At 50.8% G+C, this 140333-nt stretch overlaps 4 protein-coding genes and 2 long non-coding RNA genes across 20 annotated transcripts; 3 read left to right on the top strand and 3 right to left on the bottom strand.

The window, feature by feature from the left end:
• Window positions 1-41778: 41778 nt before the first annotated feature.
• CRLF2 (cytokine receptor like factor 2) lies at window positions 41779-61495 on the bottom strand. Of its 3 annotated transcripts, XM_032474448.1 has the most exons (9): window positions 61340-61495; window positions 54346-54448; window positions 52659-52819; window positions 51111-51244; window positions 49368-49530; window positions 48277-48382; window positions 45434-45518; window positions 42845-42973; window positions 41779-41837 (listed from the first exon to the last, which is right to left on the bottom strand). In XM_032474448.1, the coding sequence occupies exons 1-9, from the start codon at window positions 61422-61424 to the stop codon at window positions 41790-41792; spliced, it is 1014 nt and encodes a 337-aa protein (XP_032330339.1). In that variant the 5' UTR covers window positions 61425-61495; the 3' UTR covers window positions 41779-41789. The 3 variants fall into 3 exon arrangements, with proteins under 3 accessions (XP_032330339.1, XP_032330340.1, XP_032330338.1); XM_032474447.1 differs by lacking the exon at window positions 41779-41837 and having other exon boundaries at window positions 41890-42973; XM_032474449.1 differs by lacking the exons at window positions 41779-41837; window positions 52659-52819; window positions 61340-61495 and having other exon boundaries at window positions 41885-42973; window positions 54346-54447.
• A 20410-nt stretch (window positions 61496-81905) lies between these two features.
• Window positions 81906-84903, top strand: LOC106729794. The gene is made up of 3 exons (XR_001366204.2): window positions 81906-82301; window positions 83073-83184; window positions 83460-84903. It is a non-coding gene; the product is annotated as an uncharacterized LOC106729794 (long non-coding RNA).
• A 2497-nt stretch (window positions 84904-87400) lies between these two features.
• Window positions 87401-89572, bottom strand: LOC106729795. Of its 2 annotated transcripts, none has more exons than XR_004317801.1 (3): window positions 88949-89572; window positions 87680-87834; window positions 87401-87551 (listed from the first exon to the last, which is right to left on the bottom strand). It is a non-coding gene; the product is annotated as an uncharacterized LOC106729795 (long non-coding RNA). The 2 variants fall into 2 exon arrangements; XR_001366206.2 differs by having other exon boundaries at window positions 87680-87749.
• Window positions 89573-91831: 2259 nt separating this feature from the next.
• On the top strand, window positions 91832-107315 carry CSF2RA (colony stimulating factor 2 receptor subunit alpha). Of its 5 annotated transcripts, XM_032474432.1 has the most exons (13): window positions 93922-93947; window positions 95194-95384; window positions 95727-95828; window positions 96312-96454; window positions 97209-97326; window positions 100274-100403; window positions 100496-100668; window positions 103078-103211; window positions 103884-103913; window positions 104471-104606; window positions 105729-105825; window positions 106672-106753; window positions 107125-107315. In XM_032474432.1, the coding sequence occupies exons 1-13, from the start codon at window positions 93937-93939 to the stop codon at window positions 107218-107220; spliced, it is 1443 nt and encodes a 480-aa protein (XP_032330323.1). In that variant the 5' UTR covers window positions 93922-93936; the 3' UTR covers window positions 107221-107315. The 5 variants fall into 5 exon arrangements, with proteins under 5 accessions (XP_032330321.1, XP_032330322.1, XP_032330324.1 ...); XM_032474430.1 differs by lacking the exons at window positions 93922-93947; window positions 95194-95384; window positions 107125-107315 and adding exons at window positions 91832-92319; window positions 106892-107118; XM_032474431.1 differs by lacking the exons at window positions 93922-93947; window positions 95194-95384; window positions 107125-107315 and adding exons at window positions 92178-92287; window positions 106892-107118.
• Window positions 107260-114186, bottom strand: LOC106729791. 5 transcript variants are annotated; one of them, XM_032474442.1, is made up of 6 exons: window positions 112420-112554; window positions 111094-111147; window positions 110221-110566; window positions 109730-109822; window positions 108883-109038; window positions 107260-108032 (listed from the first exon to the last, which is right to left on the bottom strand). In XM_032474442.1, exons 3-6 carry the CDS (start codon window positions 110364-110366, stop codon window positions 107312-107314), a joined length of 1116 nt encoding a protein of 371 aa, XP_032330333.1. In that variant the 5' UTR covers window positions 110367-110566; window positions 111094-111147; window positions 112420-112554; the 3' UTR covers window positions 107260-107311. The 5 variants fall into 5 exon arrangements, with proteins under 5 accessions (XP_032330333.1, XP_032330332.1, XP_032330334.1 ...); XM_032474441.1 differs by having other exon boundaries at window positions 109734-109822; XM_032474443.1 differs by lacking the exons at window positions 110221-110566; window positions 112420-112554 and adding an exon at window positions 113539-114186.
• LOC106729792 (granulocyte-macrophage colony-stimulating factor receptor subunit alpha-like) lies at window positions 112781-137512 on the top strand. Of its 4 annotated transcripts, none has more exons than XM_032474438.1 (12): window positions 112781-113133; window positions 117606-117696; window positions 119374-119516; window positions 127522-127648; window positions 127767-127896; window positions 128340-128524; window positions 130104-130237; window positions 130563-130586; window positions 132343-132478; window positions 133799-133901; window positions 134744-134825; window positions 136503-136701. In XM_032474438.1, the coding sequence occupies exons 2-12, from the start codon at window positions 117627-117629 to the stop codon at window positions 136572-136574; spliced, it is 1206 nt and encodes a 401-aa protein (XP_032330329.1). In that variant the 5' UTR covers window positions 112781-113133; window positions 117606-117626; the 3' UTR covers window positions 136575-136701. The 4 variants fall into 4 exon arrangements, with proteins under 4 accessions (XP_032330329.1, XP_032330330.1, XP_032330328.1 ...); XM_032474439.1 differs by lacking the exon at window positions 136503-136701 and adding an exon at window positions 136741-136834 and having other exon boundaries at window positions 112792-113133; window positions 134784-134825; XM_032474437.1 differs by lacking the exon at window positions 136503-136701 and adding an exon at window positions 136741-137512 and having other exon boundaries at window positions 112807-113133; window positions 117601-117696.
• The last annotated feature ends 2821 nt before the right edge of the window (window positions 137513-140333 follow it).

The raw sequence follows: 140333 nt of genomic DNA, 5'->3' as shown, positions 1-140333 counted from the left end.
ACACTGGGGAACACAGAGACCCTGATGACCCTCTCTCTTGATGGAAGGCAAGGGCTGGGGAGAGGCCTGGGGGGCAGAAGGAGATAGTTCACCCGGAGACCCCTCAGGGATAACTGTTTCCCGCAGGCAGGGTCTCCCTCGCCCCAACCCCGCCAGGGGCATGTACACACAGGCCAAGTTGGGCCATCGCTGTGTCATTGGGCTATTTTCATCCTTGGACTGTTTCCACCAGGAGGCTGGCTTCACGTCGTGGTCACCATCGCTGTCACGGTACCGAGGAGGTTACTGCCACAGGAGCTACGAGGTGCCAAGTCACCTTGCAAGGCAGAGGGGACTGGGCTTCCCATCCACGTCCAAATGACCCCAAACACCCCAAGACCACAGCCCTCTGCCCGCCCCCCTGCAGTGCCCCATGCTGGCCTTGCCGAGAAGAGACCGGACGATGGAGGGGGTGGCCGGTGAGGCTTCCTTTTCCGAGCCTTGCTCAGCTCTGTGGTTGGTGCTCAGCACTGGGCTGACCTGCTAATGAGAAACACAATTCAAAAGGAAGGAGGGAAAGATGGCCTCACCCCCATGCGGTCTTCTCAAACCACTGCTGTGAATCACGTACACAGAGTACTTCCTGGAGAAAACCCCACTGGAAATTTAAGACTGCTGCTTTTCCGGGGAGCATGGCTCATTTTTTGCTTTTAAATTTTGTCCTAATCAAATTTTACCGAGATATCATCCCATCAGCGTCACGTAAAGGTCCAATAAACTTTATTTACATTATCCTCCTGAGGTCAGACATTCCCACTTGGACACGGAGGAACAGGGACCTCAAAAAGGCAGGAATGGTGCCGACTGACTGGCTTATAACTGAGACGCAAGTTGACCACACATTTGAACAACAGGTGTAATGGAAGGACTTACTGAACAGACCTGAATAGGAAAGTTCCAAGCATACTGAAAAACAAACCAAAAAACAACAAAAAACACAGTTGTGAGTGAAAGCAAGGCAGATAATTTATTCCTACCCTGATATTGTCAACTCTGAATTGCAGTAACTTGGCCAAAGGTACAGGTCTGTGATCCGTGGTGCCCACCTGGGCCAGGTGTGGCTGGAGCAGGTCCTTGATGCCCACCTGGGCCAGGTGTGGCTGGAGCAGGTCCTTGATGCCCACCTGGGCCAGGTGTGGCTGGAGCAGGTCCTTAGATGCCCACCTGGGCCAGGTGTGGCTGGAGCAGGTCCTTGATGCTCACCTGGGCCAGGTGTGACTGGAGCAGGGCCCACAGGTCCTTGCTGCTCAGTTGGGCTGGATGTGGATGGAGAGGACTGTGAACACGGTGCTCACCTGGGCCAGGTGAGTTTGGCAGTGACTCACCAACATGCACAAGGAGAACACTGTGTTTAAATGGAGCCCAGAGTATCCTTTCATGCACACACTCCTGGAAAACAGCCTCAGATCAGAAACATGAGCCACATAAAATTAAATGTGCCCCTCCAATAAGCTGTTTTAACCTGCTAATTACACAGGCCCAAATTAGTCGTCGATAAAAAATAACAGTAGCCCATTTCGCCTTATAAGAGCGAAATTGTTTCTCCTCACAGACGATGTATGTGGATTATACTCACTGATTTTTTTTTCTATTTTTATATACTGGAAAGTCCTAGGAATGAGGATTTTAAAAAAAACCTCCAGGGTTTAGGCCAGGCTTAAAATTAAGTGAATTCTATTCATTATCACCCATTTTTCCTAAACTACAAGGGTGTAATTACATCTCGGCATTGAGAGCCACGTTCCACCTTCCGCGTGGTCTAATCCATGTCTGCTGTGGACAAGCCGGCTGGGCAGAAAGGCTAGAGGATTAGCTGGTGGCTCTCCCTGTCCCCGTCCGTATGACCCTGGCCACTGGGGAAATCACTGTGGGCAGAGGGACACGACACGTGGGTTCAATGTAGATGTAGGTTTGCTGCACAGAGATGCTGTGGGTGTGGGTCCTGGTCCCACATGAGCACACAGCTCATATAGTGATGGAGGCAGAGGTGTATCGAGAGAGAGTATACACAATGCACAGAGAGAGATATAGAGCTATACATAGAGAGAGGATACAGGGACTGTGATAAAGACGGAGGATACATATAGATACACGGATGGAGACGCACAAACGATATGATACAAGCATCCATCCCAAGACACAGTTGCCCCTCTGTATCCGTGGATATGGAGGCCCTGCTGCCCCACATCATGGTGTACAAGGAACTTGAGCATCTGCGGATTTTGGTATCTGTGAGGGTCCTCGGATCAGCCGCCTGTCGGGGGACAACTGTATATAAATGCAGATACAGACATAGATGTTGGGGTCCATCCAGATGTAGGCATAAATATACATATAGATTTATAGATGGTGTAAATGTTCATATATGTCTACGTCTAGAGACGTCAAATCTATAGGTCTGATACAGATCTGCACCTACAAATGTATAGATGGCATAAATATAGACATAAATACATAAGTATAGAGGATATACTGATATAGGTACATATGTGATGTAGAAATAGGTGCAGACATAAATGTATAGAGCTATAATAATACAGGCACACAGACAATACAGATGTAGATATGGCATAGATGTGAGATGCACGCCTACAGGGGCTGCAGACAGAGGACACACATATAGCCGTGGATAGAATACAGATACACAGATACATGGAAATATAGGTAATAGGTAGATCGATAAATGCAAAGCACTGTGGATATGCAGATCACGCCGGTACAGACACACAGACCCAGACATGACGCACAGAGCGCGCAAGACAACAGGCTTGACTGCGGATTGGGTGAGGGAGTCCCACAGGCAGTAAGAAAAAGCAGACGACCCCACGGAGCGGGGGCCGAGCACAGACAGGCCCTTCACACAGGAGGACGGCGTGACGGCCAGTGAGCTCGTGAAAAGACACGCAGTGGCGTCTGTGCCCAGGGAGCTGGGGACGGAGCCCCCCCGCGGGCCCCCGGGGCCCCCGCCTGAGCGCTGGGGTGCTCATGGTGAACCCGCCGAGAGGTCTGAGTTCCCCGCTGTACGCTTCTTTGCTGCTGCTCTGGGACATTACCTAGAGGGGACAGGAGCCCCCAGGCGCTCCCTGGGGAGGGGCTGTTACTCTGGAAACTGCCGGCGACCCAGGCGGCGCTGTGGGTACACTGGGGCCAAGATGAGTGCGCCCACCAGCGTGGTGTGAGGGCGCCCGGCGCGCCCCAAGTTGCATCATCAGAATGGGCCTTGGAACCGGGTTTGTTTGCTGGCATTGTCATAACAAACTTCCCAACTGGGGGGCTTAAAACCACAGGCACTCACCCTCCCCAGGTCCTAGAGCCCAGACATCAGAGAGCAGGGGGTGGGCAAGTCCGCGCTCCCTCTGGAGGGTCCAGGGGAGGGTCCTTCCTGCCTCTTCTGGCTTCCGGGGGCTCCCATCAACTCCCAGGGCACTCTCCCTGTGTGCGTGTGTGTCTGAGTCCAAACGCCCCCTTTGGAGGGGCGAGCAGGACCCCAGATATTGAGTTGGAGTCCCCCCTCTTTCAAGGATGACCCCGTCGTAACTAGTCACATGGTCACCGACCCTAGTTTCAAAGACGGACACATTCTGAGGCCCCGAGGGCTGAGACTCGGAGTCATGGACTTGGTAGAGGGTGGGGGCACAGTTTAGCCCACCCCACGTCCCTTGCCTGGACCCCCACGATGGATCCCAAATAAGCATAAAGCAGGTGGTCTCAGGCAGGGGGAGCCCGGAGCCCCCCTGCCCCATCCAGGGGCCACCAAAGAAACGGCCCCAGGGACCCCGTCAGGGCTGAGACTCCCCAGGACTCTGCCCGGTTGGCACCACTGTGGCTCTGCGCGTCGGATGGCCTTTGACAAGCCCTTTCCGTTCCACCACTGCTTAGGGTGTTTTGAGAAAACGAAACTTAAGGCCACCATTGCCGTCACCTTGGGTGGACCTCGGGGAGCCAGTGCGCTCTGAGAGGACAGATCTGTTCTGGAGAAACTACGGCCGCCCCCGCCACGCAGTTGTCCACACTCAGCACGACACCCACGCCTCCCGCCTGCTCCGTGAACACGGGGAAGGGGCAGTACAAGTTGCGCCGTAGGTAACTTTGGCTTGTACGGTTTGCTGAATAAACCGGGTTCAGTCTGTGGAGTAAATGAATGAACATAAGCTCTCAAAACTGTTTGAAGCTGGCCCGTTTGCATTGCTTTTCACAGGCAGGCGAGCCGGGGAAGACACAGCTGGGGCCCAGGACAGCGGGGCCGGGGAAGAGCCCTGGGCAGCCCCCTGCCTGTCCCTGGCTGTTTTCAAACCGTGCCCCCAGGAAGGCTCCAGGAAAAGTGTTGTTTTATTCAACCTGCGAAGACATGAGATTTCCAAAGGACACTTCTCGTGTGTTTGTCCTGAGACCCTCCCCGGGCTGAGTCTCTCCAGCGGCTCGGGACTCGAAGCCCTGAGCTGAGCTCTCTTCTCCAGCCCAGAGAGGACACCATTTGCCCAGACATTTTGAAATGAACCCTATCTGCCTTCTGCATCCCGCGTTCTTCCCGTTCGGGGCTGCACTCTGGCTTTTAAAGCTACTGTCACGCCCTGGGGTTGGGCCACTCGGATTCATTTTGAGCTGGGCTGACCCAGCGTGACTTAAGGGAGGGAGGGGCTGGCAAGCTAATGACAAAAAGTCCCTCGTTAGTTTAGAAGCCGTGGGATCCCTGGTAACAGTGACCTGCAGCCCTCTTGTACGCGGGCCACTTGCTGAGGGCCAGCCGTGTTCCCGGTGGGGCTAAGAGCGTGGCCAGCATTACTTGCTCATTTAACCTTCCTTCTGACCACACGAGGTAGGTCATGCCACCTCCTTTTTTACAAATAAGGACGCTCAGGGCTGTGGTCCCGCGTTGAGCTTGTCAGCACTGGGTGGCCGGGGGCTGGCGGGGCTGGAGGCAGGTTTGACGGAGTCCAGGCACAGCTGGCAGCTGCCGGCTTCAGGAGAGTGGCTGCGAGGTCACAGGGGCACCTGGGCCTCCCGGGGGCAGCCTCCGTGCCTGGTTTACGCACACAGTGCGGGGACACTGAGGGCCAGCCAGCTGCCCGGGGTGGGGTGGAGGGGGCCGCACGGACGCCAGCCTCTGCACAGAAACACCTTTGTCCTTAGAGGAGTTCCCCTTTGCAAGCAGAGGTGTGAAAGTCGCAGCCCTCGAACGCAGGACCCTGAGGTGAGCTGTGCATCCTGGGTGCTCCATGTAGAAAACAAAAGTCTCAATTTCCTTTTGTGGGAAGTCGGCCCGGCTCAGGGCACGCACGGAGGACATGCCTGTGGCAGTGCTTCCGAGGGGCTGTCTCCACCGGCCCCGCTGGGAGGCCGCCAGGCTGTCCCGGGAGCCGTGGGGCGGCCGGGGGCTGGGCTCTGGCAGGTGGACCTGCCCCACGAGGGGGATCTTGACAAAGGAAGGCCCCGGAGAGTCGAGACCTTTCTGGGGGTCGGGGGAAAGGGGCGTGTTTGGGTGTGCGCACGTGTGAGTGTGAGTGCACGCCGTTTCTCCTCCGTAATGGAGAGTCGGGGCAGAAGAAGAGAGATTGGAAAACTCCAATTAAGCCTTTAAAAACACCATCTGCCCAACGCTGACTGGGGTTTCGTGTAAACAAAATGCCTGTGCTGGTTACAAACAAATGATCTTATCTATTGTATCGTGTTACAAATTAAAATTAGATTAAGCCACCTACATGGTACCTTGGCTGCATCTTCAATTTCTGGCGGAGGCTGAGCCGCTCTTCGCACATATTCAAGCCGGCCTGATGCGCCCTCATTATCTCTGTAGCAGCATCACTTACTGTGCAGAGCATAATCAAAGCCTGGGGGTAGGTATTAATTATCCCTTTGAATAGTGATGAAATTTTAAAAAGATCTCCTTTAGGCTCACAACATCAGCAGATGAAACAAAGGCGGTCACAGCTTGCGCACAGGAACTCATGTGTTTTTACATCTGTTCAGGATATTTCAATTTGAAGCTCAACAAGCAGAGCCTGGGATTAAAGAAGGAGATGGAGACAGAGAGAGAGAAGACAGAGAGAGAATAAAGTATAAAACCCTGCAATCACGAACAGACTCCTCCCGCGCTTGCCGACCAGGGAAGAAAATGAGTTTCCTTCCCAGAAAATGCTTGACGGTGTGTTGGTCGTTAACGTCATTCAAAGGCGGGAGTCATGCCTGCACGTGGGGGGCGAGGGGGCGGGGAGTCCACCTGTTACCTCCAGACGCCGGCGGCGGCGTTGGCTCCTGAGCCCGAGGGCGAGGTACCAGACTGGCCGGCTCCGGCCGCCATGTGTCTGCCGTGTACCCGGCGGGGCTCACCCAGGGTGGTGGTGCTGTTTCATGTGCCTCTTGGAGCCTGGGTACCTTATTCCTTAGGACCAAAGGCACTGCTGAGCCACTGAGGGTGAGCTGACCCCGCCCCAGGAAATGCAGCGCCCCTTCTCATTCTCCAGGGAGCTGCACGGCGTTCCACGCTGTAATCTAACTTGAGGCAGAAGGCAACGGTGGGGCACAGAGTGAGAAGGATGCCCCGCTGTGGAGGCGTACGATGACTTGGGTGATGAGGGAGCGGTCTCTGGAAGTTGAGGGGATATATCGCCATTGGAATGGAGGTCGGCAGGGACGCACGCAGGCACCCTGCAGACAGAGCTTGTGAGCGTTGGGTTGAAAGGCTTACAAATACCAATTTGCTTTTAATTCCTGGTTTAAGACAGTACATAGGGTGTCATGAAACGCCCATGCCAGGAGCGTTGCTTGGAAAGATCATCCAGAAATTGACAGGTACTCGAAAGCCACTTAAGACAATGTCCCCTACATCCACAGCATGGTGATGGCATTGCCCAAAACGTAGTTTAAAAAGAGAAAAGAAAAAAGCACAAGAATTCAGTGTCATTTTTTAAAAATCTCTGTACCTGTTTTCCTAGTACAATTCAAGATGAAAGCGTTCCTCCATCAATAAGGTAACCATTGAATTAAAGCAATGAATTGAATGAAAACAATATTGCTTGGATGATGGACGTAAATCCTACAGATGAGGCCAAATGAGGTGCTCCTCTGAGCACAACGGCCAAGTCCAGAAACATGAGGTGAACCCCACCATACCCCTCCACTCCATGCTGGCTACTTCGCCCACTTTGAGTAAAATTCAACGGGAGTGTCCTCATGGAGGAATCTGGTGGGGATGTGGCCCCATGGCCATGGACAAGTGACAAGGAAGATTAAGATGGGAGGGATGCAGCCCCAAGCCCAGGGACGCCTGGAGCCCCCAGAAGCTGGAAGAGGCAGGAGGGACCATCCCCTCGAGTGTTCAGAGAAAGCATGGCCCCACCAACAACTTGATTTCGGATTTCTGGTCTCCAGAAATGGGAAAGAATAAATTCCTGTTGTCCTAAGACCTCCCATTGTGGTCCCTTGTTATGGCCTCCAAACAAACTTTAGGAAGAGTGGAGAGGCATGCGGATCAACTTGAGATGGTTTGTGGCCCCTGGAAACTTGCAGCGCAGGGAACACGTTACCCACCAAAGTGTACACATTGGCTTGATTGCCCTGGGTCGGCCCCCGCCCCGCAGGAGGCACGGTGGTCAGGCATCCCCTCTGACCAATAACCAACTAAAACCATAGGACCTCCTTAGGACACAAGACTACAACATGGGACCATGACCTGCCAGCCATCCAGCATCAGAAGAGCAAAGATGATGACCTGGAAGAGATGGGGAACTGTGTTTTCTGAACCTCAGTCTGAACTTGTGGTGGGAGAACCATGGGTCAGCGTTCTCGGACCTTCAAATCCAGGACGTTCATTTGCCTTGTGCAGAGAAGGACTAGTTCTAACCTGTCACTTTGTAGGTGAGGGACATACAAAGAGTGGGGTGTGGGTTTTCACTTAGGACAAATGGACGAATGGTTCACCTGGAGGTTTTCAAAACTGACCCAGGTTATGAGGTTTACTTTGTAAGGCTACGGGGTTCTAACCAACTTACTTCACTCTGTACAACCCAGTAGAACAAAACAGAATAACCTGATGCAGTATCAGATTCCTCTGTTGAATACACACATGTTTATGTACCTTTGGATGGCTTCCTGATTCAGTATTTTTCCATTTGTTGTCTCACATTCTTATAAGCGTGGCTCTGATATTTTTCTAAGCATCAGGATATGAGACTTGTTTTGTTTTGTTTTGTTTTCTTTTCTTTTTCCTCCAGTTATCAAGACTCTGCCCCCATTGGACAGTGTGAATATTCTAAACCACCTTCTGTTTCTTTGTCGTGATTTCTCCTTCCCCGCTGAGCGGTAGCCTCCACCAGAGCTGGGACCACCACCCAGTTTGCTTACAGATGTACCCCCCGGATCTTGCACTCAGCCAGTGAATGAGTGGACGGATGCATCATCGTTCCATTGCGAAGACTGTGGTTAGAGGGTAATGCGCAGCACCATTCATCCGAGACACTCCGTGGCTTCCTGGGGGTAACGAGTCAGGATTGCTTATGGTGAGGCACCAGAGGGAGATGGAGCTGGGCAGAAAGGGGCAGGTCTGGAGGAAGGACAAAAGGTCGACCTGCTTATAGGTGGTGGTCGATCCATGTAACTTGGGCTCAAAATTGTCCTGGACAACATCGTCTTGAAGTGGACGTGAAATCATCTAGGCTAAGAATTTCAAGTGCAGGAGGCATCAGAGGAGGGCCACCCTACTTTACCTCATGAACTGGATAGAGGGTGTACCAGGGTCACCCCAGAACTGGCCCCAGCCAGGAGCACAGAGAAGACAGAACCCCCAGGGTGGTCCCACAGCTGAGCCCAACCAAATGGATCCAATGGACACAGCTCCCAGGGTGGTCCCACAGCCGACTCCACTCTCAAAATGTTATTCGTTGGAAAGCTTCCTGGGTAAGGAATCTTGTCAAAGGAATCCCCTAGACGGGATCTTAACCTAGGTCCACAGATGCCTAGAAACATCAGCGGTCTCCTGATGTCATAGGAGAAGTTTTTATGTGTGTTTTTCAAAGAGGAGACCCATTCTTTCTTATGATTCTCCCAATGTCTTTACCTAAAGAAGTTTGAGATTGACTGCTGTTGGAAGACAAAAGAATTTAGAAAAGGGCCCCGCATGATGGAGAACGGAGGGGACGTTGCTTCTAAACTCATCCTTTGGCTGATACAGCAAGACAGTGGTCTGGCCATATTAGCACCTTGATGGCCATGCCCATGGGCCACCCAGGTCACACAGCGTTCTTACCACATGACCCAGGACACGGAATTCCAGACAATGGTACCTGCTTCCCTTGTAAAAAATGGCAGCCCCCGTGGGAAGACGCGCCCAGTCCCCAAACTGTGATCATCCGCTCCTCCTGGTTGAAAAGCTGTTGAAATTCACTCTGATGATCTCTTGAAATGACCAGATTTATTTTTTTACACTGCCTTGATTTTTTTTTTCTTTAATTGTGTCTTTTGCTTCCAGGCTGAAATTTTATGCCTCATTTCAGCCTACAGCAGATTTTAACAGCTGAGTTATAAGGCCCTAAAAATAGGGTTCTTCAGCCAAAGTGCTGACACTACTTTATCTACTAAGGAATGAAGGTGGCAGAGCTATAATTAAAAGGACATGGAGTCCTCTGTCTTTGACTAACCTAAATAGCTATCAGGTTAACTTAAAATAAAGTTTCTCTGCATTATGGAAGGCTGCAGGACATGGAAACCATGTTCTTCCCCGCGACCAAAACGGATTACCCAATTCCAATGATAGGTGAAGAAAAGTGAGGTTGTCTGTGGCTTTCGAAATGACACTAATAAAATATTCTTTGAAAATGCACGGTGACTGGACAGCAGATGGGGAACGGGCTCAGCAGAACCTGCGCAGAAATGGCTAAGATGATTCTCTCAGCTTCATGCAAAGACACTTCAGCCTTGAAAGAGGTTTTAGCCCAGCCCCTTGATGGCGAGTGTAGCTGTTAATACTTAAATTGGATATTAGGTAATGAAAATAAACATTTCATCTCCTGTATCTCTCTCTCTCTCTCTTTTTTAAGCACTGTGGCCATTTTTTTCTCCCCCTCTTCTGGATCCGATCTTGTGTTGATTTCTTCAGTGTGTGAGAATGAGGCCATCTGGGATGGTTTTTCTTGTTCATTTTTACTTAATAATGTTTTCTTCTTAGATTTCGTTGATAAAAGCCCTCCTGCTTTATAACTTAGGTTTTATGACTTCCCTTGGTCATTGTTCCCACATCAGCTCTAAGTTTTTTGTCTTTCTTCCCTTCTTTCTTTCTTTTTCTTTCTTTCCTTCTTTCTCTCTTTCTTTCTTTCTTAATTTCTTTCTCTCTCGCTTTCCTTATTTTTTCTTCTTCTTTCTCTCCTTCTTTCTTTCTCTCTTTCTTACTTTCATCTTTCTTTCTTCTTCCCTTTCTTCGTTTTTCTTCTGCTTTGGATTTGCTTCTCTCTTAGCTCCTGATTTCCAACACTGTGTTAAAAAAAAAAAAAAAGAGGTTTTTCGAAGCTGGCAAAATAAAGTAACTCTTTTTTTTTTAATTGTGTGTGGATAAATTGAGCCATGGGAAGTTCTTTGTGGATATTTTTCTTCTGAATATGAAGGATGGGTGAGCCCTAAGATGGGGTATTGAAAGTAGAATAAAGGAGAAATACGGAAATGATGTCCTTGGCCCAGAGGAAGCAGAAGCAGCAGGAGAAATAGCAAAATCAATGGGACTGCTCTTGGAGATACAAAGGTTTCCATTACCATCCCATCATTATCACTATCACCACTACCATCACCACCATCATCACTGTCATTACCACCATCACCACCATCAACACCACCATCATCACCATCATGATCATCACCATTATCACCATCATCATCACCACCACCACCATCATGATCATCAACACCATCACCAACGTCAACACCATCACCACCATCACCCCACCATCATCACCACCATCACCATCATCACCACCATCACCATCATCATCACGACCATCCCCACCGCCGTCATCATCACCATCGCCACCATCATGATCTTCACCATTATCACCACCATCACCACCACCACCACCACCATCATCACTATCACCACCACCACCACCACCATCATCACCGCCATCATCATCACCATCGCCACCATCATAACCACCATCATCATGACCATCCCCACCGCCATCATCGTCACCATCGCCACCATCATGATCTTCACTATTATCACCACCATCATCACCACCACCACCACCACCACCACCATCACCATCGTCATAACAACAATATAATGACCATCTACATGAAGTTGGAGCAGATTATTCAGTGACTGCATGGCTTTTCAGGTTTCAAAGCTGAATATTCTGAGACCCTCTTCCGAGAAGCCCTGTTGTTCTGGATACCCCACACCCAGACACTCTGCCCCCTCCTCATCCCAATTTCTGGCACTAACCTTCATTCAGAATTGCCACTGGATGCTGCCTTCTGAGCACAGGGGCCCTGACTCACTGTCTCAGTAGATGATGGAAATTTAACAGGCTTTGGTGGGTTTTGACTTGTTACTGTTTTTGCACACAGCATGTCAAAACTTCAGGAAGTTGATGACCCCAAGTGAGGCTTGGGGTCAGAGACATGCCTTCATTCTTTTTATTTGAAGAGAGAGAGTGTGGTTTTGTCCTTGAGCTCAGAGCCAGGCTCCTAGACCCTGGAGGCGGTGGCCAATTTCAGACAGTCAGCCTCTGCAGGATGATCAGGGAAACGCCATGTGCGTTCGCCGGATGCCCTCTGCTGGGGGAATCTGATGCTTCCCTCTCTTGCTTTCAGATTCCTCCATCCCGGGGCGGTTGAAGGGGATCGAGGATGGTTGCAAAGACCTAGCTGCATTCCTTATGAGAGTCTGGTGTGGATTGACCCAGAAATTCCACTTGTGGTCAGAACCTGCTGAGAATGCAGAGATGACGTGCAAGGTCTGTTGGTCACAGTACCAGGAAATTACTTTCATAGAGAGCACCCAGAGAGAGAGGAGGGGTCGGTGCAGGGAGAGATGGCGGTGCTCACAGCTGACTCCAACATGCCAGCAAACCCGATGTCCCCCAGCCACCGAGCCCCTCACCCCAGTCGTCCCAACCCCTGTTAATAAGTGGATGTGTTTCCAGTGGTTTCCTAGGGCTGCTCCGCGCAAGGCTGCAGACACGGCAGCTTAAACACCACACGTTAATATCTTACCGTTCTATGGGTGAGAAGTCTTACCGCACTAAGGACGAGCTACCTGGAGGGCTGGGTCCTCCTGGAGGCCCCAGGGGAGAATGTGTCTCCTTCCCTTTTCAGCTTCTAGAGGTTTCCAGCATTCCCTGGCGTGTAGCATGCTCGTACATCTTAAAGTGCATCACTCCACCTTCGCTTCTGTCTTCGCACCTCCTTCTCTGCCTCTGACCCCCACCCCCCTGCTTCCTTCTTATAAGGATGCTTGGACATCTGATGCACCCGGGTAATCCAGGAACATCTCCCACCCTGGAATCCTTCATGTAATCACATCTGCAAAGTCACTTCTGCCACAGAAAGTAATATTCCCAAATTCTAGGGATGAGGACATGGACATCCTCGGGGAATGTTACGCTGCTCACCACATACATCCCTGATTGAGAACTGACAGGAGCCCAAATGCACCAGACTAGTTGCCAGGTTGACCCAAGGGGACCTTTCTGTCACCTAGGACTCACCTTCAGGGGGCTTGGAGACACCATAGTCGAGGTAAACCCAACCAAGAAGAGGCTAAACCAGAGTAGCCAGTGCAGGAAGACCTGCAGGGTGCAGCTGAGGTGGGAACGGACTGAGCTGGGGTGGAAACCAATCTGCTCCTGGCTCACAAGGGAGACAGAGCCAGTCCCGGGAATGTTCAGGCTTCCACTTCCCTCCCTAATCAATCCCCCAGCCTCCTGCCCAGCTCCTCCAAGTCGGAAACATCAGCTTCCCAAGAGGCTGCAGTCAGGGACGCGGGCCATCCTGTGTGAATGCTCACGGGCTCAAGTGTATGTCTAAATGGACGTGGGAGCAAAGCCTTATGGGAAAATCCCTATGCCAGGCAGAGTGATGGGGGCAACCCAAGGAGAACCACGCCATGTCCTGGACCAACCACGTTCCTCTCAGGGGACCCACAAAACACCCCAAGATTTCAAAGAGCCCAACAAGCAAGCAAGGATGATTCCGGAGGTGTCAGGACCACCGTGCTGTGGGTTAAAAGCCTCTCCTCCACTCTGCAGGTCCCCTGAATTCTCTCGGCACAGAGGGACAGCCCAATGGTAGGAAGACACACCCAAATGCCATCCCCAATACCCAGCAGGGGTAACTCCCCTCTGAGCCGAAAACCCCAGTCTTCACACATAGGGTTAGCCTGGGAAGACGTGAGATCCTGGAAAGAAAAGTCCTTGTTTCTGACTTGGATCATTTTTACGAGCTTCAGTTGAGTGAATGTTCTGCGCTGGGGCGATGGGGTAAGGGTTATGGTTTAATTTCCTTTTCTTTTGCACATTTGTAATTAAAAATCTGGAGTTAGTGAAAGGACAAAGGAAGGAAAAGTAATCCAGCCCCTGCTCGAAATGACTCTGAGGACGGGCATTTTTCCTCTTCTGTGATGGATCAAGTTTAAGTGATACCCACACGTCACCAACAGCCCAGGGGACCCCATCTTCCCTGCAAGTGCAAGGGGGCCGTCTGGCCTCAAACACACGTGGCGAGCACACGCCGCAGACACTCTGAACCGCAGCACCTGCCATCTGGGGCCCCATTTCCCTCTGTGGTACGACTGACATCCATTCACTGAGAGAGTCTGACCAGTGGAAAAAAAGGAAAAAGCCAGCACTGTTCTGATCTCATATTATATATCACATGCTGGTCTTCGTGTTTTAAGAGGTAATAAAAATATCCTAATGTCATACAGGCCAACTGCTCCAGAGAGCCCTGCCCCTCTAAGATTGACAGGGCTGGTGTTCTCCTGTAATGACTGCAGGCAGAAAACCACACCGCTGCGGAAAATACTCGTCCTCAGGTGGCAGGAGACACAGGGCCCTTTGTGGACGGGGACGTCCAAGGAGGGACTGGCCCAGCTGTTGGGAGATCAGGTCGTAGGTCGTGGTGGACACACACAGCTAGCAGTGGCTGGGATGACTTGGCATGGATGGTGGTCTGTCATCTGGGATTTATTTAAACCTTTGGGAGGGGATGGATAGGTAAAGATAAATGGATGGATGGATGGATGGATGGATAGATGGATGGATAGTTAGATAGATAGATAGATAGATAGATTAGATAGGTAAGTAGGCAGATAGATAGATACATAGATACATAGATAAGATGGATGGATAGATAGATAGATACAGAAAGATAATGATGAAGAGATGATGGGTGGATGGATGATGAATGGATAGGCAAGTATATGATAGGTCAATAAATTATTGATCGATAATAGACGGTTGATGGTAGACAAACATAGACACAGATTATATGCCTATACAGGCGTAAGACACGTATGTGCACATCATGCACATTATAGAGCATGTATATTTTAAACTTTCACGTGTATATGCACATTCACATTTAGAGATACATATGCATTTATGCTAAACTTTATACTGTGTAAGCTCAGTATATGTGTGCAGGCATGTATAAAAATATAGCTACAGACACCCGTCTATAGTATTAGTCCGGATTCTCCAGAGAAGTAGAACCCATGAGACATATCATATATGCATACAAAGTGATTTAGTATAAGGAATTGACTCACCTGATTACAGAGGCTGGTATGTCCCACAGTCTCCCATCAGCAAGCTGGAGACCTGGAAAGCTGATGGTGCCCATCCCAGTCCAAGGGCAGGAGAGAAACCAACGTTCCAGTTCACACAGCCAGGCAGAGAGAACAAATTCTCCTTCCTCCACCTTTTTGTCCTATGCAGGCCGTCAACTGATTAGACGAGGCCCACCCATCATAGGGAGGGTAATCTGCTTTACTCGGGCCCCCGAATTCAAAGGCTAATCTCATTCAGAGACACTGTAATAGACACTCCCAAAGATCACGTTCAACAAGTTACCCAGGCACCTTGTAGCCCAGTGACGCTGACACATAAAGTTAACCATCACACGTATGTATGCATATGTATCTACTGCAGTTTACAATGTGTGTCTATATGTATATACACTAAACTTACGTGCGTGTGTGTTAACCTTTATAACGCATCCGCATACGTAAAACGGGCATGTACATAATGTGTACGTGTGTAATGTGTACGGCATCTAACTAAGCCCTGTTGAACTTCATTTTTAAAGTTTTCATTTTGTAACAGTTTTAGACTGACAGAAAAATCAGGAAGATAGTTCAAGGCCCCCGCGTACCCACACCCAGCTTCCCCTCCTGTTAGCGGTGTGTTATGATACAGTCCGCTTGTTGTAATCCGTGAGCCTACCTGGGTGCATTAGCATTGTGCTGTTGTCACAGGCGGGGCAAGTTCAGGCCGAGGTGCAGAGTGGAGTCTTCCAGACCGCCAGCCCCATGAGAAGCTCACTGAGACAGAAGTGGATGGCGGGGTTGGACAGGGACTCACCACATACTCGCTGAGCCCTTCTGAAGACGGCTCCCTGAGGGTGAGTTCCCAGGACCAAGGGTCTTCAGGGCCTTAAAATGGGGGGATGGATGGAAATAGGGGCATACATCGCACACTAACACAAACACACACACATGCCACATACACACAGATCACACAGATACACACAATATGCACACATGTCACACAGCTACACACACCACACACCAGACATGGGACAGAATGACAGAGATGCCATGGGTGGGCATGGCTCAGACCCGTGAGGTTTGATCGTTCGGTCTCCATGGTTCACAAACTGTTGTCTTGGGCAAGTTCCTAACCATTCCAGCTCCCGTGTCCACATCTAGGACTGTGGGATGCTGAGAATGCCCGCCTGAGAGAGGCGTAACCAGGTTTAAGTGCAATGAGGTATGGAAGTCTCCCTGGTGGTGGCAATGGACTTGGGAGACCTAACTCTGAGATGCTAAGGTTATGATGTACTCAGAATTGGGTATTTGGGGTCCCCAAAGAGTGATCCTTGAAGAAATGGACTTCAAAGATCTGCTTCTGAGATGTGGGGTGATTCTGTGCCCAGATCCTGCACCTGGGGTCCTCCAGGAGTGCTCCCTGGTGGAGGCGGACATCATAACCTGCATCCGAGATGTGGTGGTGATACCGTACCCAGTTCTGAATTTAGCGTCTCCCAGTGGTTTGCGTCCAGTGATGTCCAGCAAGACACAGCTGTGGATCTTGGTCTGTGAGACTCTGATTTAATAAATCGAAGTAATTTGTAACCTTTCGTTTTTCATACAATTTGAAAAAAAGCATTTATTCCCCTGCCTCTTCATATTGTTAGGACAACTAAATGAGATTCAGTGAAAGTAAGTGACTTGCATAGGTGTCCGTTATTTTAGCTTATTGTAGTTTATTTTACACAATTCCATGCATTTGGTCTACGGAAGTGCACACGTGCGCACACACACACACACAAATAAAATCGCCCTGAGCCTTGAAAATACACAGCATTTTGCAGGAAAGGAGTGCTTTACCTTGAAGTACTCAGCTGTTTCATGGACTCTTGGACTCTGGGATTCCCTTTGAAGGGTAGTGGGAACAATTACCCACGCTTCATAAAAGTGGAGTCCCCTCTAATAGTCCTGGTTATTAACGGGGCCACGGGTTTTAAAAAGAAATGTTCGTCATTGCGATGCCTTGCTGGAGGAATTAAATCAGTTTCCAGTAGGAGGGAACATGGCTTTGATGTCTTCGCCGTGGAGAACCACATGTGGTGAGTGTCCCCTCTGGTTTGCAGTTGGAAAAGATTTGGAACCGTCTGAGGCCCCGCAGTCCTCGCCCTCCCTCTGCTGCTGGCTCTGTGGACGTCATCTGGGAAATAAAATCTTTGCTGATGAGGTGGGACTAGAACACAGAGAGACCATCCAAATCTAATAGGAACATGGGGAGATTTTTTTTCTTTCCCTTTCAGAGGGAATCTGGGGGACCTAGAACAATGTCTCCAAAATGTCCACGTCCTGATCACCGCATGGAGGACAGAATAATGTCCCTAAGGGTATCACGTCCTGATGATCCCCAGAACCTGTGAATACGTCACCTTAAGTGGCAAAGGGGGCTTTGCAGACGTGTTCGAGGTAAGCATGTTTCGGTGGGAGGTGACGCTGCGTTATCCGGGTGGGCCCAGCATCACCACAGGGGTCCTTAGAAGAGGGAAGCAGGGGGGTTGGAGTCAGAGCAGGAGGTGGAAGTTGAAATCCTGCCATTTCTCAAGGGGACCATCAACCAAGGCATGCAGACGGCCTCTAGAAATTGGGAGAAACAAGGAAAGGAGTCCTCCACAGAGCCTTCAATGGCTGAGGACACCCTGACTTCAGCCCCAAGACCCATTTTCGGGCATGTGAGCTCCAGGAACATAAGCTGATACACCCGTGTCGCCTGGAACCAATGGATCTGTGGCCACTTGTTACAGCAGCCATGAGAGACTTATACTGCCTCTTGATTCAGTGCTTCACCATTTTTCCTCCATGATTCCCCTGCTCTCCCTGGAATAGGTGGGGACACTTGCAAATTTTCAGCATTGCCCCCTGAACATGTCCACCCCAAACCTGAACCCATACAATTTGAAAAACGCATTTATTCCCCTGCCTCTTCATATTGTTAGGACAACTAAATGAGTTTCAGTGAAAGTAAGTGACTTGCATAGGTGTCCGTTATTTTAGCTTATTGTAGTTTATTTTACACAATTCCATGTATTTGGTCTACGGAAGTGCACAAGCCCTGCATATACACAGCTCTCATCAAGACCCCTGATCACATGTTGGAACAGCCCCTTCCTGGACCCAGCGGCAAAGGGGCACAGCAGTCACTCCCCCCTTATAGTCACTTGGCTTCTGGAATCCCCCCACCTGTCTTTCTGTCTTCCTTCCTCTCTCCCCACACCTGCCCACTCTTCCAGAACATTCTTCCCCAGGAATCCGCCCACATGCCCACTGACTCTCTTTCCCTGAGGCCCCCTATTTCACCAGCAAATAAAGAGCTCACCTGCACCCCACCCTGCGCCCCCCTGAACAATTTTCTTACTTCCATCGCACTCACACCCTTCGTAACCCACCGTATGATTTCCCTACTCCATATAGAGCCTGTTTGTTCCCCTACAACGGGGTCAGTTTCATGAGAAGGACATCTTGGTTCTGTTGACCCAAAACCGCCCGGGCCCGTGATGAGGACCCAACGCACGTCCACGGAACGGACTGAGCGGGGCTTTCGACGCTCCCGGGCACCCTCTTTGGAGCTGGGAGAAGGTGGCGACCTCTCCCGCCTCCCGTGGGGCCCGTGCAGGCGGGGCTCAGGCTCACGCCATAAACAGGCTTTTCCAAGCTGCCTTTGTTTTCGGTGAGGGTGATGTATTAGCCCCGTCCCGGGCCTTGCCTCTTTCAACCTATTAAATTGCATTTGTCCCTAATGGGAGACAGAGCGTCCCCCGGACGGGCGGCGGGGCCCTCTCCGATCTTGTTAGCATCTGCTGGCGGATCGCCGCCTGATGAGGTGCTAATAAGATACAGTGGGGGCAGAAGAGGCCTCTGCCGTTCCTGCATCACGTCTGTGTAATATACGGCCCTAATCTGCGGGACTTTCATGTGGCGCTGTAGAGGAATGCGTGTCGGCCCCCCCAGCCCCCACCGTACCCCGGCCTCTGCCCCCCGCTCCCCCCGGGCCGGAGCCTTTGAACGTCTGCGGCTGATTTCCTGAACACGGAGCACGTCGGGATGGTCCACGCCGCCTTCCCCAGGAAAGGAGGGCCGCCTGGCTGTTTTCGTTTGAAGTTCTTAATACTCTCCCATGTTCCTGATTTTCCTGTCCTTTCTCCCAAGCTTGGATTTAAAGAGAAGCTAGGGAAACTTTCCGACAAGCTCGGGGTTGCGTCTGGGTGCACCCGGGACAGCCACCCCCACCCACATCCCCCAGTGTAGATGGCCATCTCTTCCCTGTGTCCTCAGGTGGGCGTCCCTCTGTGAGTGTCTGGGTCCTCATCTCCTCTTCTTATAAGGACCCCAGTCCTGTGGGATCAGGACCCAACCCTAGTGACCTCATTTTACCTCCATCACCTCCTTAAAGACCCCATCTGCAAACACAGCCCCATTCCGAGGTCCTGGTGGCCAGGACTTCAACATAGGAATTTGCAAGGGGGAGACATAATTCAGCCTAATTGTAAACCACCGTGTATGTAGATAGATGGACAAATGGACGGATAGACAGGTACATAGATGACTGCAAGATAGATACATACACAGAAAATACACAGATAGATGATACGAGAGAGATGATAAATAGATAGGCACATAGATACATAGACAGGCAGAAAAATGGATGGATGGATGGATGGAAAGATAGATAAGCAGATAGATAGTCTCTCGTGATTTGACAGGACCTTCTCAGCTTCAGCACTGCTGACACCGGGGCTGGGTGACCCTCTGACGGGAGGCGCCCTGTACACTGTGGCTGTGAAGCAGTGTCCCTGGTCTCCACCCACCTCTTGACAGGAGCCCCCTTCCTCCACCAGGCATGACAACTGAAAATGTCTTCAGACTCTGCCAAGTGTCCCTGGGAGGGGAGCCCCCCGATCTCAGGACCCCCGTTGTAGAGGAGTTTGTGCTGTGGGTGCGCAAGGCACCCACCCCTGACATCTGCCTGGTGCTGCAAAGCACTTCACCCACAGGCAATGCTTCACAGCCCTGAATGCCCTGCAGCATTTCCAGCCGGAGAAAGGGAAGGACTGAGGTCGTTGTCTCCTCTTCTGGGTCCAAAATGAAGTTCCTGCACCATAAAAACACAACATGGTGGATGGCCTGTTACCCATAGGGAGACTCAGCCCATCTCTGCTTCCCGATCTCCATCTGGCAAATAGCTCTGCTCTCCCCAACACGATCCGTATGCCCAGGGCGAATTTCCCACTTAACAGATCACCAACCGCCAGGATTTGTAGAAAAGTCGAGTCTGACCATAACCCCATGAAAGAAAGCTTCCTTTTACTAATCACCTTCAACTTCTCTTTTTTTTTTTTTTAAGGAAAAAAAAAGCTAACCATAGAACACTTTCTTTATTTATTTTCTCCTCTAAACAATAAACTATTTAGCCAATGCAGTCCCTGGCTTCTCACCTTGGTGGTCAAGTCATTAATTACGCAGCCTGGCCAGCTGCTAAAGACTTCTGCTGGCTGGCCTGGCCGGGCGCAAAGCGCAGTAACAGTGCGGGCTTGTCTGGCCTCGGGGAGGGCGGGGGGGGGGGCCCTAAAAGGGCTACTGTGGCTGCGGGGCGGTGGGAGGGAGGACCGGCGGCCAGCCGTGCATGACTGTGCGCCTTTCTACGCCTCTGGAGGAGGGAGCTGGTGGGGCTCACGGACAGCACGGATTTTGTGCAAACTCATGCTGAGTACGCTCAGCGCCCCGCTGTGACTTCTCCCGGGTGCGGGACTTGGAGCTTCAGGCGCTGGGGCAGGAGAGCCCAGAGCATCCGCGTCACAGGTGCCCGATTGATGCACAGCGGAAATCAGTTAACAGGACTTGCTGCCTCTCCCCCAACTTCGCCTGCCGCCCCCACAATCCATTGGCACGTTTTGGATCTCTCCAGCTGATTGCAACCTACAACCTGGATTCAGAGCAGCCCCCCCAACTGAGGGGGTCAGAGTTTCTTCTTTCTCCCCCATCTCTGGTCTCCCCGAGTGCTCCCACCCAGGACTTTCCATCCTGCAAAACGGGAGTGAGGCCTGCACACACTCCACGCCTGAGAGCTGGCCGCGGGGAGCGCCCCCCACGCCCCTCCCGGTCTGCAACGTAGAACACCAGGCAGCTCCCTGGACATTGAGGGGAGCACTGCGTTTCTTGAGGGGGCATCAGCTCGCCCTCAGTGGCTCAGCAGGGCCTTCGGTCCTAAGGAATAAGGCTCACAGGCTCCCAGAGGCGCATGAATTAGAGCCACTATCATCCTGGGTGAGCCTCGGCGGCCACGCCAGGGACACGGCAGAACGTGGCTGGAGGCTGTGCTTCGTGGCGGAGTTAAAATTCTGGGGCGCCCAGCTTGTGGACTGCGCCCGTCTTTCTTCTCTGCCCCTCCCCCACAGTCACGTGTCCGCCTTGACGTCCCCGAGTTACAAGTTACGTGTCCCTTCAGCCACTGCCACACCTGCCGGAGCATTTGTTGTTTTCGGCTTGACATCGTGTGTGACGGTGCCCGACCCGTGAGAATCTAAGGGCGCCCCTGCGCGGCTTTGCAGACGGGCTGTACCGTACCAGAAGGAAGAAAATGTGAGTGTTTTTGACCATATTCTGAAAGGTAGTTCTATTGACATGAGCGCATTCTTCCCAGGGAAGCATTTAATTTGCTGAAGACTTATCTGTCCCTGAATGCCTCTTCCGTCCCCTCCAAGAATCCTTCGTGACTGCACATTGGACCTATTTTAAACTACACCAGCCACTAAGATCCCATGGAAATTTTTCCTTCCTGGATATAGTTTCTCACGATTTAACAAAAAGAAAAAAAAAAGAAGATTAGAAACAATTGTTTAATGGGGACAGAGTGTCAGTTTGGGGTGACGAAAATGTTCTGGAGATACACGGAGAGGGACGGTTACACAACGAAATGAACGTCCCTGAAGCCGGAGAACTGTGCACTGAGGAGCGAGTAGGAGGCTAAGTTTTATGCTGTATATATTCCACCACAACAAAAGCAGAACGTTACATGCAAAAATTCATTGGGTTCTTTTGCTTTCCATTGACTTTCATGGTGTAGCCCTGGCTATAAAAATGAACAACCCCCCCCCAATAACGTCTTGCCCTCAGGATGTAATAAAATCCTACTTAAGAATAATATAAACCATCCTTTTTCCTGTGAGAATTTGGCCTGGTGAGGAATTTAGACGGGAGTCGTCAACGCAAGCATTGTTTAGATTGAAAACCTTGACGTCTGTAGCCAACTTTTAGGAATTCAGTGCGTTCTGTTTCGAGTTTTCACAAAGCCCTATTATCTAGAGGTGGGGTAGGGGGGAAGGTCCGGACTCCAGCCCTGGGATCGCCCCCTATGCAAACGCCCACCCAGACCCTGCCCCGGCCCCGCACCTGCTCCCCGCATCACCTTGGTGTGTTTTGGAGACCCCTGGACTGGCTCGGATGCTGTTTCTTCCTTTGCTCAGAAAACAGGAAACTTTCAGAAACACACGGGCTTAAAGGGGGGAAGAAAATAAAACTGTGGAGATTTTAAAATGGCCATCCCGTCATTTTCAGCATACCCAACAACCAGAGAACTCAGAAGTACCAGGAGAGAATCTGCAGCATCGTAACTGGAAATACTTCGGGCGTTAGGAAATTATATACTCGTAAATGCCACCTCTAGAGTTCGACCATTAATGAGTTTCACCTGCATTAGGTAAATCACCGCAGACCTCGCGTTTCAGAGCGTGGGCAACGAAACCTAGAGCCCACCCTCGACTGTTTGGTTAAGCAACACAGAATCACGGGGAGGGGAGGGGAAAAAGGAGGAGATTTTAAATTATCTAAGTACGCAGAAATGAGACTTTGAATTATTTTAAGTGTGCAGAAAGGGCGACGTTTCATTTCACATGGTTTTTAACAGTATTTTTTTTATGAGGCTTAATCCGATTGTAAGTGTGCTGCCCCTTGGAAAACTTCGCCAGTACCTTTTCGCTCGGATTATCGAAAGCCCAAAAGTGCACAGTCAGCAAGAGACCCCACTGTGTGCTCCACGTGTGGCCTCCCACGGGCGCCCAGGCCCGTGTGTAGTGACAGCTGTCAATTCTGCTTTTACTTAAACCTGGAAGGAAGATGTCGGGGGTGGCCTGGACGGACCCCCTGCTGAACTTTCTAGACTCTTAGGGAGCTCTTCTTAGCTCTGAGCAGACTGCGGTCCCGATCGGAGGTGCCCGGTTTGAATGACGCTAACAAACCATTTTACACGCTACGGTGTGCCTGCGGCCAGTGGGACCCACCGCCCTGCAAAATCAAACCTCGCCTGACTGCTGCACCCACCTGCCCATCGGAGCTGGTGCTGCCTTTGCCTGGAAGCTCTCCTGGCCAGGGCCGCTGAGGACAGAGGGGAGAGGTCGGTGGGGCACAGTAAGAAGTGTCCGTGTGCTCGGATGCACACGGCCGTGGTCCACATTCTGGGACTGTCTGCAGGACTGGGGGGGTCTTTCCATGTCCTGGGACTGTCTGTGGGGGTGGGGACCCCTCTGAGTCCTCTGGGACTCTCAGCAGGATTGGGGACCCCTCCATGCTCTGGGCCCGCCTATGGGATTGGGGATCCCTCCAGACTGTGGGACTGTCTGCAGGACTGGGAACCTCTCCAATCCTCTGGAACTGTCTGCAGGATGGGGGGGGGGCCCTCCATGCCCTGGGGGGTGTCTGTGGGATCAAGGACCCTTCCACGGTGTGCAGGATTGAGGACCCCTCCACACTGTGGGGCCGCCTGCGGGACTGAGGGCAGGATGACATGCCTCCACCTCTCAAAACTTCATCCCCTTTGAAGCGGAATCCAAGGCTGCACCATTGAGACTTGGACGCTCCCTCCCCGCAGAGCAAAGCGGGTGAGTGAGCTGGAAACTCCCTGCAGCCCTTCCCGGCTGGGGAAGGCTCCCCGAGCCCCGACCCTTTGTCTCCTCCAGACTCTTTTGAGCAACTTGCCAAATTCCAGCTGCCTGGGATCCGGGGAGAAACCTCCGTCTTCCCTTCATTGAGACTGAGCCGAACCGGGAATGCTCGGCTTGGACGTCTCTGGTCCTGTCCAGGGTCCCCGGACTGTCAGCCACGACAACACTCACGCCCTAACGGGGCTCGGTCTCCAGGGACAGACTGGGTTCATTCGCGGTGATCTGATCACTCTGTGGGGGTCCATCTTTCAACAGACCTTACACTTTTCTTGGAAATTTTTTTTAACCCAAAGAAGGTGGCTTTGAGGAGCCGCAGGGATCTGCTGCCCCCCAGTGGCACTTGCAGAGTGCGGTCCAAGGAAGTGGTCTGACTGGGTAACTCCTCACCTGCATCTCCCTGTGGGGATGACCCTGAAAGTCCCTGGGGAAAAGAAGGGGGAGGCATTTCTAGCGGGGTCCAGACGGGTATTCCAGACAAGTCCAAGGACACTCCCGGAGTGTCTGCACGTCTGCAGGTTCTTCCCACGTTGCCGCCTCCCACTAAAGGGTCGCACCTCTTCTAGTCCCTTCACTCGGAGCTTCTGCATCACAGATGAAAAGCAAAGGACCCCTTCCTGCCCCCACCCAAGCCAGCCTTCGGGGATTCACAAGGCTTGTCAGGAGGAAGTTACATTTCCCTGACATCCTGAGGAAGAGCTTCTCGTCTGCAGAGATGACAGCTGTGTGGGTGGGCGGAGGCGAGCGCCCCCTCCGAGAAAGGCTTACAGGGACCCCCGCCCCCTCTGAGAGGGTCGTTTTGTAGATACAGGTCCCCGCTGACCCATCCCGTGTGGGCTCATCTCTGCCTCCGGAGGGAGACACGGCCAGCGCGACCCTCATCCTTGGTAACTTGGGAGAAATCTGTAGGCAGGCTACCTGCCCAGACTGCAGGGGGGTAAACCGTAGACGGGGATGCCTTCGCGCGCGCGTGTGTGTGTGTGTGTGTGTGTCTGTGTCTGTGTCTGTGTCTGTGTCTGTGTCTGTGTCTGTCTGTCTGTGTGTGTGTGGCATCAGTGCTGATGTGAGCGGAAGCTGCAGGCTGACATCCAGGGACCCAGGATGCTTCCTGTCTAGGTGATCAGGCCACGTGGGAAACACTGAAGCCGCAGCTGGAAAAACCAGACTGGCTCTCAGCAACCCTGCCTTTTCCAGAAAGGACGTGGGGAAGTGAATTTACCTGTAAAGGTGGGCAGCGTCTGGCTCCACCCCCACCTCCAACGCCACCACCCATCACAAACAGGCACACCCTGGAAGATTTCCAGGGAGAATGGAAATTGACGGGTGGCCAGTGGGGCTGGGTGGTGGTTTCCAGAGCGGGGAGGGTACAGCTCAGGGGCACAGTGCCTCATGAGCATTCGTGAGGTCCTGAGTTCAATCCCCAGTGCCCCCATTAAAAGTTAAAAAAAAAAAAAGTAAGAATAAATAAACTCAATTACCTCCCCCTACCCAAAAAGAGAAAAAAGAAAAAACAGTTCGCATTTTTTACCCAATGTTGCAAAACCCACCCTGAGTATCTTGCATTCTAAGCATCCTGCAAGTTTCGCGTCTGAAGCTGTCCTCAGGGTTCCACGGGCGTGACCGTGCTTAGGGACTCATAGCGACGCTGGTCCTGGGTCACCTATCGGGGCAGGGGTGTTTGTCAGACCTGCGACTGCCGGACAGCGGGGTGTCCTCGTGGCTATTAGCTGGCCCCCCCTGGGCCTGACCAGCACATCCATGACCCCCGGCAGCATCCAAGTCAAGACCCCCCCGGGGCTGAAAACAGGACCCATTGTCTTGGCACATCGTCTTAAGAAGGCACATTGTCTTAAGAACTCCAGTTCATTGCTTTTTTTTTCCTCTTCTCATAGTCTTTTCTATTATAGGTTATTACGAGGTATTGAATAGAGTTCCCTGTGCTGGACAGTAGGACCCTGCTGTTTATGTGTTTTATATTTAGTGGTGTATATCTGCTAACCCCAAAACTCCCAATGTACCCCTCGGCCTGGGCCCCCTTGTAGCCATAAGTTTATTCCCTGTGTCCGTTCCCCCAGTGCTCGTTCTCTTCAACGACACAAAAGAATGAGTAATGACTGAGCAGGAAAGGGGTTGGGGACACGTGACCCTAAAATGTGTCCCTTTGGCATGGGGACTATTGTGAGCGGACATCACTGGAAAACCGGCGGATGCAAAGAGAGGCTTTCCCTGAACGCACCTGCCCAACGTTCTTCCAAAAGGAAGCCAGCTTTCATCAGTCCCCTCCAGGGAGTGTCACCCACTCTCCTCAGGAGAAGAGGCTAAGTGTCAACGTCACGCCCGGAGGGAAAAAGTCACACAGTCACACCTGCTGTCTGTTCTAAGGGCTGAGTCATTTTACCTAAAAACCACTTAGTCTCCCCTGCAAGGCCCACGCCCCCTCCCCACCCCCATTCCTACCCCGATGAAGATGGTCTGTAAGCTCTCAGATCTGAGTTTTTTGGGTATCACTTTTTTTCCCTCTGATACTCTTGTGCCCCTAATATGAAACTTTCCTAAGTCTGCCTATCTTTAATCTGCCTGTGGTCACTTTATTTCATAGACCCAGCGATCGACCCTAGGAGGGCAGAGGGAAAGTCTTTCCTCCCTGACCACCACAGACCGAGTCTCAAAGTGAACGTCGGCAAGCGTAAAAAATTAAAGCTGCAACCGAATAAAGTGTATTCTCTGAAAACCATAGCATTGTGCCAGAAACCAAAAGCAAAAAGAAAACCCAGAAGCTAGGAAGGAAAAAAAAAAACAGTCAAATAGATTTAAGGAAAATATTGCAAAGGAGATGATAAAACTTTTAAGAAATAGGGGGGATGCAACCAAAGGTAATGTGTGCTTTTTCAATGCAGCTGGCAAAGTTCATAAACTCTCGGTGAGGCCGACGGAGAGAAAGACGGAGAACACACAGCAAGTATGAGAAACGTCAGTCAGGGGAGACATGGGAATCGCGGTGTACGCATCAGAACGGAAGAAATGAGATTGCCATCGGGAGATAAATTGTTATGTGCCTAGAAAAATGCAGAACAACCCAAAGATGAATGAGTGACTCAGAGTTTATCCAGCAAGTGCCAGACACGGAATCAACATACAAAAGGCACTTGTTTTATCCGCTAACAAGGGGGAGGGGGATTTAAAGCATTAAAGAAAATCTCCTCTTGATGGTGTCACACACTCCAGGACCTCAGGGAAAACTTCCAACTAAAGACGCACAGGAGCAGTTTCCACACTTTCCTGAAAACAGAGCCACCGTCCTTACAGGGTCAGACGCTCTGCGTTTGGAAGAGACCGAAGCTCTGCAATTCCGTCTGGGGACCCCACCCAATCCCAGTTAGCATTTCAATACGTTTTTGTTTTGCTTTGCTTTGTTTTCCCCTGCGGCTGACAAACTCTTTCCAAAGCTGCAGGGAATCCCAAAGGGCTCAGAGTAGCCAGAGGCGGTGGAGGCAGAGGGGCAGGCGGACGGACAGACAAGCAAGGAACGCAGTCTATCAGACGGTCAGATGCCACGTTCGTTATAAAGCTGTGAAATTAAGTTGACGGGCAGGGTCTGGACTGAAACCAGCAGGCCCCAGGGGGTCCGGGACGGGCCCACGGGCACAGGCACTGTGTGGCAGCAGGGGGCGCTGGAAACTCGCTGGCGGCCTGGGAGTAACCAAAGGCGCCCTTCCTCCCGTCACACGCACAGCATGGCCTCCAGGTGGATTGTAAACCTCAGTGTGGGTGCTTGCCGCTCAGGGAAGGGGGGCTTTTCATGCAAGAATGTCAAAGGACAAAACCTCAGGGAAAGACTGCTGCTTGGAGCTCAGCCAGCCGGGCGGTCCCAGGCATCCCGGGGAAGTGGGGAGGAAGCTCATTTCCTGCTGGGATTTTACCCCCAAACCCTTCCAGACGTTCCCATGGTCTTTCTAACGTTTTTTCTTGCTTCCACTTTGAATTGTACCCTCTTAAAATTCTCGGGGGGGGGTGTGTTTATTTTTTATTTTGTGTGTGTTTACGTTTAATCCTTATTTTTCTAACGTTGTCCTGTCATTGTATTATTGGCACAATTATTTTTGCTTGCCTGGGGGGATTCCCCGACAGAGTTTTAGTGTTCACAGAAATGCACTGATTTAACCCAGCCACCCCCCCCATCGCCACCCCACGCACAGGAGGCAGGAAGCCCGCCACCCTGCACCCCTCCTCAGGCGCAAACGGTCGGTCCATCGACCCCGCCTTCCTTTGGAGGAGAAAACCCGATTCCACAGAAAGGCTTGTTTCTTCCCAAAAGAAACCCACGGTGCATGCGGCCAAACCTACAGTAAAGACCCCTCCACACACGCTTTGCTAAATCGTTGCCTCCTTTGTTTTTCACTCCATGGGGACCCCCTCAGAAGCCAGCGTTGGCAGGAAGATTATTTTAAGCTGAAGTCATTTGAGACTCAACAGATGCTGACGGTGAGGGGGAAGGCAGGGGGCTTCTGGGAGGGTCCCTTATCTGACCCAAAGTGATAACTCTAGAACTAAGTTTGCATAAAGGTTCTCCCAGAACTCAGAACGCCATAAAACCTCCCCCATCCTCAAAAATAAATAAATATTTAAAAATTTTTGAAAACTCCCCCCAGATCCCTTTTCCAGGGAAGTTTCAGCCCCTGGCTTGAAACACCACTCACCCCTGTACAGACAAGCATCGTCACCAACTTTCTTATCTTGTGTCTGTGCTCAGAAAAACCCGCTTATCTTTCCAAAAAGTCTCTTGTTTTCCCCTCAGCGTCTTTCTCTGCAGCCTCCCTTTCACTCAGTAGGACGGTATAGAAACCCCAAAAGTCTAACCACCCTTTCCGCTTACTCAGCAGGGAACCAGAACCCCCAACACCAAGCACGTTGGAGCTGAAGGCCACAGAGAACCAGGGGTCTGTGGACGGGCCCCAAGCTTTCCTTCTGTCAAGTGTCTCTCCTCCTCTGTCTCTTCTAAGGACGCTGTCCTTGGATGTAGGGCCACCTCCTCCAGGAGGACCTCCTCTCAGAATCTTCACGTCATCATGCCTGCAGAGATCCTCCTTTCCAAATAAAGTCTAGTTCCCAGGCTCCTAGTGGATGTGAATTTTGGGAGGATAGATAGACAAGATGGATGTAGTTAGGTAATTAGATACATAGACCGGTAGCTAAATAGACATGGATGACAGACAAGACATATCAGATTGAGGAAAGGCACGCAAATATAGAGATGGAGGTATTCGTATAGATAAACAGTAGATCAATTGATACACATGGTAGATTAGATGAGACACACAAATGACAGATACATAGATGTAGATGGATGGATGGATGGATAGAAGGATGGATGGATGCTTAGATGGATGGAAGGATGGACGGATTGATGGAAGGATGGATGTATGGATGGATGGTTAGATGGATAGAAGGATGGACGGATGATTAGATGGATGGATGGATGGATGGAAGGATGGAAGGATGGATTGATAGAAGATAGACAGACAGATATATAAATAGAGATAAAGATATGTAAATGAAGAGTAGGTTTGCCCTCTTTTAACCATGAAATCTGACCAATACATGCAGCTATTAAAATTATGTTTATGCAAAGAGGGTACAGCTCAGGGGTGGAGCGCATGCCTAGCACGCACAAGGTCCTGGGCTGCACCCTCAGTCCCTCCATTAAAACAAACAAGTAAATAAATAAATTTTTTAAATTACGCTTATGAAGAACACTTCTTAAAATACGGAGAAATGTGTTTTCCATCATGTTTAAAAAAAGGCAGTCTTTTTTTTTCATTTCTCAGTTTTATTAGGTAGAATTGTTACGATCTGACTGCACATATGTAATATATTGCATGTAAATACATATACACAGTATACTGCACATTTTTTTAAAATTTTACATATATGTACTGTTCATTGTTTCTAAGAATGTTTAGAGCTTTAGGTTTTCAAACTTACATCGTTATCAAAGGGAAAAAGCCAACCACAAAATAAGAATTAATTCAAAAAGATACGTACACCACGCTGCTAACAGCAACATTCTTTATAAGTGCCAAGATACAGAAGCATCCTGTGTGCACATCGATAGACGAATGCATAAAGGAGGTGCAGCTTATATGTATGTAATGCAACACAACTCTCCCATAAGAAAGAAGGGTATTTTGCCATTTACGGCCCTTCATTCATTAAAAAGAAAAAAAAAAAGCAGATGTGAAAACCATGGCCACAATATCATCTAAAGCATGTGAAAATAATAGTAACATTTTTTAAAACATAGGTAAGAGATTGTTTTCTGACATTTTTCTGAATTTAAACAAGCATATGGTGTTTCTACCATCATCAAAGGAAAAGGTGAAAAAAAAAGGGGGTGGGGAGGGGGGAGATAGAGATTTACTCTACTGGATATCGATATAGAACGCGAGAATGATTTTAAACAGGAAGGATTCGGGGCATGAATAGGCTAAAAACACCAACAGAGCAGAAACATGTTCCTATGTAAACAGGAACTCTGCGTGTGGCAGAGTCAAATTGCTACACAGCAGGGGAAAGGATGGATCCAATCCGTAGAAGGTGGTGGACAATGGGCCATCCATAAAGAAAAAAATAAATAAAAATAAGTCTCTGCAGTAGGCATGATTTTGTCCCCAAGGTCCTTGTGGTTTTGGTGCCACAGCCAGGAACGAGGTTCGCTTGGCAGAATGAGGTTCCTACTATATTGTGTTTACCGTAGAGAGAGGATCCCACCCTCCAGAGTCACTCCAGCCCTGCAGAGCAGAAGAGGCGGGCAGAGCGATTCAAAGCATGAGAAGGACCTCGATTCCACCAGGACCCTGAAAGTCCCTAGAAGTGGATTCTAACCCACCCACCTCTGGAGAGACACACAGCTCTGCCAAAGCCTTGATCTCAGCCGGGTAAACAGATCCTCAGTGGAGAACCCAGCTCAGAAATGAGCTTGTGAGCACCCAGAGATGTGAGATACAAAATGTGTGTTCTCAGTGTTGCCATGTTTGTCATAGTGTGTTATGCAGCATAGCTAACTAAAATAATCCCTAAGTTAGAATTTCCATGCAAACCTATCTAGATGGAATAAACACAGACTTACAAATAAGAAATGATTTAACTTCTAGGGGTTGGGATTGGGGATTGGAAGCTCTATTTAAGCCATCAGGTTAGGGAACGATTTTTTTTGTATTTTTTTAAATTGAACTATAGTCAGTTTACAATGTTGTTTCAATTTCTGGTGTACAGCACAATGCTTGTCATACATGAATATACATATATTCATTTTCATATTTTTTAGCTACTACAAGATATTGAATATATTTCCCTGTGCTGTACAGTATAAACTTGTTTATCTATTTTGTATATACCAGTCAGTATCTGCAAATCTCGAACTCTCAATTTATTCCTTCCCACCCCCTTCCCCCCGGTAACCATAATTTTCTTTTCTATGTCTGTGAGTCTGTTTCTGTTTTGTAAATAAGTTCATTTGTCTTTTTTTTTTAATTCCACATATAAGTGATATCATATGATATTTTTCTTTCTCTTTCTGGATTACTTCACTTAGAACGACCATCTCCAGATCCATCCATGCTGCTGCAAATGGCATTACTTTATTCTTTTTCATGGCCGAGTAGTATTCCTTTGTATAAATATACCACCTCTTCTTTATCCAGTCATCTGTTGATGGACATTTAGGGTGTTTCCATGTCTTGGCTGTTGTAAATAGTGCTTCTGTGAACATTGGGGTGCATGTGTCTTTTTGAAATCAAGGAGAATGATTGTTTAAATGAGACAGCAGACATGCACTCCAGAAACCAACAGTCTTCTACGAACCCAAGTGAGTGAGCTGGTAAAAATACTCTCTTACACGTGAACAAGAAACCAGCCAAGGTAGGGGACCAGTCATCGCCGTTTGAATTTTATGTTTGAAGGAATCCAGAGACGTCTGTGACCAGCCAGAATTCCTAAGACAGGGGGCGAACGCGAGATAGCTAATGACCGTAGGTGTATGAGAAACAGGATCTCCGGGGGAGACGTTTACGACCCTTTTCCTCTGAGGGGCTGGGGACGCAAACCCAGGCTCGCAAAGGATGCAGACATTAAAACCCTCGTTCACTTCTGCTCAGACAAGCGTCCCAAATCCCGTGTTTCCAGCAGGATGGGTGGTGACCACCCAGATGTGAGATGCGGGTGGGCGGGGAACGGAGGACCAGTGAAAAAATTCAGTCTGGAGCAAGCCCTCGATCTCGCCGCCCCGGGACGGTAAACAGAGGCCCGGAGGAGGCCGGGTCCGCAGGTAACGCGCTAGGAAATCGCCCGCTTGCTTGTTGTAAAATTTAACTGTTTGCCAGAGTGCGTGCACAATGACCCGGGGCTTTCAGAACGTGAATATGTAAGTGTGTGTGTGTGTGTGTGTGTGTAACTTGATTTTGCATCGAAGGACTTGGTGAAAAATGTAATTTTGACTTAAGACGGGGAGCCCCTGAATTCGCGGAGCTCAGCACCTCTTAAATTCTCAGTTTTCTTTGGCCGGCACAGAGAGGCACAATGTGCAGCCTTCAAATATGCCTCTTAGGGGATTTTTTTTTAATTGAAGAAAATGTGAAAATGTAGTAGGCAGTGCTGCTAACAAAACACAGACATTTTTACGACGTATTTTTCCAAAATAACCAGAGGCCCCTTGCTGGGTCTGGCAAATGTCTGGATTTTTTTTTTCTTTTCTTTTCTTTTCTTTTTTTTTTTTTTTTTTTTCTTGTTGGCTATTAAAAACCTAATTGTTTGGCCTGTGTCACCGAAGCCCGCCGCACAGACAGCATCACACAGCCCTCGCCCCATGAGTGATGGCATCGGCCGGATCCCGCCTCCAAAAAGAACATTCCATTAAAACGAGGACCGACTCGTGTTGGGGGATCTCAGGGGGTGTGTGTGTGTTTTTGCAGATTCTGAGCACACAGACATGCCACACAAGGACAGCCCAAGCCGATGACGCAGCCTTTCGGAAACCGCTTTCTGTGGACTCTGGGCTTAAGCTAGTGAATGGATTTAATGAGGAGCTGCTTTCTCGCTGTTGGAGGAACATTTACGCACATGGAGAGAGGGGACCCAGCATGGCCGTGGGGTGTTATCAGCGGGTGAGTGTCCTGGGATGGCTGTAGCGAAAAACCCCAAACTGAGGGGCTTAAACCACAGGCATCCACCCTCCCCCCGTCCTGGAGGCCAGATGTCTGAAGTCAAGGTGCCCCAGGGCCGCACTCCCTCCGGAGGCCCCAGGGGAGGGTCCCTCCTGCCTCTTCCAGCTTCTGGGGGCTCCAGGCGTCCATCCCTGGGCTGGTGGCCGCCTCCCTCCCGTCTCTGCCTCCGTCTCCACGTGGCGTCTCCTCTGTGTCTGCGTCTCTCCTCTTCTGTCTCTTCCAAGAACACTGTCCTTGGATGCTGGGCCACCTCCTCCAGGAGGACCTCCTCTCAGGCCCTTCACTTCATCCCGTCTGCAGAGACCGAGTTTCCAAATGCGGCCCTGTGCTTAGATACTGGGTGGACATGCCCTGTGGGATGGTCTCTCCAAGCACACTACACACTCACCTTGGGGAAAAGCAAGGTTCTTCACATGTTTCTTCGTGGGAGTGCAGGGATCCGTGGCCCGGAGGCTGGCCGTGACCACCAGCATCACCTGGCACCGCCGTCTGGGGCGCTGAGAGGGCAGGTGTCTGCCCGACTTCCTGGCTGGGACCCCAGGGACCGCACAGGGCAGCGCTTCTCCGAGCCTCTACGGGGTGCGGCAGGAAGGAATGTCTGCAGACAGCGGGGGGCAGACAGAGCCCAGAGCAGCCTCCTCAGGCAGCCCAGGAGGCAAGGGGAAGTGGTTGCTGTTCCTTCGACCCCTAGGAGGGCGCAGACCGCAGCCGAGGGACAGGAGTCAGAGGGCAGGGACGCCCAGTGCCCAGGGCAGGGGCGCGGCGTCTGCGGGAACACCAGGTGTGCCCGGCGGCAGGACCGGGGCATGGCCACAGCCGCAGGTGTCCCTGCAGAAGGCGGCCACAGACAGACCCAGACGCGCCCACAGATCCCAGTGTGGACAGGTGCAGAGGAGCCAGGCTCCTCCCTGCTGGACCCAGAGACCCCAAACCCCCGCCGGGGGGCTTTGCCACCTGCTCTGAGCAAAGGGACGGGAAAGAAACGCTCGTGAGATCTTCCCAAATCACCCCTGCACCCCCGAAACCGCGCCCGCTCAGAACTGAAGGGGAGGCGCTGCTGCACCTCTGCCGTCACGCAAAGACCAGCAAGATGAACTTGTGCCCCCGAGAAGCGAACGCCTGAGACTGTGTGCACCCAGAGCGTGGGCTGGGTTATTTGCATCCGCTGTCAGCCAAGGGTGGAGGTGTCGGTTCTCTGAGCCTCCCCCAAAGAAACCGCTGCTCACGAGGCTTCTGGCGCCAAGGGCTGTGGTGTCCACCGCGGCATTTCTCTGGTTGCACGGGGACACCCGGAGCTGCCCCAGCATCAGTGCTCACACTACCACAGAGCCCGCAGGACATGACTGGCTCAGTTCCCCAGCCTGTCCCCTCTCCTCTCCCCGGAGGCTGGGACGGGGCTGGCTGGGGAGGGGCTGAAAAGTCCCAAGCTTCTAACCACAGGGCTGGCTCCCCTGGCAACCAGCCCCCATCCTGAAGGCATCTCCGGGGCCCCCGTAAGTTTGAAAGGGACTTACTATGAATCACAACAGACGCTCCTGCCTTCAACTCCATCCATCAAGACATGCCAAGGGTTTAGGAGCTATGTCCCAGCAACAAGGGACCAAGAATGAACATACATATATAATTTCTCATTCACACACTTCCCACGCCTGCCTCTGGCAGTCAACCATCTGTTCTCTGTAGCTGGTGTTTGGTGGTTTTTTTTTTTTTTTTTTTTTTTTTTTTTTTTTTTTTTTGCTTGTTTGTTTGTTTTAGATTCTGCAGTTAAGTGAGCTCATACATTTATTTGTCTTTCTCTGTCTGACTTATTTCGCTGAGCATGATGCCCTCCAAGGTCCATCCGTGTTGCTGCAAATGGCACGATTTCCTTCTCTTTATGGCTGAGTGATAGAACGGAATGTTTTGCATGGACCACGTTCTCTGTATCCGTCGGTGTGTTGGCAGACACTCAGGTTGCCTCTGTGTCTTGGCTACTGTGAATAGTCCTGGACGGAACGTGGGGTGCGTGTGTTTTCTGAGGTCCTGGTTATTCATTCTTTGCATAAATGCCAGAAGAGGGAGATTACTGGATCAGCCGGTGTATTTCTTATTACATCACAACAGCACACCAGCTTCCACGCCAAGGAGGAGCCAGGCTTGGTCTCAGACTTCCAGCCCCTGGAACTGGGAGAGGATAAACCTTTGCTGTGGAAGCCCGTCTCCCTGCCCCCCGGCCTGGGGTGCTTCCTGCCGCGGCCCCGAGCAGACTCATGCACCAGCTCTTCATCTCACTGATGATTCTGGGGCCCGCCTGTTTCTTGAATCACCCGCCTCTTCTCCAATAAAATCCACACGCAGGCAACTCCCAGGGGAAGGCTTACCCCGTTGATGGGACGAGATTCTGGAAATCTCCATTTACTCCCACCTTTAAAAGCCTCATCTGAAGCAGACAGAAAAGCTGTACTCACCTGGGACACTCAGGCAGGGGAGTCCAGCTGACACCTCCTTTGCTCTGTAACCTCAGGGGTAGGTCACCTGTGGCCTCAGGTCCCCGGGACTCGGAGGGCTGTGTCCCCGGTCAGTGCCAGCCACTTGCTCTGGAGAAGGAGACTTAAGCAGGCAGGTGGCCCAGACTAGCCCTCCTCTGGTTTCCAGGATTCACGAGGCATCTTGCTTTACAGCCGTGGGTTTGCAGAGTGTGTGTGGTGCACACATCGCATCCCCACCACCCACCCGGCCGGGAACTTGTGGGAACACAGGTGCTCAGGCCAGAGCAGCACCTGCCGCATCGGAACTCGTGGGCGGGTGGACACAAGCCTTCAGGGGGGCTCCAGAGCATGAGATCCCCTATTGGCACCATAGCAAGTAATGAGAAGAGAAACACCACGTGGCTCCCAACGCCAGAACGCTGTCTGGAGAAAAGGGACGTGGATCAGGTCACTAAGTATTCACTGATGGACACGGCATCCAGGGAGCTGCCTCCCACGGAGCCCTGGCAGGTCTTTTACGTGGTTTCTATGGGCTTTTTGAGGCTTTGCCAGTCCACGTTATGGTAGGAGGAGCTACGTTAATAATGCTTAAGTAAATGATGGCAAAATTTGCTGTGGCTTGCGATGATTCTGTCTGAGTTCCTGAGGTCTTACAAAGTCTAAGTTATGGCAGAAGGTTTCTACACTGTATCATTCACAGATCCCAGAAAATACATAGTAATATATGTGATCCCGCTCAGAGAGCTGGAGGGAACTTTAATTCAAAATGATACATGTGCCCCAATGTTCACAGCAGCACTATTTACAACAGTCAAGACATGGAAACAGCCTAAACGCCCATCGACGGATGATTGGATAAAGAAGATGTGGTATATTTATACAGCGGAATACTACTCAGCCATAAAAAAGAATGAAATCATACCATTTGCAGCAACATGGATGGACCTGGAGATCATCATTCTAAGTGAAGTCAGACAGAAAGAGAAATAAAAATACCATGTGGTATCACTTATATGTGGAATCTTAAAAAAAAAAAAAAAAGACAAATAGAAACAGACTCACAGACACAGAAAATAAACTCATGGTTACCAAAGGGGAAGGAGGTGGGGAGGGATAAATTGGGAGTTCAGGATTTACAGATACTAACTAATATATATAAAACATATAACCAACAAGGACCTACTGAATAGCATAGGGAACTATATTCAATGCCTTGTAATAACCTATAATGAAAAAGAACCTGAAAAGGAATATATGTATGTATATGTATGACTGAAACATAATGCTGTGCACCAGAAATGGATGCAACATTGCTAACTGACTAGACTTCAAATTTAAAAAGATTTTATATATATATATATATATATACACACATAATAGACAGAACGAGTAACAATGCCCAGAAGTATATGTGTTCTGTTGAATGGTTCCATGCAATGGACTGGTTCTTCAAAACATCAGTCAGTTGGATTTATTATTAACTCCACACCCTCCCCAGGACGTAGAGAAATACTTTATTTTATAAGCCTGAAGTCTGTTCATCTGAAACTAGATTTTCCCCCTGGGAATTCTATAGACAAACGATACCCAGGCGGTGACTTCCGCCCACAGGACTTGGAGACAGCTGGTGGCCAGGCTGAATGTGGGTCTGACTCCACTCAGTTTAAAATATTTTGCCAACCCATGCTCCCATCTACCCCATGAGACAGTCCTGTGCCTGTGGACCTCCCTTCTGTTTCATTTATACAGACACCCGGCAAGGGGCTGCAGGTTTTCAGAATAGACAGGGGACGGGGCACAGAGACGTCCCTACGCTGCCTGAAGTCACACAGCACAGCACAGCACAGAACACACCGAGCTGCTGAGTCACTTTCTCCAAAGGTCGGGCCACGCTCAGAGCTGCTGTCCTGTCCTGTGCAGAGACGGGACATCTCCCCTGCGGCCTTCCCCCCAGGAACTTGTGAAAGTTCCACCTGCCTTTCCAGTGGCTCAGGACAGCCGGGCACCTATCAGTGTTCAGCCTGGGTTTTCAGGGGGGTTTGCAGCTAAGCCGGCGACAGTCATTTCCAACGTTGATCATGAGCGATAACCGTGCTGAGGGGAGACGGGGCAGGCGAGGGTAACGTGCACCCAGATAAAGGGGAGATACCATCTGTGACTCACCGCCTTTCTGTGCAACATCCGCCGAGAACTTTCTGCCCTTCATGAGATACGTGCGTGACTTATCACCCGGGACACCCCCCTCCACCCCCCGAGGGGTCAAAGCACGAATAGAATTTCCTGGGAGCTGAGCCGGGGGATGTGTGTGTGTTGGGGAAGGGAGCTGTTCCTGACTTGTGTCCTTGGCATTGATGACCCACCCTCAACGCTGGGTGCGGTGGTTTGTAAACCCTGCGTCAGAAGGAAGGCGGTCTCAAGAGGGGAGATCGGTATTGAAGGAGGGGAGGGAGACCCCCCCAGGAGCCTCTGGCCTGGCTCTGGCACTCAGTGACAACAGGGAGACTGATCTGCTGGTGGGCTGCCCCTGCCCAAGACCCCCGGCCGCAGAGCTCACCCTGGGAAGGACCAGGGCATCTTTAAGAAGCAGAAATCCTGCAGCTTAATGTGGGTCCCAGCCCTGGAACCTGACCTGGATGAAACCAGGCTCAGCGCCCCCGTCCCCACCTCACGACAGCTGCTGGCCAGAAGGGGCCCAGGTCCTCTCAAATCGGAACCCACTGAGAGGCAGGACACAGGGTCCCCTGCAGAGCACGGCTGAGACTGACAGGTCTTCCTGGGGGAAATGCCCGATTCCCACGGGGTCGTGACGCTGAAAGAATGAATGTTCAGCCCCCAAAAGCAGGTCCTCAGTGTGGTCTGGAACAGCAAGACACACCGCCTTTCCCCAAACGGGGTCACCTGTGTCCTTCAAAGTGAGTGCCGGAGTGTCAGCTGGCCGTAAGAAACACCCACAAACTGGGGTCCTGAAAACCAGACTTCGACTCCTTCATAGACCCAAAGGCTCCTGGGGGAGTTGCTTCCTGAGGCCCTCCGGCTTCTGAAGCCTCCTTTGTTTGTTAGAAGCCACTAATTGTGGGTAATTTGTTACTGCAGCCCCAGGACACTCAGATGGGACATTGACAAAGACGGGGTTAGCACTGAACAGTTTGTCTCCTGGACCCACCTCTGTCAGGCTACCCTGAGCTCTTTTGCAGCTCGACCTGAATTTTGGGCTTCTGTGTTCCTCTCTGCAGTGTGCAGTTTTAGCCAGAAATAGCCTCAGTGGGTTTAACCAGAATCCCCACCTTCCATGTCTGATCACTGCATATCTGATCAGGTTCCTCGTTCCAAAACACGTGATGTCCTGGTCGGTTTGGCCAGACCCCTCCCCACTCCTGCTGTTTCTTAATTTTCCATCCACCCACCCCGACCTGCTTCTTATAAAACCCACACTGTATTCAGAATTAAGCTTGGTTCTGCACTGACGTCCCTTTTGGCTACTGCCATGGTCCTGGAGTAAATCTAGTTTTGCTGATTTAACTACTGTCCCGCTCTGTTTTTTTGTTTGTTTGTTTGTTTTGTTTTATTTTGTTTTTCATCGTGCAAGGTATATCTAAATGTACGAGCTGTTGATTTCATTTACCTAACCAAATAACAAAATAATATACAAGTAAAAGACAAAGAGAAAATACATTAATGAAAGGGAAAGGTAGAGAAAATGAAAATGAATATATGTGTGTGTATGCATGACTGGGACACTGTGCTGTGCACCAGAAATTGACACATTGTAACTGACTGCACTTATAATTAAAAAAACAGAGAGGGATAGAAAAGTAAATTTAAGAATGAAAAAAAGCATTGCTAATAAAGCTTGTATTTAACCAGGAAGAACAAAAAGACTTTTATAATTTAAAAAAATCTAAACATGCAGACCATTTAGTTGCATTTAAAGACGATAAGCATAAATCTCTGTTTAAAACATAACGTTTCTCTTTCCATTTACTTTCAAAGCTTCTTACGAAAATGTTAGGACAATATAGATGTATCAAATTAAGCTATGAATGCCAAACGAAGCTATAAAGTGACTTGTGATGTCTTTTTTTAGCATTAACTGGAGTTTTACATTTATTTCTATTTTTCTTCTGAAATAAAATTGGCATACCATGAAATGCACACACGTTCAGTGAGTTGTGGCATGTGCACACACAGGGTGAGAGAAGTTCACCCCAGAAGTTCTCTCATCACCTTTGTGAATGAAAAATGCTGCAGCCATATCAGTGCACAAGGGATGCTGCGGCCATCAAGGCATCAGCTGCCACCACCTTTGCCCACAGTGAGTGGGCGGGACTCAGGGTGCAGAAAAGCAGGCAGCCGGGCCTCTGCAGCCGCCCCCGGTGGGGCCCCCTGAGGGAGCTCAGATGTGGACGAACAGGACCCTGGCCCCGGAGAGCTGGGTGCACATCAAAGGAGTGATTTCAGTGAGCCCAGACCTTTGCACCTTCCCGTGCACGGAAAAGCGCCAAATCCCTTACCGTGAGATGTCTGGCTTTCTTGCATTAACAGTCATCTTCTGATGTTCCCACTACCTGGCCTTTGTTGCAAAAACTCCTATACATCCTGGCTTCTCCCTTCCCACTTTGGAACAGCCTCTTAGAGTGATTTGAGAGGCTGTGTCCTGGGCTCGATTCCTCAGGAAGGCCGCCGAATAAAACATAACTCTCGACTTTTAAGTTGTGCCGTTTAGTTCCGTCCACACCTTTCTAGACAACCTCCTGTCTCATCTCCCCAGCCGCTCAGCGCACGGCACTGAGACCACAGAATTTGCCGTCCAGCCGGCCATCCCCAGGGCAGTGCACGCCCATGCATGGGGCAGAACTGGACCAAAGTTCCTTTGTCACTTGGTGAGGTGGGGGGGAAGGTCAGGGGGATATGATGAAGGGGTGCCCCGGGGAAGCAGCACCGAGACCTACTGGCTTCCCCATCTCCCGTGTGTCACCATAGTCCTTGGCTTAAACCTTTGTCCTGCCGACCAAAGCCCAGCTTCGCCTCCTGCCTTGTCAACCACAAGCTTTCCCGCACAGCAGACCTCACCCTGCGGGTCCACCCACACCAGCACCACACCCCGCTCCAGGGCCGGGCTCAGGCAGCGAGCCTCAGTCTCGTAAACAAACGCCTTCATGTATCCGCAAAAGAACTGTGCACAGAAGCGGTGGGACACAGGGAGACGTTCGCAGAAAGGCTCAAGAAATGCTGGCATCTGGGGGAGGGTGTAGCTCAGGGGTAGAGCACGTGCTTCGCCTGCACGAGGTCCTGATTCAGTCCCCAGCACCTCCATTAAGTGAAGAAGTAAATAAACCTAACTACTTTCCCCTCAAAAGGAAAAAAAAAAAATTTTAAAGAAGTGATGAAGTCTTGAAGGCCATCCCACGTGGGGGCCGGGGGCGGGGGTGGTCCAGGCTCCCTGTCCCTCATCTCACAGGTGGCTGTTCCAGAACCAAACAGGTGTCACAGGCCAGCAACTCAGGCTGCTCACAAGGGTTCTCACCACGATGGCAAAAATGCATTTATACTGAGGGCTCAGTCACTTTCTGTCTGAATTATTCGTTGCCGTGGGATGCAGTGCGTCCAGGCCAAAGCCACTTTCCTGAAATACGATGCTCTAAAAGCCTCTCACAGCCCAGAAATAAGGTCCTGGGTCCAGTCGTGCAGCCCACCCAGCAATCTGCCTCAAGGAGTTGTGATTTCTGCGGTCCCTGCTCCCCCACTGCCAACTCTGCCCCAGGATCGTTCCCTCCTGGACCTGGAAGTGATGGTGAAGGAAGATAAAGTCCCATCTTCCAGCTTCCTGGGTAAAGGGGGGCCTGGGTCCAGCTGGAAACCTGACCCCCAAGTTGCAAAACCTACATCCTACAGATAGAAGGCAATTAGCAAGGGCATCTTGAGAAGGTGGGAAGTAGGCGCTGCTGAGCTCTGGAAAAGGGTGAGAGCATTTCTGTGTTTACAACCTCTTCACAGGTGGCCTGCGGTGTGCGATGTGTTCTGGCTTGGTGTTCATTCACTAATGAAAGTGTATTGTTTCTCTTCTACCTTTGTGCAGGGGTTTTCTGGGGGGTGGGAAGAGATTTTTGTAAATTATAGACCCCCAGCACCACACAAACACACACCCCACCACCACACACATTATCCCCACCACACACACATCCCAGCACACACACATCCCACCACCACACACACATCCCACCACCACACACACATCCCACCACCACACACACATCCCAGCACACACGCATCCCCACCACCACCACACACACCACACACACATCCTCACTACACACGCACCTACACAGACTCCAAGTGTATCTGATCAAACTTATTTACTGCGTCCTGCAGAGAGCGACGAGATAAACTCAGTGTTAGCCTGAAAAAAAAAAAAAACAAGACCTTACTAATCTAGAAATCTAGAAACATCCTGTACAAGCAGCCTGGAGGGATGAAATGAACATTCTCCACTATCTACGTGATCACCAACAACCTGCCTACGCCTCCCAACAGTCTCATGCCAACATGTTCTTTTTCTTTTTATTTCAATACAAAAAATAATAATAATGCACACTCAGTGGGAGGTGGGGGTGGGGTGGGTTGGGATGCTTCAGGGGTCCAAGCAGTTTGTACATTCAAATATCTCCTAGATGCAGAATGATGGCCTGAGTGTGGACTTGGGAATTACCATGGAGTCTGCTCAACAAAATGCCTCAGTGGTTGCAAAAAAGAGTCTTTTCCCTTTTGAAGCGAGAGCTGGCGGTCTGGTTGGAGTTAGGATTCCTTCCCTCTGGGAGTGTGGGGGTGGTGCACCTCACCTGCTGGGAATGTGTGTCTCGTAACAAAAGATCCAGGAACCACTCATGAGTGGAAATAGCCAAAGGGCAGGAGGGTGGGCGTGTATGAAGGAAGGTGGTCGCAGCCCACCTGGCTGTCCTCTCTTACAATTTGCATGAACCCAACAAGCAGGACTAGTTGTGAGCTGACAGCAAGTCCCAGTCCGGCTGATTTCTGCCTACAGAGAAGCCGTCTTCAAGCCCTTGAATACCAACATGAGGGTATGAAATCTGACACATGGTGCATTGCTTGGGCGGTTGGGCTGTTGGGTGTCCCCAGACACTAGCACCCTTGGTTTTGGGGAGTCCCCTTCACAGTGGTTTTGAGTCCCCGAGATGTTCTCCCAGGTCTTATCACATCAAAGTATATTCTGATGGTGAGTTTTGAGTTTGCACCCCCTCAGAACATCATGTATGCGTTGTCACTCATCACAAAAGTAAAACCCCCAAGAGACACCACCTCGCCGCCCTGGGGGTGCTGACAGGGGAGCTGGCCCACGTCCCCAGCAGCCTCTTCCTCCCCCATCGGCGAGAATACGGGGTTGATCACCGTTGTCTTGGGCATCGCGGCCTCTGTCTTGGCGGGCTGGACCACCACAGCTTCTTCTAGGATGCACTCCTGCTCCCCGTCTTCCACCTTGTTCAAGTGGGCCACGTTCTGTGTGTCCCTGATCCACTCCTGCAGGGATGAAACACCGGGAATCACACCCAGCAGCAAGCCCTTCCCCTCGGTGATCCCCACCGGTGTCCCCTGGCCAACATCCTAGCCGTCCTCCACGGGACGCCGCTCAGCCTGCAACAGAAAAGCTCTCATGTTTGGCATCTTGTCACGATGTCCGTCATTTCAGACCTGCCTTTTGTCATCAGCCGCAGAGCACTGGCGTGCGGTCACTCCTCACGTGCCAGGGGTGTGCTCCACCCCCCAGCAGGTGTGTTCTCTGAGATGGGGGTGACTTGTTAGAAGGGGAGTTGTCACTTAGCAGTTCCAAGGGGACCACGGAGATTGCATTTTAAACAAAAGTGCCCTGGGGATTCCTGATGGTGGCCAGGACCACATCTGCAGTGGGGCGGGAGGGGTGCTAACGGGGCTCTCTTCCAAAAGTCCTCCCTCCCCAATGGCACTCCCCTTCCCTTGCTCAGCATCCCCCATGTCTTTCTTGTAGCCCCAAGTATTGAAAAGCTTCAGCTTCTCCTGCCCTAAACTCTACTGCTACTCCACCCCCTCTCTCTTGGAGGGGACAGGGGTGCCTCTCCGGAATGTGCCGCCTGGGTACAAGGCTTATTTTGAGCTGAAAGCAACTGAGAATCAATAGATGTGGGGAAAGTTCTCTGCCTTCCCTTGATCTGCCTAAAAGCAGGGGATAAATGTCCCTTTTGGAAAGGAAATATATACTTGTAAAGGGTCACCGTCTCCCTGCCAGTTCCAGAGACAACTCTTATCACCTGAGAGAACTTAAATCATAAAATGTTACTAAACAACCCTAATTTGTCATGCCTTTCCTGGTCACCTGTTCACATCTTACCTGCCACCCCCAAGCCCTAAACACCTTTTCCTTCACCTAGTCTGTTCTCCATGCTCTGTCACAATTTGTTCAAAGGGCCCATCAGCCCCCAGGGCTAATTACTCCTTTGGAGTCTCCCTTCTTTCCTGGAAGCCCTTCCCCATGCACATACAAAAGAAACCTTTTCTCTTTTTAATCTTGGTGTCCATTTAATTTGCAGGTCTCAGAGACAGGACATAAGAGGGTAGAGGAACTTTTTTTTTTCCATTGTTTTTCCCCCTCCCCTACATCCAAGTCATTTTAAAATTCACTTTGTTCCTGTAGGAGGTTGAATGGCATAACCCCCTTTCCAAAATGTCCAAGTGCTAACCCTTACCAGAACCTGTGAATGTACCTTTATTCAGAAATAAGATCTTTGGGGCGTAATTAGTTAAGAATCTGGAGAGCAGGTTTTCCTGGAGGAGGTGGCCCTACATCCACTGACAGTGACCTTAGAAGAGACAGAAGAGGAGAGACACAGACACAGAGGAGACGCCACGTGGAGACGGAGGCAGAGACGGGAGGGAGGTGACCACCAGCCCAGAGATGGACGCCTGGAGCCCCCAGAAGCTGGAAGAGGCAGAAGGGACCCTCCCCTGGAGCCTCCAGAGGGAGCCCGGCCCTGGAACACCTTGACCTCAGATGTCTGGTCTCCAGGACTAGGGAGGACAAATCTGTGATGTTTTGAGCCACCCAGTTTGTGACCACCCCAGGGAGCTGGCATAACTTTGATCTCACTGTCCTGCAACATGGACGCCTGGGGTCTGCACCATCTGTTGACCTCCTGGGATGGGGGCTGGCCCCTCTCCCTAACTCCTCCCCAGCCCTCCTTAAGCATTCATCACATGAATGAAACAGCGACCACAAACGTTTGAAAGCGGAAGTGTAGGGTCTGTTTTCAGCCCTGCAGAGGGAACAGATTAAGAACACAACTTCCGGATAAGATCAGAAGTCGATTAGGCTGGAAAATCCCATGAAGGGGGTGGGGGGGGGCGCACTGATCTCAGGGGCTGATTTAAAGAGAAGCCACCAGGTGAGACCCTTGGATGTAGTCTCTCTGACCAGAAGAGAAGACGACCGTGCTTTCAGGTCAGAAAAGGCTCAGGGATCAGACAGAGACAAATGACACATGGTATCCCTCATAAGTGGAATCTGAAAAAGTAACACAAATGAATTTGTTTGCAAAACAGAAACAGACTCACAGACGTGGGAAATAAACGAGTGGTTACCAAAGGGGAAAGATACGGGGGAGGTAAAAATTATGAGTTTGGGACTAACAGATACAAATTACTATACATAAAATGAACAGCAAGGACCTACTTTACAGCCCTGGGAAGTATATTCGATACCTTGTCGTAACCTACAATGGAAAAGAAACGAGAAAGAATATATATGTAACGGAATCACTTTGCTGCAGGCCTGAAACTAACGCAGTACTATAAATCAACCACACTTCGATTTAAAAAAAGAAAAGAAAAGATTCACAGGCATCTAAAGAGGCAACAGGGGTAAAGTGAGTTTTTTAAATGGTGCATCGGAGAGAAATCGGGGCAGGACAAAGCAAGCCTGTTTATGGTGCCCAAGGAGACGACACTTACCTGGAAGTTGCCCTGATGAGACTCAAAGAGCCCGGAGAAGGTGAATTTGGGGTCCGGCACGCTGGGCATGACCACCTTCTTAATTCTGAAACGGACACGGGCAGTCGGGTCAGGCAGGCTGGTGCCCCTGTGCAGGGCTGTGGGCGGACCCCCCACAAGGGTCCACGGGGACAGACCTCCACAAGGGGCCCAGGATGGCGGCAGCTTTTGACCTGAGACTCAGCACCCTGGTGGGACTGTGTCCCCAGTTTCAAAACATGTGAGCCCCCTTCCCACCTCCCCACCTCCCAGTCACCCTTGAAGGAGTCGGAAGCAAACTAAGAAACCGCCTTCCCTGGTGCTAAGTCCTTTTGCTGAGTCATTCTTTACTGAGAAGAGCTTGAACCCAAAGGCTGTGCTCCAGGAAGGTGGTTAGCAGGCTGATAATCTCAGAGGAATGGACAGACCCTCCCAGGGCGCAGCCCAGATTTACGGAGGTGAAGAATGTAGCAGCGCCCTGTAAAACACCCGGATTATTACCACCTTTTCTGTTCCATCCAGCTTTTCTATAAAAAACCCCAAGACTCCAACCCGAAGGTGGATCCACAGTCACGTAAGTCTGCTGTGATTTCCCTTTTGCTGGGCAAAGAGAGAAAGCCTTTCTTTTTGGATTCTCCCAAAGCTGTGTCTCCGAGTCTCAATTTGTCTTTCGAGGCACAGAGGCGGGTTTTGTGGCAACGCCCTGCTCCCAGCATCCACATGAAGCCCCCGTCAGGAGGCTGGGGTTAGGGGGCACACGGCCTGTTTCTGCACAGAACTGATTCCTGCTACATAGAAATCACTATTTCTGTTGATGTTATAGACTAAATTGTGTCATTTCCACCCCCTCAACCCGCCATCAAAACTCATAGGTTGAACCCTAGCCCCTCAAACTGAGTGTATCTCGAGGTTGGGCCTTTCAGGAGGTAATTAAGCTGAAATGAGGTCCTAGGGGGGAGTGTGGAGGCAATCAGGACACACCACCCCAAAATACGCCGCTAGGGGATAATGATTATTTGGAAGTGAAGATACTTGAGAAACAGCAGACACAGAACAAGCTCTAGCCTTTCCCCCATCTGCCTAAAACCAGAGCCTCAATTTCCCTCTTTAAGAAAAGAGTGAAATAAAATCCCCTTTGTAAAGGTGCCCCCAATCCTGCACCAGGAAAGGGAGAATGAGGCATGTCACTGATGAGTCCACATTGACCACATTTATCTGCCCGGGGTTTCCTCCACACATTTCTCAGTCACTTTCCCACAGTTTACCTGCCTGAAGGTCCCAAATCCTTCTTCCTTTGTCTAGGGACTTCTGCACAATTTGTTAAAATGGTACAGAAGCCCCTGGGATTAACTGTCTTGTTAGGTGTTCCCTTCCTTTGTGTGAATCCCCCGTACACATAAAAATGTTACGTCAGTAAAGAAACATATGCTTTTTCTTCTGTTTGTCTGTCTTTGTTCAGTTTAATTCACAGGCCCCCAGGGAAAGAACCTAAGAGTTTCTCATCTGATAGATTCTAACTCAATGTGATTGGTGTCCTTATAAGAAGAGGAGATGAGGACCCAGACACACACAGAGGGACACCCACGTGAGGACACAAGGAGGAGACGGCCATCTACACATCAAGGAGAGAGGGCTCAGGAGACACCGGCCCTGCTCACACCTTGACCTCAGATTTCCAGCCTCCAGGACTGGGAGAAAGTAAGTGTCTATTGTTTGAGATCCTCAGATTTTGGTTCTTTGTTATCTCAGCCTCAAGGAAATAATTCAGTTGATTTCACCATTCATCATGAACATGCACTTCTTTGAAGCCAGGACAAGTGTTCATTTTTGCTTTTTTTTCCCCAAGAAGCATACCCCTCAGTTTTCCTCGGGGGTGATTTCAACTTTGTATCAAAAACACCAAACACGTCACCTGTCAACACCGATACCTGACTGCCTCATTGGCTCCCTAGCAGAGAGCCACACTGGTGGCATCTGTTTGAGCTGATCAAAGAGAGAAGATTTTAGACTGAAGAAATAGTGAACGGTTTGCAAAAATGTGGGAAGTAACCCCATGCTGTGTCCAACTGCAATGGGACATCCTTGAAGTTGTCTATGTCAGCCTAGCTCAGACCCAGCCTGAGCGCCCCAGACTGGTGGTCCATCTTTCCAGCTTTTGCCATGGAAACCTCGTCGTAAGAGACCAAGACGGCACCCACAACCCTGGGCATCCGTCCCTTCAAACGTCGCCAAGAGCCAAACGCCTGGGTGTGAGGGAGTTTAGATAAACAGCAAACAGGAAACAGCGGCTGTTAAATTATCACGCAGAAGGCTGGTGAAGTGAACTATTTAATACCGTATTTTTGAACAGCTGTCCATGGTCTCTAAGGATATTGTTTTGCTATATGTGTAACTGGATTTACAAACCACACAAGATTTTCTTGTCCAAGTTTTCTCACATTAGCCACCAAATTGTCTAATTTAATACATCTCAGTAAAAATGTAAAGGTGTTTTAAGCACCTGTCATTCTAACATGACAGGAGGGCCCAGCTCAATAGGGTGTGTCTTTGAGGCAAGGGAATGTGGTTCTAGGAAAAAAAAATTCATACATTCTACTGAATCCATGAAAATATTTCTCAATAAATTCTGAAGGTATCTCTGCACCTTTGGCATTATTTTCCTCTCAATTTTCTTGTCATATACCATTGGCAAAGGGTGCGTGGCAGGGAAACTGATATTTGGTTAAACAGCCACATCAGACCATTTTTTTTCACATTTCATGGGCATATTGGAATCAAAGTCCTCTACCCACGTGTCTGAGGATTCCCGGTGGGGTCGTTCTTACCTCTGTAGTTTCCATATAGACAGGAGGAGAAGGGACACCATCAGGAGTGTGACCAAGCCAGCAATTAAAACGAAACTGGGGAAAAGCTTGTTTTCCTGGCATGAATCTAAAGGAAAACAGAATGAGTGCTATAAGTGTTCAACCGGTAACCACATCACCATCTAACCCCCCACCCCTGCAGTTTTCTTTTTTCCCTTTATAAATGTTAGGGTTGACACATCTTGATTTTGGTGTGAAATATCCTGGAAAGACACATGGTGTCTTCAGGCAGGCAAACATCAGGCAGGAGGGAGTGTAGAGTAAACTCACTGCCCCAGGGTATGTGGACTGTCAGAGACGTTGGAGGGTATCGGGGCTTGCTTTTGGCTGTCTGTCTGTCTATCTATCTATCTATCTATCTATCTATCTATTCATTCTATCCATCCATCCATCCATTCATTCATCTAATCTATTTATCTACCTATCTATCTATTCATTCTATCCATCCATCCATACATCCATCCATCCAACCATACATACATACATACATACATACAAATATCTATCTATCTATCTATCTATCTATCTATCTATCTATCTATCTATCACCTATTATCCATCCATCCATCCATCTATGTATCTGTCTATCTATCTGTCACCCTATGACTTATCATCCATCCATTCGTCTTCTCTATCACCACCTATCATCCATCCATGTCTATCCATCCATCTCTGTCACTTACCTATCATCTATCTGTATCTTTCATCTATCACCATCAATCTTCATCTGTCCATCTATCTATCAGCTATTTATCAATAACTATCATCTATCTATCTATCATCTGTTTATCTATAGATCTGTCTGTGCATGTATACCTATGTCCATGTAACAACATTCATAACTAACACTCATTATTCTTGCTGTAATAGAAATAAAAGAGGAAATTAGTCCAATGATGAAAGAAACCAGAGGAATCAGCTGAATCACTTCCCCACTGACCTGTGGGGAAGGACTGGGGGTCACCCACGTTTCCCGGTGCCCCATTCCACCCTCCCTCCAAGGTGGGGCTCTGAACCTTTATTGTGCAGCCGTGCTGCAGAACGAGCATTACCTCTTAGCTGACCCCTCTGCTGGTGAACCACTGCTGACCAGTCACTTGGGTACGTGTCAGAGCCGTAGCTGGACTCCAGTGTCTTTATTCTGGCCCGGATGAAATAACACTTTTCAGCATCCAAATTGTCAATGGTAACATTGCAGGTCATTGCCTCCTTGGACTGGAGGAAGAAACAGACATGATGATCCACAACTTGACCCAAGACATTTTTTTATCTTCACACCAGGGACTCACACAGGATTCCTCCCTGCAGGATTTCACACTTTTGTCTCACTTCCTCTGTCTGCCTGGATCTTTATCTTTGAAACAACAACAAAAATTGAGGCAGCAACACCTCTACATGTCCCTCCAAAAAACAAACAAACAAAAAAATCCTTTATAACAAATACAATTACAGATGCTTTCAAAGAGTTAGTAAGTTCTTCCTTTAAAAAAAAACGTTAATTTTTAATTGAAGTAGAGTTGCTGTGCAGTATTATATTGTTACAGGTGTATAAGAGTGATTCACAGATTTTAAAGATTATAGTCATTCATAGGTATTATAGAATATTAATGATTTTTTTAATGAATATAAAAGTAATGCATGCTTACTTTTGAGATTTTGGAAAATACACACACACACACACACACACACACACACACACACAAAAGCCAAATAAGACACTTAAAACCCTTCTTTATTTTAATTCCAAAATATTATCATTATTAACAAATTGATATCATTCCTTTCATCTGCGGTGCATTCATGGAATACAGTATTTAATGCACACATTGCTTCTTATGACTAATTATTTTCTGAAACACATTTTGATGGCCCTTAAGCATTTTGTTATGAACATCACATCATTTCTTTGACTAGCCTCTTGCTGTGTGGCATGTAAGTGGTCCCCAAGGCTCTGCATTTATTTTAGGTAAGGCTTCCATAGACGCCTTTGTGCCTACAACCTCTTCCACATTTCAAATTAGTTCCTTAGGATCGATTTCTACAAAGAGAATCAATCGGTCAGAACCAGGTCTGGGAATAAGGTCTTAACATTCGCTGACGCTCAGCAAAATTAAACAATTATCGTATTTTAGGTTTTGCTGTTTAGGCCAACTCCAGAATGCCTCTGTTTTAATTTCTCTGGTTTTTTTTGTTGACCAGATTCTATTCTTCTGGGTCGAGCCATGTGCACGGTTTTCTCTTTTCTGATCCGTCCCCTCCCCTCCTGCTTTTGTTACATACGAGTGCCTCACGATGGTATCTTACCCGCATTTTTTTACCCTTATTTCAGTATCTCACTGCCACAGTTTCCAAATCTTAGGGTGCATCACACTGGGAACGCCTCACCCCGGCTTGTCCCTGATCATCCTCCTTTCGGGCACTTGTTTTACCAGAATTCTTCTGTCTCTTTTCTTCCTCCTCCTTGGATCCATTATGAAGTCTCCACTCCAAACAATACGCAAATCACTCACCCATATGCGTTCCCGTGGCCAGAACAGGTACATTTTGCCCTGAACCATCCTACTCCCTAAGGTGCACTGCCCTCAGCTGTCTTGGAGATGGTCTCCTGGGAAATTCAGTCGGGTGCGATGGGTTTGGAGGTGCAGGAGAGCAAATGTGACAGAGAGAAATTGGAACTGAAATGTCCTCTTCTGGCTTTGTCATTAGCTCATGGCCAGCTCTCCTCGTGTCACTGCCCCGAGCCCCACTTACTCATGTTTGGCCTGAGACGGTGCCAAGGAGACGCCCACCCTCACCTGCCACTCGGTGTCAAAGGTGCTCTTATACTGGATTTCATAGAGGAGATCTTTGTACAGCAGGTCAGGACACACCACCGTCACTGCTTCCTGGTGCCACTGGAAGCTCAGGTCTCTTGGGGACCTGGGTTTCACTAAGAAGGAGAAACAGCATAATGACCACCGCTTCTGCAAAGATCAGTGTTGCACATCTCTAAACGTACAGTGGTAAGTTGGCTTGGATTCGCTTTCCTCTGCCTGTTTCAATCCTTCCTCTAGTACCCATGAGATCCGGGGTCTCATTGTCCTTATTGCATTTACAGTGGAAGTTTTAACCAGGACTCCAAGGACCTGGAGGTGTCTCATGGAAGGAGCTCCCTGAGAAACTTCCGTGTATCTGATATGGGATGGATCACGTCCCCAGCAGAAAAAGTTACGTTGAAGTCCTGGCCCCTAGGACCTCAGAGTGTGACCATACTTGGAAACAGAATCTTGACAGATGTAACTGTTTAAGGTACGATGAGGTTGTACTGGAGCAGCACGAACCCAAATCCCATATGACTGGTGTCCTCATTGTCCACCTGGTGATGGGGACAGAGGTGGAGGTGATGCACCTACAAGCCAAGGACAGCCCACAGCCTCCAGAAGCCGGGATGGAGGATGGAACAGTCTCCCACAGAGTCTTCAGAAGGAGCCAGCCCTACCGACATCTTGATTTCAGACGTCCAGCCTTCTAAACGATAGGGGAATTTGAGTTCCGGTTGTTTTATGCAACCCACTTTGTGGCCCTTTGTTACAGCAGCCCCAGCAAACTAAAACCAAGAGGGACCACAGAAGACATTGCAAGAGACTGCTTCCTGCTCAGCCAGTCCTTTAGAAAATGGACAGGTGTGGGTTGCGCAGTGCCCTCCAACAAACTATCTTCCAGTCCTAATCTCTCACCACTGCGAATGGGATTTTATTTGGAAATAGGGTCTTTACAGATGCAATCAAGATAAAATGAGACTGTCCTGGAGGAGGCTGGCTCTACATCCAATAACAAGTCTTTAGAAGGGTCAGAAGAAGAAAGACAGACACAGAGGAGAAGCCACGTGGAGACAGAGGCAGAGATTAGAACCCAAGGAGGACCAAGGATTACCATCACCTCCCAGGAACCGAGAGAGATGCTTGGAGCAGAAATTCCCTCAGAACCTCCAGAAGGCACCAACCCTGCACATTCCTTGATTTTGGACTTCTGGTTTTCAGAACTGGGAGACAATAAGGTACTCAGTTCCTGGTGAATGTTTATGGCAGCCCTAGGTAATTTCTTCAATGTCTATGATTTTATCAGTAGAGGGTTCATGGCTTTCATATTGGATTCTGAAATGGACGTGTGACATCCTATCACTCAAAAAAAAAAAAAAGAAAAGGAAAGATAAAGAAAGAAAAGAACTACTACATTATAGAAATCTAGACTGAAAGATGAATATTTGGAGCAAGACTTTTACTACGTTTGCTCCGTGTCTCCCAACCCAAGATGGACACATCTCCCAATCCAAGGTGACCCTCGAAAGGCACTTAAGCACGTACGGTAAGTGCTGGTCCATAGACTGTTGGTGAGAAGGGAGTATGTTCCATTCCGGATGGAAAAATGTAGAACTTCATCGTTTCCTAGAAGGAGGCACCCGCTGGTATAACCTTGTTGAAAAATATAGTTGGAACATTGTCTGTACATCTCATTGCTCCTTAATCTGTGATTTAAAAAAAAACAGAACCATTCAGCCGTGTAGCATCCCTAAAAATAACACCTTAAGGGCCATCCCTTTGTTCCACGTCTCAGCCTCAGACTCTGTTTGGGTACCCTTGTTGGTCATTTCAATGATCCCCCTCTGCTTACAACTACAGCAAGACCTGTCAAAACAGGGAAGTATCCCCTCCCTCAAATATTTAAACCCCTTGAATGGCTCCCATAGGGGGTTGAATTGTGCCCCCCCCCAAATGCATCCCCAGAATCTGAGAATGGGACCATATTTGGAAATAAGATTTGTACATATGTAATTAAGAGAAGGATCTTGAGCAAACATCATCCTGGATTAGAGTGGGTCCTTAATTCAATGAAGACATCCTTCTAAGAGACAGGAAAGGATACACAGAGACATAGAGGAAACATGGTCATGTGAAGATGAAGGCTAAGATGGGAAGGGTGTGACCACCAGCCCAGGGACACCTGGAGCTCCCAGAACCTGGAAGAAGCAGGAAGGACCCTCCCCTGGAGCCTCAGGTGAGCTCAGCCCTGCCCACACCTTGATCTCAGACATCTGGTCTTCGGGACTAGGAGAAGATGAATTTTTGTTGTTCTAACCTGCCCAGTTTGTGGTACTTTGTTTTGGCTGCCTCCAGGAGACTAACTGACCAGCAGAGTAACCAATTCCTTTATTTGAGGAAGTGCTTGTAATAGGAAGATGCCAAGATTGGGCATCTCTCTGAGGCTTCTGTGAAATATTAAGAAGAAACACAGTACCCAGCCTGAGACCACAGTATGCTCCATCCTTCACACGTCAGACCCAAGCAGTGATGAAATCAAGAATTAGCTCCTTCATAATTGAAGGAACTGATGCTCAGAAAGCTCAAGGGACTTATCTGTGGGGCCACCTGTATCATCCAGCAGTTTTTTTTTTTTCCTGTGAGTCTTAATTTCCAAATAAATTTGTCTTAAAATTTCCCTTTTCTGTACACTTTCCCATTTATCTCATGCACTATCAAATGGCCAAGACTCAACCCCACATCAAACACCTCCTCTTTGCAGAATTGGGACTAAATTCACTTGAAAAACCCTTCCTCCCACAGGTATACTCCTATCAGCGAATGTGTCAGGCAAGGCAAATCTGTCTCCCATAAAAGGGAGACACATTTTGGAAGGCAGCCCCTGGTCACCAGGTGGGAAAAGTCTCAGCCAGGGCTGGGTAACAGGTGGCATCTCTCCAGTAAAAGGTAGGGGCTGAGACATTGCAGATGGCACTGAGGGAACAAAGCCATGTGTGAATGTTCTGAAGAATCTAGGTGGTTTCGAGTGTGAGTCACTCATCACTCGGTTAGAAGGATTGGCAGCTGTGGTTGTGGTTGTGGTAGGGCTAAGGGATAAACAGGACACACACATCCACACCTGCACATTCAGATTCTTCACACTTTCACCTTTTGGCCCTCCCAATTGTTGACGTCTTCCAAGGGGAGCTATTTTAGCAAAAGGGGTGGTTTTTCCCTTCCTGGGGGCACGTACTTGTAGAAGAAGGTCAGATTCGTCCCAGGGTGCTCACTCGCATTCCATGTAACCTGCACGGTCTCAAAATTAAAGTTGATGATATGAAGCTGTAGTGGTTCTCCTGGGTGGCAAGAGACAAAGAGCAGAGATTTTGAGGCAATGCTGGAAAGAAATTGAAATTTGTGAAAATGATGTCAGCACCCACGTTGTGAGAATGATAGAGTTCTTCAAAGGGACGGAGACAACCAAGATTGTAATGGTCAGTCAGAAAACTCAATCACTTGGAGAGACAGCAGTCAGCTGCAAGATTACAGCTGACTTTCTTTCTTTCTCTTCTTTTTTTTTTTCTTTCTTTTTTTTTTTTAATAGCTGACTTTCTTCTCACATTTGCAAGAGGTGAGAAGCCATGAGCAGCCATTCATGTGAGGAGTAGACAGTGAGTGCCAGCTGTGTGTTGTCCAGTGGTGCCATGTTCTGTGGACAGATGGAGAGGCGTTGGACACTGTCCCCCACCCACCAAACTCATGGTCTTACTCAGAACACCACACAAGACAATGAGAAGAAGCTCAAGAGAAGGAGGTCCTTCAGCATTTGCTTCTAAAGTAACTTAGGCTTCACCCCTGTCAGAATGGCCATCACCCAAAAGACCACAAGCAACAAGTGCTCACGAGGCCGTGGAGAAAAGGGAGCCCTCATGCACCACTGGTGGGAATGGAAGGTGGTGCAGCCACTGGGGAAGACAGTATGGAGGTTCCTCCAAAAACTGAAAATAGAACTACCATACAATCCAGCAATCCCACTCCTAGGCATGTATCTGGAGGGAACTCTAACTGGAATAGACACATGCAGCCCCAATGTTCATAGCAGCACTATTTACAACAGCCAAGATGTGGAATCAACCTAAACGTCCATCCACAGATGACTGGATAAAGAAAATGTGGTATATTTATACAAAGGAATACTACTCAGCCGTGAAAAAGAATGAATTAATGCCATTTGCTGCAACGTGGATGGACCTGGAGATGATCATGCTAAGTGAAGTAAGTCAGACAGTGAAAGACAAATACCATATGGTATCACTTATATGTGGAATCTAAAAAATACAACAAACTAGTGAATATAACAAAAATGAAGCAGACTCACAGATGCAGAGAACAAGCCAGTGGTAACCAGTGGGGACAGGGAAGGGAGAGGGGCAAGATTGGGGGAGGGGATTAAGAGGAACAAACTATTAGGTATAAAATAAATAAGCTACAAGGACATATTGTGCAGCACAGGAAAATAGAGCCAATATTGAATAATAGCTATACACAGAGTATAATCTCTAAAAAAAAAAATTTGTAAGTCACTATGCTGTATACGTGAAACTAAATATATTATAAATCAACTCTATCTCAGTTTAAAATAATAAAATATTTAAAAAAGAAAACGTGTACATTTTTGCTTCCCACCCATTTGAAATATACATAGATCCTTTTAAAAGTTAATTCGCTTTTGCAAGAGTTGGGACCTAGAAATCACTTTCTCAAGGGAACCAACTCTTTGAACTGAGTATATCAAGGGACACTGTGCCCCATCTCCACTTCCTGCGAGCAGGTAAGTGTCTGGCTCCATGCTATAAAAGTGCTTCCTGTCGTGAAGACAGGAGACATTAATGTTTCCATTGGATAAAGCCAATTAGCTGGCCCAGGTGGTCACTCCTGTTGGAAGGCGAGTTTAAGAAGAATTATGCATGATAAATGGTGTTGGGGGGTCCTCCCATCCGAGGGCTACTTAGCATTAACCTTGAGAAGGTGCGTGTAGGGGATGGTGTCCACCTAGCTCTATAAAAGGACATCTGTCTTGGCCATCCCTTCATGAATGGCGTGTGAATTATAACGCATTCTGGTTCCATGCTTATCCAGTAACAAAATCGGTTTTCTCTCATCTCTACATTGGAGGGAAGAATTCTACGTTGGCGAGAGATTTTGGTTTTGTTTAAATTTCCACCACCAACATGAGAGACACCCCCACCTGTCCAGGAATCACTCGCCCCACCCCGCCTCCACCGGCCGTCGGTGATGAACATTCCTCGTGGGGCCATTTCCACTGGAAGAAGCCGTCTGGCTCTCATGAGCTCACCATCCCCAGCTCTGCATGTCAGCTCCTGAACGGAAACAACTCGGGGCCACCAGAAAACCTGTTGGCACTTAGAAAGCACGCATTCATTTTACTGACTATTATGAGCTTATTTGGAAATTTGGGGAGGCAAAGGCATAAATTGGAAAGTGTACTGGGACAGCCTTGGTGACAAAAGGTGTCCTACCGAGAGAGAGACAGAGAGAGAGATGGACAGAGGGAGGGAGGGGGGTCTCTGAGTACTGACTTCCACACTCCATCAATACTGCACTCGTATTAAAAACCCCACCTTCATGGAGACCGCCACACCCACCCCAGGAGCACGGTGGGGAACACCTGTGCCGTCAAGAACAGAACCAACTCATAGAGACAAATCCTGCAGGATTCCACTCACACAAAGTTCCTGGCATCGTCAGATTCCACGACAGGCAGTACGATGGTGGGTCCGGGGCCTGGGGAGGGGCTGGGGAGTCAGCGTTTCATGGGGACACAGTCTCAGTTTGGGAAGATGGGCAAGTTCTGGAGATGATGGTGGGGACAGTGGCACAACAATGTGAATGGACTTAATGCCACTGAAATGGACCCTTAGAAATGATTAAGATGGCAAGTTTTATGGGCTGTGTGTTTTATCATAATTTAAAAAAAAAAGAAGCAATGTTATTTTGCTTTATAAAAAAATTTGTATTTAAACACATAATTTTGTGAGACGTCTCAAAGTAAAGCTGTTGTTCATGATCTGGACTTGGAGATGGGTGTGTGTTAAGAAATTATTGAAATGGATTTCACTGTCTTGTTTTGATTTCTGATCATGCAGGCATTCTGATCTGGGGACATCCGAGCAAAATTCTAAAAATTATCTCTTGGATAAAGAGAATGGGGTCCATGCACCCTGGGGAATATTACTCACCCAGGAAAAGGAGTGAAGCTCTGACACAGGCTACAATGTGGATGGACCTTGAACACAGGATGCTCCATGACAGAAGCCGATACAGAAGGGCACACAGGGTGTGATTCCATTTACAGGAAACGCCCAGAACAGGCAAATACACAGACAGAAAGTGGGTTCATAGTGCCAAGGGACTGGGAGATGGGGAGGGGAAGTGACAGCTCATGGGGATGGGGGTCTCTGTTTGAGGGGATGAGGACATCCTAAAATTGACTGTGGTGCTGGTTGCACAGATCTGTGAATAGACTAAAAACCACTGAACTGTGAAATTATAAATTATGGTAAAATGTGCTACAAAGAGGACTATAGTCAATATTTTATAGTAACTATAAATGGAGCATCACCATTAAAAATGATGAATCACTGTATTGTACACCTGTAACATATAATATTATACATCAACTAAACTTCAATGAAAAAAACACATTGAATTGTGAGCTTTAAATGGGTGAGTGGTACGCAAATTATATCCCAGTAGAGCTGTTACCCAAACACCCATCCCGCCTTCCTCCTTTCTTGTGTAGCTTCGCCTCCGTGGCTTCTCCTCACTTCTGACGGGGACCTTCTCTAACCCTGATGAGCAGGGACCCCTCCATGGGGGAGGGTCTTGCAAACGAGGTCACTGTCGTCAACGCCGCTGTCTCTCCCGGATCCAGATGGATGTGAAACCGCGTGGTGCATTCGACAAGCTGCCTTGGTTCTGTCACACACACACACACACACACACACACACACACACACACACGTGCCCTTTTCTTTTCTTTTTTTTTTTTTTTTTTTTTTCACTTTTCCTCAGAAAACCACCAAAGCTGCGGGCAATCCGGAGATGAACAGCTGTGCAGACCGTGGGCCTCCAGTGAGCAGTTGCGTCCTTTAAATACCGAGCATTCCCTTCACAGTTTAGAACCCGCTTCCCGGTTTTTTAGAAACTTTACAGAAAAGGTGGTGGATGAACCATGAGAATGCGTTCTCAGGAACGCGGGCATCCTGAGGGACTCTGTGCCCGAGCACTCGTGGAAATTTCCAGAGCGGTGGGGGAGGGGGGCGAGTAAGGGCAAAGCAGCTCAGGGGGGAAATCGGGGGTGCCCACGTTCGATCATTTCACGTGCACGCCTGGGGTCGCTTCCCCTCCGCCCGAGATAAGGCAGGCTAAGTGGTTTCGGCAGTGACACCGACGTAGGGCCTGCGGTGCCAATCACATTGGAAAGCCTTCGCATCGGGTTCTTTATCTGCCCCGAAGGAGAGGCAGGGGCTGGGGAACCGCTGACGTAAGATCCCCACATACGGGGGGGGTCCCCAGTGAAATGGGGTGCGGGGACATCGGGGTGGGCGGGGACGCAGGAAGAGGGACCCTGCCCAGCGACTGCTGCCCTGAGCTCTCGGGATGTGACCCCCGCCCCTTGCCCGGCTTCTGGGGGCTCTCGGCCCCGAGCTCACGGCCACTGACCCCACGGGCTGCAAATCCAGGTTCCCAGAGCTCAGAATAGTCCCCTCTGGTTAAACTCCTTCCTTCCTTCCTTCCTTGTTTTCTGTGCCTCTCCTCCTCTGTCTCTTCTAAGGACACTGTCCTTGGCTACAGGGCCACCTCCTCCAGGAAGACCTCCTCTCAGATCCTTCACTTCATCACGTCTGCAGAGACCTTGTTTCCAAATACGGTCCCATTCTGAGGTTCCCAGAGTCAGGCCTTAAATATGTCCTCTTGGGAGACACCATTCAGCCTTAAACAGGAGGGCGCCCGACACACGAGAGTATCTGGACAAGGCTCCTGGGCATGTACCCTCCTGGGGCAGGGCTACCTACATCTTGCTGGTGTCAGTGGGGGGCTGGGTGTGCTCGGGGCCCCTCCGTGTGCAGGGGGTACACTTGCCCCCTGGGGCCTCCGCAAGGTGCATCACACGTCAGCAACACGACAGGCGAGGTGAAGTCCAGGGTCGCCAGGCCTGAATCCCTGTGCACTTGGGGTAAACATCTGGGCTCCGGGTTATTACAGGGCGTCAGGAACTGCATGGTGTGTCCCTCCCACCCCCTTTCTACAGCTTCAAGCTCTCATCTCCCATCCATCTGTCTTCATCCTCGATTGTCCCGGTTTCCCCGATTCTGCCCTGACCCCACTTCTGGTCTGCCTGCCGCCCTGGTCTCCGTGCCTCCCATGCCATAAGCAGGATTTCCAGCCCCCACGGCCGCTGGTCAGCGAAGGGTCTGTGGGCTGACTGAAGACTGACGGCTCCTTGGTCTGTGTGGCAGGCAGGGGTACAGGCTCCCTCCCCCCCGATTCACCCCTGAACTTTTAATGAGCCCCTGTCTGCTCACTCGCTCGCTCAAACACACGTACACACTCCCGCTCTTTCCAGCCCCTCCTTATTTCTGCACCAGTTCACATGGATTCATGGGGGCATTTTGGGCAAACACGTACCGGCATCACGCCCCGCCGGAAACACACGGTGACCTCGGACGGACAGATGATCTGGAAGCCCAGTGGAGCCAGGAAGTCTCCATGTGTTGGTTAGAAATGGCTCGACTGGGTGGAACTGGTCCCTGCCCATCTCGGGGACCTCGGGTGGGGAGGGGGACACTTTCCTAAGCCTGTGCCTGGCGGGACCGCAGTTCCCACTAACACCTCACAGGCTTCCACACCTGTAGTGACCGCGGGTGACAGGAGAGCTCGCAAACCACAAAGGCCCTTCGCGAAGAAAGCAGGCTGTGCATTTTCTGAGACGTTCCTAGGAAGGTTCTGAGTGAGGATGAGAACCTGCTTGGGTGGGACCCTCCTTCCATCCACGTACAGCCCCTCACACCCACTTCAGCCCACGATGTGCTTCGAGTGGCTCAGAATCCAGAACTGGTCTATGCTGCACTTTCCTCATTAAAACTCTGCATTGAGGGGGGGTTAGGCGTCAGGAGGGAGAAACAGATCTCAGGGCACCTCCTTGAGTCCGCGGCCACGGGGACCCCCAGCACAGATGAATCCCTCCTCCCTCTGCTGCTGGATTTGACCACATGGAATCAGACCAAAGGGCATTGCACACAGCTTGGGAATTACGAGGGGGACACCCCAGGGGACACCCCGCATGCAGGGTCCCTCACCTTCCTCTCTGCGTCTGCTGGAAATCCCAGTTTGCAACGCCAAGTCTGCAGCACAGAGGGTCTCTGGGGACCCTTTCAAGCCAGGTAGGCAAGAGGTGGGCTCAGACTAGGAATGTCAAGTATGGGGTGATGCGTGGGGGCAGCTCAGAAGCTAAACAGCACAGACATGCCATCACCAGCTCCCATCTGGGCTGCCCTGGAGCTGGAAAGTCAAATCAGAGCTGCCTGATTTGTGCAAGGCCGCCCCACCATCCCCGCGGGGATGGGGTCCCTCCCGGCTGCCTCATCCCACTGGTGCCTTTTGACAAAGCTTGTAACATGATCATGCAGCCTGCCAACAATTTTCTGGAAAAGCCCCAGGAACCAGGCTCTGAGGACAGAGAAAGGAGATGCTAATTATCATTCTCAGAAGGCAGAGCCAGCCTGACAGACAGTCCCACAGCCCATGGAAGGGAAGCCCTCATCTTTCTCAGAGGCACCCTGGTGACATGATCTCATCTCGAGAAACTAAATTTTCATTTAAACAAAAGCCTTCCACATTTTTTGGAGGCAGACACAGCGATGAAGCCGCCAAGATTCTCAATTCGACAGACAAGGGCTCTTTTAAAGTTTTTTCCCATTCGTGCCTCATCATGAATTCAATGAAGAACGCGCCCTTTGCATCAGGCAAACTGAGGTTTGCAGAGACCCAGAGCAAGCAGAACAGTTGCAAAAGGCACCCAAAAAAAAAAAAAGAAAGAAAGAAAGAAAGAAAGAAAGAAAGAAAGAAAGAAAGAAAGGGAAAAGAAAAAAGAGAAAAAAGCAAGGTATTAAAAAGATGGACATTTCACACAGACAGTGGCCACCGGTGCCAGCGTGACTTACCCGTCGGCTCCGGTTCCCCTGAAGCCACCCAGTGTCCCAGCAGGAAGACGGCTGAGCCAGCCCAGGCCAGAAAGACACGCCTCATGCTGGGAGGAAGGAGGAGGCAGAGAGCAGAAGGTCGGCACCTCGGGGGGGACTTCGGTTCATGACTAATGTGCGAAGGTCACCCCGCTTTTAAAAGGCGGAATAGAAACTAGGGAAATGACTACAGGAAACAGTCATGCTTTATTTTAAAAGATGACTCTTGTCAAAAAAAAAAAAAAACATGATCACTTTCGCAGCCCCGCCAGTTACTTTTCGCAGCCCCGCCAGTTACTTTTCGCAGCCTCGCCAGGCAAGCCTCACCTGAAACTTGATCAGATATGCATGTTTCTAAGTCCGGGATCCTTGCCCTTTGATGGGTCCTGAGAAACTTGTGTGGAGAGTGAGGTCTGGGGGGGGTTCCTGCAGCCGTCATCTTGCTGAGGTCACCTGGACATCCAAGGTGGGGCGGTCACCCAGAGGCGAGGAGATCTGGTCCCCCTCCTGCTAGCCTCAAGCCAAGCAGAGCGGAGCATGGTATCCCTAAGGGACACAGTTTGGGAACCTGCAGAATCCCAGTGGAGACTCGTTATGTCCCAGACATTACCAGGGAGATTTGTAGGCGAGCTTTGTCCCAAAGCACGAATCCTGGGTTGAGTATTAGTGGCCAACGGAAGTCCCCCATGTCTGCCTCCTAATGTGCTCCCGGGAGTGGGCGACTCTCCTGAAAAATAACACCCACTGCGATAATTATACGCATCAAATCATGTCAAAACTACAGAGCACTTCCACACATGCCCACTAACGGAATCTGAGAGCAAACGGGAGACGGCCAGAGCAAACCCGAACTGTTCCACTTTAGAGTTTCAAAACCACATTTCCCAGAAGCTGAGAGCGAGCTGATTGACTTCAAATCGATTATTTCAGTGCAAGCTGAGATGTGGGTCCTCCCGGCCCCAGAACGGAGATGCTTCCACCGTGAGCATCCTTCTGGAGGTCAGATGTCCAACACTGCTCTCTCTGGGGTAGGATCCAGGTGTGCGCGGGGCTGGCTCCTCCTGCAGGCTCCAGGGGACAATCTATCTTCTTGCCTTTCCAGCTTCTAGATGTGTCCACATTCCGTAGCTCATGGTCCCACATCACACCAACCTCTGCTTCTCTGACTTGGAAACTTCCGCCTCCCTCCTACAAATAAGGGCCCTGTGGCCACCTGGATAATTCACAGTAATCTCCCCACCTCCAGGTCCGTAAGCACATCTGCAGAAGCCCTTTTGTCCTGGAAGGTAACACACTTGTAGTTTCCAGGGATTAGGACGTGGACATCTTTGGGGACATTATTCTGTCTACCACGGGGCGGTTGGGACGTGGACACCCTAGTGTGATAGATTGAGAGATACGTACCTATACATGTGTACACTGACGTCAGACAGGTGGTAGATAGGTAAGCAGATAGGTAGCTGTAGACGTATACAGACAGATGACGGTGACATAGAAACAGACACACAGACGCAGACAGAGAGCTTTCTCATCCTAGGTCAGGGCTTCCCAGCCTCACACTCGTGACACTGGGGCTGGAACGACTCTCGGATGGGGGGCGCCCTGTGCATGGTAGGGTGTGGAGCTGTGTCCCTGGTCTCCACCCACCACACGCCAGGTGCATCCTCCCCCAGTAGCCATGACAACCAAAGGTCTCCAGGCATCACTGAGCACCCCGTCGGAGGGGGGGCCAGTGATTCCCTCAGCTCTCCGCCAGCCCACCCTTCTCCCCGCTGCCCAGAGAAGCTGCATCTTCCAGCTCTCTTCCAGGGCAGAGCTTGCCCCGAAGGAGCTGCTCGTTTCAGAAATTGTACATAAGAAGGGAGACACCCAGGAGGACAACTCGGGGAGTCATGGCTGGGGAGGCCAGCTGCAGGTGAGAGAAGACAGCTCAGCCTCCTGTGATCCTTCTGCGGCTTGAGCGGTGATCTCGTGAGAGCAGTGTTTCACCGGAGCAGAAATTCGTGGTTCCCGAAAATGGGTGATCACAGCTCCTCGGGTCAACGAAAGGAAGCAGGGTGTTTGCCCTTGGGGAAGACCAAAGCAGCGTGGAGAAAAATTTTGAATCCCTAACGTTCTCTAGGTGTTCATCATAAACAGCTCCCAAAAAAAAAGGCTTCATGGCTCTCAGATGCCAAAAAATGCTCCGAGGGGAGTGACCCAGTGGGAGAAGCATGGTGGGTGGGGTTGCACCATCTCGGTGACCCGCCACGTAAGCTCTGAGGTTCTCCATGGGCATCAGCTTGGGGGAAGCCAGCCCTCCCCTCCGTCCGGACTCTGCAATGGAGACAGATTCCACGTGGACCCTGAAGGTCGTGGCCACGTCTCATGGAGATGACACACAACCGTCCATGCTCCCTCCTGCCCTCTGTCCTCTCCCCACAAAACCACAAAGCGCTATTGTGCTGTGTGTGCGCGCTACCCTGTCAGACGTGCACGGTGAGTCAGCAAGCAGGAAAGTCAAAAGGATGGAGGTGGTTACGTGGGCGCCAGCGCAGCCAGAGACGTCAGTGGCCCCGCGCGCTCCTCCGGGTCTCCTCTGTCTGCGCACCTGCATGCGGGTGTGATCCTGGTTATCTACACGTGGGCAGCAGGTCGCCCCGAAACGTAGAGGCATCCATGAACAGTAGCCTGCTTTGTCTTCTGATTCTGAGGGTTGATGGGATTCAGATGCATTTGTTGCTGGCTAGGACCTTTGGCCACGGGACATTTGCTCAACTGGAAATGTTCTAGAAGACTGTCTCACACACCTGGCCACTGGGCTAAATATTAGCTGACAGCTTGACTGGGACCTTCAGGGAGTGGATGATCAGATTGGATGGAATGTCCCAGAGGGGCCCGTCATTTCTGCCACCAGCAAGTCACTGGCCAGCCCAGAGACTCAAGACTCAAGCCCCTTGGGAGGAGTTATAAAGAATTGATCTCCCCCACAAGAGCGATCTCTGCTCGATAAGGTGGAGCGTGCTTTCCAGAAGAGACACTTCCTTCTTGCGTGAAGTCAAGATGAGATAGGCTCACGGCAATGGCAGTGCCTTTAGAGGAGTTTACGTTCCTCCAGACTTTAAACATCTAGCTTCTTTCGTGCTCAATTGTGTCAGAATGTACAGGGTGACACCGTCTCTTATCTGTACTCTGAACCTCTGGGCTGTTTTCTAAATCCGTCCAGCGCCGCTGGATGTAATCGGGACAAGGCACCGTGGCCGCCGGGTGCCGTGAGCCGTGCGGTTTGCTGTCAGTCATGTCAGGAAAGCCAGCCAGAGTCCACTCTCCTGGTGGGCACTGACACATAACAGAAGGATGCCCCCCCCCCCCACCGCAGAGGGCCAGCCCTTGAAGCGATGATCAGAGGACAGGGGCATTTTTAGGGCGCCCAACCTCATTTCGTTTGTTCTGGCGGAGATTTGAAGATGGGTACCCATGCTGATCAGAACTTTCTACATGGAGGGAGAATTGGCTTCAGAGGGTGCACGGGTGGACCCCGGGGCCGTAGGTGTCTTGACCTGGGAGAAGGGAGCCTTGTCCACATGTGGCTACGCTAACAGTGGTGCCTGTCCGCTGGGTCCGGTGAGGACCGGCCAGCAGAGACCAGCGGCGGAGAGCGTGGCTCTGTGGACAATGCTGACGTCACAAGCCAAAGAAAACACAACTTCTTAACTGCGTGACCAGAGGGTTACATCGGTCTGCATTGGCTGAGTGCCATTCACTTAATCAACAACGGAGTCTTAAAAGGAAAGTCATGGAAGAGCTAGAACACTTTTTTCCCATGTCCCTGCTTCCTGTCTCCCCCGATTCCATGCCTAGATCACCCAGCCTTGCTTTGCACAGAAGTGCCAGGAAGGAGCAGAATGGGTGATCAATGACATGCACCACATTGGGACAACCAGACCTGTTCTCCTGGACTTCTCCTAGGCCCACGGAATGCAGTTTGGCTAAGGAGAAAGATCTTCATCCCTGACAACGTCTCATAAATGGAAGGACACGTTCAACACTGGCTATGGGGAGGCCCAAATTAATAAATAAATAAAAGGTGTGATGATGATTCACTTAGTAGGGCTGTGGTAGTAGGAGTCTTCACCTCCAGGGAGCATGGTGTCCTCCACCCTGAGTCCGACACACAGAAAATATAGTCCTGAAAGTGGACAGAAGGAACAAATGGATGAATGAACGAATGAATATATAGATGGACAGATATACAGATGGATGATGGATGGGTGGATAGGTGGATGAGTGAATGGACGGGTGGGTGGATGATGGATGGATGGATGGATGGGTGTATGGATGGGTGGGTGGATGATGGATGGATGGGTGTATGGATGGGTGGGTGGATGATGGATGGATGGATGGATGGATGCATGAGTGGATGGATGGGTGAATGGATGAATAAATGAAAAGATGGAATCCTGGAAGAATCATTCAGTCTCAGTTTTGGAAGATCCCTGAAAGGTATTATTATGGGTTAAATTTCCCCCCTAAGTAGGTACTGAAGTCCTAACTCCCAACCCGCAATTACTACAACCTTATTTGGAAACAGAGTCTTTGCAGATAAATGAGTTAAGATGAGATCCTCTGAACAGGCCCTAATCCAATATGACCCATGTCCTCCAAGAACGGAAACTTGGACGTGTCGACAAACACATTAGAGGGAAGACCGTGGAGAGACACAGGGAGAAGACGGCCTCTACCAGCTGAGGAACCCCTGAGGCTCTCAGAACCAGGAGAGAGGACACGGAAAAGTTTTATCTTCACGGCCCTCAAGAGGAACCAACCCTGCCAACACTTTGATTTTGGACTTCTGGCCTCCAGAGCTGTCAGACAATGAATTTCCGTGGCTTTAAGTTGCCCTGTCTGTGGTACTTTGTTACAGCCGCCCCAGGAAATTCAGACAGAGGCCATCCTACGTCTTGGATGGGCAAGAAACTTGCTACAGACAGAACAGCCCACCTCATGTCCGAATGGCTGCAATGGACAGAAGGACCCTCCGTTCCCCGCCCCTGGCCTGTCCTCTGATCACACAGAAAACCCATCTCCGTGTGAGCCCCATTCAGATAACTGAGGGTGGTGAAGGCAATCTTGATTTTCAGGTTAAATGAACCTCATTCTTTCATGAGCTCCCAGACCCTTGGGCACCTGTTCTCCTCTTGTGGAGGAGCCTTCAGAGTCAAGACGGTGGGCCACCCTCCATAGACTCCATTCACATGGCTGAACAGAGGTAAAGGCAGGGAATAAATCTATTAGTGGGAGGGGGCCTCAAGGGGCACCCACTACTGGTGTACATAGTTTTATAGGATCCTGGATTAAGAAAGAAGATTGACTCTTATGAGGAAGGAAAGATCCAAGTGGAGGAAGATGAAACTGTAGGGGAAGGAAGAAAAAAAATTTGTTGGCCTCTGTCCTCTTAGGTTCTGTCCCTGGGGTCCTGCAAATTAAACTGACAGCAGCTAGAGTAATAGGAAAGAAGAAAGCAGAGTTTACACATGCAGTATGTGTACATGTGGGAGAAACTCAGCAATGAGTAGTGCCTCCAAGGGATGGTTAGAATTTGGGGTTAATGTACCTAACTTAGTGGGTGATGGAGAAGGGGAGAAACGGCCCTTATGGGAAAACAAATGTCTTTTGCAAAGGTTAGTGGGTTTTTAGGAGAACAAACAGGACTTAAGAAAATGTGTGATAATGTTTGTCTACACAGATGTAACTGATCCTTCCACCTGCTTCACAGACATAAAATCCCCTGCAGAAGGGATTTGTTGAGGGAAGTTTTATTGCCTTCTCCCTTCAGGGGGAGATCCATGCTGAAGAGGAATTTATAAAACCTTATTTCTCAGAAATTGCTGCTTTGGATCAGATAAGGGAAGCTCCAAGAAGACGTCTTTTTTTTTTTTTTTTTTCCTGCTTCTGTTGAATCTCAAATGTCTTAAAATAATCTTGACGCCAATGTAGCGCATATCGAGGCGGCATATTCAGACCCCCTTCACCGTCCTGGGCTGAGGCACCTTCAGGAAATGTGGGAGCCCCTTGGCATGAGCTGGCCAAGAGAAAGAGGGACTCTGGATGTGGAGGGGTGACTGATGAGGTCCAGGACCTTTTGTCTGGGATTCAGTCAAGATCTGGGGTTCTAAGCTTTGCACAGGATATGGGGAAATTCTCCAGGGATGGTGAGCAGCCACTGCTGCTGGCTAAGACGGAGGGGCTGATCTTCAGGACTGTGCCACCTGGGGTCTCAGTTCCTTCTTAGCCCCTCAATCCCTCTGTCTTGGGCTCAGAGACCACACTACATCTCTGAGGTGTGGGCACAGATGGGGATCCTGAGCACGAGGGTGTCATCAGGGCCGTGCCTGCCCTTGGGACCCTTTGAAGGCTCTTCCTGGGCCACCAACCCCTCTTGTGTTGACAGAGTTGTGCCGAAGAGGGGACAAGGCCTGCACCTGAGGTCCTAGGCATCGCCGACCCCACGCACCAAACCTGTAGGACCTGCCATGTGTCCCCAGAGGACTGAGTCCTTGATGGTGTGGTATTGGTTGAACTAGACAGTCTGAGAGGACCTGGACCCAGCCTGGGTCCTTGGAAAGGGATTTTTACCTTCTCAGGTATGGAGACCTCTAAAAATGATAACTTTGTCCAGGAAAAGGAGTGAAGCTCTGACACAGGCTACCGCATGGATGGACCCTGAACACAGGATGCTCCGTGAGAGAAGCAGACACAGAAGGACACACAGGGTGTGATTCCAGTTACAGGAAATGCCCAGAACAGGCCAATCCACAGACACAGAAGGTGGGTAACTGGGGCCAGGGGGAGGGAGGAGTGACTGCCCATGGGGACAGGGTGTCCTTCAGAAAATGTTTTGAACATTGTGACAGTTGAACATTGTGACAGTTGAACATTGTGAATGTGCTAAATGCCATTGGATTGCACATGTTTAAAAGGTGATTTTTCACTTAGTCATAAAAAAGAATGAAATAATGCCATTTGCAGCCACATGGGTGGACCTGGGGATGGTCATGCTAAGTGAAGTCAGACAGAAGCAAATACCATATAATATCATTTATTTGTGGAATCTAAAAAAAGTCACAAATGAACTTATTTACGAAACAGTAAGCAACACACAGACATAGAAAACAAACTTGTGATTGATTACCAAAGGGGAAAATGGGGGAGGGATAAATTAGGAGTTTGGGATGAGCAGGGACACACTACTGCGCATAAAAGACATAAACAACAGGGTCCTACTGTGCAGCACTTTGCTGTACACCTGACACACTGTAAATCAACTATTCTTCAACTTAAAAAGATTATAAGCCTAAACGAAAACAATAAATAAAACAGTTTGCAATCCAAAAAAAAAAAAGAAGGGATTTTTGCTGTGAGAATTCCACTTTAATAATTTTTTTAAAAAACATAACAAGCCTACAAAAAAAAGTGCCCTCATCTTAAAGGAACCGCTGGGTGAATTTTCTCAGGAGGACACGCCCTGGTAGGCAGAACCCAGGGGAAGGACTCGAGTACCGCCAGCTCCCCGGGGGCCCGGCCCCCGCCCCTATTTCCATCCCACTTCGCAATCCACCACCCCCTCCCTTTCGCCAAGTGCATGACTCTTTCCAAAAGCTCAATCCCAGACGAGGCTGTGAAACTCTCAACAAACACCATTAAAAACGAGCATCATTAAATATTTCGGAGAACGTTCCTTTCCCGTCCCGTCCCCGGCTCCCAACTCTTTCCAGTCACAATCCATTCCTGGTCCTGTCAGTCAAAGGAGGAACTCTCACTGGTCATCTGGAGACACAGGAGAGACAAGGGCGGGAGATTCATGGTCAGAAGAGGAAGCGGGGTGGAGGAGACCTGCACAAGTGGCTTTTTCTCCTTTAAATTTAGACTTTATTTTTGGAGCACTTTTAGGTTGACAGCAAGCTTGAGTGGAAAGTACAGACAGTTCCGATCTGCGCCCTGTCCCCCCCTTGAGAGTTCCCCTAATTATTAACAGCTTGGTCCAGGCTGCTGCATCTGTGACAGCCCATGACGTGGTGTTCATGCATGGCCGGTAATGCAAGGATGGTTATCAGCATGTGACGAACAAGATGTTATTCATGTGTGGACACGTTGTTATTAACTGTTGAGATGTTATTAATATACAGATACATTATATTTTTTGCCAAAGGGGGAGGTAATTAGATTTACTTACTTATTTTTAGAGGAGGTACTGGGGATTGAACCCAGGACCTTGTGTACACTAAGCATGTGCTCTGCCACTTGAGCTATAGCCTCCCCACCTTGGATACATTATTATTAACTAAACAGCTTCATCGGAATTTGCAGCAGGGCTCACTCTTGGTGTTGTGGATTCCATGGGTTTGGACGAATGTATAATGGCACGAATCCACCACGATGCTATAGTGCCGAGTCGTTTCACTGCCCTAAAACCACTCTGTGCTCCATCCGTTCACCCCGCCCTCTCCCCTAACCCCTGACAAGCACTGACAATTTTACAGTCTCCAGAGTTTTTCCTTTTCCAGAATGTCACAGAGTTGGAATCACACAGGAGGCAGCCTTTTCAGACTGGCTTCTTTCACTTAATAAGATGCCTTTAAGTTTCCTCCAGGTCTTTTTATGGCTTGATAACACATTCCTTTTCAGGGCTGAATAGTATTCCACTGCCTGGATGGAAACAAGTGGGATTTTTTTGTTGTTGTTTTTTGCTTTTGTTTTATTTAGAGACTTTTTTTTTTTAATTTTTGATGTACAATATTATTTAAGTTTCTGGGGTACAATACAATGATTCACAATTTTTAAAGGTTATTCTCCATTTATAGTTATTATAAAATATTGGCTGTATTCCCCATGCTGTACAATCTGCCCTGGTAGCTTATTTACTTTATACATAGTAGTTTGTGTCTCTTAACCCCCCGCCTGTATTCTGCCCCCTTCCCTTTCCCTCTCCCCACTGGTCCCGCTAGCTTGTTCTCTGTATCTGTGAGTCTGATTCTTTTTTGTTATGTTTACTACTTTGTCATATTTTTTAGATTCCACATATAAAATGACAACATACAGTATTTGTCTTTCTCTGTCTGACTTATTTCACTTAGCAGAATGCCCTCCAAGTCCATCCATGTCATTGCAAATGTCTAGTTTTTTAAAAGACCAACTATTAAATGTCCCTGGACCCATCTGAGCCTCTCTCACACCCCTATCCCATGGGACCATCGAGTCCCGAGCAGAAAGGGGCTTGGCCGACAAGGATGGCGGCTACACTGCGCACTCAGCTTGAGTCTGCATTGCAACGAGTAAGCACAAAACACCAAGACACCCCCCTTGCCCCCAGTGTAGACATGGCTTTCTCTGCCCGCCCCTGGGGGCCCCCAGGGGTCCAGCCTGAGGCCTCCCCAAGCTGGAAGACCCTGGGGGTTTGCACCAGCGCCCCTTAGGCTGAGATTCTGGGCTCAAAAGCTCTTCTCTGGAACCCACGTGGGGTTTCTTTCACTCACTTTCCAGTGAGTGTGGACAGGCTCCCCAGATCTGCATCCTGTGCTGCAGGATGTAGCTATGTTTCTAGGGAGACAGATTCACCCAGAAAATGGGACAGGAAGCAAACTGATGAAGACCCTCTTGAGAGTTTAAAAAAAAATTACTTCACAGGACTAGAGTCAGACAATAATAATAAAAAAAAATGTTCTATCCATCAGCTGGTTTAAGGATGTGTGAAGAAAGCAGCGAACTTTACCCCCAGAGAGCAGCAAATATTCTGTTTCTTTTTTTTTTTTTTTTTAATCCTTTAATTATGCTCCAAGCGGGAAACAGTCCACTTTTTTAGAAAGAGTTCTAATTTGGGGGCAGGGTGTAGCTCAGTGGCAGAGTGTGTGCGTAGCGTGTATGAGGTCTTGAGCTCCATCCCTAACACTTCCGTTAAAAATAATGATACTAAATAAATGGAACAAGGATCGCCCAGCAATGCAGCTTGACCAACCAGGACCTCGAAGCTGAAATCAGCTCTGCCCCCCTGACAGTGGCACCCAGTCTGGAGAGTCAACCGTGGAAGAAAAACTATAAGGCAGGTCTCATGAGCTGAGCGCACACCCTCTCCAGGAAGCAAGCTGCGCCAATATTTGTTCCTGTTCAATAGCCACTTTTCATCTTAGCTTGTTCTGCATTAGGGTCAATAAATATAAACATCACTCAAAAAAAATTAAATAAATAAACCTAATTACCTTCCCCCTGAAAATATATTTTTTTAATTTTTTAAAAAGAAATAGTTCTTTAAAAAAAAAGAAAAGAAATAGTTCTAATTTTTGTTCAGCTTCTCAACTAAAAATTGTAGAGGTTGTCAACTAGATGAGAAAATTCATCTTCAGTTTACAAATGAATGGTACGCATCGATTTCTAATTTTACATGACAGAAACCAAAACCATAGTTGACACAAGAGGGTAGCACTTTAAAATGTGGGTTTTCCTCCCCTCCTCCAAAAAATGTGTTTGTTTCTATTTTCCCTTCAATAAGCACTCTCCGATTTACAGGCGGTTTTGTTTGTGAGCTAACTAGCCACACACAGCTACTGAGAACTTGAAGGTGTGACTAGAGCACCTGAGAAACTCAATTCACCATTTTATTTACATTTAAATACAGAAGTAGTGTAATATATTTTTTTTCTTTTTTGAACACAGCCTCATTGTTTTGGTACATTTCATTTCCATCGTCCATTACTTATGTTATTGCTGTGGTACAAGTCAGGTATACGTTCTGTTCCTGACATCACACTGATAATTTTTTTAACATTGTTTCATGTACAAATGCTGACATTCTTCATAGACGGATTTAAATAAAATGGATTAGTAAAACAAAAAAGAAGGAGGAGGAGATGGAGAAGAAGGAAATTGACCCAGAAGTATCCATCGATGAGCCTTCTGGGCTCCGAGCCAGTGTGCGAACAAGGCTGCCTGTGTCCTGTGTCGGGGGCTAGCTCTGGGGTCAAGGAGTTGAGAAGAATGTCAGTCAGGGAAATATGGGTCCCTTGGGGGACCCAGTCTGCCCTCCTGGGAGACTCCCCAAACCCCAGGGGATCCTTCTTTGAGTTTCCTTTACTTTCCCTCAACCAATCTCACACACCTAGGAAATAACCAGGCAGTCATTTACACGTGAGTAAGAATTTAACCCACTCCAAAGTGAGCACTTTCAGAAACAGCTCTTCCGATGGCATATAAAACTGTGTTCACCTTGAGGATGCTTCCGTATCAGTGAGCAGGTAGAGTCAGACCAGGGTTTCTCAGCCTGGCATTTGGGGCTGGGTCATGGGGGCTGTCTTGTGCACTGTAAGGTGTTGAGAAGCACCTCTGATCATTACCCACTGGATTCTATCAGCACGGCCCACCCAGTGTGACAACCAGAAGTGTCTCCAGACTTCACCAAGTGTCCTGGGGTCAAAGGTCAGGGGGTTGCATCATTGCCTTCGGTTACTAACCACAGGCATAAAAAGATGAATAGATAAGTAAAAGGAAAATAGATAGATAGATAGATAGATAGATAGATAGATAGATAGATAGGATGGATGGATGGATAGATACATAGATAAGATAGGTAGATAGGTAGGTATGTAGGTAGATAGATAGATATGTAGATGTGTGGTTGGGTGGATTGAAAGTTAGGTAGGTAGATAGATAGATAGATAGACAGATAGATAATATATACATAGATGAGAGATACTCATAATAAATAGATAAGAGATATTCATAATAAATAGGTGACAAACATTCATCATACACAGATAGACAGACAGACAGAATCTTCCATGCTAGGTCAGGGTCTCTGAACCTCAGCCCTACTGACACTGGGGCTGGATGACTCTCTGTTGGGGGGCATCCTGTGCACTGTGGGGTGTGGAGCTGCATCTCTGATCTCCCCATGCCATGTGTCAGGAGAGCATCCACACTTGTGATAACCAAAAAGATCCCCCAACAGTGACAAGTGTCCTCTGGTCTGAGGGGTAAGGCTCTGGACTACATGGACACAGGGCAGGACAGACATGGGGGGATCAAGGGCCGGTGGCTACAGAAGCATCTTGTTGGTAGTTGTGGTTGGCATCCACATTTAATTGACTTTAAGTAGATGGATCACCATTTATGACGTGGGTGGGCCTCGTCCAATCAGGTGAAGGGCTCAATTGCCCAATAAAATGAGGTTTCCACATTTTATGAAAGCAATTCTGTCTCAAGAGGACAAAATAGAAATCCTGCCTGAGTTTACAGCCTGTCAGCCTGCCTTGCACATTTTAGACTCATCAGCCCCCACAATTGCCAGAACCAACTCACTACAATAAATTTCTTCATAAATAAAATATACGTGTGAATCTATATGCACCATCTATACATAGAGAGTTGATTGTCTAGTCACGAACTCTGTGATAATCTGAGAATTCTCCTCCTTGCTAAAACGGATTCTAGGAGCTCCAGGTGTCCCTGGGCTGGTGGCTGCCTCCCTCCCGTCTCTGCTTCCGTCTCCACGTGGCATCTCCTCTGTGTCTGCGTCTCTCCTCTTCTGTCTCTTCTAAGGACACTGTCCTTGGATGCAGGGCCACCTCCTCCAGGAGGACCTCATTTTACCTTAATGAATAACAGCTACAAAGGTCCTATTTCCAAAAGAGATGACCTTCACAGGTCCCGAGTGGATATGAATTTGGAGGGGCACTATTCATCCCAGGACAGGTGGTACCCAAACAGTAAGTGCCCACCACATTGGGGCACCACCGGGAGCTGGTTGGGTCTGAGGATGGGACCCCAGAAGATTCTCGCACCTGCCCACAGGATGCAGTGCAGAGCCACCTGGTGTCAGCAGGTCCACACCCGTCCCAGCACACGGAGGGGAGGGGCATTGACCTCTGTTGAGGTTTAAAATATCCCATTGAGTCAAAAGCATATTTTCTAACTTAATTTCAAACTCCTAATTTATTCCTCCCCAGCCTCTCCTTTTTGGTAACCATAGTTTGGGATTAACAGAAACAAACTACTATATATAAAATAGATAAACAATACAGACCCGCTGTACAGCACAGGGAACTCTACTCCATTTATTGTAAAACCTATAATGGAAAAGAATCATAAAATACATATATGTATGTATGTATATAACTGAATCACTTTGCTGTATACCTCAAACTAACATTATAAATCAACTACACTTCCATAAAAAAAAAATTTTTTTAAGTACGTTTTCTTTCCTCTTAGGATTGAGCAATTCCATTCCTAAGTATGGACGCAAAATAATTGAAATTAGGGGCTTGAACGAATGGAGATCTGCTTCCCGTGTTGGTCACAGCATGATTCACAACAGCCGAGAGCCAAAGACAACCCAGGTGTCCGTCTACGGATGGACATCTGAGCAACGTGTGGTCCATCCATGCAGGGGGTTATTACTGAGTCCTAAGAAGGAAGGGAATTCTGACACACATGGGTAAACCCTGAGGACATGATGCTCAGGGACAGAAGCCAAACACAAAAGAACAAATCCTGTGTGATCCCACTCATACAAGGTCCCTAGAAGAGTCAGATCCATAGAGACAGACAGTAGATGGTGGGGCCAGGGGCTGCAAGACGAGGGTGGGGAGTGAGTGTTTAACAGGGACAGAGGTTCAGTTTGGGAAAATGACAAAGCTCTGGAGACGGATGGTGGGGATGTTTGCACAACAATGTGAATGCCCTTAGTGCCCGTGATTCATTGCACTTAGAAATGACAGAGGGCGAGGGTAGAGCTCAGTGGTGGAGGGCAGTTAGCATGCACAAGGTCCTGGGTTCAATCCCCAGTACCTCCACTAAAAAGAAAAATAAGTAAATAAATGTAATTACCCACCCCTCAAAAGAAGAAAATTAAAAAAAAAAAAAAAAGATGGAGGTGGTCGATTTTATGTTGTGCATTTTATCACCATTAAAAATAAATTTTATTAAAAGACATGTTCTCCCTCTGAAATATAAAAAGAGTTTTATTTTAGGGGAGGACCCCAAATTGGAAGGAAGGACCAGACGTAGGAACAGCCACCCGCCCCTAAACTCTCAGACGTCCCTAAAGCATCAGAGAAGTGCCTCCTCATGGCCATGGGTCACACACTGAGCAAAGCTGGTCCTTATTTGGCATCGAGCCTCGTCTGGTATGACGTTTAGCCATGATGTGTTTCCACTCCCACTTTCTGTGGGCCCTACTTCCCCTTTGTGGACGATGCCTGTGGAATGAGCCTTTGGAGATCGGCTGCAGGGACATAGGCGGGGTGGCAGGGGGATGCTTTTGTGGGCATTTGTGGGATGTGTCACCTGCTCTGTAGTCACAGCCACATGGTCTCCCCGGCGTCACCGTCGGCCTTCCCACCAGCGTGTCTTCTTGAAACAGTCCCACCACCCACAGTCCTGACTCACCGACACACGTCAGGAGGGCCAGGGGTCAGCAGTACGCGCACATGGTATGTTTTGGGGCCCAGGGCGCCGGAAGCCCGGAGCTGGAGCAGGCACACCGTGCCAAGCAGCCTGTCCATCAAAGTCCCCGGCTGGTGGCGTATTTAGGAATCTGTTGCCTTTTTTGAAATGCGTCCCTTGCTCTGCTCCAAATTCACACTTGCTTTCATACGCAATGCTCACTACTTTCCTTAAAGGTACCCCCCTGCCCTGACTGTCGACACGGCACTGGGACCTGCCCCCACAGGTGAACGGCTGACCCTCTAAAAGGCATGAAAAATGTACATTGCTTTTCCCACCAAAATCGCACCTTTTCTTTACTCTTGCTTTAATCACGACGTGAGTGTTTCCTTCTCCCCGCGACAGTGGCCGGGACGCCCGTAATGCTCCTCTAAAGCACTCAGGCACGTTCCGAGCAGCTCCGGAGGTGTTTTGGCCGTCTGCCTTCATCCCCACTTAAGTGGTAACGAAAAAGAAAGAAGGGGAAAAAAAACCCTGTAAGGCCTTTTTCCAAAAGACCCCGAGGCACAGGTCGGAACACACTTCGAGCTTCATTTATACAAGTGATTTGCAGTTACAGCCCATGGTGCGGGAACTCTAGAATGAGCCCCAGTCTCCTGGCACCGAAATTCTTGACCCTGAAAATTGATATTTTGCCCCAAGAAACGGCCCTCCCGGGAACCGCCGCTGAAGCTGACTCACTGAAACAGGCCTTTGTAACCTTCAGAACCACAGGCAGCCCTTAATCTACTGGCTCACAGAGGGCTTTCCGGAGCCCCGGGCGGCGCTGCTGGTCTGGAGGGGGAGCGAGCGGGCGGGCGGCAGGCCGCCCAGCGCTCGGTCCCGGGCGCCTGCGGGGTCCGGGCGGCCGCCAGCCTCTCGGAGCGGGCGGCCCAGGTGCATGTGAGCAGGGGGGCGCCGTTAAACGCCCGGGGCAGTAGCCAGACCTAAGCACCTACAAAGGTTGCAGAAAGTACCTCGGGATCAAGGGATTCCTTGATTCCTTAAGCCGGAGACCTGCGGGATTCCCCTAACCTCCGGAGCTGTGCGATCCCGCCCTGAGACTGGGGCAGGAAACTTGACGTTTGCATGTCCAGACCATGCCCTAGCCAGGATGCAGCCAGGCGGCGGGCAGTTGCAGAGCGACTACGCTGATCGCTGCTGCTCCCGTACTTCTGCCCCCGCACCCGAAGCCCCTGGAGTCCCAACACCCACACCCCGTGGGCTTCAGGTCCCTGGGCTGCCCGCTCACTGGTCTGTTTCATGTCCATGGAAAGACTCCGGGTGGAAAAAGAAATTAAGTTTGCGGCCGCTGTTGAGGCGTGTTCATCCTGAGAACCCTGTGTGTGTATGTCTGGCAAAGGGAGACACAAGTTTTCCTGGTTATGCCTCCACTGGTTATTTTTTTAGTGGGCAAACCAAACAGTCCCTGACTTTCTCCATCAATATTTTGTCTGCATCAACAAAATGCGTACAGGATGCGGTGGAGGACACCCTGAATTCAGAGGAACGTCCGTGTCCCCGGGAAAGGACCATCAAATGCTATAAAGCAGCACGCGAACCACCGGGGACCACGAAACAGCGAAGAAAGTATGCTGCAAGCACTGTGTCTAGGACACAGAATCCACCCTCTGCTTTGGTTTACGAGAAATAGAATTGGGGCAGGAAATAGAAGACAGACAATTCAAAGCTAATTTGGGATCAGGGTGAGTGAAGCCGAGGTTCTCAAACTGGGACGTGCGTTTGAATCACGCGGAGGGGAGGGTCCGGGGAAGATGCAGACGGGGTGGGGGCAGTGGGACGAGACTCTGCACTTCCAACCTGCCCCCAGGTGATGTGGTGCTGCTGGCGCCAGGACCCCTCCATCCCCCACCCCATGGAAAGGGAGGTCATCACAGTTTATGGGATGGAGGGATAAAAACGAACGAAGGCACAGATCGAATGCCGGTCTCTAAATTGAGTTTAGACTTCACCACCTTGTGGAAAATACGCTTTTATTTTCCATCCACAGCGGCCATCTGTAGCCACCCCCCACTGCCCCATACCACAGCCGCGAGGCTCTCGGACCAAGTGGAAACATAACTTTTGACCGAGGAGCGGCTTCTTCGAGCAGAGACCCATGTGCCTGAGACATAGCGGGGAGTAGAGGGCCACTGTGACTGCTGGGGAGGTGACACCGGGTGGCTGACCACAGGGCTTCGCTGACCCCCAGCCCCCTTCTGCATAAGGATCTCCTTCCTGTCCCGGGAGTTGTCAGGGAGCCTCGGGGACTGTGCACCAGGGACGGACATTCGGGGTGAGTGGGGGTCTCTGGGGTGAGGGATGGACATTTGGGGTGAGTGGGGGTCTCTGGGATAAGTGACAGAAATTTGGGGTGATCCTGGTGGTCTTAGTGATGGAAATTTAGGGTGAATGGGAGCCTCTGGGGTGAGTGACACATTTTGGGATGAGTGGGAGATCTCTGGGGTGAGGGATGGAAATCTGGGGTGAACGGGGTCTCTGGGGTGACTGTGGGCACCGCTGAGCTCCCGAGACAGGTGGTCAGGCAGGCTTCCTGACCCCGGGAGAGGAAGTGCCCAGCGGATGGAAGGCACGGTTTCTCTTTCTCCACAGCGGGCTCCTTAAAAATCCAAGGAGAGACCCCAGTATCTCTTCCTTCATTCCTGCCAGTTTCTGCTAATTGCTTTTAGTGTCAGGGCCGAGCTCTGGGGGTGGGGAAGGAGCCTGTGGCAGAAAACACTGACCACCAGCGCCAGATGCAGACAGCGGCGGCAGAGCCCGCTACAAAAGCCGCTTCTCGACCACCCATCTCAGCAGACAGCTCCCCACAAGGACCCCTCAAGGTGAGCGTCCCAATTCAGGGGACCCGCCACCCGCTAACAAGTCCAGTAATCCTGAAGCAGCCTGTGACAGGCCTGGGTGCGAAAGTACAAAGCACCGAAAACAAGGTTTCCTCTCTAGAAAATTCTAGCTGCACAAAGTTCATCCTTGCTTTTTGTCCTGTGACAAGATTCAAACCCAAGAAACAAAAGGGGAGAAACAGCTAACCCCACCACATCAAAGCTGAGCGATAAGGCTGAGTGATAATGCGCTCTGGGTGTGGGGCCGGGTGGGAGGGTGCAGCGGGGGGGACAGATGGCAGGGCAGCCAGAGCCAGGGCCCGCTGGGACCCCTGCGCGCGGCCTCCGGGGACTTCCCGCCTCCTGGCGGGGGGTGCTTTCTGGAAAGTGCACGGAGCCCCCGGCATCTCAGGTGCATCTGGCTTGTCTCCATGGGTTAAAACTTTTCCAGGAACAGGGCGCAGCCGTGGGGCCACGGAGGGAGTTTCCACAGCCTCTCTGACAATGGCGATAAGCCTGGGAGATAAGGATGCTGATCTCTGATTTAAATGAGAAAACAAAACAAAACCAAACAAAAACTGTTACCGAGTGGGTTCTGTAACCACCAGGAAAAAGAAAAAAGTCTGCACGTATTCCTGCCATTGGCTCAGACAAACTCTGGTGTGGCCGGCGTGGACCGTGTGGATGGCGTGGACCGTGTGGATGGCGTGGACCGTGGAGATGGTGGGCAAGTGCCCAGTGTGGAAGGAAACACAAAGGCCGAAGGAGGCCTGCTTGGTGGGGCCAAGTGGCCTCTCCTGGGCTCCAGGTTTAGCCTGAGCTTCCCTCTGTACAGCCAGGTTGTCACACATGCCGGCCTCTTCCGGGGCAGGAAATGGGGGTCTGGCTGAGGTTGGAAACCCGAGGACAGAACAGTCAACAGTTTCTCTCCTGTGTGTGCCTCACACGGCATCCCCAGGAAGAAGAGTTTGCACAAGATCCCCATGGGCAGCGTAGCTCTCGCACAATGAGGGGGAGGCACCCGAGATATCCAGGTCCCAAACTGCTTGGTGCCGTGGCACCCACGCTGGGCACAACCCCTGCTTTGCCAAGGCTGTGTTTCCCAGTCCTGTGATGCTGCCACTGGGCTCCAGTCGGAGGCGCCTTTCACTGCCAGCAGCTCCTCCGAGCCCAGCGCTCCCAGACCAGATTTGCAGAGGGAGCTACCGACCCCTAGTGACCAAAACTTCCAAATCAAGGCAAGACCCCAAGGCAGGATGCCGGCCCTACTTCCTTGCCTGCAGCTTAAAGAAATTCCGGCACAGACGGACTCTCCCAAGTTCCATCCAGCAGGACCTGCTGGCCAGGGGCTTTCCTGCAGCTCAGGACTTGCTGAGTCAGAGGGTGGAGGGAGCACCAGGATGTCCCCTCTGGCTAAGGTCACCTGCTGTGGGTAGAATCGTGTCCCCCAAATGATAGGTCCAATTCCTAACCCTGGCACCTGGGAACGGGACCTTATTTGGAAATGGGGACTTTGCAGGTGGGATGGAGTGAAGGGCCTGAGAGGAGGTCCTCCTGGAGGAGGTGGTCCTGCATCCAAGGACAGTGACCTCAGAAGAGACAGAAGAGGAGACACACAGACACAGAGGAGAAGCCACGTGGAGACGGAGGCCGAGACGGGAGGGAGCAGGCCACCAGCCCAGGGATGGACGCCTGGAGCCCCCAGCAGCTGGAAGAGGCAGGAGGGACCCTCCCCAGAGCCTCCGGAGGGAGCGCGGCCCTGGGAGAGCTTGACTTCAGACATCTGGCCTCCAGGACGGGGGAGGGTAAATGCCTGTGGTTTTAAGTCCCTGGTTTGTGGTCATTTGTTATGGCCGCCCCAGGACTCACCTACAATCATGCCACAACGTGGCAGAGAAAGAAATGATCAGGAATTCCCCTGGAAACAGCTGAAATCCCCAAACTGAGTCGGTGGCTTTGCTTTCCAGGGCCTCTCGCCCACAAGCACAAGACATGGCCAGGAGGGGGCAGTGGAGTCCCCGGGACGAGAACGCTTTGGCTGTTGGGGTTTTGCCCTGAGACACAGCTATTTGGGTAAATAAGAAAATGCGCCAAAGACCAGTGGACTGGACACCCCGTGATCCACAGGCAGTTCAAAGACACAAAAATTCTGTAAAGAGAAAGACCCCAGAGAGGCATGTATTCCCCCCTCAACCTGAACCCCCAAAGCATTTGGAGAGGTCTGGGGTGGGGTCACCAGTTTCTCCCTACCAACTCGGAGGGATCCGGCACTCATCTGGCCAGACCTCCAACATCTACTGTTTCTCGGGGCCAAGAGCACCCTAAATATGAACAGTACAAGTCGGGGGGGGGACTTTGCTGAGAGGCTCTGGGATCAGGTGGGCAGAGCCCCCGCCAAGAGGGGCCCACGGTGCCCGGTGGTGCTGCCCAGAGGGTCTGCCCCCAAGGTCATCCTTAAGCCCTGAGCCCTCACTCCAAGGAGACCACCGTCGGTCCCCGGTGGGAGGGTACGGTTGGAAATTAATTCCCAGTAAGAGTCCAGTGGTCAGTGTCCCCTTGAGGACATGCGGGTTGAACAATTCAGGGGTGAGATACAAGTATTTCAAAAGATGCAAACAAAAAACTCTATTTTCATTGCCCCCCAAGTTAGAGAAACCTCTAGCAGCAAAGAGAAAGTTGGGCAAGAAAGACCGGGGTGGGGGGGCCGCCTGGGGGCTGAGCCGTGCAGCCTCGAATGGAGGGGTGCAGAGGGGACCCCGGGCTTTGCTGTGGGTCTGAGACGCAAGGGAGAGCAGTGTCTCCCAGGGATTCTGAAGACGTGTCTCTGCCTGAATTTCTCTCTTCTGATAAGGACGTTGGTCAGATTGGGCGAAGGACCCACCACTCTAACGTCTTCATCAGAATAGGTAACACTTGCAAAATCTCTGTTTCCAAATGTGTTCGTAGTCACAGGTACCAGGGGGGTAGATTTCAGTGTATCTTTGTCATGGGGGTGACAGTTAAACCCACAACAGGGGACCTCGGCCAGAGCACCTCTGACACCGTCCGGCCACCAAAGCGTCCTCGGTCCCTCCTTCACCCTCTGCCTCAGCAAGTCCTGACCCTCAGCAAAGCCCTGGCCCGAAGGTCCCGCGGGCGGAGCTCTTCCAGCTGCAGGCAGGAGAGGGGCGCTGGCCTCCTGTCTCGGGGGCCTGCCTCGATCTGGAAGTTTCGGTCACTAGGGGTCAGTAGCTCCCTCTGCAAACGCGGCCGCGGGGCGCTGGGCGGCAAAGAGAAACTGAAACTTGAAGCGGGCGGCTTAGTGGGAAGACGGGGGGCCCCGGGGTGCGGAGGGCCGGCTGAGCACCCCCCAACCCCGCCCCGAGGGTCCCCAGGCGCAGGAGGACATTCAGCAGAGGGGCGCCGGAGGCCGGGAGGAGTCAGCGCAGGGGCTGCAGGAAAGCACGCTGACAGCTCGGCGTGCACCCGGAGCACCTGTCCTCTGTCCCAGCCGCCCCCCAGGACGGCCTCCTGGACCCCGGTGACAGTCAGCCCAAAGCTGCCATGTGCTTCTCTGTCTCCCAGGACACGGGAAGGTGGAGACAGACGTAGCGGACAGTCCCGCCCTGAACGCAAGGAGATCACATTGTCCACTCGGTGTCTCGGACGCAGTGAGTCCCCACGGGTTCTGTTTCAGGATTTCTCACCGTGTTTCCCCAGCGTTCTTCATCTTGGGCTGGGCCGGGGAGGCTGTCCTCTGCAACCCACCTTTCTTCTCCCCAAACGATGCTCTATGTTCACTTGCCTGTCTTCCCAGAGTTGGGATTTCTCTGAAATAGGGCAGAATGGAGGGGAAGAGCCTCTCCCTTTTGCAGAATGGGTCTTACTTATGTCTCCTGACCTTAAACTTTATACATACATATTTTTTCAGATTCTTTCCCAAAATAGGTTATTACAAGACATTGAATAGAGTTCCCTGTGCTGTACAACAGGTCCTTGAGTTTATTTATTTTATATATAGTCGTGTGTATCTGCTCACCCCAAATTCTAATTTGTCCCTCCCCCCACCTTTCCCCTTTGGTAACCATCATTTTTTGTCTATGTCTGTGAATATATTTCTGTTTTGTAAATAAGGTCATTTGTACCATTTTTTTTTTAGATTCCACATTAAGTGATATCATATGATATTTATCTTTCTCTCTCTGACTTACTTCACTTAGAATGACAATCTCCAGGTCCATCCATGTTGCTGCCAATGGCATTATTTCATCCTTTTTAATGGCTGAGTAGTATTCCATTGTGCAAATACACCACATCTTCTTTATCCAGTCATCTGTCAATGGACAGACTTAGGTTGCTTCCATGTCTTGGCTACTGTAAATAGTGCTGCTGTGAACATTGAGTACATCTTGACCTTAAATGTTTGCAATTCTTTTCATTAGGAAGTAAATCAGAACATCCCAAAAGCAGAGACTACCCACTCATCACTAACCCGGCTTCAGGAACGTGCAGACTTTACCTGTTTCCCCACTGAACCTCGGTTCTACCTGGAAGGTGAGACTTTACAGGAGAAGAAATAAAATGGTAGGGTAAGTCCCAAGGAGAGGTCTTTGCTGAAGGAACAGGCATGGTGTCCACAATCTACTTGGCTTCCTAAATAATGGACACAAAAGTGACACTGATGAAGATGTTCTGGACACTTCCACCCCACCTTGACCCGCCAGGACTGAGGAGGATTGTGCCAGAAGTGGGTGCCCCTCAGGAACCCTGGTGTCTCGGATCCCTGGGGCCTCACCTGCGTCTCCTGCACCTGTGTCCCTGTCACCCAGGACTCTTCTGCGCCCTCGTGGGCTGACAGCCCAGAGACGCCTCCTCCTCTGCCTGGAAAATGCACTCAAGACGGACAATACATCAGGTTCCATGGAGCAGACAGACTCCCCTCCTTCTGCCCTCAGTCCGTGGAGCCCAGGTGACTTCGGTGTTACACCTGCTTCCAAGCCCAGCAGCCAAGAAGTCCCAGGTCATCTCCAGCACCTTGAAGATCTGCCTTGGAGTGTCCTGGGGCGGCTGTGACGAAGTGCCCCAAACTGGGGGCTTAGAACCACAGGCATCCATCCTTCCCCAGAGCTGGAGACCAGACATCTGAGGTCAAGGTGTCCCAGGGCCACGCTCCCTCCGGAGGCTCCAGGGGAGGGTCCCTCCTGCCTCTTCCAGCTGCTGGGGGCTCCAGGCGTCCATCCCTGGGCTGGTGGTCACCTCCCTCCCGTCTCTGCCTCCGTCTCCATGTGGCGTCTCCTCTGTGTCTGTGTGTCTCCTCTTCTGTCTCTTCTGAGGTCACTGTCCTTGGATGCAGGACCACCTCCTCCAGGAGGACCTCCTCTCAGGCCCTTCACTCCATCCCATCTGCAGAGACCCTGTTTCCATATATGGCCCCATTCTGAGGTTCCAGTGGACATAAATCAGAGGACACTTGTCAGCCTCCTCCAGGGAATTCCTGTGCCTTTTTTTCATTTATATTTCTTTCTGTTTTACAGAAGTATAGTGAATTCCAATGTGTCCTGTGTCTTTAACCAGGACACCCCAGGGACCTCCTTGGGCTGGCTCACTGAGTGATCCCAAAGCAGCCCAGAAGCCGGGTCACTGCATCCGCGAAGAGAGAGTGCCCATTAGCATCACGCAGCCAGGTCCTGTTTCAGTCTGGTGGCCACATTCTCCAAATTCGTTGTCAGCAGACAGACCGCGGAAGAACGTCTTCCTGGAATTTCTGCTTCAAGATGGTCCACAGCTGAGTGAAGTAAGACAGACAGAGACACATATAGGGTATCACTTGTACGTGGAATCTAAAACAAATTTTTTTTCAAATGATGCAAGTTCTATTTACAAACCAAAAATGAACTCAGAGACATAATGAACTAACTATGGTTATTAAAGGGGAAAGGAGGCGGGACGGATAAGTCAGGAGTCTGGGATGGGCAGATACACATGACTGTATATAAAATAGATAAACAGGAAGGTCCTACTGTACGCACAGGGAACTATACCTTGTAACAACCTAAATGGAAAAAATATGAAAAGACAATATTTATATATGTCTATGCGAAAAAAAAAAATATGTTCCTTCTTCTGCCTGAGGGTCCAGGTATGTCAAATTCCAGAGATTCCGCACCCATGGGACCACACGGGTGTGGCCTCACCCGTGCGTCGGACAGTCAGGTGTTTTGCTATTAAAGACTCCCTCCCTCAGGCTGCAGCCTGGAAGTGGAGGTCGCGGAATCCGTCTGCACCCCTTGTGGTTTTCAGTCTGCCCCCCTCACCTCATTCCAAGATCGCACCTTGACAGGGATGCTGGGCCCGGCAGAGCCGGACACAGGCTTGTCGTCGAAGCCATGCTCACGTCCCAGATGCACCATGAGGCCAAACAAACGGAAACGCTGGAGTTTGCAGCCAAGAAAGGTTTATGGCAGGACCCCGCCAGGGGAAGGGGTGGTTCTTGCTTAAAAGCCCCAAACTCCCCATGGTTTGAGGGGAGACATTTCTAATAGGCAAAATGTGGGGTGGGGGCTGCAGGGGTGTGACTTGTCTTCTGATGGGCCGGTGGGGAGGCACCAGGACGGGGCTCCAGGAATCCTGGGCTCAGCCTGAAGGCGCCATCCTCCACCTGGGCGGGGGCCTCAGTTCCTTCAGGAGAACTCGGACGCATTGTTCTGGATGTGCTTCCCCAAGGCTGCACTCTTGTTTCTTGAAGGTTGTTCCCTTGTTCTCTGCATCCCCGCCCTTCCCTGATTAGCTACTGTTTTGACTCTGTCCTTTGGAGCTCAGGGAAGGCCCAGGAGGCTGAAGGAAGTCTGTCCCACTAACAAGAAACGGGAAGTGGGGGGAAGGGACAGTCCTGCTTGGTTTTACCCTGAAGGGCAGAGTCAGGGGAGTTGACTCAGGTGACAGGTCTGAACGCCTGGGAGGAGGTGGGGTGGAGGGACGGGCCAGGACCCAGGGCAGCCTGAGATCACGGGGTCCCCAGGGAGGAAGAGGGTCTTGTAGACACCCACACACAACGGCTTCTTCAAGAACCACAGCGGGGCTGAGACAGGAGGGAAGGGGCGGGGCAGAGCCTTGAAAGGAGTGACACAGGAATCAGCACCAAGCTGGCACAGAAGTCAACTCCCAGCGGACCCGGAGGCGCAGGGTGGCGGGCGCTTCGCCCTCCTGTAGACCTTGAGCGAGGCTACGCTCCTTGTAACGCATCAGCAGGGCCAGTGGCGCTCCCACGGGCGCCGTGCCTGTCCCAGGCTGACCCTGAGAGGTCGGAGAGTGGGCGGTGGTCCAGTCCCTGGGAATCCCCGCCCCTTCCCCAAAGCAGCTGGAACAATCCGCCTACTTGTCAGCATGTGAGATAACAGGGCCCATAAAAACCAACAGCCCACAGCTCGTGGCCTTTCTCTTGCCTTGTGAGACGGCCGCACTCTGTCTGCGGAGCGTGTTTCTGCTTTTCCTTTAAAGTGAGCGCCCAGCCCAGCACCTCGCGGCCTCTCCGGCCACCTGAGATGGCCGCACTCAGTCTAGGGCGCGTGCATCTCTCTGAATAAATCCGCTTTTACTCAAGTGTGGCTCGCTCTTGAATTCTTTCCTGCACGGAGCGAAGGACCCACACTTGGCAGGGCGCATCCCAGGGACCTACCTGGCACCTGGGACACGGCCATCCTCTCCTGCCCCAGATGTTTCCTGCATCAGTGGGGCCTTCAACTAGGAGTCTCACTCTGCTGTGTAAATTTTCTGAGGATGAAAGGCTGTCCCACCTCTGACTTCCAAGAAAGCCAGCTCCTGGAGACGTTGCAGGGGGAAGGGACCCTCCTACACTGTGCATGCGAAGGCAGACTGCTGCAGCCGCTACGGACAACAGCCTGGTGATTCCTCAAAAAACTAAAAATAGGACCAGGAGGAGACGGCGTGGAGTCCCGGCGAGTCAGGCAAAAAAGCTAAAGAGAACCGAAAAAGTTCCCAAGCCTCCTGCCAAGCCGAGCAAAGTAGCGGAGGACACGGAGGAGGAAGAAAGAGAGACCACGTCCCAGGCCCGGTCTGCAAGGGCCAGTGGGAAAATAAGGAACAAATTCTCATCTTTTCTTCCAGAGAAGTGAATTTCAGAACAAGACATTTAAAGCAAGACTTGAGAATGTTGATATCTCCTTCTTTTTTTTTCCCCTTTTTCAGTTTTATTGGGTAGAATTGTTACTGTTCGACTGCACACACACATTACACTGCATGTAAATACATGTGCACGATGTACTGCACATGTATTTTTACTTTACATATGTGTGCTGTGCATTGTCTCTGAGAACAATTTAGAGCTTCAGCTTTTTAAACTTACATAGTTGTCAAAGGAATCAAGCCAGCCCCAAAATAAGAATCAAAAGAATGTGGTCATCCAGTCATAAATCGGCTGACATATATTCAAGAAATCAGTCATCTGAGTTATAAATAATGACTAATTCAGTTGTGTCCTTATTTATTTTATTTATTTATTTATTTTAGATTCCACATATAAGAGATCTCATATGGTCTTTTTCTTTCTCTTTCTGACTTATTTCACTTACAATGATCATCTCCAGGTCCATCCATGTTGCTGCAAATGGCATTATTTTATTCTTTTTCATGGCTGAGTAATATTCCATTGTATAAATACACCACATCTTCTTTATCTAGTCATCTGTTGATGGATGTTTGGAATCTTTCCATGTCTTGGCTGTTGTAAATAGTGCTTCTGTGAACCCTGGGGTGTAGGTGTCTTTTTTAATTTTATTTTTCTCTGGGTATATGCTGAGGAGTGGGGTTGCTGCATCCCATGGTAAGTCTATGTTTAGTTTTTTTAAGGAACCTCCATACTGTCCTCCATAGTGGCTTGTTGAGGCCTCCTCCCAAAGCAGACACTAAAATGGATCGGAAAGATAAGTTATTTGTTGATTAACGAGGTTTGTGAAATGAAAAAACTGAAATAAATGTATTGATGTTGAAGCTAAGAAAAAACAAGGTCTCTGTATGTGGCTTTCAAACTCACCTCATGGACCATCTGCTAAATTCCTTGTTCAAAATATTCACACCCTAGAGGAGCTACTGATGAGTGGAAACTGAAAAAAAAAGGTTTTCAGTCCTACTGTACAGCACAGGGAACTATATTCCAATGTCTTGTAATAACCTCTAAAGGAAAAGAATCTGAAATAAAATAAATATATATATAGCTGAATCATTGTTCTGTACACCTGAAATTAGCACAATGTTGTTAATCCACTCTACTGCAATTTAAAATGATAAAAGAAATAAAAATAGAAGAAAAATTTTAAAAACAAAATGCTAGGAAAGAAAGAAGGAAGGAAGAGACAGAAGAAAAGAAAACGACAGAAGAAGGAAGGAGGAAAGGAAAGGAAGGAAGGAAGGAAGGAAGAAGAAATTAACCCCCCATCCCCCACCACCTCCCTCCGTCCGTCCAGGCCTTCCTGACTCTGCCTTCCCCCGCCTCCCGACTATCCCTCACCCCCACACCTCACGACTCCCTCCATCCCTCCTCCAGAACCCGCCAGCTCCCGCCCTCCCTCACCGATCCCTCCCTCCGTCCGTTCCCTTCCTTCCTTCCTTCCTTCGTCCGTACCGCCTCCCTCCCTCCCTAAATCACACTCCCAAAGAAAAGAAAGAAAGAAACCAAACCCAGCCCAGCCCAGGCTTCGCGTTGCCTGAAGGTGCCCCCTCCAGACGCTGAGCTGAGACAGGATGGGGCCCCGACCGTCCCCCCGGGAAGTGCAGAGGCTGGCTCAGTCAGGAAGTTGAGAAATTCTGGCTGACGCCATTTGGAAATATGTCTCAAAGCATCTGCTTCCATTTCTGGGGAAAGAGATGTTGCAACTTGCCGGCCTGTACCCTCCCCGGAAAGCTCGCTGAGGTCCTGCCTCTGAGAGGCGGCCGGCCCCCACCTCTGTCTCTCTCTGGAAGAGCAGCTGTCTCTGCCCCCCTCTTTCTTCTGGGACCTGAAGGAGAGTCCGGAGGGCGCGGAGGGAGGGAGGGTGTGAGTCTGGGGCAAAGGAGTATGTCCACCAAGCACCTAGAGCCGGCTTCTCAGATCAGCGCTGGGGGCCCTGGGGCGGGACGGCTCTCTGATGGGGGGCGTCCTGTGCACCGCGGGGTGTGGAGCTGCACCCCTGGCCTCCGCCCTCCAGATTCTGGAAGCACTCCCCACCCTAATGTCCCCGGGCATCACCAAGTGTCCCCTGTGGGGAGGAGAGCAAAATCTCCCCCAGCTGGAAACGCCTGTTGGACGGCATGTCAGCAAACCCACCTCTGGGAGGCTGGGGCAGGGGGCAGGTCTGGTGCGAAGTAGGGCCGAAGCTGAATTGAATCCGTGAGAAGGCGGGTCTGGTGTGGACGAGGAAAGCGGTGCCTGGACGCTGACCGCTCGGCTGGTACCACCGGGCTCTCCAGCTCCGCATGTCACCGGCGGGGCCTTAGACGTGGCTCTTTGCGAGCTCAGGGGAAGGCGGGCTGGGGGGTCTCAGCCCGGCTGTGGGCGGGATTGTCTACACAGCCTGGAGCCGCCCCCACTTCCCTATTTAGCGCCTGGCGTCAGAGCCACGGCTCCAGCATCTGAGTTCAGTAAAATCTGCCCCAACGCAGACACCCAGCGCCTCCTCACCATTTCTTACTAGGCTGTGACTCTCAGACTGGCTGCCCCAGATCTGCTTTAGAAAAAGCCACCTTTTGAAAACGATTCAATCCTCACCGAAGTGCATTCCTGTTTTTCTGTCTCATGGCAACGGGACGGCTCGTCAATGGTCCCGCTGACCTTCTTGAATATGCTTTTATTTTGTTTCCACCCCAGTCAGGACAGCCTTTAAAATGAATGGGCATCTTGGTTTTTTGTTTTTGTTTTTTTTCTGATGGTGACACACCCAGAAAGACAGAACCCGTTTCTCATCAGGGAAAAAAACAAATTAAGAAGAGAACATTAAATTTTTTTCATCTACATTTAGAAATTTTCGAATAAGAGAAATGATGAGGAAAATAATGCAGGAGTCGTGGGATTTCACAAACGTTATTCAGTTGCCCTGTTTCTTTTTGTCGTTCATTAATTCATTCTTCATTTTCCTGCATTCATTCATTCAGCCAATAGATACTGCATACAACATGTGCCCTCATTCCAGCCGCTCAGGCTACGACCGAACTTCCCCACCCCTGGGCCTGGGCCACCGGAACATCGGCATTGCAGCTAAATTTTCAGAAACAAATTATATACAAGAGGAGAGTTTTCATTGCTGTGGAGGGAAGTGAGGAGGCAGGCAGCCTCAGGAAGGGTTCGAAATGATCCAGGGTCTCGAATGACCAAGAAGGTATTGAATATAGTTCCCTGTGCTCTACGGAAGAAATTTGATTTTTATCTATACAGTGGTTAATATTTGCAAAACTGAAACTCCCAAATGTACCCCTTCCCACCCACTTTCCCTGGTAACCATAAGATTGTTTACTATGTCTGCGAGTCTGTTTCTGTTTTGTAGATGAGTTCTTTGGTGTCCCCTTTTTTCTCTCCTTTTTTTTAGATTCCACATATAAGTGATCTCATATGGTATTTTTCTTTCTCTTTCTAGCTTACTTCACTTAGAATGAAGATCTCTAGGTCCATCCATGTTGCTGCTAATGGCATGATTTTATTATTTTTCATGGCTGAGTAGTATTCCACTGTATAAATATACCACAGAGTCTTCATCCAGTCATCGGTCGATGGACATTTAGGTTGTTTCCATGTCTTGGCTGTTGTAAACAGTGCTGCTGTGAACATTGGGGTGCAGGTGTCTTTTTTAATTAGAGTTTTCTCCAGATATATGCCCAGGAGTGGGATTCCTGGGTCATACGATAAGTCTGTTTTCAGTCTTTTGAGGAATCTCCATACTGTTTTCCACAGTGGCTGCACCAAACTGCATTCCCACCAGCAGTGAAGGAGGGTTCCCTTTTCTCCACACCCTCTCCAGCATTTATTGCTTGTGGACCTTTGAATGATGGCCATTCTGACTGCCTTTTTTTTCCCAGAAATTGACAAGTTGTTCCTAAAATTCGTACAGAAATGCAAGGGATTCAGAATACCCCAAAACAATCTTGAGAGGATCGAGGATGGAGGAGTCCTGCTTCCTTGGAGTGAGGGATGGGCAGTGATTCCCCTTCTCATCCACCAACCCAAACCTTGGTGACCTGTCACCCACCCACCTGCCGGCAGCAGCAGTGGAGCGGAGGGTTGGAGCTGCAGGGAATCACGTAACCTTTCGCTCCTCATGTGCCACGTCCTTCCATACTCAGTATCACAGTGTGACCCATGACAAAGGTTACACCTGACCTTTCATCAAGGTTAAGACATATGGTGTCAGGAAAAAAAAAAAAAAAAAAAACCTCAAACCCCAAAGAGAGAAAGTAAAAATGAGAATACATTGTGCCTTCTGTTAAAGTGACAGAGTGTCCAGTTACCAGCAGCCTTGTACTGGCCCCCCAGCCCGTTCCTCCACGCCCTCCCCAGGCAGCCGCAGAAGGGCCCTTGAAAGCCACCCGAGGCCAGGCAGGGTCTCCTTTACTCCCGTGCCCATTGCCCACAGCCTGGTGGATCTCGGAGCGGATCTGAAAAAGTCAGGGCGAAAGCAGAAAGGGTGAATTAGCAGATACACACTACCGTATATAAAATAGATAAACAGCAAAGACCTGCCGTGTAGCACAGGGAACTATATTCAGTTCCTAGTAACAACCTTAATGAAAAAGAATTTGAAAAACAATATATATATAAATGAATCACTACACTGTGTAGCAGAAATGAATGCAACATTGTAAGTCTACTGTACTTCAATTTTAAAAAAAAGGGGGGGAAGGGTCCCAAGAAACAGCACGCCACTTGTGCAGACCATGAGTTTTTGTGCATCCTCTTGGCCGGACCCAGCACCTGCAGGGTCTAAACAGGTAGTGTGCCGGGGTCCCAGAGACCACAGAACCTTGTTACATTCATGGTTCTGTGTTGATTTATTTATCATCTACTTATTTATTTATTTGGTCCGACTCTTGGGAGGAGGTCCTTTTCAACAGGGATGCTCAGAGTGGTCAGGGAGACCAAAGGACCTACCTCGGTGCCTGCTGAGAGCAGACCTGGGAGCCCCCTGGTTGAAGTTTAGGGAAGATAACCTCCTTCTCTGTACTGATGGTGAAGGGGGCAGCACCACCATGAAGGCGTGTTCTGTCTGGCTGCCTTGCACTTTGGAAAGTTCCAAGGTCAGCTTCAGTCCTTTGAGGATGTCCCCCTCTGCTTCTGCACGGACACCAACGGTTTGAGTGTCCACATGTGTCTCCTGGGCTTGGCTTTTCTCAGCACCTCCTAGGGGTGTGTGTGTGTGTGTGTGTGTGTGTGTGTGTGAGACTCGGGACCTATCTAACGGGACTCTCTGAGACCACAGGCAGATGACGTATAAGGTTCCCAATTCCCTGTGATGACAAAGACTGGGGAGGAAATTAAGGAGAAAAAAAAAAAAAGGAAGAGACTGGGTTGAAATGTCCTTGTCATGCAATTGCCACGCGACCTTTGGGACGACGGGGAGAGCCGTCAGGCAGCACGGCCAGATGCGGGCGCGGCGGGGATCAGCCCAGAGGAGCGCAGGTTGGCAGAGGCCTCGTGTCTGGTGCGGTGGGGTAAGCCGGTCCCCTGGACCCTGGGGTCCTCGCAAGTGTCAAGTCACTAGGGGACCGATTCCTGCTTCTGCTGCTGCTGGCAGCTGGCGCCCCGGGTCGGTGAGAACCTGGGTGGGGGGTGGGGATAAAAGCTGCTGGATAAAGGGCACCGAGGTCAGGAGGGTGACGGGGGACCAGTGACCGGACCGCGCGTAGGCGCTGCGTGTTCGGGCCCGAGTCTGCCGGTGGGCAGCGGGAGCTTGCGGAGCTCCCCGGGGCAAAGCCACGCCTGTGCGGGTTGGAACCTGGTTTGGATTTCCTCCAGAAGCTCTGGTGGGTCTGTTCGGAAGCGACGTGCGGTGTCGCTGGGGACCATGGCATTTTCCTTACGCTGCCCCAGAGCTCGAAATGCAAGCTTCTCCCAGGGTGCCCGCGCCCCCGCCTCCCCCGCCAGGTGCGTCCTGGGTGCGCTGAAGTTGGCAGGTGTCTGAGAGATGGTCTCAGAGCCTTCATCCCCGCCGACATGGATGGGAAGCTGCCATCTGTAAAAGGGGAAAGAAAACCCAGTCTGATGAAAACCAAAAGAAGAAGGGAAAGTGGTTACAAAACACAAAAAAGACGGCGTGGTTACGTTCTAGTGAAATGCTCAGAGTGGACAAGTTCATCAAGACAAGGCACATGGGGGTTCCGAGGGGCTGGGGGAGGGAGTGACTGATTACAATTATACTCCATGTGAATTTTGCCTCAATTTTTTTTTTTTAAATGGAGGCAGAAAAATAAAATAAAACCAGATCTCCACATTGGAGCGGGTACCAGGAGCTGCCTCGTGGGGTGGGAGTGAGAGTCACACCAGGGACCGGCTGCACAGGACGGGCACCCTGATAAATCCCAGGGGATGGTTACTTCGAGCTGCGCCTGAATTCCCCCGGGGGATTTTCTCAGACTCCTCGTAGCCGTAGGCTACAATGAACCCATTATTTAAATCGGCAACTTCCGCGTGGATTTCTGTGTCCCTTTGTGGTACGTGAGAACTCAGTTTTTTTTTTTTTTTCTTCAAGTCAAGTTTGCAGAAGTTTCTTATTTTACCCCATCACAATGAGCAAGAAAAAGCCAAGCTGAGCTCAGAGGAAGCTGGATGGGGAACCATCCTGCGGAGTGTCTGTGGACCTGAGAGCGAGCGTACCCGCGGGCGCCAGCTGCACATCCGCCCCCCGGGGGAGGTGCAGCGGGAGACTCTCAGGAGAAAGGTGGACCCAAGACGCTGAAGGGCGGAGGGACAGGTGGTGGAAAATGCAGGTGGTACAACCGGAGAGCGCAAAGACGCCTCAGAATGTGGCCCTCCCCGCCCCGCCCGCTGCCCGTCCCCCTCCTGACTAAGGGCCGCTCAGCTCAAACCACAAGGGCATTGCACAAAGTGCAGATGTGAAAATTAAGGCAGTGGCCCCGAGCGGACAGAGGAGCAGAGTGGACCAGCCCAAGGAAGGACCTCCCCCAGGGCCTCCGGGGGTGCAGGGTGGGGGCCCCCCGCCCCACCCAGCGCAGAGCGTCGGGGACAAGACACGGAGGAAGGCTGGGTGTGGCCATGTCCAGCTTGCAGGTGGAGGAAGTTGCTGCTTCTCCATCCCCCGGGGACATGCGATGCGAACCAGGTGGGGAGGTTGGACTCGGGTCTGGTCTCTGGCTTTTATTTCCTCCCTGGTAGCAAGTGAGGTTCCCTGGGGGGCCCGGGGGGCACTCAGGGAGGTTGGGAAAGGACGCCGGTTCACGGAAACAGCAGGGAATTAAATGAAGGAGGTGCAGGCGATTTCTTGGAAGAGACGGTGTGGGGTGTGAGGAAAGGGTGGCCTGGGGCTCATGATGCTCAGCAGACTGGGACCGCAGTGACCTGGTCTCTGACAGGGGGTGGCCCAGGTGCTGACGGGCTGGGGGGTTGGAGGTACCAGGACAGCTGGGGTGAAGGGGACGGTCTTTGCCAGGGGAGATGGCTCATGGGAGTTGGGGAGGTCACCTTGAAGATGCCACGTCACCCAGGGCGACCCAGGGAAAGGGCGGAATTCCACGGAGAACGCAGGCCAGCGGTCAGCTGATGGTGGGTCCTGTAGGTGGGCAGGAGGCCTTGGCAGAGGGCGAGGGAGCCCTCTGGGTGGGGCTGGAGCCCAAACGCACTGAAGTGGGACTGCGTGATAGGGAGACACCGTGTCCTCGGGTGGGAGCAGAGCTTCAGCTGAGCCCAGCAGAAGAAGAGTCTCTGAAGACAGGATGGAGATATGAGGATGAAGGGATGGAGGGGCAGTAGTGGTGGGCGTGATGGGCAAGACCTCCAAAACCGAGAAACAGGACAGGATGGGATAGGAAAGAAATGAATGGATGGGTGGGTGGGTTGATGAGTGGATGGGTGGGTGGGTGAGTAGATGGCTGGCTGGCTGGCTGGATGGATGGATGGATGGATGGATGGATGGAGGATGGATGGATGGGTAGTTGGATGGATGGATGGATGAAAAGAATCACCACAACCAAAAATGCTTTTGGGGCAATGTTGGGCAGACCCTCAGATGTCACCCTGAACCCAAGGCGACGATCAGGTGTTTCCTGTGTAGTGCGGCTTTATCCCAGTAGAGCATGGTGCTTTTCCAGCACTGTTTTTTTTTTTAATGTTAATTGACTTTATTTGTTTAGGGCAGTTTTCAGTTTACAAAAACACTGGGTGGAAAGTACAGGGGATTCCCTGGATCCACTGCCCGTTTGGTACGTCCTGGACAATGGATGGGCCAAGTCTGACACATTATTCTTGACAAAAGCTCATAGCTTGCATTAGGGGTCACTCTTGATGTTGGACATTCTATGAGTTTGGACAAATGAATAATGATGTGTATCCCCCATCACTGTGTCATACAGAGTTTGGGCTTCCCCAAATACATTACCGAGAGAGATCCCTCCATCCCATGGGCTCTGGAGAAAGGATGTGGAAGTCAGGTCTCCCCAAATACACTGCATGGAGGGACCCCCGTCATGGATTCTTGAGAAAGGATATTTGAGACAGGTCTCCCCAAAGGGACCGCACAGAGAGACCCCCGCCCACAGGCATGGTACGTGGTGTCTCATTGCCTTTGACCTGGGAGCTGTTCCCCTCAGGTTACAGACCAGCACGAAGCCAGACAGTGTGAGTGACTCACCCAAAGTGATGCAGAGGGTGACAGGGAACGCTGGATCCGGTCCCCAAGACTCAGGACAGGCTCTCGGTTCTGGGGCCACCTGTGAGGCTGATTTAAGCCTTTAAACCCTCTGTAGGCAACAGTGACCCAGGCTCGCCAGCTCACCGTGCTGACCATCACCCTGGAGGGGGTCCTGTGTCTTTTTCCCTAGACCATCTTCCCAGGGGAGCATCGCAGGTCTCCGTGTCAAGACCCCACGATTTTCTTTCCCTCCAGTGCTTCCACGTCCTGTGGGCAGCCCCACGTGTCTCCTGGTGATCACCATTCTGCTGTCCCTGCTGCTGGACCCCGCATTCCTCCTGACCCAGGGGCACCAGGGTAAGTCCACGAAGGTGCTTGACCTCCTTCTGCAGCCCCCGTCCCCACAACCCTGGCTTCTGGGGATGCATCCTAATGCCTGGATCTGATCTCATTTTATCTCCGTACGTGACGGTCCACCCGCATCACACGTCCTGTCGTGCTCCCCCTTCCTCGTGATGGGAATGCTCTTCCAGCCACTCTGCAGACACAGGGGACGGTGGCCGACCCTTACTATGGCAAGATCTGAATAAATGGCCTTCGCTCCTTCTCCCTTGGTCGGTCTTCATGTATTTCCATGGAGATGGAGAAAGGGCAAGGACATCCAGACAAGAAGGAGGGATGGAAAAGGGAGGAGACAGTGAGGATGTCTCGGGGCTGCCTGGGTGACAGGGGGAGGGGACATCAAGTCCCAACCCCCCTGTGCTCTGACAAGCCTTGGGCTGTGTCCATTGAGGGGCAACGGAACAGTCATTTTCTGAATCCAGTGGCTACATCTTTCAGATCTTCCAAGCGTGGAACCGAACTCCAGTCTAAATGTGAAATTCGACCCCAAGAAAATGCAATTAACTTGGGACTGCAAGGAAAACACTACCAGCGGGCACTGTGTGATGACTCACAAGGAGAAAGGACAGATTAAGAAACAGGTACGATGGGGTGGATGCACTCAGCCGCTGTCCTTTGTCCAACGCTCATCAAGCAGGACAACAGCAGGTATGAATGAAAAACACACGAGCAACATTGGGACGTGTCTGGGAGTCACGGTACCAGGAGCACGAGGGAGGTGCGGGCTCATGGCCAGTGGGCTGATTCCCTGGGAGACCCCATTCCCTCTTTGGGCATCCCTTTTCCAACTGGCCTGGGGGCTCCTGGCTGCTAGGAACACCAGCCTTCTGCTTGGTTGGTCCACAGGGCAGACTTAACCCTGATCAGCTCTCCCTGTTGAATGAATACAAAGTAAGCAGATTGAATTGGATACAATACAAACATGACACCCCTGAGAGAATGGTGAGCACGAGATAGGATAAGAAAACTCAATCCCATAAAAGAGACCGTGAGGCTCCGTAAAGTTTAAAGTGACGAGGGCTCTCGCTACTCACGTTGTGGTCCATCCGCATCCCTTGGGAGCTTGTGAGAAGTGCAGAGTCCCAGGCCCCACCTGGGACTCACAGAACCAGCATCTGCATTTTCACAAGATCCCCGGTGACTGACGGCACATTAAAAGGTGCGCGCTATTCTGAACCTCTGAATGCTGCTAGTTGACCTCTTCCAAAAGAAGGTCCCTGGGGGAGATTTCACAGAAGGAGGTGGATGGCACCATGGGGTGGATGCAGGAGTAAACATCATGATGAAAGGAAAGAAGGCTGTTTCCTAACCTGCTGGCTGGTTGCATCTTTTCAGATGAAACGATGTCAGTGCACCTTTCAAGACAATTCTCTCCATGGGGGAGTCACGCTCACGGTTGAAGTATATGTCAACCAAAGACCAATTTCAGAAACACTGGTCTACACTAATCCAGGTAGGGAAACCGTGCCCATAATCTTTGTGCTCCCCACTAACATCAGAATAGACCTCCCCTCTTTCTTCAGCTTTATGGAGACATAACTGGCACATAGGAATTGTGTATAGTTAAGGTGTCCATTTGATGTTTTAATACACGTAGACCTTGTGAAAAGATCACCACAGTCACGCTATTAACATATCCGTCCTGTCACGTAGTTTGTTCGTATGTCGTGAGAACACTTGAGATCTACTTCCACTGAATTTTGAGTGAACAATACAGAATCGTTAACTACAGTCACTATGCTATGAATTAGATCCCTAGAAATTATTCATCTTATAACTGGAAGTTTGTACCATTTGATCATTATCTCCCCATTTCTCCCACTGTCCCTTGCCCCTGGTAAGCCCCATTCTGCTCTCTGTTTCTATGAGTTTTCTTTAGATTCTGTACGTAGTGCTATTTAACGGTACTATGTCTTTTATTTAGCATAATACCTTCCAGGTCCATCCATGTTGTTGCAAATGGTGGATCATCCTTCCTTTTACAGGTGCATAATATTCCTCTGTGTCTGTGTCTGTGTGTGTGTCTGTCTGTGTGTGTGTCTGTCTGTTTGTGCGTGTGTTTGTGACATCTTCTTTATCCGTTCACCCATGCATGGACACTTGATTTGTTTCCATATCTTGGCTACTGTGAATAACGCTGCAATGAACGTGAGGATACAGCTATCTCTTCGAGATCCAGGTTTTAATTCCTTTGGATGTACACTCAGAAAAGGCATTGCTGGATCCTCTGGTAACTCTATGTTTTATTTATTTTTTTTTTTGAGGAACCTCCATACTGTTTTCCACAATGGCTGCACCCATTGACCATCCCACCAACAGTGCACAGTGGTTCCCTTTTTCTCCACGTCCTCGCCAACACTTATTATTTCTTGTCTTTTTGATGATGGCCATTCTGACAGGTGTGAGGTCCTATCTCGTGGTGGCTTTGATTTGCGTTTCCCTGATGATGAGTGATGCTGAGCATCTTTTTTGTGTACCTGTTCACCATCTGTATGTCCTTTTTGGGAAAAAAAAAAGTCTCTTCGAGTCTTTTGCCTGTTTTTTTAATCATATTATTTGTTTTTTTAAAAAAATTTTTTTTTGCCATTGAGTTGTTTGAATTCCTTATATATTTTGGATCTTAATTCCTTATCAGATAATACGGTTTGCAAATATTTTCTCCCACTCCATAGGTTGAGTTTTCACTCTTGATTGTTTCATTTGCTGTGTTTTTAGTTTGCTCCAAGCCTAGTTTCCTATTTTTGTTTTTGATGTTAAATCCAAAAAAAAAAAAAAAAAATCATTGCCAGGAGCAATGTCAAGAAGCATTTTCCTTATGTTTATGTTTTCCTCTAGGAGTTTTACAGTTTCAGGTCTTCTGTTTAAGTCTTCAATCCATTTTGACTCGATTTCTGTATATGGTGTGAGATACGGCTCCAATTTCATTCTTCCGCGTGTGGATATATAGTTTTCTTATTATCCTTTAGTGAAGAGACTCATCCTGTCTCCCTTGTGTGCTCTTGGCAGGCTTTTCAAAGATCAGTAGACTGTGAGTGTGTGAATTTACTTCTGGGCTGTCTAATAGGTTTCATTCATCGATACGTCTATTTTTACACCAGCGTAGAACAGTTTTAGTTCCTGTAGCTTTGTCATATATCCTGGGATCAGGACACGGGATGTTCCTAGCTTTGTTCTTCTTACAGAAGATTTCTTTGCCCATTTGGAGTCTTGTGGTTCCATATGAATTTCAGGATTTTTTTTTTTCTATTTCCTTAAAGGACATCATTGAGATTTTGATAGGCATTGCCGTGATCTATAGGTCACTTTGGTGAGTGTGGACATTTTAACATTATTGATTCTTTCAATCCATTAACACAAGGTGTCTTTCCATTTTCCATTTATCTATGTCTTTTTTCATTTCCTGCATCCATGGTTTACACTTTTCAAAGCACAAGCCTTTCACCTCCTTGGTTAAGTACATGCCTAAGTCCTTTATTCTTTTCATGGCTGTTGTAAAGTAGATTGTTTTCTTAACTTCCTTTTCAGACAGGTCGTTGTTACTGTATGGAAATGCCCCTGATTTTTCTATGGTGATTTTGTATCCTGCAACTTCACTAGATATATTAGTCTTAATTTTTTTTTTTTTTTTGGTTTAGTCTTTAGGATTTTCTATGTATATGATCCTATCATCTGCAAGCAGATGATCTGACTGCTTCCTTTCTGACTTTGATGACTTTATTTCTTTTTCCTGTCTAATTGCTCAGGCTAGGATTCCTAGCACTATGTTGAATGAGTGGTGAGATTGGGCATCCTTGTCTTGCACAGGATCTTAGAGAAAAAGCTTTCAGTTTTTCATTGTTGAGGATCAGCTCAGATGTGGGCTTTTCATGTTTGACCTTTATTGTGCTGACGTTAGTGGAAGGTTTTCTTTATCATGAGTGAATGTTACATTTTGTCAAACACTCTTTCTGCATCTACTGAGAAAATGATGTGGTTTTTCCTTTTTGACTCTGTCAATGCAGTGTCTCACATTAATTGATTTGCATATGTTGAGTCATTCTTACGTCTGAGGGCTAAGTTCTACTTGGTGATGTACTGGAATCCTTTTAACATGCTGTTAGATATGGTCTGTTAGCTTTTTGTTGGGGATTTTTACATCTATGTTTATTAGAGATATTGGCCTGTAATTTTCTTTCCTTGTGTTTCTGGTTATTTTTTTTTTTCTGGCTTTGGTATCAGGGTGATGCTGTCCTCATAAAGTGATTTTAAAAGGGTTCCCTTTTCTCCTGTTTTTGAGAAGAGTTTGAGAAGGATTAGTAATGATTCTTTGAATGCTGGGTAGACATGCAAACCATGAAGCCATCTGGCCCATCCCCCTTTAAAGCTCACGTACAAATGATTTCGTTTCTGCCTCTTCCCAGGCAAGGAGGGCACAGCTGCCCAAAACTTCTCCTGTCTTGTCTACAACGCGGATTTCATGAACTGCACCTGGGCAAAGGGCCACGCCGCCCCCGATGACGTCCAGTATTTTTTGTATATACGAAACTCGACGTAAGTGTTGGCCATATGTAGACAACCCTGAGAAATACAGCAAAGAAAGAAAAACGCCCTGATTGTTCTCTGAATGCTTTGGAATCTTACAGGAGAAAAGGTGAAAGAGAATGTCCTCATTACCTAACAGACGCGGGAACAAACGTGGGATGCCATCTCCAAGACCTGTCGGGATTAACGTCGTACAACTACTTCCTTGTCAACGGTACCAGCCGAGAGACAGGAATCCAGTTCTTTGACTCGATCCTGTTGTTAAAGGAAATAGGTGAGAACAACCACCTGTAACTTAACGACAGCTTAGTAGGTCCGACAGAGTTTGCGTTGAAATCTACCTAAGTCCCCTGGAGATGCTGTGACAAGACGGCCACAAACGGGGAGGCTGCACACAATGGAAACGTACTGTGTCACAGTTATGGAGGCCAAAAATCCAAAAGCAAGGCGTTGGCAGGGTGTGTCTGAAAGAACGTCTGTCCCCATGCCTTCCTCCTAGCTGCTGGTGATGGCCAGGAATCCTTGGCTTATAGACACATCTCCCCAGCCTCTGTCTGTGTCTTCACATGTCCGTCTTCCCTGTGTGTCTCAAGCCTCCCTTCTCCTTCCTCTTATAGGGACACTAGACATTGGATTTAGGGCCCATCCCCACCCAGAATGACCTCCTCTCAAGATCCTTCATTACATCTGATCTTATTTCCAAATAGAGTCCCATCATGAGGTCCCAGGTGGACATGAATTTGGGAGGAACACCCAACAAACTAGTACAAGCGTAATTATAGGATCTGCTTACTCTAGGGCTTGCCAAGTTTACGGATGCTTTCTTTCCATTTGTTCGTTTCTCTTAATCTTGTGGGAAAATATGGCCATTCCCCCAAAACAGAGGCCAACTAAAAAGCACTCCCCCATCCTTTCACTCTGAATCAAACGCAGTGACAGGATACACCTGCACTGCTAGCGGGCCTCCTCCACCCCCGAGGAAGCGAGGGCCCTTCCGACGCCCCCACGGTCCCCGGTCCTGGTCCTGGCTCAGCCTGGACATGCACGAGTTTTGCCTGCAGCCAACAGCAAAGTTCCTACAGCACAAAAGAGTGGCCATTCAGACCACGAGGTGGGGAATGCTGGCCCATTCGTGGGCCTCCCCCACGTGGTAGCAGACACAGATTTCTCTTGCCTTTTTAGGGGACTCCGTCAAATGAGTCCCTAAATGTGAGAGACTGTTACCCTAGAAGAAGAGGTGCGTAAGCTCAGTGTCCCTTCCCCATGGCCTGCTCTACGCGTTTCTTCCATCTGGCTGTTCCTGAGTTATATCCTCTTGTAATAAGCCACTGATCTCGTAAGCAAAATGTTTCCTGCGTTCTGTGAGCAACTCTTGTTTAGAAAATTAACTGGACCCAAGGAGGAGGTCAGGGGAGCCTTTGATCTACAGCTGGTGGGTCGGAAGCACAGGGGATGGCCTGGACGCGGGATCGGCGTCTGAAGCAGGGGCTGTCTTGTGGGACTGTGGAATCTGACGCTGTCTCCAGGTAGATTGTGGCAGAATCGAGTTGAGCTGTGTCCGAGAATTGCTCGGTGGGGTCGGGGGTACGAAGCCTTACCACATCAGAACTGGGTGGGGAAGCCCAAATTCAGATCACAGCGACCAGCCAGAGACGTCCTGTCTCTTGCTTTGTTCTGAGCTGGGAAAACCCAGCGTGCGTTTCCTGGCAATAACACGCCGCGCCTGGAAAGCTGAAGGTGATCAGATGTACTCGTTGGACGTGGAGTCCACGAGATGCACAGGCACAAGAGAAAGGGCACACGGCCGAGTTGCCCGAACGTACCTTCTACAGGTTCCAATAACAGAATCGAGTCATCGGCTTTTATACTGGGACGGACACCAGTCAAAGTGGAATCAGACACAGGGCTCCCATCCTGCTGGTGGCCGGCGGCCACGGCGGTGGGGTCACTGTTCGGGTATCCAATCGCTGTTGAAGGACGCTGGAGTCCCTTGGTCTTTTCAGAGATGCATCAACTCCAGCAGGAGGCAACCATGACTTTATTAGCTCCAGGAGGACCCAGTTCCTCCAAGCCCCCATCTTTCCCTCCTTCCTTCATTTTCGGGGTCTGTGTGATCCCCAAACCTGCTGCACCAATAGGTGTTTATTCGATCGAACCTAGGCAGATGCCAGCTCCTGTCTCCCCTTAGAATCTGGACACCTCCCAGATAGTCTGACCTCCTCTGCCCATCCTGGACCACTAGTAATTCACTTTTTTTTTTTTAACCAGCTCCTTCTCTTCTTTCCAGAGCTCTGCTCCAGGCTGGCCTCTTGAAGACAGTCCCATATGCCAACCTACTATGCCTTCTCTTGCAAAACCAACCCCGTGTTTCTACCTGCAGGCTCACTGATCCCAGGGCATGTTCCAGGCCTGTTAAAGCTACAGACGTCTCAAAGCAGCCTCTCTCCTGCCCTTCCAAACCCATCACCGCCTCCCTCCCAGGGTCTCCGTGAACGCTAAATTCCTCCCTTCTGCACATGGTGGTCTGATGGCCATCTTCCCCAAAGACAACACTCAGACCCACCCCTGCCTCCTGGTGACTTCGGGGAGCTACCGTCACGGTCAGGATGGCAGACCGGGGTCCCCCTCTGTGGCCCAGGGGAAGCACTCCAGATCAGAGGTGTCTGCCGGCTTCTCATTACAGAGAGATACAGTCCACCGCACAATATCACTGTAAACTGCAACGAGTCACACTGCCTCGTCCGGTGGGAAAAGCCCAGGACCCGGAAAAACTGGTCCAACAGGGAGTTCCAGTACCAGCTGGACATATGGAGACGGGTGAGTGGACTCTGCTCTGAGCAGAGCACCGAGCCTCAGGAGGCATGGCGGCAGCCCCCGTGGCCACCGCGAAGCCCTGGGGCAGGAGAGGTGGGCTCAGAGTGGGGGAACAGCTGGGAAAATTCAGGGTCTGCCCTGTGTCCAACCGGAGCCAGTGTAGACAGGGAGGAACCTCTGCTCCAAGCCCACCTGGGCCCAGTGTAGACAGGGAGGGGCCTCTGCTCCAAGCCCACCTGGGCCCAGTGTAGACAGGGAGGGGCCTCTGCTCCAAGCCCACCTGGATCCCTATTAGGATTCATCCGCAGCTGAAGTTCAGAAGCAGCATGATCAGAAGGCACCCTCCCTCCTGTGTGCACACTCCCTCCCTCCACGTGGGGTCCCCTCCAGGGGACAGGTGAACAGACAGAGATAACGCTCGGCTGCGCCATGACTGTTCTGGGTTTCCCTGACTCCACTAAAGGGGAGATCGGGTGAGACCTGCAAAAAGCCTACAAAATGGAGAGAAGTCAACACTGCATCTGTTTTTTCCAACATCTTTTTTTTCTTTTAATTTTTTAATGGAGGGACTGGGGATTGAACCCTGGACCTCATGCATTGCTAAGCATGCGCTCTACCCCTGAGCTACACCCTCCCTCCTAAACATTCTATCCTGTTTGTTTTTTTTTTTCCTAGAGTAATTCTGGACACAGTGAAAATCAACTGGTGAGTTACGACTCTGATCCAAAAGATCACCCTTGTGGCTTAACGGTCCAGTGTTTGTCAGTGGACACAGGCCAGCTGAAAACTTGGCCCAGCAGTGGCCAGGATGGGGCTGGGCTGAAAAGCAGAGGGTGGAGGTTCCTGACAGCAGTGTCCAGCCAGTGATTAGGGGCAGTTCCAGTAGCCTCGCAGGCTGGGGTCTCCCTCTCTTTTCCATGGCAGTGAAGAAAGATTCCTTGGAAAAACTGAAACAGGCAAAAAAAACAAAGAAAGAAAGAAAAGAAAATATTCCTTGCAGTGTTTAGGACATGATTGCTTCCTTCAAAACCCCTCTGAAGGCAGAGAATCAAAGAACTTTTTGTTAATCTTTTCTAAGTTCCACTGCCACTGTGGACTCAGTATCTTCTTCTGTCCCAGTGAGGAGGCGAACGTTCACGCCCAGGTGGGGAGGGCGTGCCCTGGAATCTTTGATCTATTTCAGTTAACCGACTTTCAAGACATCCTCGCTCCTTTTCTCAACACCAGCACCAACTCACTCTCACTTTCCGTTTCCCCTAAAGATCGTGGTGTCTGGCGACTCAGAAAATCGATACAACTTTCCGAGCCCAGAGCCCAGAGGCACACAGATGGTGAAGATTCGAACGGCAGATGCCCGGAGAGCCCACTGGGGCGACTGGAGCCAGCCCATTCAGTTTGGTACGTGTCCCCAGGGCACCCCTGGAGAGGTCGGGCATCCTGAATTCATCTCCGCGCCGTTGTTCCAGGAGGAGGGTCCTGTCCACAAGCCTCTGCCTGCGCCTTTGTCCCCCTGGTTCCAGCAACAGCTAATGAGAGGGGCCCCTTAATCATCACAGAAAGCCTCCCTAAGCCCCCGCCCGACCAGGGAACGTCCATCCATCCTGGTCGCCTCCGGGAGCCATGGCTCCGCAACCCTGGTCAGGATACAGCTTACGTCCAAACTGGGTCTGTTTCCTCCTAACCCAAGGGGGCTGTTCCAGGACCTGAATTAGCGACAATTTTACCAACTTCCTCCTAATTTCTATTTATTGGCAAGAATTTAAAGGTCTGCACCTAAAGCCATTCTGGTGGTTAGGAATCCAACTTCCCTCACCTCGCAGCTCGCAAACAAGGGCAGCATTTTAACACGTGCTGTACACATACAGCTGTTTGTTTGGGTCCCCCCCGAAACTGGTCCGAGATCAATGCATTTTATCCCTGCCGCTGTAGAATTGATAAGAAACACGTATTCAGCAATATTTTATAAGCTGAAAGCAGTGGGTGAGTACAATACGGAATCGATTTGCAGTCTTGGATTTGGCAGTGGATTAGGCAGTGGATTCGTAGCTATGACAGCAAAACCAGGAATGATAGAAGCAGGGAAAAAAAAAAAAAAGAAGGGTAAATCGGACTTCACTAAAAAAAAAACTCTGCTCAGGGCAGAGTTCATGCTTAGAATGAAGGACGTCCTGGGTTCAGTCCCCAGCACTGCCATTAAAAACCAGTAAGTAAATAAAGCGAATTACGGCGCCCAAAATAAACAAGCAAACAATTTTAAAAGGAATTAAGAATAAAAAGTCTTGTGCAGCAAAGGACACTTTCAAAACAGTGTTTTGGGTCTGCAGGCTCCGGGGGTCAGTGGGTCACGAACGTGTTTCTGGGGAAGTTCCAGGCTGGGGTCCCTTCTCCGCGGTTCCCTCCTGCACCTGCACGGTTGCTCCCCCGGGAGCAGGTAGGAAACGAGCTCGCGGGCCAAGGGACGACCGAGCGCTCGGCCCCGGGGGCACCTGGCTCGTCCCCACCTCGCTCTCTCCCCTCCAGGCTCTGAAGAGCCGGAATCCAGCCTGGTGCTTGTGTACGTGCTGGTGGTCCTGGGGACCCTCGCGGGCGGCCTGGCCTGCGGCTGCCTTTTCAAAAGGTAACCCCGGCCGTCCACGGGGGGCGTCTCTGCTCAGCGGGCGGGGGACGGTGCTTCCTCCAGAGCCAGCCCGTTCGTCTCACAAAGAACCGGCTGAAACCCCAAGTGGTCCAACCACGGTCGGGTGTGTGGGTTTTCTGGGTGTCTGGGAAACGGGGAGGACGTCGGAGAGATGGAGAACCAGCAGCGAGGGGCTCCAAGGCCGCTCACAAAGCCCGCGGACGCTGCACCGTCCGAGCTGGTCCAGCTGGTGACCAGCGAGGCTCCCACCCCGCCCCCAAAGGGACGCACGTCCCCCGATATTTTCCCAGCGGCCGGGCCTGGCACACCCGTCCAGCCCCCATGCCCGCCGGACACCGGACGGCTCGGCTCCGCTGTGCTCACATCCCTGCCTTCAGCCTCTCGGACCCACTGGGCCTCCCGGAATGTCCCCCCTCCTCCCCCCCAGCTTTCCTCTCCCCCAGGCGAGTCATCCCGGCCCTGGGCTGGCAGCCAGCCCCGCCACAGGCACCTGCGCAGGCGTCTCCCGCGGCTTTTCCAGCGTGCGGCCCCTCCAAGCGGCCCGCGACCGGACACGGCCCCCACTCCCATCCCTGCACCCAAGGGACGGAGGGAAGGTTCTAGAAAGACCATCCTGGGCATCACTAGGTAGACTCATGGTGTCCCCTGTTTTCTCCCATGACCCAAGATCAGAGTCGGTCCTTCTGTGATTCCTAAACGAAGTTGTTCCGAAGAAATGAGCCCAGACGGTGTGTTTGCACGGAGCAGGACGGCGTGTCCCCTTCGGGTGCAAAAGGGGCTTGGCCATCTCGGTCTTTTTTCTTGACCCGTTCCTTGTCTCACCAGGTTCCTGGGGTCGCACAGTTTATTCCCGCCAATTCCAAGGATCAGAGACAAACTGAAAGATGACCATCAGATTGACCACCAGGTACGTACGGGGTTGGGATGGAGACGGAGGTGGGAACAGTGACCCGGTAATCTCGTCCGTGTTCACACAAAGGGGACCACAGGATGTGGCTGGAGTGTCCCGTGTCCTGCTCACCGGCCGGTTCCCCGGGACCTCCAGGGTCCCGCCCACCTCACAAGGCCAGGACGAGCCACGTCCCCCCACTGCCTCCAACTCCGTGCTGTCCCACCTTCTGCCGACCCATCGCTCAGATGTCTGTCTCCCAGGCTGTCCTGTGCCCGCCGGCTACACGCTTCCACTCGGAGCCCCGCGCGGATCTCCGTCTTAAACCCCCACGGCTGCCGCTCCCGGGGCCCCTGAGGACCTGACCCCCCCACACTTCTCCCCGTCAGATACTCTCCGAGAAGTTCACCTGCGATGCAGAAATGGGTGACAAGGAAGAGATCTTAACCGTGACGGAGGTCGCAGAAGCCCCAGCGAGCCCGTGAACTTCACTGAGGCTTCCGCTCCCGGGACTTCCTGGAAATTGTTGGTTTTTTAAAACTTTTTCTAATTAAAAATATATTTTGTTTAATATTTTTAATGTTGGTTTTCCTCAACTGTTTTGAGCCTTTTTTTATACCTTTTTTCTTTGTTTTGCTCTAAAAAATAATAGGTATGTTTTGCAAGCCCGAGGAGGGGTGGTGGGAGCCCTGATTTGTAGCCAGTGGGCCAGCAGTCTGAGCAGCCTGGGACTCCCGACGGGGGTCTGAAGGCAGTGGGGTCTGGGGAATTGCAGAGCCGGTTGTTGGACTTGGAAAATTGCCCAGAAGGCCTCGCACACCCACGTGCAAAAGCATCAAACTGGACACAGAGCGGCTGGGCGTCTTGCTGCGTGGAAGTTAACACGTCGAGATGAATGAGTTCTTTCCCGGGCCGCCCGTGGGCACTCGGGACCCGTATCCCTCCGTGGCCACAGTGCTGACCGGCCCCTGAATCCCGTTCCACCCTCCCCCGGCCCCGCTCCGGGCGGTGACGCCCGCTGGACAACCCCGTGGGGCGCCCAGGCTGCAGGGACCCGTCCCGCCATCCCGCCTCTGCCGGCCGAGAGACTCGGGCTGACATCGTGGGCTGCGCCGTGGCGGCCTTGGGCTCCCGCAGGGAATCAGCGACGGCAGGAACAGTTTCGGGGACTGGCCGACCGCCGCGTTGCCCCACAGGGTGTGCAATGCAGGCCCAGGGGGACCAGCCATCTCCCCGTGTCCTCTCCCGTGGATGGACCCCTCTCAGGGCAACTTTGCAGCTGGTGTCAGTCCCGTCCCTAAACAGGCAGAGGATGCATTCGGTCAGCAGACACTTACTGGACACCAGTTTGTGCACCCACCGGGCTCTGTTTTATGCTCGGAAGGTGCCTCGGGGACACTGGGTTGGGGGGCAGAGAAAAACTCCCCACCCCGATGGAGCTGCCTTCCCAGGGAGGAAGCCGACCGCCGGTCGGAGGAGGAAGTGGGCGGCGTGTGGGTGACGCGCTCCGAGGGCGGGAGAGGAGACGGGGCGCGTGCGATTCTGGAGAAGCCGTTTGAAAAAGGTCCTGGAAAACACTGCATCTGAGGAGAGCCGTGGGGGCCGGGGGGCTGGGCCGTGGGCTGCTGGGAACTCGAAGCGAGTCCCAGCGATGACCACACTTCAGCGTGAAGCCTGTCCGCGTGGCTCCGGGAGAGGAAGGGCTTCAGCACAACCACACGCCCATCCTTCTCACGCAAGGGTCAGCCATCACCCCTAATTCCTTGTCACCTTCGTGCAAATTCCTCAGGGCTGTGTCTTGATCGACTTCCCGAGGCATCTTTTTACAGCTAGTCAGTTTGCACCAGGACCGAGGGGTCCACGTGTGGCACATGGACGTGTTTGGTTCGTGCACTGCAAACCTCTTTGATCTGTACGTTTTCACTCCCTGCCCTGGAAGTTCTATTCTCTTGCCGTCTGTGTGAGGAAGCAGCCAGGTTTGGGCCGATGGCTTGAGCCGTGTGCAGCCATGGGAACAGTCACTCGCGGAAGGAGCTGACTTCCCTAGAGGTGGGTGCTCAGGTTATTTCTAATCTGAGTCTCCCGAGGGTAATGCCCCACGTTCCCTGAGCGCTTACGTGTCCGGGAGCACGCGGGGGTCTGCACACCTGTCGGTGAGCTTATGTCCTGCTGTGGGGCATCTCCTGCCTCTGCCTCTTCCAGACTTTGCACGTCTCTTCCCTGGGAGCAGCGGGACCCCGTGATGCTCAGAGCAGTTCGCCACTTTCGAAGGCTCAGCGCAGCCTTGCTGGGAAGCCATCAACCTAGGGGAAGAGCCATGCCTTAGGGAGGTCCCCTACCTCCGTGTCCATGGAACAGTGTCCTGGGAACCATCTGGGGGTGTCCCAGAGGAGCCCAAGAGCCAGCCGAGAAGCTGAAAGGAAAGGACCCTTGTGAGCTACTTTTTTTTTTTCATTTTTCAATTTTATTAGGTAGAATTGTTACGATTTGACTGCACACATACACTATATTGCATGCAAATACATATACACAGTATACTGCACATATGTTTTTAAGTGTACATACAGGTACCATTCATTGTTTCTAAGAATGTTTAGAGAACTGAAAGCTACTTTGAAACTATAGCAGTCAGGGTTCTCCAACAGGGTGGAGATTTTTATTAGATAGATACATTGATGAAGGACAGACAAATGACTGATACAGAGATAGTGAGGTAGATAGAGTCAGATATGACAGAAAGATAGCTGATAGATAGATAGATAGATAGATAGATAGATAGATAGATAGATAGATAGATAGATAGTTGTATGGATGGATGGATGGAAGGTTGGATGGATGGATGGATGGATAGATAATAGATGATTGATAGATCATTAGGTACAGGTTTGAGAGACAGGCTACAGATTAGAAACAGGTGTGGAGACATATGGACTTACAGAAGGTGAGATACAGAGATATTCAAATAAATATATATATATAGAGAGAGAGACTTACTTACACAGTTGGCTCCCTGTATGCATAGATGCAGAAGCCACAAATATGGACGGCCAGCTGTATACATATGGAGAGTTGTCTGTGGGTGTGTATCTATACACAGAAAGAGATACATATGTGCATATGTATGTGGAGATATCTATTTGGAGAAATATATATACATGGTGACAGGTATAAATATGGAGAGATTTATTTCAGGGAATTGGCTCCTGCAGTTGTAGGGCTGGTGAGTCTGAAGTCTGTAGGGCTGGCGGGCAGGCTGCAGTCTCAGCCGGGAGCGGACACTGCCCCCTGGAGGCAGAGTTCCTCCTTCTCTGGGAAACCTGAGCGTTTGCTCTTAAGGCCTTCGCCTGATTGGACGAGGCCCACCACACACAGCGTGTCTTCTCTTTACTTCAGGTTAGTTGGTTGTGGACTTGAGTCACACCTACAAAATACCTTCCTAGCCACGCCCCTCCCCACGGGTAAGCGTTTGAATAACGGAGACTCACCTGGGTGTATGGACATAGGTACTGATACCCTGAGACGTGTCCTCCCATGGGGCCGTCCCTGCAGCCTCCAGTGGGTGCCTGCGCTCTTCCTCGGGATACCTCCCAGGGCGATGGACATCTGCCCCCAGCGACTGTGCCCCTGGCATCTGTCCGTCCCCTCAGGCTGTTCTCTGATGACACAGCTCTGCTTGGCGGGGGAATTGGGGGGGGGCTCTTATCATAGCTCATTTGTTCTGCATTTCCTGCTGACGAAACTTCAGGGAACCAAATTGTATGTCCAGGGCCTGAAGTGACCTCTCAGCTCCTGAGCTCTACTTTAGAGGCATGAAGTTCCCCTAAATTGGCCCTCCAGAAGGAAAAAAAAAAAGTCTTGATTTGTAGAACTGTGGATTCCCGTGGTGTAAATATTCTCAGCGCCACTGACATGCAGCTACCAAAGGTTTGACACAATACCCCCCACCAAAATGTTCTGGCTGGTCACAGTGGCCCCCAGAGTCAGTCCACAGTGGCCGCAGGTCACCCCTGCATCCCCAGTTCACTAAGCACTCCTGTCATTCCCATCCATCTGTCCATTCGCAAAATGTGACCCAGGAAACCTACCTCCCCATCACCTCCTACAACTCCTGGGGCCTCCAATTGCACCCTGTTCCCTCCTGGGGCCTCCAGTCCCACCCCTTTCCTTCAGGTCAAGACGTCGTTAGAAAGCAAAAGCCACCCAGAAGCCTGAGGGACCAAGCTGCCCTCCCCAGTGACCACATGTCTGCCCATTGGAGGCTGAGAGAGTGCAGGAGGGGATACCCACGGGGTGGGGGCATAACTGGAAGCACCAGAAGCACATAGAGGGGCGAGAGGGAGAAAGGAACTCGGCAGTACCAACAGCACATTCCTTCCACTTTGACCTTTTGTCCAGATGGCGGGGGGAAAATTCTGTGAACGGAAAAAAAAAAAAAATTCTGGTAACAGCTACCCAACAGCAAACAGCGGGTGCAGGACCAAGCAGATAAGACAGTGAAATAGAGATATTTTATTTTTAGGGTTGGCACTTTCTATTCCCCCTTTCTTCCCCATTCTGCCTCCCATGCCTTCCTCCCATCTGACCCTTAGCATCTATTAAGTATCGACTTCCCGCATCTAAATAGGACCCGATAGGATATTAGTCATTAACACTTTAGTATGAATTTGCAAGAACGGTCCCAGACGGCTTGCATTTTATTCTTAGGCATATGTGCTGACAGTTTTGTTCCCCATTAAAGGAATTTCAACTCAGAGGGAGGAGGGGTTGGAGATATTTTTGTTGTTCAGGAGACATGTTCAGTGGCCGTGAAATAACGCCCTGAGGAAGACCTGCTGGTGAGGTCCTCATTCGGAGGGTCAGAATCCCTCGCATACCTTCTCTCTCTGTCTGATTGATCTCTGCAGAGACCGCTCCCCTGATTGTGAGACCCCTTGACTGTGGGCCAGGGAGAGTGGGGCGTGGCCCCGCTCTGCCCTCAAGCCCAAAATCACTTTAACTAAAGCCACACGAACATACAGTATTTACTTCCAAATTACTGATACATTTGCATAGATCACACAGAACCATGACTCTTATTTCTAAAGATTAAGAAATATGCCATTTTTCCAAACTGTAAGTAACACTGTTTTCCTGAACATGTGTTTTTAAGCATCTTTTAAATTGAAGTATAGTTAATTTACAATGATTGTTACTTTGTTTTCTACAGCAGCCATTCAAAAAATATTTTCAGAAGGGAGAACACAATGAATATATTTGTGCTTCGAATTGTATACGAAAATATGATTAAAGGAATTTTAAGGGAAAAAAAGAAACAGTGTATAAACCTGAATTTAAAAATACTTTGTTGCTAAAAAAAAAAAAAATGCTAACCACCCTCTGAGGCTGCAGTGACTCATAACATCACAGACCTCCGATCACAGATCGTCCTCAAAACCACGATAATAATGAGAACGTTTGAAACAGGGCGAGAATGACCAGCATGTGACACAGTGACACAAAGTGACAAAATATTGGAGAAATGGCTCCAAAACACTTGCTCGATGCAAGATTGTCACAAACCTTCAATTAGTTAAAAACAAAAACCAAAAGGCAGTTTCTGCAGAGCGCAATAAAATAAGGTGCTTCTGTCCTGCCCCTACGTCAGGACCGACCCCCGCCTGGACGTGCTGGGGACATGCACTCACCACCCTCCCAGGGAAGCCAGGTCCTACAGGAAAGCAGACAGCTGTGGCCGGCGACCTGGGGGCTCTGGCCCCAGGAGGACGCGTGGTGAGACAGGGCCAGCGGTCCCAGCCCAGAGGGACCCGAGGACCCCGCTCCACGCAGGGTCCCGGAAATGCCTCTCCATCTGGACTCTGAGGGGGTCTCACCCCAGAGGGTTCCCGGGAGCTCTGGGGTCAGCGGGTCGCCTGAGCGGGCGTCCTGTCCCCCAGGGACACAGGACGCGGCGGCGAGGCCTCTCCATGGGGAGTAGGGACAGGGAGATAGCCGGAGAGATCCTGCTACAAAAAGAGGAACCTCAGGAGGTTGATTAAAAAAAGCCCCAAGGGGAAGGGTCCGTGCTCGAGACGGCCAGCGGGCTGGGTTGGAACACTTCCTGTCCACCGCGATGATAACAGCCAGCTGGCCACGCAATGCAGAGGAAGACGCGGCTGATAGATTATTTCTCGAGACGCCGCTTACACAAGGGCACACACAGACAGACAGAGTGCGGAGGGACAGGCTGTCGGGCTTTCTCATTCTCGCTGCCGAAGTCCGGCCTCCGGGAAGACGGCCGGCCCCCGGCGGACCCCCGCTCCCTGCCGTCGCCCTACAGAGGTGACCGCCGCCCACCCCACGCACCGGCCTTCAAGGGGTCCCGGAAAGAGTCCAGAAGGACCCACGAAGTCGCCTGACCAGTAAGTTGCCTTTGCCCCCACCTTCAGGGGGTTCACGGGAGCCGGCGGCAACGTGGGCCTGCGGTGGGAGGGGCAGCGGGACCGGGTGGGCGCATCGCTCCGGGGAGGGCAGCAGAAGGGACGGGAAGTCACGGCCCGGGGGACCGGGGACAAGGGGGAAGTGGCATCAGTGGAAGTCACGGTTTCGCTGCTGCTCGGCGAAGGCCCAGGTGGTTAAGGGGGTTCTGGCCGAGGCCCACATCGCGTGCGTGGCGCTGGGCGCTCTCATCTACGCCTGAAATGTTTCCTTTGGGGTGTCTTTAAGCAACAGAGCCATCGAGCGTTGGTCTCAGACACCGACGTGCACATACAGAACCCTCACCCCCGCCCTGGGGCCAGGTGGGGACACGGCTCTGACCCACAGACCTTTTCCTCGGCTCCGGGGGAATCCCAGAAAGGGTGTGGGTCTCCCCTGGGAAGGAAAGACATGATGCCGTCTTCACTCCATCCTGGAAAAACCAGCGAACGCGGCGAGGGATGTAAACATGGGCTCAGAACCCAGGACACGTTTGCAGCCTTCACTAGACAGCGCCAGGGTGCCGTCTGTGGCCGGCGGCCGGATAGTTGGAGATCCCGGAAGCGTGGGGACATGTCTTTGGGGACCGTAAGGAGAGGACACAGGTGTCAGATTAAGAGTCCATCAGCAGAAGCCCTCTCCTTGAGGTTTCCTTGTTTTTGGTGCAGTGAGGACACAGGGTACGTTTCGAAGCACCATCGTGGCTTAGAGATACAGATGGAGATATGTGCCGATGAATCGGTGGGGCAGGTTTGCTGAAAAATGGCAGAGGATGGAGGAGAGTGGGAGGGGATGCGGGGAAGAGACTGCAGGTGAGGTGATGCTGGTCAGAGAGAATACGGGGGACTCACCGCCCCACATGCCCCATGAAAGGTCCACCAACACGGTGCCAGACCCCGGGAGGTTGCCCAGGATTCGGGGACGAGCGCTTTCTCGGAAAGGGGTGGCCGTGGGCACGTGGACCACAAGGGAAAAGACGTGCACCCCTGGTGGAGAGAGAATGAAGGGTCACCGGACACGTCGTGCGGTCGGGGGCACCCTGAGAAGGCGGTCGGATGGAATCTGTTAAAACGGAAAAGGCCAGCCCTCGTGCTCCCGTGGAACAGCCGTGCCGTTTGCATGGCAAGCGAGGAGCCCCCTGACTTCCCCGCCGGCACTCTGTCCCCGTCCGTCCACGGCTCAAGCGTCCTGTCCCTCTGATGTGGGCAAACAGTCCAAGGTGAAGCAATCGAACAAAACGCAGCCAGTTCGGGGTTAAACGGAGTCTGCAGAAGAGGCGGGGGATCTCCAGCCCGTCTCCTGGGGTCTTGACAGCAGGATGGGGAGTTCTGATTCTGTCCACACCACCCGATGCCCGCCCTGAGGTGGTGGGGGCGGAGAGGGGGCGTCCTGAGCTCCCCAGGCTGGGCTGCGTTCCACACTCTGGCCTCTCCCGAGAGCCGGGGTCCATCTGACCCCCCGTCCTGAGGTTCCCTCCCCTTCCTGCCAGCTCCCACCTCCGGGGACCAGGCAGGAATCCGCACCCTGGTTCCCTCAGACACCGGATACCAGTGTGCGTCATTCGCTCTCAGGACTCATAACGGGGATGGGGGTGATTTGGAGGTGAGGGCGGGTCTTGGACACTCACACAGCATCTTCCATTGTTTTCCTGACCGCTCTGCTGCACGAATCAGCTGCTACACAGAATAAAGGCCCCCAGATGGGGGGCCGCGGAGGGGGGCCCTAAACATCACACATTTATTCCCTCCCAGTCCTGGAGGCAGGAATCTGAGGTCAAGGTGTGAGCAGGGCTTGTTCCTCTGAAAATTCGTTAGAAACTTCATCACTGGGCAGGGATTCACGCCTTGGTTCCCTCTGACTTTCTCCAAACCTTTTGTGACCTTTTGGGGCTTCCTTTGGGGCCCCACGGGGTTCCCTGTCCTCGGCCTGGCAGGCCGTATTTGCTGCATTGCATGCTATGAACTTACTCCTTTAAAACAGAGCTCAGGACTTCCCTGTCCTGCCCCAACATGGTTGGGAAAGGTTTCAGCAACAGCTATCTGTGGGAGCTCTGACGCTTGAGAATCCTAAAAGGATCCCGGAGTCATCTTCCCATAAGTGGCTTCCCCCACCCAGAAGTCCCAAACCCCTTTTCCTTTGTTGAGCTTAAGAGGAAATATAAACCTCAACTATCTGGCCACCCCCTTGAACTACATTTTTCCTTTGCGAACGCCCATGCGTACATATGTAATTAAAGCTGGCTTTTCTGCTAATCTGTCTTTGTTATCAGTTTAATTTGCATGCACCAGTCACCGAATCTAAGAGGGTAGAAGATGGAAAGATTTTTTTTTCCCTGCCCTACAACCTCTGCTCTCCAATTCTCCCTTTCCCCAGCCTCCTCCCTCAGTCTGTCGCACCAGGGAAGACTTCCTGCTCACTAATGAGACACAGAGCAAAAAGGAGGCTACCTGGCTCCCCCCGGGAAAGAGATCAATTTGATTCTGATCACAAGAGGTTGGCCACTGTCTCCCAAAAGGAGCACAAAGGCTGAAATCCTGAGGGTCCTGGCACCCCATATTGTCAGTGGCCCCCGTGTGCTGTTAGCTCCTCCCAAAAAAGGGGTTCCATTCTCAGCCAGGTTGCCTGCAGCCTCACTTCCAGGGACAGTGCAGCCAGCCCAGTTTGTCCCCATCTCTCTGTGTTCAGCCCTTGCTGATCTGAAGAGTCATGAAGATATTAGAAAAAAAAAAAATCTGCTCAAATGTACAAAACCTTGCCCTCCAATCACCAAACACAAAAAGAGATTCCACTAGAATATTTTAGATTCTTTTATGCTTTTTTTTTTTTTTCTTTTTTGCTTCCCTGGTTAGAGGAATAGTTTTCTCAAAGGGGAGGTAACTGTCTGGGAGTCAGTTGACTCTGGGATCCAGCTTCTTGCAATGAAAAGCCAGGCAGAAGCAGAGCGGGGGCCTCGGCCACTTCTCAGGGAGAGAGAGAGGTGCACATCCTGCCTCCGAGTCTGGAAGCAGCAGCTTCTGTTCCATGCAAGGCAGGACTCCCGCCCAGTCAGATAGGGGTGAACAGCAGGAACCTGATCCTCTGATCTTCAACCCCGGGCAGGGTCTGTCCAGGGCAGAGCAGTTGAGTCTTCCATGCTGGGAGGACAGAGGGAATGTTGGGTCAGTGGGTTCCCTGGGTCCCTGAGAATTGGAGTTAGTCCCATGGCCAGTTCTTGATGTTGAGATCCAGTGGTCTACACCCCAAACACTATGGACTGTCCTTGGCCACACTGTCCACCAAAAGTCTTTGTGCCAAGGTCACACATGACCTCCGTCCAGATCTCCATGGAGCCTCCCAGCTTTTCCTGCACCTGGCCTCCAAGTGGCTTCATCCAGGTGGCAGCCTCACCTCACAAGGCTCCCTTCCCCTCAGCTTCTGCAGCTTAGCTGGCTCTCCAGCTCTCAGATGATTCCCAGGACTCTGTTCCATGGGCACTGAGAAAGGGGACCTCCTTAAGCCATGGTTCTTCCCCTAGGTTGATGTCTGGGGGTGTCCCTACCTGCAGGGGCATTTGTGAGTAGAAGAAAATGACAGAAGCAAAGTACTTGGCTCATGGCCAGGCGGAGTTGCCTCATACTCCAAAGTAGCTGCAGTGGACCAGTGTGCTCATCACACATCCCTTTTTCTTTTCACTGAGGGCCTCGCCTCTCCTGCCCTCAATGATCACTTAGAAGAAGATCAATTTTAAATAATCTTAATACCAACTCTGGGGTTCTAAGTGGGTCCCTACATATGCCTCTCTGCAGTGAGAACGTGGACCAGTTATGGCCTGTGGAAGTAACACGCAGGGAGGAGCCAGAAACTGTTTCTTCAATCGCAGTTTGTTGAAAGTTGTCATTATAAATGTGCATAAAGTTGACGGACGCTTTGGAGGGAATTTCAAGCAGAATTTAAAAGGTGATCCTGCTATACAGCACAGGGAACTATGTTCAATATCTTGTGATAACCTAAGATGGAAAAGAATCTGAAAAAGAACATATATATATATATATTATATATATATTATATATATATATCTGAATTACTTTGTTATACACCTGAAACTAGCAGAACTTTGTAAATCAACTGTACTTCACTTAAAAATTTTAATTGAAAGGTAATAGAGTCATGAAGCTATTAGAAGAAAGGTGAGGCTTTCAGTGAAAAGAAGAAAGAATGTGTGGTGAGGATGCTGGTCCACAGCAGCCACTTTGGGATATGAGGCAACAACTCTAGTCCTGAGGCTAGTGCCTCAGGCCTGCCATTTTCCTCTACTCACAAAGGCCCCAGCAGGTCAATCCTTAGTCCAGGTGACTCCCTGGGGGTTGTGCTAAGAAAGAAGTGCTCCTGCCTTGGTTGGACTGACTTCTGAGCTGGTGTTTCCTCTTTGGAAGTTTAGGTCCAGCTGTGGGGCAGCAGCATGGCAGTCCTGTTAGCTTTCATAAGCCTCCTCCTGGTGCCTCTGAACCCAGCATGCTTCACAGACCCAGGTAAGTGCCAGCAAGTCCTCCAACGCTGGGGTCCATGACATGGTGTGGCTGCTGTTCCCCTAACACTTGAAGGGACAAAAGCTCCTGTGACCTGGGGCACCAGCCTCCCCCCAACCCCACAAGGGGAAGGGATCTCCTTGCAAATCAGACCAGAAGCAGATGAGTTTCTCCTCCAGCAGAATCAGGGGCTCAAAGGTGAGAAGAGGTCCTACCACCCCAGCCCCAAACCCCAAACCCCAAACCCAGCTAGGGTGGGTGTCAGATCTTCAGCCTGTATCAGGGAAAAGTCATCGAGGACAAAATCTCCCGATGACCCGGGAAACCTCTCTGTGATGGTGGAAGAGAAAGAAAATAGCTGTGTGGAATGAGCACAGGCGAGATGTGCGCCACGCACAGCCCAGTAAAGAGGTTGCACAGACAGAAAGCACTCTCACCTGGTAATGGAGCGAAGTGGGTCCAACCCGTTACCTCTGGTGGCTTTGCACTTTGGAGCCAGAGTCCAGATGCCTCTGGGCCCTTTCCTCCCAGGAGAGTGGGAGACGGGCGCTCCCTTCTTGGATGGTCACACGTCAGACATGCTCCAAGTCCTGGAGGAAACATTCTGGATGGTGAGCCTGGCCAGAGGCTTAGTAGGCATTTAACGGATGTGTGTATACACTTGAAAAGGACACAGAGAGAAAATGAAAGAAAAGAGAAAAGGTGAGGTGGGTGGTGGCAGGCATGTCCTGACAGGTGAGGTAGGGCAGGTAGGTGGGTGCCCTGAATCACGTCCACCACTAGCGACCCCAGCTCAGAGGGGACACCTAGGGAGAGACCCTTCAGCGGTCCCCTCCCCCATCCTGAGTGCTCAATTAACTGAAGCTGCTCAGTTAAACCAACACAGAATGCCCCACCTTGCATCCCCGCCAGCCACACACAGAGGGTTCCGGTTTGTCCACATCCTCTCCAACAATTATCTTCTGTTTTTGTTTTTTTAACTATTGTTGTAGGGAGCCTCACTGGGATGAAGTGGCATCTCATCGAGGTTTAGATTTGCCTTTTTCTGATGACCATCTTTTCACGGGCTCATAAATGCCACTGAGTTGTTCAGCTGGAAATAGCTACTTTCAGAGAAAGACAAATACTGTATAATATCGCTTACACGTGGAACCTAAAGAAAAAACGACAAACTAGTCAATATTCCAAACCAGAAACAGACTGACAGATACAGAGAACAAACAAATGGTGACCAGTGGGGAGAGGGAAGGGGGCGGGGCAAGGTTGGGGGAAGGAGCTAAGAGGTACAAACTGTATGTGTAAAATAAATAAGCTACAAGGATGCATTGTACGACACGGGGAATGCAGCCCACATTTTACAATAACCATAAATGGAGCATAACCTTTAAAACCTGTGAACCACTGTATTGTACACCTGAGACCTACATGATATTAGACAACTATACTTCAATTAAAAATTAAACTAAATTAAATTAAACGGCTAATTATATGTTACACTAATCTGGCCTCGATAAAGAAAAAGCAAAAACAAACAAACAAAAAAACCCCACAGCAACCCACCCCTGATGCCTGCAAAATTTCTCCCCTCGACTGTAACTATAATGTCACTGGCGGTGGGGGGAAGGTGTTCCAATTCTTGCTAACTGTTTGGTTTTTGGTTTTTTGTGTTTTAAATTACAGCACAGGAGAAGGTGTCTCCTATTATAAACCTGAAGCTAGATTCAAGGAAAAAAATGTTAACCTGGAATTCCAGGAGAAACGTGACTTGGCAAGAATGTACAATAGACGCCCCCCTTGATCCTCCCATCAGCCAAACCCCACAGGTGAGTGCTCACGGCTCCTGCCCTGTGATTTTGCTCTTTGTAACTCATGAATTTCCCTGCAAAATGCCTCCTGAGTTTCCCTCTCTGACTATTCCTGTTGGAGAGGGGAAAAAAAAATTCCCTCCATCTTCTTAGGCGCTGTGAAAGGGGCATGCAAATTAAATAGGCAAAAGCCAGATTAACAGGAGAAAAAGCATCTGGTGTTGTTCATATTTTTAATTTTTGTGTACACGAAGCTTCACAGGAAAGAAGTGAAAACCCAAAGAGGGGGTCAGACTGGGAAATTTATGTGCCCTTTTAACAAATTGCGGAGAAGTGATTAGACAAAAGAGAGGAGATTTGGGCTTCGGAGGCTGATAAATCTGTGGGGACATGACTAGGAATATATGGGGAACTGATGGAAGATAAAGGTTATTTTATAAGCTCTGTGTAGGCAGCCTCATCTCGGGACCGGTTCTCCACCTCAGCGGTAAAGGTCACTCTCCTCAATCTGACACAGGAGAGAAGGAGTGTTTGTGCCGTCTTCACAAAGGGGAATCAGTGCCTGCTTTTGAGCAGATCAGGGGAGGGCAAGAACTCTTTCTGCCCCTCAACTGCCCTCACCTCAAAATAATCCTTATGCAAAGTGCCGTCTTTTAGGGTCACAAATCCAAGTATGGGGTGGTCCTCTTCATTCTACTTCTGTAGACCCGTGTTGGGGGGGTAGGGCAGGCGGGTAAAATTTGCACATTAACTCTTTTGTATGAGAACGAATACAATGGCTGTCTTTTCTGCACCTGATTTTATTTTGATTTCTCGCCTTCCAGAAGGGAGGAAGGGGAAGGATGTGAATTTGCCAAATTAAATGGACTTCCCCCTCCTTCAACTTTAAAACAGTTTCCTGGATTCATCCTGTCTCATTGGGCTCCATGCATTCACTCGTCACCTAGTTCACATACTTCTGCTTCTCTTGTTTGGTTTTGAGGATGTCAAGGAGGAAAGACTTGTCCTCTATACTGTTGTGTTCTGCTCCTGGGGGCCTGCGAATTAAACTGATCAAAGACAGACTCACAGGAGGAGGTGGGGGGGGAGTGTGTCCTTATGCATCTGGAAGCTTACAAAAGAAGTCGCTTGATAAATGGTTGAAGTTAGGGACTTCTAAATCTAACTAGGAGGGAAAAGGGAGGAGGGAGACTAGGTCTACATGGGAAGAAAATGAGTTTCTAGAAGACTGAAATGAACGGGAGCTAAGAAATCTTGTGAGAATGTTTGTTCATGGAGATGTGAGTGGACTTTCATTCTTCTTCATGGCCAGCAAAGTGCCCCCAAGAGGAGATTTATGGTAGGTTGACCCTCGGTCTCCTTCATGGGATAAAAGCCACACCAAAGAGGAGATTTATGGCTGTCTCATTTTCCAGAAGTTTCTGCTTTTAGGCAGATAAAGAAGGTCCAGGAGGCTTCTTTCTGCACCTGTTGAATCCAAATAGTTTCAGCTTAAGATAATTATAATCTTTTTTGGGGGGTGGGGGGAAATCAGGTTTATTTATTTATTTATTCTTACAGGAGGTACTGGGGATTGAACCCAGGACCTCATGCATGCTAAGCATGCTCTCTACCACTTCAGCTCTATCCTGTCCCAGCTTCAGATAATTTTGACACCAATTCTGGGGTTCCCAGTGGGTCCGCACAGGAGGTGGGTGATGCTCTGGGCAGGGGGCTTCGGGGGAATCCGTCAGTGTCTGCAGAATAACATGGGTAAGAATCCTGCCCCTCCTCCCACCGCTGGGGCGCTTTTAGTCCCTCAGATCTCATCCACGCCATGGAAATGAGGACTTTGAGAGACCCCTTGTGGGTGGTACATCAAACTGGTGAATGCCACAATATGGAGATTCAGACATCCCTAGGAAAAGGTCATAGGACAGAATCAAACTATGGGCTGTGTTCATGAACCCCACATGGATACATTTTTTCTGATTTTGCTCGCTTCGAGGTCACAAGAACAGCTCTGGCACACAAGCCTCTGTAGGGGAAGGAAACAGGCTTTTTTCCCCCCCGTCTACACATCTTGGGTTTCCTGGCTGGGGCCCTGCACATTAACAAAAGACAGAGTAACACGAGGAAAAGCAAAAGAATGTTTGTTAACAGGTGCACGGGCAGGAGCACTCAGACGTGAGTCACCCCAAGGAAAGGGCTGGTTAAGCACGGCCATGTTTAAAATCCTAACAGGAGGACGAGGACTCTGTAGAGAGATGTCAGGATGAAAGAAAACAACTTTGAGGTTTTAGGGGTGGGAAATGTCTAGGCTGATTGTTTCTGGAGATGAACTTCTGTAGGGGGGGATCCCCTTTGCAAATGTGTGTCCTCCTTCTAGGCAAATGGGGGAAGGCAGGGAGCATTTCTTGTGTTTTTTCTTTTCTTTTATTTTTTTCAAGGTGAACTTAATTTTGAGGGGTTTACTTGGGGGGCTGGCAAATAGGTTTATTTATTTGGTGGAAGGACTGGGGATTGAACCCAGGACCTCGTGCATGCTAAGCACGCACTCTACCCCTAAGCTATACCCTCCCCCTGCCCCGTGTGTTTTCTTAATGGCCTTCAACTCCAAACAATCCTGCTAGCTCTCCTATGGTTCGTACGGGAAACCATGCAAGAACCAAGTGGTGTTCTACTCCCCCGAAGAGGAAGAGGCAGGAAGCAACGCTTTGATGCGCGGGGAGAGGGCTCTGGGAGACTCAGCTGTAGGTCACAACGCACCTGTGCTTTTAAAAGAACAATGAGATAAAAAAAAAATTGTATTTACGAAAAAAACATGAATATATTATTTACCTGCTTAAAACCCGCTTCTTAGAGAAAGATGCCTAAATTCCCAAGGTGGCCTCGCTGTCCCTTAAGTGATGTTCAGCCTCCTCTCCCGTCCCCGCCCACCGGGACCCCGCTCAGCCCCGCGTCCCGGGGAGGCCCCTTCCTGCTGGATGGCTGACATGGCGGAGAGGTGGTCTTGCTGGCCAAGACTTTTGAAGTGGCCGCTTCCCCAAGTGGTCTCAGAGGTGCCCCTCTGGTCACCATGAGTGGACAGGGAGCTGCAGAAAATACAGAAGCAGGACCACAGGGCAGAGAAGGGGAGGAGGGGGCATGGGGCCATAGGAAATGGGGGCTGAGAAGGTCCCTTGGTCCCCTGCAAAGGGGCTCCGTTGATGCCCTTGGAGTGAAGAGCTCCCTGTCTCCACCCAGGAGCTCCCTTCCAGCCCTGGCCTTCCCGGTAAGAATGGGGTTCCATATTTTTCCTCTTGAGTCGTTTCAGAACGTCTGTCCCCGGCTGTGTTACCAAGTGCACGGTCAGTATCTGGCACGTGGCGCTGGGTTGGGGGCTGTCAGTGTTCCTCAGATCCCTGCCAGGACCCCCCTTTTCTGGTTCCTCATTTCATCCCGGTCCAAGGAGGAATTTTCAGGAGAGATAATATAGTGAAAAATAAAATGTGTCCTTCAGAGAAGCCCTGCACAGGTGGATGGACCTTGAACACAGGATGCTCCATGAGAGAGAAGCAGACACAGAGGGACACATACAATAAAAATTAAACAATTTTGGGGGGGGGGCGCTAAAGCACAGAGCAAAATACAGATAAATATGCAAACACATGCATTAAATAAAATCACCTGCCAACCCAGCAGACAGTTGTATCACTGAATCAGCCTAAGAGATTTCAGAGACTACCCTCCTCGGTAGGGCCGGGCAGACAGAACCGCACGTGTCGCTTGTGTGCACCCAAAGGACAAATACAAATTCGAGCATCTTCTCAAGGAGCAGGAAGTTACATCGTGGAACCAAACTCCCGCAGAGACAGGAGGCAGGACCTCCCCGCCCCCTTCCTTAGGTTCATTTAGAGAAGAGGCTCCGGGGTGGGGGGTGGGGGCCCAGACGGACCCTCCTGGGATACAGGCACTGGCGGGGGCTGGGGAGGTGTTGGGAGGGTCCCTTCAGCTTTTAAAGAGATTCAGCCACTCCCCGGGGAGGCTGTACACTTGTCCGTTTTCTAAAGTAAATGCTAAAGAAAAAAGGGAGGGGGTGTTTTTCTTAGGAAAACTTAATTTAATTTTTTTTTTTTAAGATTTGTCTTCACCCTTTTAACGCACAGGTGGGATGTTTCTGTGAGTCCTTGCAGGCCTCACAAGGTCTCGGTCAGGAACACGCCCCGCTGGGGCTTCATTAGACCCTGTTTTGAAAGTTTCCCCTAAAAAATCTGCATGGGTTGCCCCAGGGCTGGCTCCTGCTGGGTGCTTTAGGGCCATCCATCAGCCCGATTTTTATGTAAATCACAGATTTTCCTGCCTGAATCTAAGGGAGTCTTTGTTGTTTTCTGTGTAACTCTGAAAGTTTTCCTTTTAGCAAGAGCTTCCTTCCAGCTAACTCCGCCGTTTCCTGCTTCATGATATCCTTGTTTCAAAATGGCAGTTTTCTTTTCTTTCAGGATTTCCCAGCAACAGTTTGTTTTTTGTGTATTTTTTTTCCTGGAGCAAATCCTTTTTTCACAAGAATGTTTCTATAGAAATGGAAAGAGAATGTGATCTATCTCTAGGGAAAAACAAAAATTCCCCATTCATTTCCACAACTGGATTATTTCCACGTGGCTGGGATACTATGGGAATCTGTGATTTTCCCGTTACTGGGAGCTTCCAGAATCCCCCTCCAGAAATGACGCTAGAGGGCAGTTTCCTGAGTACAGGCGGGGCTGGACACCACAAAACTTGTCTCCCCCACTGTCCCCATCCCACAGTGGTCTTCGGCATTGTTGGCAAAATAGAATGCCCTACCAAGCCACGAAATCCCTCCACAAAGCTGCAAGAGGTAGGAAGCTGTTGTATTACTAAGGGTGCCTTAAACCTGTGGAAATAAACAAAGACCACCCAAATGAGGAGAGGCAGAGGCTGGTTATTGAAAGCTTGCTCTCACAATGGGTCGGCCACCATCGCTTGTGTTTGGCAGAGCCTCCAAGGCAGATGGAGGACTGGGAACGCCTCCTAGTGGTGCAGCAGAGGTAAAACACTTTCCATCTATACTCTTAGGTACAGTCGTCAGGGCCCTGCAAATTAAGACTGACAAAAGACAGATTAACTGGAGAAAAGGCAGACAAATTTTATATGTGTTTAGATATTTTACATGGCATGGGGTGGGGGGCTTCATACAGAGAAGAAAATACCCCCAGAGAAGCAGGGAGGCCTTAGAGTTCATATACAATTTTTAAGAAAGAGCAATAAATGGGGAGATTAAGGCAAAGGAAGCAGCTGTGGGCCGGAGGGGTTGGTTGTTAGGCTTCCAAGGGCAGCAAATTGTGGGAAGAAAACATGTGAGAGAAAGTCACGGAAGACAAGGATGCCTGTGGAGGTCCATTTCGGTGCTGACTCTGTCTTCTCTGTGGTCATACCATTTCCCTGGATAGGGGATTCATGGCAGTCTTGATTTCTCAGAAGTCTCTTTTTACTCAGATGATAGGAGCTCCAAAAGCTTCTTTCTGCATCGGTTGATTCTCAGTAGCTTCTAGCTAAGAGTAATCCTTCTGTCAAGTTGAAGGCAGGACACATTTAGAGACCATATCGGTTGGTTATTAAGTCCTGCCCGTTAGAGGCTGATTGTTGCAGGAGTTACTGTTAACCTCCTGGGTCGTCATAGCAACCTGGCTTCCTGTGAGCGTCTCGGGCAGGCTGACCTTCTGGGCTGGTTATTGTCAACAAGGGGTTGATTTTGTCACTGAATCCAAGTTCCTGTGCCAAACAGTACGGTGAGGCCAAACAAACGGAAACATCAGAGTCTGGAGCAGAGAAAGGTTTATGGCAGGACCCCGCCAGGGGAAGGGGTGGCTCTTGCTTAAAAGCCCCAAACTCCCCATGGTTTGAGGGGAGACATTTCTAATAGGCAAAATGTGGGGTGGGGGCTGCAGGGGTGTGACTTGTCTTCTGATGGGCCGGTGGGGAGGCACCAGGACGGGGCTCCAGGAATCCTGGGCTCAGCCTGAAGGCGCCATCCTCCACCTGGGCGGGGGCCTCAGTTCCTTCAGGAGAACTCGGATGCATCGTTCTGGATGTGCCTTGAGGGGGAAGCAGGACCCTCCCCAAGGCTGCACTCTTGTTCCCTGAATGACCTTCCTTTGTTTCTGTGTACCCTCCCTTCCCTGGTTAATCACTGTTTGAATCTGTCCTTTTGGAACTCAGGGAAGGTCCAGGAGGCTGAAACCTTTTTCCTACAAACAAGAATCGGGGATGCGGAAAGACTTTTGAGCAAGTAGCAAGCAGGGTCCTGCTCAGTTTCAACAGGACGTCCACCCCAGGCATTTGGCTAAGAGATTGCACAGATTGAAAAACTGGTACCCTTTTCCGTAACTACGTGAACACAAGCCCTTGCTTTCCTGTTCCAGGATAAAGTCACTGTTAGCTTTCTTGTATCTTCATGATGGGAGGTCCATTCTGCAATGAATCAGGGGACAGCTGAGGTCAGGCCCACCTCCTCCTGGACCACCCCGTTGGAGACGAGGCCTCATCTTCCTTCCCAGCGCTGGTTCCGTGGGATGCCCCCAGGTCCTGGAGAACCAGGAATGCCCCCAGGTCCTGGAGGGCTCGTGCCTGAGTGGTGACACTGGTCAGCAATTTGTTTAGTATTTGGTCTTACACACCATGCAGAGCTGTCCATCCAGGCAGCCTGGAGTTGAGAGAGGTCCAGGGTGAGATTGAGGACACCCAGGGCCAAGTGGGGCTTCTATCTGGGGCTGTTGTGAGGAGTTTTGGGGAGAAGGCAAAGGTGACCAGAGTCCAGTTCATCCCTCATGGTACAGATGGGACCTGTTCTCCACCCAAATGTCTGTGTCCCCCCAAAATTCCTATCTTGAAACTATGAGATAAAATTCATATTTTATGGCAAGACAAAAATAAATTAAACAAAATTTTCCACACAATTTAAAATTATGCATTAACCAGACCTCCCCCGTAGGCAGGAACCCCTGCTCAACCCTCAAGAGCGACCTTCTCCCAGCATCAACAAGACAGCTCCTTAAAGAGAACGTTCCTTCTGGAGCTTGTAAGGGGTCACATGACCCACCAGGATGACGCTTAGACCTGGATTCTGTAAACTGTCAATAATACGTCATTTGAAGCACAGCCCTCTGTGTCAAAAAAAATTATATAACTGAGCCTTGATTTCTAATGAGCGGAAAAGATCTCAGACCTTTGTGAGATGCTTTTCCTGGGTTATGATCCCCAAATCTGGCTCGAATGAAATTTTCCACCTCTTTCTTAGATCGACTGATTAATTTTTCATCAACAAAACCTAACCTCCAATGTGACGGTGTTAGGGAATGGGGCCTCTGGGATGGTGACTGGGTCAGGAGGGCAGTCATGAACCCTCTTAGGTTTTGTCCTGGGGGCATGCAAATTAAACTGACAACTGACAGATAAATGGGATTAAGGTACTTAAAAAGGAGACCCCAGAGAGCTCCCACAACCCTTCCTACAGCCACAGGAGGACACACGGGGGTCTATGAACCAGGACGTGGGCCCTCCCTCACCAGGCACTGAATCAGCCAGCATCTTGATCTCAGAGCCCCGCAATCCCACTCTCGGGTATATATCCACAAAACTCAGTCATTTGAAAAGATACATGCCCCTCACTGTTCATAGCAGCACTAATTACAATAGATACAGAGAACAGACTAGTGGGTGACCAGTGGGGAGAGGGAAGGGGGAGGGGCAGGGGCAGGGGAGTCAGAGGAACAAATTATTAGGTATAAAATAAATAAGGATGCACTGTACAACGCAGGGGACGCAGCCAATATTTTGTAATAACTGTCAATGGAAAATAACCTTTAAAAATTGTGGATCATCGTACTGTGCACCTATAACTTACATAACAGTGTCCATTGACTCTACTTCGATAAAAAGAAGGGGGTCGTGGTCAGGGCCCCCTCCCCCCACCTCTTAGAACCGTCGGGGGGCTGCCAGCTCCCAGGGGCCTGCGGCGCGCCGTTTCGGATGCTGTCTCTTTCAGGTAGCCGAGGATGGCACGTACTTCTGCACGTTTTCAAACTCTGTGCTGCACCGGGGGGCCACCCTGACCGTGAATGTCACCTCCGAGGGCCACGAGTTCAAGGCCACCCTGACCTTCTGTAACTCAGGTGACGCCGCCTCAGCCGGGTCCCTCCCGTTTCTGCACAGTGAGCGGCGTCCTTGTCGCCGGCGGGGCGCTGGTGGCGGCGGTGCAGACGGTGAAGATGGGGGTGCGTGTCTCCCCAGGCAGGGAAGGGTCCGGTGCCGTGAACTTCTCCTGCCTCATCTACAATGTGCGCTTCCTGAACTGCAGCTGGGCACAGGGCCCGGCCGCCCCTGCAGACGTGCGGTATCACCTCTACATGTGGGCCTCCCTGTAAGCTGGACTCCTCGGGGACCTGGGAGCCAGCTGGGAGGTCGTGATGGGGGTCAGTGTTCAATAACCCGGGGTCCAGAAAAGCTTCCTCCTGCACCCGGTTTGGGGTTGGTGGAGGGCAATCTTTGTAAAATGTCCAAACATCCAGGGAAAAAAAAAATACCCATCTCCCAGTCTGCATCGGCTGGCTCCTGGCTCCAAAAGGTACACCCGCCTCCCGTCCCAAAAGTGTCGGGAAAACAGCAATTCTCTCTTGAGAGCACGAATTCTCCCCATCTGCAGTCTCTCCTACTGCCCACTGGTTCTGCGCTGAGTCAAGGATTAAACTGTCTCCTTTCCAGAAGGGTTTTCTGGGCTGGAGGGAGAGTTTGTCTTTGATAATGCCTCCCCAGGAGGCTACACACTCCTCCAGCCTTTCCTCGCTGCCCTCTTGGGAACTGCAGGCACGGGAATGTGTCCGAGTGTGCCCAGTACGTCCTTGACCCAACGGGGACACGGGTGGGCTGCCATTTTGATCAGCTCGGTGAACCCCAGACGACGGACAATTACTTCTTCCTGGTGAATGGAACCAGCAATGAAACGGACATCCAGTTTTTGGACTTCACTCCCTTTGTAGCCACTGAAATTGGTAAGACCATTTTCTCTGTTCCTCTGTGAGCCATCCAATTCATTCCTTTTTCTTATTTTTTTTCCTTTTTTTTTTTTTTTTTTTTTTTGTACCAAGGCTGTGTGAGACCAGGCATTGGGTCCCAGACTTGTCTGAGCAAGATGTTGGATCTAGATTCGAGGCCAGGGAAATACCTCCCCAGAGACGGAGGCAGGGGTGTCATAACTCTCCCTTGGGGTGGGACTCATAGATTTGAGTCATGCATGAAATATGCCAAAGACAGAGGATGCTCATCATTTGTGGTCTGGAAATTCTCTGCAAACCCTAAATAAGCAAATACTGAATTATGGCTAATAGGGGAAAAACAGGGTTAGCCTCTGCTCATATTTTTACATGTATTTTTCTCCATAAGGCACACCACAGTCTTTCTCGTGCTTAGGCCTGCAAGGGGGGTGGAAAATTAGAAAAACAAACAAACAAACAAACAAAAAAAAACCTTTTCCTTCACCCTCTTAGGTTCTGTTCCGGAGGTGTGCAAATTAAACGGGCGATTGATCAACCGAAAACAAGCATATCAATTTAATTTTAATTTTTACATGCACCGGGGAGTGCCATAGAAAAGAAATGAACTCCCCCCACCCAGAGAAGTGGTTAGACTGAGAAACATATATACCATTTTCATAAAGAGTGTTAAATCGTGGAGACTTGACTATACAAAGGAAACGGAGTTTGACCTTGCCGAGGTGGTAAATATATGTGGAAACTAATGAAAGATAAGGGTTATTTCAGGAAGGTTTATGCAGAAGCCTCTCGGTGCTGATTTTCCATGAAACTTCCCCCCAGAGGGATTCATGGAAGTGCTCAATTCTGAGATGGTCAGATAAGGCGACCTATGGAATCACTTCTTTCTGCATCTGTTGATTCTTTGTTGCCTTTGGGTCTAAATAGGAGTCCATGCCAGGGTCATATTTGGGGGTGACATTCTGACTCCTTTCAGGAATCCCAGATAGCATCCAGCACTGTGTCGGGAGGCCGTTTAAACGGTGGCGTGGGTCACGCCGAGCGTAAAAGTGCAACGCATGCAGCAGTCTGTAGACCCCCAAGAGGCGCACCTGCTTGCAATCTGAGCATTGCTGAATCTCAGCTTAGAACACACCTGTTGGTTGACTCACATTTCTGGCCACATTTTGGCAAATAAGTTGGAGAGCATAGCAGGTGTGGGTCTGGGGGTTCCTGATAAGTTTTAGGGAGTGGCTGGACTTGCAAATTGGGAATCTGTGAATAAACAACACGTCCTGGGGAGCAAAGGCACCTCTTCCCAGCTGAGCTGGGTCCACCCGATACGAGGAGGGGGAGGGTCCTGGTGCCCAGGGAGTGGTTTTGTTCATGGGGTGACCCTGGGGTCTTTGAGAACTGAGGGACCGCTGCATGCACCACGGAGGGGACAGCCTGAGATGCACTCTCTGCTGACCTGAGGTCTCACGTCCCAGGCTGCTGGCTTTTTTTTTCTCCTCTCTCTCTCATGCAAGAAAAAGAAAGGTTCCCGCCAAGTCCCTCTTAATGGACTCCTAACCCATTGCCGGCTTGCGTTTATTCTCAGAGAAGTACAACCCGCCAGCAAACCTCACGGCTCGTAACAACGGGTCCTATTACGTGATCCAGTGGGACAACCCCGTCACCAGATTCAACATTTCGAGTCACGTCTTGTACTATGAGCTGGACATCCAGAGGAAGGTGAGGACCCCAGAGCTCTGCGAAGAGCCACACGCTTTCTCCTCCCCCCACGCCCCCCGTCTTCTCCCTTTTGGGGTCGAATCCTCACTGACAAGAAGGTTAAGTCTTTGCTGCAGAAATGAGTTCCGGGTTAGTTCCTCTCTGTCCTAAAGGCAACACTGATTCCTTTTTTGCTATTAAGGTCTCTTTCTTTCTTTCTTTCTTTCTTTCTTTCTTTCTTTCTTTCCTTCCTTTTCTTTTCTTTTCTTTTCTTTTCTTTTCTTTTCTTTTCTTTCTTTTTTTTGTCGTTGACGCTTTGTTTCACCCCTTTGCTCTCTCCGTACAGGGCAGCTTCTCCAAGACAGACCCCGTAAGTACCTCTTCCTTCCTCTCCGACACCCGTGCTCGGGTCATAGCTGCTCAGAGTCCGGGCCCCCCGCGTGCAGCCCGGCTCAGCGCCGCTGCGCACCCGGCCGCGCGCCCGGGGGTCGGCCATCCGGCTCTGTCCCCGACTGAGACGCTGTGGTGTCTCTAAAGCTTCTGACGCAGCTCAGGTAGCTGGTTGTCACCCTCCTCGTGGACAAAGCAACGTCCTTCTTCCAAACGCAGCTCCTTGGACCCTTCTCAGAGCACGGGGGAGTGAGTTGAAAGCATCCCCACAAACTTATGTCCACCTGAGACCTCAGGATGGGATCTTGTTTGGAAACAGAGTCTTTGCAGATGGGATGACGTGAAGGACCTGAGAGGAGGTCCTCCTGGAGGAGGTGCCCCTGCATCCAAGGACAGTGTCCTCAGAAGAGACAGAGGAGGAGGGACACACAGAGGAAAAGCCACATGGAGACGGAGGCAGAGACGGGAGGGAGGCGGCCACCAGCCCAGGGATGGACGCCTGGAGCCCCCAGAAGCTGGAAGAGGCAGGAGGGACCCTCCCCTGGAGCCTCAGGAGGGAGCGCGGCCAAGTGCATCCATCTCCTGGGGTCCTGCAGGTCTCACCAGCTTCCAGGTGATGCCAGTGGAACTACTGAGATGCTGCCCCAGGGACCACCCTTGCAATGGCCCAGAGAAGTGGGGCAGGGATTAGCGACATCCTGAAGGCACCATGGGGGCCACACTGGGGATGCACATGTCCTCTCTGGACCTTACCTACCACTCAGATGACGTCTGGGACCCATCATACAGCCAGCAGGCGTGGCTCCTCGCTGCCCGGGGGTCTCCTTCAGGGCCAGGGACCTCTAGGGTCATCCTCAGTGTCCGTCTTCGTCTGCTCTCCAGCTGTGGCCCCAGGGCTGGTGTGGCTCGGGTGGGAGGCAGCTTGGGGTCCACGGAGTCTCAACGGAGAAACACAGCTCATAAAAGCAAGAGGCCTCAGCCACGCACATGGGAGAGACTGTCCCTGTAGGAGAGCCCGGCCCGTAGCAGGCATCCAGCGACATGGGTGCATAAGATGGGAGTTTGCACGGGGCAGACACTGCGTGAGGGTGGCCGGACTGTCTCAGGAGAGAGCCCCGATCTTGGCAGGCACCCGGGTCCTTCCCCTGAAGTTCCCCGCCCAGGCCATGTCTCTCCAACCTCCAGTCCCCGTCTCCCTGTTGCTCTTCCCGGCCTCTCCAGATGTACACGTCCTGGGACACGGGGGTGCACAGCCCCGCTGTGGACGGAGCGGTGGCCGCGGTCTAAGAAGACACCTCTGACCTGCCCAGAGCAGGAGCGGAAGGCAGCCCTCTGGGGCCCAACCCGCAGCGAGGGGCGTCCACGGGACTGCATTCACCGTCCAGCTGTGCAGCCTGGCGGGGTTCCTGCCCACCCCTGACCCCCACCCCGGCATCCTCTGTGTAGAATCAGAGGAACCCCAACCCCACTTCCCAAGGGCGTGGGGGACCCTGCCCGGGACGTGGACGCAGACGGAGAGCTGTGAGCCCCAGACACGGAGCGGGGGCCCCCCTGCAGACGGGCAGAGCCCCTTCTGGCCCAGGGACGGAACGCAGGAGGCGGGACCGGAGCGCCCGCTGGCCCGCCTGCCTGGTGTCAGGCCTCTTTCAGAGACCATCACATCCCCCGCCTTCTCCCCATCCCCAGTCCAGTGTTTGTCACCAACACCTGTCACACGGTCCTCTTTTCTTCTAAAGGTTTTCCAAAGAGGAGAAAATAGGAATGAGTACCTGATGCCGAGTTCCGCCGTGACGGGCGTGCACACCGTCCGGGTCAGAGTGAGGCACGTGTACGGGGACACCTGGAGTGAGTGGGGCCCCGCGCAGCCCTTCGGTGAGCTCCCGGGAGGACCCGCGGACGCTGACACGTGGCCAGGGACGGAGGGACCCTTCCTTTGAATTCTTCTGCCTGACCTTCCTCCTCTGTCTCTTCTAAGAGTGCTGTCATTGGATGCAGGGCCACCTCCTCCAGGAGGACCTCCTCTCAGGTCCTTCACTTCATCCTACCTGCAAAGACCTTACTTCCAAATGAGGTCCCGTTCCCAGGGTTTAAGATGGACACATATCTTTTTTGGGGTCCCCAGGGCGGCTCCTGCAGGCTCTCTGATTTAACACACTCTCCACAGCGTGTCTTGCTTTCCTGTACCCCCTCCTGTGTTTCTGGGGTCACCCTGTGGGAAGGTGCCCTCCCAGACACTCTGAATCACCCTTGCCTCAACTCCTCAACTTCACTGGGGTGTCTCTAAGGCCCTGGGTGCCCAAACCAGGGATGTCACCCACCCCCCGGGGGTCGGCCAGGGTGTTTCCACTTCTCTACCCACATAGGTGGGCTCTGTCTGCCCTCCAGGGTGCCCCCCATCTTCATGGGGACATGGGGGCTGTCATAAACTGAGTGGCCTGAAAACGTGATGGTTACCATCACCCAGAAGGGCTGGCTTGGCCATGGCAGGATATGCCAAGGGTTGGCCCCATGAACTCAAGTTTTGTGGACCCCCAAGTACCCACTATGCAGCCTTCCTGAGTGCCTGCTCTGTAGGACCAGCAGAAAACCCACTCGGTGCCTCCTTCCAGGGGTCCCTCAAGATCCACTGGGGGCAAACAGGGCATGAGCTCTAAGTAGGCACCTACTGAATGCCTGAAAGCCATACAGTGTTCCCCACCTCCACCCCACAGACAAGCCACCAAATCCATGCATGAGCCTCCTTTCCTGTAAGCAGTGGGTTCATGGTTCACAGAAGGGGCTCAGGTTACACAAGAAAAGCGTCCTCTGCAATTAAAAGTAAATAAATCAACCTCTCTTCCATCCTTGACATTTCACACTTATGCATTCATTCCTTTGGCTATGTAGTACAGTGTTGAAAGTAAATATCTATTGGGAAGGGAGGCATCGTGCCGTATCAGTTGTGCCCTCGTGGAAATGTATTTGGTAGGTTATCTCTTGGGGGGTAGAGGGGGAAGATGGGGACAGTGAGAAGGGGTTGAGGTGGGTGGGCACAGGACCCAAGGAAGAACAGATTCTTCACAGCCAATGTTCCCCTGTCCCTCGAGTCCCTGTGTCTGGAAGTTCTCTCCTCCTCGGCTCCAGCCCTGCTTCCCCAACCCCGGCCCCCACCCCATAGTCACTCCTGACTCTCTGTTCATCTTACCCTTCCAGGTTTCCCAGAGAAGAATTTCACTGGATTCCTTGTGGTCCTGATCGGGCTGGTGGTGGGGGCAGCGGCTTTATCCAGCATAGGCCTGATGTTCCTCTGTAAGAGGTAAGCCCCCCGGAAAAAAACTCAAAAACCGTGTGCCACACACACAAGGGCACCCAGCATGTGACCCCACCCACCCGGACCGACCAGAAACCCAGATTCAGAAAGCAGATTTGAGGTTGCTTAGGGCAGAGGCAGGGGAACAGGGGTGACCACTAACGGGACGGGGTTTCTGCTGCCTGAGCCCCACACGTGGCCACACATCCACACTGCTTCTCTCCCAGTGGCCGGGTCACTCTCCTGGAGAATCTGACTTGCCTGTGTGTTGGGGGGCTGCACACTTAACTGCAAAACGCAGTCATGATTTTGTGCCCGGAAGAAAGAACTTTAATATGCGGTTTCCAAGAAGATGCAAGGAGTGCACGTGTGTCCGGGAGATGGGCTCTGAGGACGTCGCGGGGTTAAAACCAGTGGCTTTTGGGGGAACAATTTGGATATTCTTCCCGGGAGCCAGGGACTGTCTGGGAACAGCAGGGATGGTGATGGAGGTGGAGATGGTCACAGCCAACACACGGGGGCAGCAGTGAGCACCACTGGCCATTTCCCGGCCCCAATTTCTCAGTTTCTCAGGCACAGAGGGGTTGTCCCTGACCCAAGGGGTAGACCCCAGGTGTTTCATCAACCCTGGGGAAGCCGTCCTGCGCGCACTGGGTCCTCAGCACACCCTGCGATGCGGATGCGGGGAACCTGCTTCCGGCAACCCCGTCCCTCCCCCCACAACCCCGAGCAGGAAACACATCCCCGTTGCCGGCCTCAACGTTTGCAACCCCGGCCTTGCCAAGGAACGTGGGCGCTGGATTTCCAAGCATCCTTTGTCTTTTCCGCATTTTGTCTTTCCTGGCCAGGTTCTCCCTGAAGCAAAAGCTGTTCCCTCCCATCCCGCAGGTGAAACGGGAACTGGCTGGCTCGTTTACGCCCACCCGGGAGGTGAGTGCTCCCACCCGGGCCCCTCCTGGGGTCTGGCCCCTGGCGTGGCAGTAACCGGAGAGGGCTGGGGGGGGGTGCAGAGGGAGGGAAGGGGGGGCAGCTGTCCGGCTGCCTGCAGCCCTGTAAAATCCCTTCCCTCCCGGCCCTCCCCGAAAAAGTGCACGGAAATGTGCAGCAGAGCCTAGAAACCGCCCTCAGGGTGCATCGGCGCCAGTGGGACCTGCTTCCGTGGTGGGGACCCCGGGCTGGCGCTCGAGTTGGGTTTTCTCTCTTTCCGGGGTCTCTGTGGAGACTTCATCCCAGGACCCTCCACGGATCACATCTGCAAAGACCCTGCTTGGAGATGAGGTCCCCTCTGTGTGGTTCAGGGCGAGTGTGAACTTTTTCAGGGGGGTGGGAGGGGGCGACCGTTCGACTCATAGCAGCTGGTTACCTGGGGGCAGCCGCGGTCACCCCTGCCCCCTCCGACCTCACCTTCCCATCAGCCACAAGTGTCCCCCACCCCGTGGCAGAGCAGAAGTGCCCCCCAAAGCAGGGTCTGCATTCTGAGCTGGACGCCATTTCTTCAAGAAGCCCCCCGCCTCCCCCGTCTCCAACCGCCCCTCCCTCAGCTGCCCCCGGGGCTGCCACAGAGTCCACCACCCTGGAAGCAGAGTTTAGGGTTCCTGAGCAAATTCGGGGCACAGCTATGGTTTGATGCGGGTGGGAAGGGGGGTGCTTAGTAACGTTGAGTTAAAAAGATGAAACCACAGCTCAACCATGTGAACTTCGCAAGACGCCACACCGGGCATCGCACAGGCAGCCCCCAGCCCCTCAGACGCGGGGCCCAGGACATGCCCTTTCATAAGCGCCGGCGGGCGGATGTCAGCGTCCTCGCTGGGCACTGAACGGAGCCCCCGTGCGCTCCCAGGTGGACACGTGAACTCGCCCCGCAGCCCTGACTCTCAGCCTCAGGCGGGCTGGCGTCACCCCCTACTTCAGCGGGGGGGCCTTCCCCAGTCATGAGGCAGCCACCGAGTTGACTCCCCGCGGTCAGACCACTGCTCCCACTGGCCACCTCCCCAGCCGCCTCCACGCAGGGTGCGCAGAGCCGCCGTCCTCCGAGAGAGACTTCTCTCGGCCCGGCTCTGCTCCCGCTGCTCAGCTCCGCGCCTGGGGGCTGGCGGCCTGCGGGGGGGCCCGGAGGCTGGGGCCGGGGCGGACGGGCTGGTCGTTCGTGTGGACACTGGGAGCAGCCAAGTCCGAGGTCCCCAGATGGCAGCGTCAGAGGAAAGGTGGGGCCCATCTGTCTGTCCCAGGGGGACGTGACAGCCCATCCCTCCGCCTGGATTCCAGGCATCTCAGAGCTGAATATGCCAATGACACATTTGTCCTTTTCTCTTATATAAAAACAGCTTTATCAAACTATGATTCACATGCCGTACAGTTTCCCATTAAGGTGTACAATTCTGGGGCACTGAGCACATCCACGATGCTGTGCAACCATTTCCGTCTGGTTCCAGAACCTTCTCACCCCCCAAAGGAGACCCCGTCCCCATGAGCTGTCAATCCCCTCCCCGTCCCCCAGGCCGTGGCACCTTGAAGCCACTTTCTGTGTCTCTGGATTTGCCTGTTCTGGGCATTTCCTGTAAATGGAATCACACCCTGTGTGTCCTTCTGTGTCTGCTTCTCTCACAGAGCAACCTGTGTTCAAGGTCCATCCACGCTGCAGCCCATGTCAGAGCTTCGCTCCTTTTCCTGGCTGAGTAATATTCCCCTGTATGCATGGACCCTGTTCTGTTATCCGTGCATCCACGGGTGGACACTTGGGCTGTTTCCACCTTCTGTCTGCCATGAATACCGATGTTTTATCCATGGGAGAACCAGAGACTCACGTGGCTGGTCTGAGCTTCGGGCCTTCTGTCCTCTCTCCTAGATGGCCTGGGACGGGGACAACCCCTCAGCGGGCTCGCAGGAACCCGAGGACTTCCTCACGGTGGAGGAAATGAAGTTGTTTGCGGGCAGAGAAGCGGAGATGGTGGGTCCAGCCCCAGCCCTGAACCCTTATGAAAACATCACTGCTGTGCGTGGTCGGCCGGGGCAGTAACGTCCCCGGCCGCGCCTTTCTGCTCTCCATCCCACCCTGGCGCTGCCCCCTGTCCGGTGCGCCCAGCCCGCCGGCCACCGCGCGTTCCCGCCGCCGCCGAGCCGCCTGCAGGAGGGACCCGGCCGGCTGCGCTGACGGAGGAGGGTGCGGGCAGAAGTCGGCGCGCGCTGCGGCCCGGGCTGACCGCGCGGAGATGCGCCGGGCAGGTTTGCCTCCGAAGGGCGCCGGCCACGCGGAGGACCAGCCGCTGCGGAGAGTTTCGGGGGAAATGAGGAAGCTCTTTCCTGACGGAAATGCCTCTGCGCTATGCAGTGCCCAGCCGCCCGCGTTACTTCTGTGGTTTTGTTTTGCTTTTTTGTTTTTCTTCCACCATACTTTTTTTTTTAATTCCCGTATACTTGCTATGCAATATTAGAAGTTCCATGTGTTCAGTGCAGTGATTCACAATTTCCAAAGGTTCTACTCCACGCATAGCGATTATAAAATCCTGGCTCGCGGTGGGGAGGACGTAGCTCAGTGGTGGAATGCACGCCTAGCATGCACGAGGTCCTGGGTTCAATCCCCTGTACCTCCATTAAAATAAATAAACCTAATTATCAGATGCCACCGTCATCTACTTGCCTCTATGAATCGGTCCATCCGATGGACTCCCACGGGCCGCGGAGAGGCGTGCACACAGCCCTGTTCATGCAGCAGCGTTTGCAATAAGAAGACAAAAAATCTGGGTGTTTATTCCCAGATTTGTTTGAACACGGTGGCCAGGGCTACGTCGACGTTGCAAGAGGCAATGTGAGCTTGTCTCTGCTCGTCAGGAAAGACAGTCACAGTGTGTTTGCAGTAAAATTCAGAAGTGACCGCCCTGCACGCGGGCGGGGGTCCACGCGTGTGCGTGTGCGTGGGTGCACACACGTCCTCGTGGGAACACGGATGCTGCGCGTGGCTATCTTCAAACTTCAGGAGGGTCTGTCTCCTTTTTTTATGTTTGTAATTCTGACTCCAAAAAACCCACTTTTACAATGAAAATAAACTGGTACATTGGGGGGGGGGAGAAAAACACGTGTTCGAAGGAAGACGTGTGATTTTCTCTTGGTTTGGGGCGTTTTGGGAATATCTCACCTGCTCCGTGCTTCTCCGATTTTTCTGAATGTTCTCGACTCTACGTGAACTTCTCCCGTTCTCGGTGGTTTGGGGCGGATCCTACTGGTGTTAAGTAAATGTCATCCCAAGAGTTGTTCTCCTTGAAGAGATCCTGGACCGCCCGCTGTCCACACTGAGAAATTCTCAGCCAGGGGATGGGAAGTCATTGTCGGAAGCAGGAAAGAGAAAGTGGGGAGGAGGTGGGCCCCCCTGGGCCACGAAGAGCCCTGACTGGTGGGGTCCAGGGAGCGGATGGGGCTCCGGTCCTTCGTGTCAGTGTCCTCAGCCACCTCGACTTTGCAGCTGGGAGGCGGGGTCCCAGGAGCCGAGGACACATCCAAGCCCCAGAGAAGCAGGTGTGTCCATCCCTGTGGAGCTCTGCACTTCCCCACCGTCCAGGGATCCACTCAGATGACAAGGAGGGTGAGCTCAGCCGGAACCCTCCATGCCCTCTTCCTTCTCAGGGCTCAGGGGCCGGGCAGGCCCTAGGGGAGGGGCAGGAGGGCACCCAGTGGACGTCTCCAGTCAGGCCCCCTCCCCAGACCGCCTGCCCTTCCTTCCAGCCCTCCATCTGGCCATCTACACCAGCCGTCTACACTGGCGTCCCCTTGGCACATAGCTGGACTGTGTAGCCTGCTCCCACTGCCCCGAGTGGCCCAGGCTGGGACGCCCAGCCTGATCCCTACCAGGTGGGTGTTGGGACGCTGGGACCCGCTCCCAGGAGACACACACACTCAGTGAGTCTTTTGGAAACTCCAGCCACAAAACAGCCACCGAGCTGCATTTATTGGGCAATATTTATTGTCAACCCCACAAACAACTACACAGCCCTAGGATGGAATACTACACAGCCTTGAAAAAGGAAACGCTATTTATAAAAAAGCCATGGGAAGGGCAGGTGGTTGTTGGACAGAGCAGGGGTTCCAGCCCCAATCCCTGGAGATGCCCTTCCTTCAGGCTGGCCCCACGATCCTCTCAAAGGTGTCCTCTGAGACAACTCAGAAGCTCAGAGAACAGAAGGTTTTTCAGAAACCGTGCCTTCTGTTTCCAGGAGGTTTGCCGGAGGCTCCCCAACTTTGTTGATGGCAGGGAGGGGTAGAAGGTGACTCCAGAGTCATCAGAACACAATACAGATGCTCTGAAGACATCGGATCATCCTGGGGACATTCTCTACATTTTCCAGACAGAGAGAGATGGAGATGGAGTTAATACGTGTATTTACAGAGTCATTATCCCCTGCAGGGAGACCCACAGGACTGGGCATGGAAAACAATATGAGGGAAAAAAATGATTTGCTTATGATTCTGGTCTTTCTTTTTTTCTTTGTTTTTTTTCCCCTTCCTTTCTTCCTTCCTCTCTCTCTCTCTTTCTCTCAGCAAAATGTATATAATATGACATTTACCACGGATGGCATTTAGGAGGTTCACAGTGTTGTGCAACCATTACCTCTAGTTTTGTGCTAAAACAAAACCAGAGTTCTAGAATGTTTTCACCCCTCCAAAAGGAGACCTGGTCCCCATAAGCAGTCACTCCCCATTCCCCAGACCCCAGCCCCTGGCACCAGGAACCCACTTTCTATGTCTATGGAGTTGCCTGTTCTGGGTGTTTCCTGTAAACAGAATCACACCCTGTGTGTCCTTCTGTGTCTGCTTCTCTCACGGAGCAACCTGTGTTCAAGGTCCATCCACACGGTAGCCTGCGTCAGAGCTTCACTCCTTTTTCCTGGCTGAGTAATATTCCACCGTGTGCATGGACCTCATTCTGTTTCTCTGTCCATCCATCCTTCGATGGATGTTTGAGCTGTTCACACCATCTCTCTCTCTCGTAGAGATTTAAGGGTGGCCAAAGGGACTGAGGAAAATTCACAATCTGCCTCCCAAGGTGGCCAATGTCAGGCACTCCTATACCTCAGTAGGAATGACAGACACCAGCTCTCCCCGCCCACGTTTCGGTCCTGCACAGAAGGATGCAGGGAGGAAAGAGAGAACACAAGGATGAGCCTGTTTCTCTGCATTTCTCTACGACCACAGACTTAATGTTGCAGCCAAGAGGAGGGAAGTCTCCCAGGCCAGGCTCCCTGGGGCTGTGCCCGGAAGGGGCGAAAAAGAAGCTCCCACAGACACGGCGGGGAGGCGCCCCTGCAGTGACCCAGGACGCGACGCCATCCACGTCAGAACGACGAGGAAACGGGCGTCTCACAAGCCTCGGTGGCTGCTGATAAGGGAGATCTTAGTTTCAAAACGTCTGCGTTCGCGGCTAGGGCAGAGCTAAGCCTCTTTCGAAAG

The sequence above is a fragment of the Camelus ferus genome, chromosome X, assembly GCF_009834535.1.
Source record: "Camelus ferus isolate YT-003-E chromosome X, BCGSAC_Cfer_1.0, whole genome shotgun sequence".
NCBI lineage: Eukaryota > Metazoa > Chordata > Mammalia > Artiodactyla > Camelidae > Camelus > Camelus ferus.
This window is presented reverse-complemented; position numbering and strand designations above follow the sequence as displayed.

Coding starts and splice junctions, on each gene's coding strand:
- LOC106729792 (XM_032474437.1), top strand. CDS start 117,627: ATGGCAGTCCTGTTAGCTTTCATAAGCCTCCTCCTGGTGCCTCTGAAC. Junction 130,587..132,342: donor GCTTCTCCAAGACAGACCCC/GTAAGTACCTCT, acceptor TTTCTTCTAAAG/GTTTTCCAAAGAGGAGAAAA. Junction 134,826..136,740: donor CGTTTACGCCCACCCGGGAG/GTGAGTGCTCCC, acceptor CCTCTCTCCTAG/ATGGCCTGGGACGGGGACAA.
- CSF2RA (XM_032474430.1), top strand. CDS start 92,193: ATGCAATTGCCACGCGACCTTTGGGACGACGGGGAGAGCCGTCAGGCA. Junction 96,455..97,208: donor AAGGACAGATTAAGAAACAG/GTACGATGGGGT, acceptor GCATCTTTTCAG/ATGAAACGATGTCAGTGCAC. Junction 104,607..105,728: donor GAGCCAGCCCATTCAGTTTG/GTACGTGTCCCC, acceptor TCTCCCCTCCAG/GCTCTGAAGAGCCGGAATCC.
- LOC106729791 (XM_032474440.1), bottom strand. CDS start 113,763: ATGTCCCCACGCTTCCGGGATCTCCAACTATCCGGCCGCCGGCCACAG. Junction 111,148..113,538: donor CCCCCGGAGCCGAGGAAAAG/GTCTGTGGGTCA, acceptor TTCCGTTCACAG/AATTTTCCCCCCGCCATCTG. Junction 109,823..111,093: donor GTGGAAGGAATGTGCTGTTG/GTACTGCCGAGT, acceptor TTCTGTGTATAG/ATACACACCCACAGACAACT.
- CRLF2 (XM_032474447.1), bottom strand. CDS start 61,424: ATGAGGCGTGTCTTTCTGGCCTGGGCTGGCTCAGCCGTCTTCCTGCTG. Junction 52,820..54,345: donor AATCTGACCTTCTTCTACAA/GTACGTGCCCCC, acceptor TTTAAATCACAG/ATTAAGGAGCAATGAGATGT. Junction 49,531..51,110: donor CCTTTGACACCGAGTGGCAG/GTGAGGGTGGGC, acceptor TTCTTCCTCCAG/TCCAAGGAGGCAATGACCTG.